Source organism: Epinephelus moara, chromosome 2 (assembly GCF_006386435.1).
Source record: "Epinephelus moara isolate mb chromosome 2, YSFRI_EMoa_1.0, whole genome shotgun sequence".
NCBI lineage: Eukaryota > Metazoa > Chordata > Actinopteri > Perciformes > Serranidae > Epinephelus > Epinephelus moara.
Window position 1 is genome coordinate 23,974,021 of NC_065507.1, and position 118,031 is coordinate 24,092,051.

The 118,031-nt window shown below is 41.8% G+C and overlaps 1 protein-coding gene across 7 annotated transcripts; it reads left to right on the top strand.

The window, feature by feature from the left end:
- Window positions 1-18,671: 18,671 nt before the first annotated feature.
- On the top strand, window positions 18,672-108,690 carry LOC126404957 (muscleblind-like protein 1). 7 transcript variants are annotated; one of them, XM_050068406.1, is made up of 11 exons: window positions 18,673-18,859; window positions 47,244-48,285; window positions 85,637-85,807; window positions 91,950-92,168; window positions 95,287-95,526; window positions 98,761-98,814; window positions 99,614-99,764; window positions 100,691-100,726; window positions 102,262-102,353; window positions 102,712-102,785; window positions 104,868-108,690. In XM_050068406.1, the coding sequence occupies exons 2-10, from the start codon at window positions 48,112-48,114 to the stop codon at window positions 102,766-102,768; spliced, it is 1,194 nt and encodes a 397-aa protein (XP_049924363.1). In that variant the 5' UTR covers window positions 18,673-18,859; window positions 47,244-48,111; the 3' UTR covers window positions 102,769-102,785; window positions 104,868-108,690. The 7 variants fall into 7 exon arrangements, with proteins under 7 accessions (XP_049924392.1, XP_049924363.1, XP_049924383.1 ...); XM_050068426.1 differs by having other exon boundaries at window positions 99,647-99,764; XM_050068416.1 differs by lacking the exon at window positions 18,673-18,859 and adding an exon at window positions 27,993-28,101.
- The last annotated feature ends 9,341 nt before the right edge of the window (window positions 108,691-118,031 follow it).

Consider the following 118,031-nt stretch of genomic DNA (forward strand, 5'->3'; position numbering starts at 1 on the left):
TTAGCTGTTAACGTTAGCCGTTAGCGGTGTCTGTAATAACCATAGACTGTGTAAAAATAAGGTAATAACTCAATAAACGGTCCATGAATAAAATATTTTTTCCAGCGAATATCTTAGTTACAACATGATTGAGCTAGCAAAGCAGTTTTGTGTTGCTATGTGTGGTATTTATTCAGTTATGGGAAATCACGATGTTTAGAAAGCATCACTGGCTGCAGCAGACAGGGACAGTTAGCAAAGCTAACATCAGGACATCATCTGTTAAAAGCCTCCCGTTGTCGGATACGACATGAAACTACTCCAGTTAGCTCAATCATGTTGTAACTCAGACATCCGCTGGAAAAAAAAAAAATTCACGTTGACAAGACGGTGTTTTGGGTGGAGCAGTTGCTATTTACGCGGAGCTTGCTGTTTCTGTAGGTACACATTTCCTGGGGACACCTGCACGTCTTGGCTGCGCCCCCTCCATTGTGATTGGCTAAAGTGCAGCATCGTTCAGAACATAAAAACATGAGTTTATTGTCTACCGGCAGACCTCCATGCCATGCCACTGACACCGCCACCTTGGGGTACAGAGCTTCAGAGAACCGGGGATAACAGCAGGCGAGGGGGCAGGTAGGTGTAAGATCTTTGCAGAGTCTTTGGCCTCAGCTGTATTTAATGTTAAAGTCAATTATACAACAGTTAGTTCTGGCCCTGTAATTTGATTGGTCGAGAGACAGTAAAACTGTGACGATATTGGAGTACAACATCACAGTTATTTCACTGTGTATGTATCACTCCGCCTCACAGCTGATCAACAATCAAATCAAAACTGACAGTTAGTGTCAGTTAGGTCAGCAGTTGCATTGTAGGCTAATTCATTCATCCACTGTCAAACAGCCAAAAATATGGATTTATTTCCTAAAATAAGTTTTGAATTGAACTATGAATGGTCATCAGAGGAAGATGAGGGAGAGGAGAAGCTGAATCCATCCGAGCACACATCCAGGTTTGTCAGTGTTTCATCAGCGGAGCTCAATGACTTGGAGAAAAGCAAGAATGAAGCTAACACTGTGAGGCTAGACTCACAAGTCAGTCTTTAGACGCTTTGCTTAACTAAAGGCGGAGATCTCTGATTGTCTGGTGGCCTCTACTGTGAGGCAGACAAAATGGGCCGTCAACTGCTTTCAGACTTGTCGGCTGTGCCTGTGAAGCGACAGTCCACCATGCAGTCACCAGAGACTTTAAAAAAAAAAAAAAAGGCGAAAACGTAGTTTCTTCCAACACTAGAATTAAGATAAAATGTTCACAAACGAAAAAACACTAATGGTCGATGATAAGTAGTGTTTAACTTTTGATTGAACACTAAATTAAAACCCTCAGCGCATACTGCAGCACAATCAAACAGATGCGCAACTCAGAGCATCAGAAGTGTCTCTGACACCAGACTCAGAGCGGACCGGTGGATCTGGAAAATGCATATTTTACATCAATAAAATCTATTTTATCATTATTTTGAGTCACATGTTTGAAAGAATTTAGTCGTCTGTGTTCAAGCAGGATAATAGCAGGTCTCCATTGTGCGTCGGGCTTTCTATTTCCTTGTCGGAGATTTTTTCTTTTTTTAATTACTACTTACGTTTTTCAAGTGAAATTTGTTGTTGAGTTGTGATATGCCAATTGCTTTTGGCAAATCTGGCACTCTGCTTTCTGGGGGTTGTCGGGGCATATTTTAAAGTGCAACCACACATCTGATGACCTCCTGGACATGTCTGCCAGCTCTGAGTGCGCGCATTGTCAGTATCGGACTGGTGGGGGTTAGTGTTGCGTTTAAGGCCTCCCCCAAAAAAACGGAAAAAAAGCGCCGAAGCTTCGAATTTTTTTTTTCACAATCGTATCTCGTGCCATTGACCGAAGCTTCGAAGCATTGAATTTTTTGGGTCAGCCCTAAATACATGCTTAACATCTGTATGTTAGCATTGTCATTGTGGCAGCATTAGCATTTAGCTCAGAGCTGTGCCTTGATACAGGCTCAGCATGGCCGTAGACAGTACATACTTACTCCTTCACATGCAACTATTTCTTTGACATCTGCTATCTACTGTAATTACCTTTATCTATCTAAACCCCGTCGCCACCACCATTATTATATGACGCGTCCTTTTTGACTCCTCAATTAATCTCTGTGGCATGTATTCCATATTTACATGGACAGGGGACAGCCCACAACACCTGACACATATTTCTATCTTAACCTTAAACCTTTGACTATCAGCTGTTCACTATGTATTGATCTTTATGTGCTAATGAAACAAAGGTTGAGAAGCTAATAATTCTTATTAGACCTCGTTGTTCTATGTGGTATTTTGGAGTGTGTTTGGATGCTGTCTTATTATCACAAGCCTTTTATCTCACTCCCTCTGAATGAGAGGGGGAGAATTTGTATATATTCCTTCACTTTGCCTCTATAGGTGGACACGTACACATGCACATACCTGGCTGGGATGTGTGAAACAGATGTGATAGGCAGCATGAAACAAAGGGGATGAATGCACTCTGCAGTGGAGATGGAAATGGTAGAAATGGTGCAGCAGGGCAGGAAGGGCTTTGATTCAATTCTAAAGAGAGCTTCCCAGATTTCATTAAACCTGAGACTGCATTCTTACCAAGAGTGTTAAACTCTCCTCAATGGACAACACGCCTGAGATTTCTCTTTATGGATCCCATTCTTTTCTTTTATTCCCATTCCCCCGTTTTCTTTCTTTTCTTCATTTTTCCCATCACCGCCTTGGCAGAGCTCCAGCGTCTAAGCTTTTTCATTGGCCTGCTGACTCTACAAACAGCTTTACAACATTCCTGAGCAAGAATCATGCCTCCTCCTCACCTCTGTGTATACACTACACCTTGCCCCCTCAAAAGCTCTGATACCCTTTACAAAGACCTCTCTGGAACATCCTCGCCCTCATTTCTGCTCTGTATTTAACTGCAGCCGCACAGACTGCAGCCTTTACCTCCTGCTCTGGTTATACTTCTTTATGTGTTCTGTGTAAACACGGCGTACACATACAAGTGTGCACATGGTCAGCCACGTTCTGTGTTTATACGAGCGGGGATAGAGGCATGCTGGTGGTTTAAGCACTGTAAACACGTCTTAAACGGATGTCTGCCGCACAGTGTGGGTGATGTCATTCCGTGTGCGGCCTCAGCCAAGTTCAACATTCTATGCATGCAAGCGGTGAAGAGGGTTGTCGCGCACAGGAAAACATATGACCAAAAAAAGGCAATCCAGCATTGGCCGTGGCATCAGTAGTCTAGAGCAAACATCATTAAGCTAAGAACTGTGACTAGCAGAGCAAAGAATTGAGTTAGCTCAGACAGTCAGCTTTCATCTAGACTCATTAGGTTACAGCTCATTCTTAGGCCTGACACACGACTGCTTCTGTTTTTTCTTCTTCTTTTCCCCTTCATTCCTTTGTAGCTTTCTCTTTCCTTCCTTGTGTCTACATCGTTTTCTCTGTCTCTCCCTTACACACACACACACACACACACACACACACCGAAAAAAGAGAAAAACAAAAAACAATATTGACTCTGCATAGCAGAATGATTGCTTTTAAGCTGATGCTGTGGCAGACTGCAGCCTGTTTTCAAGTCAATGACTCACTGTGAGCAATGGGTAACGGCTGAGAGATGGAGATGGAGTCAAGAAGCGGAGTGGTTGGCAGGCTGGCTAATGGGGGCTGGGAGGAAGGAAGACAAGTCCTCTGCTGGTTGGCTTGGTGTTGTTCTGCCTTAGAAGGCTGTGTTTGGGAACATGGTTTGTTTGCAGTTTGGGAGCTATGCAGGGCTAATGGACTATTCAAGGACAACTGCACAGATTATCTATCTATCTATCTATCTATCTATCTATCTATCTATCTATCTATCTTGTTAGCTCTGCAGAAACATAGAACATGCATGTAGGCACACACAAATGCATTTACATACAAATGCTTGTCTGCTCTGTGTATGAATGAATAATTCAGGAACAATGCAGTAAATTCCAAACACACCAGGATGCTGTAGTGAATTCCAATTTGAAATAAAAATGTTAGCATTGTTTCATGTTGTTGTTTTTTCATTTAAAACAAACAAGCATTCTTAGCATGTTCCTGAGGATGTTCTTCATAATTTGTTTGGTCATGCATACACATGAAGTAGCTCACAGTGACTGGCAGAATATCAAGGTCCTTATATACCAAATCACAATGTTTGTTCAGAGTAAAGCCCTGTTTCCACTTAGCAGTAAGGTACAGTTCAGTTTGGTACACTTTTTTCTTTTTCCACTGTGAAAAGTTGTGGATGGTACCAATGGAAACATTCAGTTCTGCTCCCATGTTTGGTCCCCCCTCTTTTTGGGTACCTAGCACACAGATCTGGTACTAAAAGGTGGAGCTGTGAACACTGCAGTCTGTTGATTGGTCAATAGCGGACGGTCACTCTGCTCAGGGCTGAGTTGTGGCCAGTTTTGAAGCTCATGTAACCACTGTTCATACTGTGGAGAGTTTTATTAGTAAACTGTAACTATAAAATGAAAGGATGTTTTGCTGCCTCTGGCAGCAGCTGGAGTCGGAGAAAAAATAACTTCACCCACTGGGCTGACTGCCAGCGACTTTTAAGGTGGAACGTTAACTTGTAATGTTACTCAATGCATGAGTTCATGAATCAATCAACACACCTTAAATTTCACGGTGACAACTTTGACCAGTACTTTAGTTTTTATACGACATGCACCTTTAGTAATGAGTGGATCTTCAAGCGTTTTTATGTATTCATTTCGACCAGGTTATGTGAGCTGCATATATATATATAATAAAATTGATTGATTGATTGATTGATATTCTCATCCTCACTCAGAGAAAAAAAAAAAAGTGTTGTGGAGTGTCGTTCCTGTGGGCTTCGGCAACACAAAACCCCTGAGCTTGCCTGAGAAGGACTAAATGCACAAACCCGCAATTTTTAAATATCCCATGGAGAGAGACTCTCACTGCAGCCTGTTCTGTTTTGTTCTGAAAATGTCGGCATGCAGCCTCGTTCTGTGGACAATAAACGAGGTGCAGACTTCCCTCTGTGTCACCGGTAATGAGGAAATACAGTGAGTGCTGGCAGTGAGTGACAACAACCCTGCCCACATTTAAGAGTACTGTTTGCGGTGGAAACTCTAGGGTCTAGGTACCATGTCTGAGGGGTTACTTTTGGTTCCAACACTACCATACCGAAAGTGTTTGGTGTAAACGGGGCTTATCTTCTGGGTAGTAATCCCCTGCTTCACATACACAAAACGAAATAGCGCTGAGCAAACACTGCCTCAATTGGTTCGTTTTTAGCCATGTAAATTAGGCCTATCTAAAGATCGATATCAGTGTAAGTGTACCCTATATATTTAGAATATTTCCCATTGCTGTCAGACAGCCCTTGCCAAGGGAGAACAGAAGCCGATAGGAATAACCACCAGACTCCATTGACAAAAACAATAACTGACTTTATAGAACATGGGAGTTGTTGGTCTGTCGCTGGCTTTAGTAGTAGATGTGTAAGGTAAAGCCGCGAAAAAAATCCAATTATAGCACTGATATTTTTTTAGGTGGCTAAATTAGATTTTGCTGTGGCTCAGAGGTGGAGTGGGTCATCCAGTAATCTAAAGATCAGCGGTTTGACCCTCGGCTCTTCTAGTCCACATGTCAAAGTATCCTTGGGCAAGACACTGAACCCCAAATTGTTCCCGATGGCTGTTCCATCAGTGTGTGAGAGTGTGTGAATGGCTACTGAATAGAAGCTGGCACCATGTACGGTCTAGACGGACTAGAAAGGTGCTATACAAGTGCAGTCCATTTACCATCCACAGCAGTATTCCTGCTGATATCTCCACTGTTCAAATCAATTTCCAGTTTTCTATTCGGAAGTCATTGTTGTTGTTAGCGGGATGCCACAGTGATTCACTGTAAGTTATGAATATTCTTCCAGTTAATTAGTGTAACTGAGTTGTTTTCACATTTGGCTCTTTGTTACTTCAGCACCAGTTGGCTGGTGAAGCAGCGACAGCACGCTCTTCCTATAAGTTACAAACAGGATTTTCTTCATTGAAATAAAGCTGCACATTATATTTTTATCCTAACACTGCAACAGTTCACACTAAATGAGCCATTGTGCAGCACTAATTAGCTTAGGTAGAATACTGTATGGCCTATCAATAAATATAGATGCAGTGATCATGTTGTTATCAGCAGCACTGTAGGGGATTTATCTGCTGCATGATACTGTATAAATCACACTACCTCCACAAACGACGCTTTGCTATTGTTTCCTGGTCCAGTTTTCTTTTATATTCCCTGCAAATCTCTTCCTGTTGCACACTTACGGTTAAACAATGTTTTGGGTTGACCATATTCTGTAGATAACCCTCTTCACCCTGTCTTTTGCCGTCTTCTCACACGATACTTTCAGCCAGCCATGAAAAAGCACTCTGCTGTGTCTCTGTCACAGCGTTGCACAGCTCTCTACTCTTTGCTTAATCTTTGTTTTAGTTTTTTTTATTCAATAATGAGCTGAGTAACATGCATGGAATTCCTAAGGCACCATGGGTAGTGTAGTCCCCCCAGAGTGTCTGTCTCAGCGTAGGTCTGAGCTCTGTGCTCTCTGTCGGGGTAAGGGGATTGGATATGCTCTGCTAATGCTATTAGTGCTGCAGCTGGGGATTACTGTCTCAAAAGGAAAGGGGAAAAGGGCGTGAAAAGGGAAAAATCATTGCGTTGGGGAGTATGTGTGTAACAGATTTGCATGTTTGTACATGTATTTGAGAGAAAAGGAGAGAGATTAAAAAAGGGATATTCATCCAGACTGTTGCGCACCAATGAAAATACTAAGTCACTGGCTCTAATGCAAAGTGTTGTGTGAGCTGTTTTTTAATTTCAATTGGCTGTTACAGTACTCCTGGGATTTGAGTTAATTAGTCTATTAAGCTGGCCAGCACCTCTTAGAAACAGACTTATTTTTAGCTAAAGGAGAGATGGAAGTCGTGATTATTATTTTTTCAAGAAGGCCAAAGTTGAAATCTGATACATAAGCAGAGGTCTAGTTCCAGAAAAGCCCGTTAAAGTATAGTGTGACATGCCGAGAAAGCAAAAAAGTTGCAGTATAGTCTCATTTTAAAATACCCAGTGCTGCTGAGAATATTGATGTCTGAGCACATATGGCATGCCTCATTTTTTACATTTCCACCTGTGCGACAACTTAGTCCTCCTGCGGTCAGTGTAAGTGATATTACTGAGCCCAGGGGAGATCTTTGTATTGGGTGGCAAGCAAAGCGTACAGCACGTACACTGCTTGAGATCAATAGAGAAGGAAAATGAGAATCATCATCACCTAAAATAAGTAATGCTGTCCAACACTGACAACATCCAACCCTGACAGGAGGACAGAGTTTCAGAAAGTCAGTATGTTGTTTTCTTACTTTGTCAGAAGGCCGACGTGAAAGCATCTTTATCCCCCTTGTTAGGGCCCTGACACACCACACCAACAGTCGGCTGCTGGTCAATATCAGGCCATCGTTGAGTGTCTGTTGCCCAGTTTATGTGTAGTGTCCTGCACCATTGGCTCTAGTTAGTTGGTGCTGACTTTTTTTTAGGCCAATTCAGCATGTTGAATTGGTGTCAGGGATAGGCTTGGGTGGGATCACGGCATTACGGTATACCAGGGTATTTAGAAATCCCTGTCAGAAATACACAAGTTCAACTTTATATTATTCTCATACTGGAGAGGTTGTAATGAGGATGTTTGCTTGTAGTGCACATCATAGACAACCAGGCCACAGGCAACTGAGCTGACAAACATAGTGACTACTAGTGGTGGGGATAATGTTACAGGACTGTAAACAGCTGGCCAGCAACAGCAGAGTGAGAGTCGAGACCGCAGGAGAAAACAACTTATTTTTATATCTGAGTAAATTAAGGTTTTATTTGGACCAAAACAGAGGTGGTGACTGTTGAAACAGTGGACTAACTAACTAAACAACGATCAAGACTAAGCGAGATGGTTCTGGTGAGTTTTATTTTGCTTCTTTCAAGTCTGAATGAAGTGTGTTTTACAATGTGTTAACATGACAATTAAGGTAGTCCTAGTTCAGTAAAAGAGAGAAACATGAATTCAGAAAGTGTACGGTTGTATTTCTGTGTTTAATAGTCAATAGGTATGGGAATAAATGTTTCTTGACATTTTATGAGTGCATTGTTTATTTATGTGACTGAAAATGTCGAGAGAGCTTGCAGAACATAGCAAAGTCGCTAGTTGAAAGGGGGGATGGGTGTCTGGAGTAGCACTGCACAAAAATACCATCATATACTATATACCCTGGTGAAATTTCAGGAAGGTATGAAAAAATAAATATTGCCCAAGCCTAGTCGGGGCTGGCAGACCCCATCAGTGAAAGGAAGCACTTTGATTGGCATTCAACTCAGTGCATGGGCAGTGAAACTAAAGTTTGGAATTGTTGAAGTTGTTGTTCACCAGTGCATAGAAAATATTGTGTTGTGTTGTTCATGTACACACTGGATGACTAATCTGCCTGGTCAGTCTTCTGATTTCCCGTTTTAAATGACAAATACAGACTACCGCCGTCTGCTGGTACGGGGAGTTATTTCTTCTTAGGCTCTGATAACCCAGAAAGCGTTTTAGCAGCTGGAGGTGCCTTTTTGTAATTGTTTTTAATGAGAAGAAGCTTTTTTTTTTGCGTTGCAATGCGCCTCGCATTTCTAAGCGCCTGCCCTTTTTACTGGAGCACTCTGTTCTTTGAGTTGAAAAAACTTAAACTCAGAGCAGAAAAACACCCAACGTCATCTCTTGTCTTTTCATCTTTTTACCCATTGCCCAATCGGATGATTTGAAAGGCGGTGGGTCAGTTGGTAAACAATGGAGGAGAAACTGGTGGTAGCGGTTGCTGGATTATAGCCAGAGCCATACGGTGTGATGATAGACAGCAGGTTGTCAAAGTGCTCCTGAGTCATCCTCAAATATGCCTGGAAACAGCCATCATCAATGCGAAGCTCCTGGACCAACTGGTGGTAGTCCCCATGATCCACCCTCCTTTTCAGGGTCTCATGTACCCACACACCTTATGCAGGTGCAGAATGTACGTGCCATTTGGCTGTGTCTTTGTGGTGTGTCTAGTGCAACTTTTTGGCTGAGACACAGGCAATGTTAGGCGACTCACAGTCGGCCTTTGTCGCAACTAGTTCTTCGATGTCAATGTGGTGTGTCTGAGCCTGAAAAGAGTACATGGAAAACAAGCGGGAGATTACCGTATATGTGGTGCACAGACTGGACATAATCTGCTCTGCCCTAAAGGGTTTCCCCATAGCTTGCCTTTTGTGGCGATCTGCTCTGTGAGATGTGCATCTATAACCAGCTGCTGAAGAAGAGTATGGACCCTCAGGGAAAGACATTCTGACTTTGAATTACAATAAAAAGAAATGAAAAAAATGCTCTAAATCATTAAATATCGTTACATCATTCGGTGAAAAACACAGCCTTATGAATATGTAAAGTGTGTGTCGAAGACTCGCATTCACCACAGGCAATATTATTTCGCGAGGCATTTGTTTGTCCAATCAAACAGAAAATCTCGATTTCATATCGCCTGGGGGCTGCTGCAGGTGAATTTTTCTGAGGTTTTCTCACTGCAATAAAACTAAGTTTGATATTCCCAGTCAAATTTCGGAGGAGTACAAACTGCAGATGTTGGTCATGTACAGTCAGAATCTCTTTCAACGTGTTTTTATCATCGAATTCAACCCCAATTAGCTCCGAAAGTCAGTGATCCAGGTATGTTGCATAATGTGCTCTGATACTTGCGTTCATGCATCTCTAATCAGCTATTTATCTCCACATAAACACAGTGCAGTTTAGTTTTGTTTATGCATAAGTAAGCTACCATAATTGCCAATTAGTTTCAAAAAGTATCTTTTTGACCAAAGCATTTCACTTCTGTTTAACTACCAAAACAAATAATAAAAGCAATGTTTATGTTTTCCACTGTTCTTTACCTTATGTCTCTCTGTCATAGCATCTGTTTTCTTTCCCTAACATACTCTCCAATATTCATTATCTCCCTCATCACGCATTTACACATCTTTCTGCTAGTTGAGATGAGTCCAGAGGTTGTCCTTATGAATATTTACCACCAGTAAGTTACCAAGGGCAATCTGCTGAGATTCCTCCACTCCCACCATGTTTCATGCGTATGCCTGTGGGCGTCAGACCGCATTTGTGTGCGCATTATTTTTTAGTATTTTCCTCTAGGCAGGGTCAGACATTTGGATCAAACCCTAGAGTAACCTATGTTATCAGAGATGTCCCCATCTCTCCCACACACAGAGCCTGACTTGCTGTAGATTAATATGCACAGGTTTTTTGCATACTCACATCATTAATCGTGTTCATGGGTTTTTGGGAGAGAAATGAAGTCCACATGAGCGCGAGCTCTTTCTGCATTGTTAGGTATCTCACTGTAGCTACAGCACATACTCAGACTCTGGTTTCGGTGTATGCGTACAGTATACACCCGGCAAGACACTGCTACAAACAGACAAGGTTGCAGCTATATTGCACCATTCTGTCTGAGTGGCGTTAACAAGAAATTTTCCTCTATCCAACACTTTTCAACAATTCACATTATTGTCCCAACAACGGAGTGGCATTCGTCTGTGGAGCACAGTCAGGGGCAGCAGTGTTGAACTGGTTGTCAAGCTGACAGCCAGAGGACGGTAAGCATGTTTGACTGAATGACTTCTAACTGAAACAAATGGGGGTTTTATGATGTCTATTGAGTGCTTAGCTTTCTGATTGCATAATTAACCTATTGCTGTACATTATTGTAGCCTTTCAGTTACAGTGCTGTGTGGTAGCGCGCCTGTTCACTTACATGGGTCAAGGCTCTTTCCTTGCTCCATAGCAGTGGAATAAGCTCCCCAATGAAGGCAGAACAGCACAGTCAGTGTCTATCTTCAGTTACAAGATGAAAACCCACCTTTTCAAACTACACCTTGACACAAACAAACAACTTTAAGTGTTAATATTGTAGCACATAATACTTTGATGTTCTTTGGGGAGTGGGGGGTGCATTATTCCATCTTTTTAGCCTTGACATATCATTTCACTACTGGAAAGATCGTATTTTCATAGGGCTGTCTATGCAGTAGAAAAGCAAATACTTTTGAAATTGTTGCGCCATGACCAGGGCCCAATCCCAATACCCCCCCTTGTCCACTACCCCTTAGCCCTTGGACCTACCCCTAGCCCTTGCCCACTACCCCTTGGCCCTCGAAATGAAGCAACTAGGGATAGGGGTTGAAATCTTTCCCTAGGAATTGGGACACTACTTACGTCACCGCGTCGGTTACGTTCACGCATACGTAACTATTTTTAAACAGGAAGCCGCGAGCCATCTACATTTCCAACCCGCATCTGCAACGTAACGGTAACGTTAGCTACTATTATGCTTGCTACTAACGTATCATTAGAGTAATAAGATATGTATGACAGGGGACTTCTGCTAGCTAGCTAGCTAGCTAACCAGCTAACATTACAAGGCAGCATAGTTATAGTAGCTGGCGTGTAATCGTAGTGAAAAATCCAACAATTTTGCAGAACAGGACAGATGATAGACGCCAGATAGTGCGAGCTAGCTAGCTAGCTAACAAGCAACCTGATGACGGTAACGTTAGCTAGCTGGCTAGCTTTCTGTCAACTCCAGTCACATTGTGAATAGCAATAAAAACTGTGTTACAGTTTGATTGGAGTTTGATACTATACTCTTTGAGTCCGTGGTGGCAGGCACACAAAAATGCAGGAAGTTTGAGCAACAACCCTAGAGCCAGCAAGAGTCTGGCACATGAGGGGCAGGGAGATCTGGGCACTGGCAAGATGTAGGGGACTTTATCATAGTTCATTTAGACGTACTACCTACAGATCCAAAGCTGGTTAAAAATCGGCAACGTATCCCTTTAAGCTTTCTCCTGGCTTCACATTAATGACTTTCTTTTATGTGCTGTTTGTTTTGGAGGCGTTACTGGTTTACTATTTTATGGTCAGCATATTCTGCGATTGCCAAACTCACAAGTTGTTGTTGTTTGCCACCATGTCTTACAGGAGCTGCTCATGGAATTTTATTGGTGTTGTGTGGTGGAAATTTCTCAGCCTCAAACACCAGAAACTTTATTTTAAGCCTAAAGGCTGGGTGATGACAACATTGGGCATTCTGTTTAGTTTGTAGCCTCAGCGGGAGACAGATTGCTGCACACTGTTCGTGCCCTGCCTCTATTTAAAAAGTTATGGCAGTTTGTTGCACAGATTGAGCAAACATATACATTTTAAATAAGTTTTTTTCACTTTGCCATGAGCAAGGAGATGATGTGACCTTGTTGAAGACATTGCTCTACAATGACCTATATTGTTGTGATGATGGAGAGAGGACTGTTGATGATTTGCATGAGAAGGAATACTAAAAAGACTCCAACATTGTGATGCTTGCCCATTCTGTTTGGTGTGTGTCTCTCGCTGCGGGAACAGACTGATTATAACAGAGTCAGACATCGAACCCCTCACCCATCCCCGCTCCGTCTCTCAGATAGAGATGAGGGAAGATGTGTTTAAAAATAAATGGGTAAATATTATTTTGCTGTCAGATGAGCCATTTGAAAAGCGTGTTCAACCTTACAGCAGCAAGTGAAACTCAAGCTGTTAATACTGTAGTTCTGCTGTTTACAGATTACACACAGGATCCCGCTCTTTAAATAGAGGTTTGAGATGCATTGCTGGTTAAGATATTTGTGTTGTGGTGCTGCGCTTGCATCAACAAACGGAGCCCTTAGAAATATTTTGTCCTCAAGCTTAATGTGATAATGACAATACTTTCACTGAATTTTTTAGACTTCTCAGAATGCTTATCTGCATATGATCATGAACAGGAAACTAATGATCCACTGCATCAGAATATTTCCTCTGCTTGACTTTACCTTTACAGTACCTTACATGCAATATGATAAAGCAAATGAAAGACCATATTTCTATCATACTGCATACTGTTGTACTGCAACAGTGAATAATCTTTCACAGTCTTTCGCATTGTATCTAATACCACAAAAGCCATGTTCACACCATCCCCATTGTACAACTTTTGTGTGGGCCTAATAGTGGATGTAGTGTTTTTGTTTTTCCGTGGATACTCATATGCTTATTTATTCAGATACAAACTGTGCCCGAAGTTAAAATTTGTTGAACCTTGACCCCGAGCTGCTCTGACTTGTACAGGCACAGGTAATTGCTCAAGGCTACTTGCTGTGCTCAGAATAGAATAGATGAGTGATAAAATATTAAAACGTGGTTGTGAAAGTAACTACACAGTAACATCATCATATTGAGACCAAACTAAACTAATAATAATAAATATATAAATAAATACTCTCCTTCAATAATGAGCATGTATTGACTCAATCAGGACGTGCCTAGCCAAACACTGGTAAATATACATTTAATCCAAAAACACCTCATCACAGTACACCAGGGGTGATTGCTCTGAGACAAGGGAGGCTGAACTTCCCCTAAAATTTCTTGGTCAAATATGGTCAAATATGGACTATTGAATTTACATTAAAATAAGAATTTACATTGCATTAAACATGCGCTAGGATGCGTTTAACATCATGACTATGATGTTCAAACGTCAGCTGTTTATCACCAGTTTTCAAACGCGACCTCCCTGTCATACATTCTCGTGTCAGCACGGTGGACCCGGAGCCTCCAAGCATTCCTATGACACGACGCTGAGCAGGTTTTTTCCATGCAGCAAAGCGAGACGGTCATTGTGCGACAAAATCATAACTTCCAGGAAGGCTCAGCTTCCCTGGGACATAGTAGAATGGTAGGCGGGAGAGGACGCTCGGTGTATGCATGATGATTGGAGGAATTGTCTAAAAGGCTGAACCCCTTTGTGACTGACAGTGTTTCGCATTTCGAGCTCAGCCCCATGATGATATTTATATTTCTGACAGAGTGCCATCCGGAGTTCCTTATTTCCATAAGCAACATAGCTCATTTTCACCGTTTGTACAGTATAGTTCAGGTGTTTAAACCCATCTGAAAATCTTTGTGGTTGGAAAAACTGCTTCAATTAAATGTTCCTTTTATAAGTTACTGCCTCGCTACAATATGACAAGTTTTATGATGTAAAATTAAAGTGAGCTTCCCCTGTTTGAAAGACCAGCAGCCGCCAATATTATTATACAATACACATTTCTCCCTTAGAGTGAAGGCAACACAGCCTATTTAATCAACATTAGCCTATAAACATTCCTAACAGGTCTAAATGAGCATTCATTAATATGTTTTACAACAAAGAAGCTACTCTGCAGTGGGCTATTTATGATTGTTCGGTACTTAAACTTTTCAGCGTTAGTGGTGAAAGCAAACAAATCTGTTCAGTCACTATGAATTCTCTATTTTCCTCCAAAACGTTTCATTTTTGGATTTGGAAGCATTAGCTAGCCTCACTAAGGAGACTCCAGCTTAGCCATTGCTATTGAGATTCAGCAAATTTTGATACACAAAGTTGACGAGATGCTGATTATTATTATTTTTTCTTTTTAGCTTGAGGGCTACACATTCATACAGTTGGAAAATGTAAAATCACTTTAGGACTACAACAATGATAAATGAAAATTAAAATACCAAAGCCACAGGGAGCCACTGGAGAAGGGCTAAAGTGCTGCATGTGGCTCCTGAGCCACGGGTTGCCTACTCCTAAACTAGGGTTACAATCTTGTAACCTTTGCTCTGTCTCGTATAGGCTCTACCCTCGGGGTCATCCCTGTGTTTCCCGGGTTCCCGCTTACCACCCAAAAAGGTTCTGTGTTTCCCGGATAAGCGGGGAACATAGAACCTTTTTGGTTGAGTGGGGAACATAGAACCTTTTTTGCAGGGTTAAATGGGGAACAGAGAACCCGAGAAACATAGAACCCGGGAAACATAGATACGCTCCTGGCAAATAGCCATCATTAAAGAAATAAAGGACGTCTAAAAAGTCACTCAGCAAAGTTCACATTGTGGCATGTGAGTCTTAGAAACTGGCACCCACTAAAATCTGTGAATGGCTCAAAACTAATGCTAGGTATTTACAGTGTAATATTTGCCCATAAGTTACTTCCTACAGACTTTGCACTCAAGAATCTGGCATTGAGCAGAGCGACACATGCAGCTCGTAATGTGAATATGGCTCAAGACCTAAGCTCCTGTAATGCAGCATACACACAGAAATACTGTATATAGGACTGTAATTGATATACAGTATCAGAAAGAGGCACAATGCCCACAGTACAGGTGAAAGAAATCCAAACCCAGGTGAACAAGAGTCTACGTGTAGTAATAATTACACAAGCAGTTCCACCACCATCATTATGCATAAGCCTAATCAATGGTCATTGCGCTTAAGGGGAACTGCGATGCTGTTAATGAATAGTTCCAATGAGCAGTGAGGTCTGTGTGTGTGTGTGTGTGTGTGTGTGTGTGTGTAGTGTATGTGTGTGTATGTGCACGAGTGCTTAGTGTTAATGTCTCTAATGAATAGATGTGGCACACAGAGCCTGTGGACACCTGCTGTTGCCATTAGTCCTAAAGAGCAGACTAATCACCGTGGCTTTCAAATCTGAGCAGGTTATTCAGTGTCCCTCAAACTCAAGGACCCTTCATTACAAGGAGCACATGAGGGCTCAGTGATAATGCCAGCTTGTGCAGATACATGCTCCCAGATGCAAAAAAAATAAATAAAAAAGTGCCACAGAAAAGCCCCTTTTATTGATTCAATGCAGTTTTCTCTCTAGCAGAGCACTGGACGCCTGGAGGAGTAGCTTCAAAGGATCAGTTCACCTCAAAATGAAAAAAACAAACACAATATTTTTTTCCTCTTACCTGAAGTGCTGCCTCTCAATCTAGATTGTTTTGGTGTGAAGCAGCAAGTGTTGGAGATATCGGCCGTAGAGATGTCTGCCTTCTCTGCTATATAATGGAACTGGATGTCACTCGGCCTGTGGTGCTCAAAGCACCAAAAAATACATCTGAAAAACACAACAGCAATTTTTCTTACCAGAAATCATGACTCAGTTACTCATGATAACCCACAATATTGAAGAGAAGACAAACATCTCTGTGGCACATATCTCCAACAGTCACACCAAAAAAATTTGGATTGATAGATAGCACTGCAGGTAATGCCCAGTTCAGACCGAAGATTTACAACGAGATTACTTGAAACAGGCCGTTCTGCAATGTTCTAAAAACCTGGCAGTTCACACCAATGCAACTAGATGAGATGGTGTATCATCTCTATGCAACAACTCTCTGTACTTCCATTCTGATTTCCAGCTTTTCAGGCTTATTTTGTGGCTGAATATAATTTGTAGCTTCTTAAAATATGAATGAGGATAGTGATAGTGATACTGGCTGCAGCTGCATTTGTAGTGGTGAAACTACGAAAAACAGAAACAAAACAAGCATCAGATGGACTGTATAAATACGCCACAATAATATAAGCAAGCAGCGGCAAGTAGTTAGTCAATGATTGTGTGTGTGTGTGTGTGTGTGTGTGTGTGTGTGAGGGGGCATAAGCACATACAGTGAGCAGCAGCAGCAACCCACCGCCTGATACAAGCACACCGTGAGGATGGAAACAGAGGGCTTGGTAGGGACGGAGCACCTGCGGCAGCAGATGAACACGCTGTCTGCGGTCATTTTGACCTGACCAGCGGACTTTACCCCAAGCCAACTGGCTGTAGAAACAGGTGATGCACTTTGCGTTCTAAAACCAGCCAATGGCGATTTGACCAGCTGAGTTGCACGTGACACCATCGGCCGGCTTGAGTCGAGCTCAGACAGCCAGTTCGTCTTTTCTCTGCAACGTTCTAGAACAATTAGTCTCCTCGCAAATCTTTGGTCTGAACTGGGGAAAATGAGAAGAAAGGAGGAAAAATATTTATTCTTAATTTGGGTGAACTGTCCCTTTAACTTAGAGACACATTCTTCACAAACCCAAAGACTTAAGTAGAGCAGCAAGTATGAATTGGCAACCTGCGTGGACAAACAAGTATCCTGGCACATTCACACTCACTACCATCTGTTGCCTCCCACCTTGTCTATACCTTACTCTGCTCCCTTTCCCGTCCTTTGCCAAGTTCCCTGATTAAATCACCCCTGCAAGAATTTCAACAATCAATGTTCACTGAATCCCAGTTCCTACTTGTTCCCATGGCTACTGGAAAGACAGAGAGCAGAGCTGTGGGAGATGTAGTTTGTTCTTACGTGTAACTTCTAACTACTCTGGTTCTTTGTGGCTCTGGTGGCGCGGTGGTAACGCTCATCTTTTAATATGACCATGTTATATAGTAGGGTCAGGTGTTGGGAGCAGAATGGGGCAGTGCAAGACTGAGTGACAGAGAGGAAGAGAGAGCGATGACAGCTGCAAGAGGAAAAACAAAAACAAAAACAGGAAGGCTAGATGTGGAAAGATTGAGCGTTGGGGGTTACCAGTGCAATGGTTGCGCTGCAGGACTCAGCTGTGAGCTGCTGATTTACAGGGCCTGAAGGACAGCCACAGCCTTCCACCCACTCTGTCGCCATGGGAGATGGTGGAGAGGAGGTCTCATCTCCTTTTCTTCCTCGCCGTCATTCTCTCTTCTCCACAGTGCTTATCCCTCTATATCTTTTTCCCTCCGCCTGTCTCTCTGTTCTTTATCTGCCCCCCCTTCTCATAACCCACCAAGCTCTTGTGATCATTCTGACTAATCTCACTATATAACAGTTAAGCCCAACCTCCAGGAAGGTGAATAATGATGAACATTGAAATAATTACACCAGTGGGCACATTCAGTCTTTCAGTGCATCCATCTGCCTGCGTACACGTGTGCACACGACCCATTCATTTCACCGGTCAGTCCAGCTGTACTTCCCTTGTTGGTAATGTGACTGAAATGTGTGTTATCAAAGGGCTGCAGGCCTCAGTGCACTGGCAGTAGCAATGGAGAGAAGGAAAGGAACCACAAACAGGAACTATAGCCTGCTTCCAGGAACCACCACATTATCCCCCACACTCAAACCCCCACACACACACTCAGAGACACAATGATGCATGTGCACACACACAAACAGTATCTGTGTCTGTCTCTATTCCCTCTGACTACACACCACCCTCTCTTTATCTCAGAAGGCAGAAGCAACAGTTAGTGATCACATGACCACAATAGTCTCTTCTCATTTCTGTGTTAGCTTAGGCTCAAAGTAAAGACTAAATAGAAGAAGTAGAGGCAAAGACACTGAGCGCGGTTTATTGAACATTTATCACTTTTTCACTATTTAAACAGAATACACCATGAGAGAGAGCGTGTAGAGCTACAGGAGGTTGGGGGAGGGAGGGAGGCTGTTGCCACAGCAACCAGAGCAGCGGCGCTCGTCATCATGAGGCTTCTTCTGCATTGTATGGTTGTGTGTGTGTGTGTGTGTGTGTGTGTGTGTGTGTGGACACAGCGCGTGTGAGTTCACCCTCCTCTCTCCAGACAGGAGGCGAGGACATCCCCCTCTAACACTGTGCCAACACAGAGAGAGAGGAAGAGAGGAAGAGAGGGAGAGACACACACACACACAGCAGAGGGAGAGAGAGACTGAAACCCCATAATGCACTGCACGCTGCAGGGCTGAAGTCGTGCAGATTCATCAGTTCCTGTTCGGAAGGGCTTGTGTGTGAGCGCACACACACGCGTACACCCAGACCGAGTGCAAGTGAAACACACAGACAGCCGGGCAGGTAAGACAGCTTTTTCTGTGAGCGTGCGGACGGACACTGGGTTTACAGGATCATCTCTTTATCTGTCTGTTGCTGCCTCTTGAGGGGAGGAGAGGGGAGAGTTCCTCTATAGAGACGACAGGGTGTCATTAATATTTGACATGTTATGATTCCGACAACTTCCCTGCCTGTTGCGAGTGATTGCTGCTGTTTTTTTCTGACTTGGGATTGTCTGAGTTTGGGATTTTTGAACAGCGAGGATGGATGTTAGAGAGATGTGAAATACCTGATATGCATGTGGAATAACTGTTAGTTTTTGTCTGTTACTGGGTTTGTGTTTTTGCATAGTTTCCCCCCCTCCTGCCTGCAGATAGTGTTTGACTGTAGCTGATTTGAATATGCTGGGCAGGTTTTGTATGTAGGCTGACTTATATTATGGTTCAGGTGAACACAGTGTAACTTTTAGGAAAGGATAACTTGTGTGTTATGCCATACTGTCACACAGTAAGTCATTCTGACGACCGTTTACCTTTTTGCGTACATCATATACCGTCCTGCATAATGCTATAAAATAGTTAAAAATTAATTTAAGAATTCAAAAATTATTCAACAAAACAACAGGAACTCAGCAGTAACATTAAGAGTTTGAAAGGTTTAATCAAACATCCAGCTTATGTTGCATATTTTGGCTGACATGCTTCTTGTAACACTAAAGTAAGACAATTTATGTTATTGAAAATGAAAATGAAAACCAGCTTGAGCCAGTGATGCATTTTAAATTTGCTGTCATTGATCACTGATGAGGCATTCTTGGATTAAGCTCCCATAGCTCTTTGTAATAAAAAATAAACACACAGAAGTTGGTCCCACAATACTACAAATACTCTAATAAACTAAGCTTGCTTTGAGGTATACAAGTACTGATCAGTGACACTAGTACAAGCTGATTGGCGGGTACAAGTTGCTTCTCCATTATGGGTCAGATTGTGGTTTAACGGCCGCTGGGGCTTGTGACCGTATCTGTTACGCCAGAGACACAGACAGGCTGGAGAGTGTGATTGCAGCAGCTCAGGGCAGGGACTCTTAAACTTTATTACCCCAGGACTCAAATGGGAAATTTCAGTTCACCCTGTGACCCCATCGTGTAATAATGTTTCAACACTGTCATGTGGAGACACAACGGAAGTTCAAGATGAGGGCTTAGAGTGAGAAATAGGTTTGATTATTTCTAAATTAAACTTTAATTACAAAAGGTCATAATTTAAATGTCTGTTAAGAAAATAACCATACAAGGCTTCAGTGGGCTCAGTAATCGGAAGATCGGTTATTCAATCCCCAGCTCCTCCAATCTGCATGTTGGAGTGTGCTTGGGCAAGACACTGAACCCCAAATTTCCCCTGATGGCTGTGCCATTGGTGAGTGAGTGCATGTTAGGCTGATGAGCAGTTGGCACCTTGTATGGCAGCCTCGGCCACCAGTGTGTGATTGGTGTGTGTATAGGTGACTGTTAGCCTGGAAATCCAGACTCAAATCTAGAAAGATTTTGAGTCTGGCCCTCACCGATACACCCTTCCTACCCAAGGGGTGGCACTAACTGAGGCATATTAAATGCTGCCGCATGCAATTGGATAGCACGATGGCCAATCAGAGCAAAAAACAAGGTGACGTATTCATTGCACTAAGCCCTGTTTGTTTGCCGACCAGTGGGGCTAACTGATATATTATGCTTTTGCCATATCCCGTCGGCAAAACGGCAAAAACGTCCCTCCTGGAAACGAAGGCTTCTAGGGCAGTCTTCTGTTCCTCTCTCAAGGAAAAAGATAAGTGTAGTTGGCTTAGCGTTTCTTCCAAAGCTTCATTGAATGGACGCGGTCCTTGGGCGGCTGCCATCTTGGCTGTTTGCCTTTAGACTCCTATGGCGTAGCGCTGTCGTCATCATGTTACGCCCGCCCAGAGCAGTGCAGTGCAAATTCGAATTTCCAGGTTAGGTGACTGTGGCATGTAGTGTAAAAGCGCTTTGACTGATTGGAAGACTAGAAAGTCACTAGTCTTTCATAGCCAGGCCTAAAGCATGCTTTATAATTCAGAAAAATGCCCAGGGTTGTTTGTATTTTGTTAAACCAATCACAATCATCATGTTGCTCTTGCAAAATCGTGTGGGGGGTGAACTTATTTTGGTGGAACATGTGCTTGTGGGAAGGCTAGCAGTGTCATTAAACTGGCTCCATAAAAGAAAACACCACAAAAACTGTGTGACTCAACTGTACTTAATAAAAATGACAAACATAATTCGATGATCGGCGCCCTAGAGGTGTAGCCTGATTGTACTTTAGCTATGGAAGAACTCACAGGACCTGTTAGGACCACAGACAACAATTCGCTAGCTATGTGGCTCTTGCAGCACACTATTACAACAATATCACAGAAGCTTGTGTGAAGTGGAACGTTTCATTACATTGATGAAGTCAGTGTCTCTGGTGTATGCTGCTGCCAGGGTAAAAAGATGTGGCAAATCAACTCTGACTGCCCGTGCCAGGAAATGGATCAACATTGGGCACAAGAGTCCTGTGAGACCGAGTCCGGGCTTTTCCGAGGTGTGTTTACAAGTTGTTCTGTCTTAACATTTCACGGAGAGAACAAAGCAGGCATGATCCAGATCTTCGCCAAAACATTTTCAGAGTGTATGTTGTTAGCTTGGAGTTTGGTGTTGTTTCCTGTAGCAAAGGGGATTTTGGAAATGGTAACACGCAGACAGAAGAGGTGGCAGGTTTATAGCCACAGTCTGCATCTGGTGAGTCAGACTTGGAAGGCCCTAAACAAATTCAAGTCAATTTCACCATTAAACATAAGTTGTATTATCTCAAAATCCAGCGTTGAAATAAAATACAGCTCAAGGTAATTTTATTTAGATTACCCTTTATCACACAAACGTCTCAAAGGAGCTCCGAGACTGTTTTGCTTGTGTGTGTTGCACCTTTTTCACAGTGCGTATTATGTGTGGATGTGGGAAGCTGTTTATGCTTGAACACTGTAACAGACTATGCAAAGAGTTTCTCCTGCTTGGGAATTGAAATGCAAAAAAGCCATAATGCAGATCAGACAAAAAAATCTTTGAATATTCAGTTTGTCTCCATTTAGCTCTGACGGAGCTTCTATCTGCGCTCCCGCTGCAAAAAAAAATCCACCTGTCAAAACTGAAAGTGGAGCGGCTTCTCTTTTTCATTATGATTCCTTTCATTAAAAGTCGCCCCCTCTCTATCTGCGATGTCGCGTGATAGAATTATCCAGCTGACATGTCGATGACAGCAGCATCTATATCTCTTCCTCCACTCTGTATGAACTCAGCGCTGGTGTTCAGTCGACTCTAAGCCAGCTAAAAAAATGTTCAGATATGTGTCTATATGCTGTAGTCATGTGGGTATATAAGGTCTTCTTCAAAGTGAGAAAAAAAAGAAAAGCAGAAGGATATATGTCTTTAAGTTGAGAAATAAAATACTAGAGCTGTTTCAGTAGTGAGTTTAGGAGCTTTTTGAACAATAGTCATTCATATATTCCACTAGTGGTCTGTTTTAGAGCTCTGTGTTGACAGATACCCACATTTTCCACTGAGGTCACATCTTGGGGCCCCGAGACTATGTTGAACACAGAGCTGTTCAGACTAAGATTAAAGATGCAGAGGCTCTGCAAATCGTGCCGTTTTAACAGACTGAAATAGCTACTGCTTTTTAAAGATCATCTGTTTAATGATTTGACCTTAGATGCTCAACAATAGAACAGAGGTCTGTTATGAATGTTGAAAGCCTCTCAGACTCACACCGGGTCGCCCTGCTGGATTTTCCATTCGGTAAGATCCCTTTCCTGGTTCTTTGGTAGATATTCTTTTACTTTCCTTCCAGCTCTGGCTTTGCTTAGCAGCATGGATCGGAGGTGATATATGGATCCAGATCTCCTTGTCCAACTTTAACTCCTCCTGTCTTTGTTCTCTTTCAATTTTTTTTCCTCATTCTTGTCTTTAATGGTGTGGAACACAGGGGACACATGTTCATGGATCTGTGGTCTTGTTTTGATATGATCTGAATGAGTGAAGACGTGTGAGACACCGGCTCGTGTTAGAAAGCATTGCCTCAAAAGTCCTTTTCGCTCTCTCCTCCATACACAGACATCAGCAGAGCAGTGAGCAGGAACCTTAGTGTGCATTAAATTATCTGCAATTGCAGCAATTATCTGCAAGTCCAAAACCTTTCACTGTGCCTTGTTTCTTCATCACTGCCTTTCTCCCTTTAGACTAGAAGCCTGCCGGTGGAAAGTACATTTACTCAAGTACTTAGGTATGATTCTGGGAACGTGTTATTTACTTAAGTATTTCCATTTTGTACTATTCTGCACTTGTGTTTCATCGTGGCTCAGGGTGATTGCATATTTTAAAACCTTACAATGAGCATTCAAAATATAATGAATCAGTAAATGAATCTATAACAACAGTGCATGAAGTAGTTTAAATCAGCGACAACATTCAAATGCTGCTTACACATTTATGTACAAATAATAATACATATCATAAAATATTAAATAATATACTTTAACACTGAAGGGGGCCATTCTGCCATGATGGTGAGTACTTTAACAGTTGATAGTTTTTAAGGTTCATTTTTTTCATTGTACAACACAGGTTTGCACAGCAGTGTAGTTGCTGTCCTTTCATACTACACAAGAAAAACAAAAACAAAAGCAGTGGGGATTTCCTGTGGTACAGGGGTCGGCAGCCATTTTTGGCCAATAAAAGGAAAAAAAAAATCTGTATGGAGAAGCAAAGCATATTTGAGCCTTATAATGAAGGTATCTAAATTAGCCTATCAACATCAACAACAGCTCTAAATGAGCATTCATTAATAACTTTAACCACAGAGTTGCTTCTCTGCAGTGGACTATTTAACTTTGCAGCATTGGCGGAGAAAGAAAACAAATCTGTCCGCACACTGTTAAATTCTCTGTTTTCCTTTTTTGGATTTGGAATCCATAGCTAGCCACTGCCATTGAGGTTTTAGACCTGATGATGCACATTTTAGTCAATGAAATGTTTTTTAAAAAATGTAATCACATTTTTACGGTCAGAAAATGTAAAATCACTAGAACAATGTATGAAAGTTAAAATGTTTAGAAAATAACAGTTATTTATTTCCCTGTGGGTTTTTTTTTTTTTTTTTTCTTAGGGAGCCACTGCAGAGGGAATAAAGAGCCACATCTGGTTCCAGAGCCGCAGGTTGCTGTAGTGCGTTTTTTTTGTTTTTTTTTGTTTTTAATGTGCTTTAGGAGAAATGTTTTTGCAGCAACAAAAACACGGGTCAAATTCTCTCTAATATATAGGGGAAAAAAAGACATCAGGGATACATTGTCCATCAACTTTGACTCAGTTGAGCACCAAGCATCACTGATGCAAACATAGAGTCTACCACCAGAGTCCTGCACTCTGTCAGCATGGCACACGTCCGTCCGTCAAGATCTGGGATGTCACGATGGAGCCAGGTTGCTGCAAGATGTGGGCACAACAATGTCCCATCTCCCTATGCTAAGTACATTTACCGTTTTGCAGTTTATAACTTAAAGCTGCATTAATTGATACTTGTGTAGGCCTATTAACAGTATCACTGTGCGTAATGTGGAATGTGGTGCATTAGTTTTTAAAGGTATATGTACAAACAATGCATGAGAACAGCCTGCACTCACAGTGACAAACCCACAGAAAATGATCCTCTGACTCTGCAGTTCCCCTCAGCTTTAAAGAGTATCTTAGCGACTTTTAGCTCATGTTATTGGTTTTCTGGCCCACAGCTTTACTCATTTGATTCACTCTCACCACTCTCATCGCCGTTGTTTTTTGCTGCAGCAGGCCATCTAGTGCAGACAGACAAAGTTAGCAGCCAGCTACTGAAAATAGTGATGCATTTAGCAGCTAAGGAGCCAGATATTTTTTACAGGATTTGGTGGTGATGACCTACATGTACAAGGAGAATGAATACTCGACATTTGCCAGGCCACCAGAAACACACCACCGTAACACTTTATAAGCTGATAATATGTCAATTTCTGTTTACAGCTTTTTCTTCTGCCCCTAAATAGCTAAAAAAAATATGTAAATGCAGGTTTAAGTACATTTTGCTTACAGTGCTTATTCACTTTCACCAAAGTTACATTTTGGATGCAAGGTTTTTGCCTGTAACAGAGTATTTTAACATTGTGGTATTGCTACTTTTACAGAGGCAAAGGACTTTTTTTTCCAAAGTGTGTGGTGTTAGGGGCGAAGTCAAGCAGTGTAGTTCAGGGGTCATCCCAAACCTAAGGAGTTTGGGGGCATGGAAGACTTTTCTTCCCATTCACGGCAGCTATAAGCACTATTATAAAGCCATTTGAGATGACCGAATGCCAAAAAATCTGTTCATCATTTGGGAAAAACATGTTAGTTGCCCAGGACAAAATATCATCCTGTAGAGTCTACATTTAATTTTGTATCTAATTTTATATCTCCAATTGTCTTAATCTTTCTAAAACCATAACACAACAGATGTTGAGGATGACTCATTTTCACTACTTTGCTGGTGTGTTAAATTTGATGTCACGGACGGGCCAGAAAATAGGTTAGTAAACCATAGAGAGCAGCATGGAGGTCAATCAAGATGTTATGATCTCTTACTCATTCAGTCTCTCTCAAACTCAGAGCTAACTTAATACTGAACAATGTTCGAGTGCTGCTTGGATGGGGGCGGATGGTGAGTTGACAGACAGACATTACATTACCCAGGCAAAGGGGCTAAAATCAGCGCGCCCCCCTGGGTGTCATATTTCCATCACTGCCAATTGGAGCTGATTGGAGCTGGAGCCGATTAATACCTGTGACTGCTGCACGGACATTTGTCCAGGAAGTTAATGCCAGTTGTAACCTTTCCCATGAAATACTAAAGCTAGATGTTAGTGGGTCTTAATGGGTTTTTGTCCAGTGAGAAAGGGGCTGAAATTATGGTCTTCAGTACTCTGAATTTAATATAAGGCCAACCGAAGAACATTTACTCAGTTACATTAGATTTCTTAAGGAACTAGCACAGTAGGATGAACAACATGGGCATATATTTATTATCTGGATGACACGAAGTTAAAGATATTTAAAAAGCTAAAAGGGGGTTTTAAATAAACATAAGGAGCTGGAGCCCCCCAGAAGCCACCCCTCTGGCGTATGTTTGAAGGCAGGTGACCCACTGAAACGCCCATGAGCAAGACACTAAATCTGTCGCTAACAGCTGTGCTCTGTGTGGGAATAAATATTATAACTCAGATTTACTTTACAGACAAAGCTTTCTCCAGATAAAAGTGCTATCATGTCCTGCAGCCTCAGAGTCCATTTGTATTCCAGACAATCACAATACAACATGTGCACACATAGAGACACTGCAGCTCATTCCCAGCTCAGTTTAATTCTGGAAGACAACTGCAGGGCCTTTTTTGGGCACGTGTCGGCGACCTGTCAACTCTAAAATCGAAATTCCATATTACCGGCGTCTGTAATGCGTCTCTTTGACTCTATGAATGAATTGATAAATATTTATAGAAGCTGGAGCTAAACATTAACACTTAGAGCAGCACAGAGATCCATCATAGGTGCTTTTGAGGGCAGGCTGCAGGCTGCCGTTCAATCAACACCTTTCCCTTGCACTCTTACACATGCACATACACACATGCACACATGCACACACAAGCCAATACAGTGATAAATTCCAAACACCCTGATATATTGCAGCCACAAGTCAGTGATGTGGCTCTGAGTCACTTGGTAACACCCACCTGACATACACGCCTCCGCAAACACACTCACACACACACACACACACACACACACAACACCACGCACTCGCACATGCTCACATACACAAACATGCACCTGACGTAGTGTTTGATGGAGTTAGACGCCATGGCAACAGAGCTGTGACTCTTGCTGTCCTGTGAGTGGACTGAAGCTGTGGAGGAGGGAGGAGAAAGCTACCAGCTAGCACCGCTACTCAAGTGCAGCTATTATTATTCCCAATCTCTCTGTCTCTCTATTCTCTGCTTTTCCTCTTTCTTCCTCTTCACCACACCTGCTATTTGCATGCTGTATTTTTGTTTGTTTTTTTCAACTGCAATGTAAAGGCTGTAAGTTAAAAAAAAAAAAAAAAAAACTCAACGAGGGGAAGTAGAGGAGGCAGCAGAGAGGTCAGCAGGCATGTATTTTTAAAGCCATCGATTGTGCAAAACCCTGACACATCATCAGAGGGGATCGCGCTGATTCTCACAGCCGCAACCAGACAGCACTCCGGATGGCGTTTTATTTGTTGACATATTATTTTTATCTCGCCCTCCTTGCACTCTCACTTGCTGCATCACCCCGTTTCAATCGCAAAACAAAATGATTTAACTCCTCCTCTCCTTTCCTGCCTCCGTTTAACCCTTTTTAAATGTTTTTTATGTTGCCTTGCAGTTTGTTTTCTCCCTGTCTCTGTTGCTGTCAGTCACGTTTTATAAAGGTAGTAGCACAGATAAAGAGAGCTGAGGGAGGTAGAGGCGCGGGGGGGGGGGCAGGTGGACAGGTCTCACAAACAGCATCTGTATGAGATTTACTGCCTGCAGATACAGATGGTGGAGAGACTGTGGGGAAGAAAAGGGGGGGGCGAGGGAGGGAGGTGTTGGAACAGTGCAGGTGAATTGCATTTTGGTCTCGGGTAGCATTTTCACGGTCTGATTGTCAGCACTTGTTAACATACACACATGCACGCAGGCGTGCGCACACGCTGTCGTGCAGTGTGGGAGCGTGGCTGTTGACAGTAGAAGTTTGTCTGAGTTAAGTTCCCCCTGCGTTGCCCTCCTCCCTCTTTTGCATATGATCCAAGCGCGAGCTGTGAAAGGTGAACTTGCAGCCTGCTGTGGATAAATTATGTGTGACATGTTTAGCTGTGCTGCCTTATATGGAGACTGGTGTATCTGAATAGAGTAGGGCTCTGCCAAGAGGGAAGGAGGGAGAGAGAAGGAGCTAGGGAGTGAAGGACATGGAGGGAAGGAGGAAGAGGAGAGGGAGGAGGAGGAAGGAAAAGAGGCAGGGGAGGGAGAAAGCGAAGGAAAAAGGAGGGAGGAGGGGGCAGTGACGGAGGGAGTGAAAGAGAGGAGTGCCGCGAAGCAAGCATGAGGTTTTCACTTTCCATTCTCCCCTCAGCAGCAGTCAGATGAGTCCTTGCAGAGATACAGTAAGTCTTTGCTGTTTACTCTGTGCATGTGTGTGTGTGTGTGTGTGTATGTGAGACTTTGTGTTTGTTTTAGACACGACAAGACTAAGTTGTCCCTGCTTACATTTGCTGCTCTCTTCTGCCATTTTGCCTTTTTCGAATTTTTATTCACCATCTGGATGTTGCGTGTGATGTGTTGATGTGTTGTTGGAGTGAGTTATACATGTCTGTCTGAGCGTGTGTGTACATATGCAGATGGCCACCGTGCTTCACTGCTAATGTGTGGTAGTATGAGGCGGGACAGTTTTAATGTGGAAAAGAGCTGAGCAGACAAAGGAAAGGGTAACGTTAGTGTTTAATGTTCCGCAGAGTAGTTAGCACACACACACACACACACACACACACACACTCATGCACTGGGACACACACACACACACACACACACTGACACACATTCCCATTTCTGGCAGGCTACTCACTCTCTCGCTTTCTCTCTTGGACTACACTGAAATCCCTGTTGTGTGACTCCCACTGTGAACACTAAAGCTAAATATGCGCTCACGTTTATGGATGAATGAATGAAAACACACACACACACACACAGACTCACTCAGGAGCACACTTACACATATGAACAGCCGCACGCTCCTCCTGTATAATGACTGCACTACTGGTGTTTACACTACGGCTGCCCTCAGGAAATGATTAAACTCCCCCTGTACCCAGGCCGTCTGCACCAGTCTGACACACAAACACATTAACAAACATTATGTGCACACACTAAATCATCTCTGAGATTTACATGTGGTAGAAAGGCCAAACGAACAGAGTTTGGATTAAATAGCTTCATATTTATAAATAAAGTTTGTGTTAAGAAAGTATCAGATTTATTAATAAAGCTGTGTATGTAGATGGTGTTATAGGTAGGTCAGTGTTTCGCCTAAAATTTCTGAATGTGAGGGGCAATGTTTGTTGACTGGACAGCGGCAACTTGGATTTATAAAGGGCTGTGCTTAATGCATGTACACCATTTTAATGGAGAAAATGAATAAGCAAATCACTATAGGGGACTCTGTGTGAGCAGGATTTCAAGTCATTCTTTTAGGGCTTATTAGCCTTTAATTGATAGGACAGTTGTTAGCATGAGGGGGGGAAGAAAGGAGGGGAATGACGTGCGGCAACGGCCATAGTTTGGAGTCGAGCTCTCGGCCGCTGTGGCAAGGACAACGCCTTTGTATATGGGGCGCCTGCTCTACCAGGTGAGCTAATGGGCACCCCTAGATAATCTTTAAGTTTACAGAGACTAACCAGTTCAAACTAATTGAACACGTTGTGACAGTAGCAAGTAAAAACTTCTATTTAACAGGCAGAACCAAGACTCTGTGGTGGGCGGCCATCTGCCTCTACTGGTTGTGTTGAGTAAGAGAGGACTGGTGAGTCGGTGTGTTTCCGAACACTTGTTTGTTTTGCATTAAAAACTTAATTACTGAAATAGGGTCAGAGTATCTGGAAATTCATCAGCTTTGGGGTCTTTACTGCATCCACTACTCATTTGTCACCTTTCCATAAGGTTTGGATACCTGCACTGTGAGCAACTGTGAGCAACTGTATGATGCCAAGCGTATGATGCCAATTTTCCAAACTCCATGCAGGAAGTTGTGAGAGGAGGTGTCACTTACTTTGATGACATATTGGAAGTTCAAGCGAACTGTTATGAATGCCTGCCGCCTGCAGTTGCTAAACTAATAAGCCTAAAGTCCCAGTGAGGCAGAAGTTGGGGCGTCATTGCTTCTGTACTGTGCTGCATTTCCTGGTGAAAAGTACTTTTTAAGGGGTGTAAAGGTTGAAGTGGGATTTTAATCAAATCCTTTGCATTTAATTGGGGCACCTAAAAGTTTAGCACAATGCAGAGCTACTGTGGACTGTTGGCTCCACACACACTTTCCTCACCGTTAGATGAGGAGCAGGACGAAGGAGAGATGCATAAATCAAACCTCCGCCACATTGTTTTGGATATGAAATATCTGCCAGTATCAAAAGACACATCTCCCTCTATCTCTCCACATATTGCTCTATTAGCTATTACAACCCACAAATGGTGAGGTAGGGTTTTATCTGACCCGTGTGGCTAGCTAGTTGCCCAAAGTCTCGACCTTTTGTAAATGCCCCTGAGTGCAGCATGACTCATCAAACATTTGACACTGTTTTACCTGGTTTTACAGAAAGAGAAAAGACAGGGATTTAATGTACAACTACTCTGATGCAGATTTTTTGACAATGATGAGGCATATGATCAATGAACACAGGGACACAGGATTAAAACTGGGAGCTTTTCCAGGTTACTTTAATGTAACTTCATCCTCTCACTTGTGATGTTTGAGACTCAGCCACCGACAAAAAAGAGGGGAATCAGTTCATCACCATAGACCTTTAAAAAATTCTGCTAACCTTCATGACTAAGGCTCCACTGTCTGTAGCTACATACTTCATAAAAAAACAACAACTCTTGCAGCAGTTTGCTGGTGGGAGACACTTGGTTTTCGATATAAATCAGAGCAGCTCCGAAAAAGAAATGGTAAAATTTAAAATAATCCAGTCATGTTGCCTGAATGTTGATGGAAATTTGCAGGTGGTGCACCTACAGTATAGATATAGAAGAGTATTTTATATACTCATTAATTGTGTAATAAAATGTATTACCATAGTGATGTGATTTTATTATTTACCAAGCTAATGCTGCACTAGACGCTGCATCTATCTGTGTATTCCCTGCTGTTTTGAGTGCACACCCTCTTCTCACCCACTGATCTCAACACCTCTGTCTCTCTTTCACAGTTTTACTTCCTCACCCCTCTCGGCCTATTCTCTGCTTTTTTTTTTTTTTTTTTTTTTTATGGCTCTCTTTGTGTTTCTCTTTCGGCGTCTGACTCTCAGTGGGTTGAAAAAGCTTCTCTGCAGATCAGAGCAGGCAGATCTACAAGGTCATTAGAGTATAGAACAGCGAGAGCGCAGAGGCACTCAGATACATACTGAATTTCACAGCACACAACAACTCTGACTAAACAACTGGGTGCGAGAGAAGAAAGAGACTAACGCAGAAAGAGTGAGGGGGGAGAGGATGCACGGTTACCTGCGTTTGATTGTGTGGATTCCTGAAAAATGAGTTTTTTTCTATGAATTTGTCCCTCTTTTCTCTTCCTCCCCCACCTTCTGGTTTCATCCCTCAACTAATCTGTCCTTTGGAAGTGATGTCATCTCCCTGCTGTCCTCAGCAGGCACAAGGCAGTCTGTCGAATGCAGATGAGCCGCGTGCTTGTGTGTGTGTGGGAGCAAATTAGTGTGTATGTGGGTAATGACATGAGCACCCCGATACCCTGATTTACATCATTCAATTATGGTGGGGAAAAAAAAAAAGAAAATGGGGCGGATGCTCTGATCAAGGTGACAGCAGGAGAACGTGAGTGGAAATGACTTCAAGCCTCAGAAATTCAACGCGGAGCATATCACTGGCAGATAGACAGTCGGTCACTCAGACAAATGGTTGGGGGAGTCCTACGAGGCCATTTGGCAAGTGGCAAAATCACAGTGAGTCAGGCAGTGGCGTATGATTGCTGTTTTCCCTGCCGTCTGCAAAGCTGTCACTGGACTAATGCACACTAGTGGAAGATGTAATCTATAGTAAATACAGTTGGCTCCACGGTGGAGCCCTCTGTGATTTCCACAGATTAAGGTGTCAAACTGAATCACTGGTCATAGACAGCTGAAGAGTACAGATTATCCCTGTTTGGCCAAATGCTGCTCTGATGACAAGTCAGGGATTTTGCACTTCATGTGTGTGTGTGGCTGTGATTTGGAGAACTGATTATTTTCTTTGGGGGAGCATCCACTCCTCCGGTATTTCCCGATTTGATCAAAACTACCAGACTGCGGAATGTGAAGAATTCACAGAAGGCCAAATCATTAGCGTTAATCATCTCCATCTATTGAGCTCCATAATCTTTACAACAATTCTGCTATAAAGCTTTTCAGCCATTCAGCTTCTAATCAGTGATCATCTTGCTGTTACTGAACCGTCTCCTGTAAAGGATTTTCCACTGTCATAAATTATTCTTATCTCGCTGTACTTATTGTATCTCTCTCTGTCTGAATCCCCTGTCTCACTCTGCTCCCATCTCATTACACACTGAATATCTCCACCCTGTCTTTCTCGGGCCGTGCCACCTGTTCCTCCGCTGCGTCTACCTGTCTATCCATCTCTATGTCTTCCTCATTTTCGTTTTTGTCGTTCTCTTACTCGCCTGTCTGCCTGCATGTCTCGGTAACTGTCTAGTTTGGCATGTGTCTGAGTGTGAGAGCAGGAGAAAGTAAAAAAAAAAGGAGAGACTGTCTGTATGTGTGTTTGCCTTTTTTTCCTCTGATAAAGGCCCCTGTGCTTGAAATGCCACATGCGGAGGTGGTAAATTTACACAAGGGAGCTTTTCCAAAGTGGGCAGACTACTTTTTCACTGGCATCTGTCTGCCTCCCTTCCACCTATTACATCTATATCCCTTGTCGTCTCCTTTCTATCACTCACCGTCTGTTCCCCTCCCTGTCTGTCTGTCTATCTGTCTTCCCGTCTCTGTGACTCGTCCTCTCATTCTCGCCGTTTCCCAATCTTTTTCGATCTACCCTCCCGCCCACACACATATATCATACACACACCTCCTCCATTGCTATTCCTGAGAGGAGTAGACTAGTCTGGCAGTGGGTTGGTTTATGTCCATGAACTCAATGACACCCTGCCGCTGCATTACACCACACTGGCACTACCACAGCAGGTAGCCACACTGCAGTGAAGACAGAGTAAAAAGCAGTTGTAGACTATAGATTAAGAAGATGTACGCATACGATCCGCATAACTGTCCCATTCCCTGACACACCAACGAATATGTAACCATGGATCTAAATGTATATTATCTCACATCCCTATTCATATGGGTGCCTACTCTAAGTGCCTCAACCCCTGTCTCTATGTGCACGTCAGGCTGTTTAAACACTTGCTCTGATATCACCGTACAGACGACAGCTTGCGCACGTGCCACTTGACTGCCCTCATCGTCTCCCCTCCCCTCTGTTTGTCTTACAGCCGAAGGAGGGGAGTCATAGATTGCGTGTGTTTATGTGTGTGTGTGTGTGTGAGATGGCGAGTGCACACAAGGGAGATAGTTGATGTTGTGCATATGCATACATATTACTCATATGGCCGTGTCCTGAATATCAATGCACTCACTGACCTTCCATTCATCTCTGTAGTTGTGTATCCTCCGTAGATGATGCAGATCTGCTGTCTCATGGTTTGTGGTCAATACTAATGTGTGTGTATGTGTGTGCTATTGTGTGTGTGTGTCACAAGCTAGAGGATGGAATGAAGTCTAAGATTACCCTGATGGTACAATCTGTGGAAACATCATCGTAATGGAGTATCGTTTCAGAATGACCAGCACTCAGCTGAAGACTGTCGGATCAGATCTCAATCTTGCATGGGTGGGACTGGGTGTTTTTTGGACAGGGTTCACGTGAGAGGATTGTTAATACCGTTGTCCCCTCGGCAAGGTATTTGAGCTCATTAATGTTACAGAGATGTCAATCACTCAGTGCTCCTCAAGCAGCTTTAGCAGGAAGTAAAAAAAATGCATTTATTGTAACTGAGATTTGCAGTAGATTCATGGGGATGAAATGTAATATCATTGGATGAGGTAAAAGTGGAAACTTACATAGAAATCTGTTGTTCACCGACATGTGATTTAATGTTTGATGTAGAGAGTGGTGCAGGGATAATGTTTTTCTGTAGGTTAACCAGGAAGTTAGCGTCCCTGGTTCCTTACTTACATGTTTTGTTCAAAAAGATAACCCACAGAATTTCATAACTTTTAAAGCATAAAGGCAATCGTCAGAAGTCAAAAGCTAATGTTAGCCTATAAAAAAAAACTACAACATGAATGATGTGACTTCAACATATCCACCAAAACAAGGCTGTAACGCCGGTGTTTGCCGTGATGATGCATAATGACCCCGTCAACCTCTGTAGTTTCATTTAGCCACTTGTTAGCAGCTACCTTTTTTAAGACACGTAAAAGCTTCTAAATTCTCAAGTGGGGTAGTTACTGACAATATCCATTCAAAGAACCCATTGACTTTGAGACAAGGGGACTGAAAGTGCAAAAATGCTAACTCATGAATCAACCAAACAATCACGACTGTAAAGACCAAGTAAAAGTAGCTTGGCTAAATAGCCGCTGTCATTTTTCCTCTTGCCTGTAGAGCTATTTATCAAACGGATTACTTTAGTGTGAATAGCTGAGCTTTGGCAATATCATCCATAGAGATGTCTGCCTTTTCTCCAATATAATGGAACTAGATGGCACTTGCCTGTGGTGTTTAAATTGCCAAAAAAAAACCCCAGCAATGTCTCTTTCCAGAAATCATGACCCGGTAACTCAAGACAATCCGAGACCTTGTTGTGAGTAGTTTCATGTAGGAACTATTTTCTTCAACTGTCAACACACAAAAGGAAGTGTGCATCTACTCATGGCGTTAATGGCGTCCTCCTCGGCTGAGCTGTAACGTTAGCCAGCTGAGTGGTGCTAGGTGAGCTAGCATTAGATGTGTGCTTCCTTGTGCACGGTGATACTGTTGGCAGGTTTAGTTCTAGTCCCATTATGTTCGAGAAAAGGCAGACAGCTCTACTGCCGATATCTCCAACACTCTGGAACTCACACCAAAACAATCTGGACTAATTAATATTAAAGGTAAGAGGAAAAATATGTATTTTTGATTTTGAGTTGCCCCTGCCCCTTTAACTGCCCCTTTCGTATGCAGCAACAACACAGAACATAAGTTAGTATTTAATTGATAGACATGACAAAATCCAGTAATGTGTTTTAAGCCTTTCTTCCCCAAAATTATGACCCCATAGGTTGTTTGTGCGAACAGCTTTTTATAACTCACGCTTTCTTTTATTGTTAGGCTGCCACCTGCAGTGGCTGTAGTAATTACAGGAGCAAAGGATGAAGTCATTGGACAGAGTTTAAAGAACAACAAAGTTTGTGTGATGGAGTATAAAGAGTGTGTCAGTAGGAGTGGTGGTGGATGGGTCAAACAAACACAGGATTTTCACCCATGTTTGTTGTGAAACCAAAAGTCATGGTTGAGTTATTTTAAGTTACATGTGTATGTTACCTCATCATATGTACTCAACGTCATGTAATGTCACATTGATATGTCATTATGTTGTCACCTGACTTTAAGTACGTAAAATGACAACGCCCAGCCATGGTCCTTTTCCTGAACCTAACCACATCGGTAGGAGCGCTACTTTAGGAAAAGCTCCTGTGGGTTGTATTTGAGAGTAGGGCGGTACGACCTGTGTGGTTTCATTGGTTGGAGGACTTGTGTCTTTTTTAAAGCACTGCTTTGTATTCCTGTTTGCAAATTGTGTCACCACAGGGTTAACTTTGACAAAAATTTGAAATTCTAAACTGGCACACAACCCCTCAGGCTCCGGCTCACCTCCTGGCCTGTGTCAAGTGATCAGCCAGCTGATGGTCAGCAGCTTTCTGTCTGTAACCCTGCCTCAGAAATAAACTGTAGAAAAACAGTATGCACCCACAAAGCAATCAAGCACACAGTAAGCTAACGCTGTGTTTCCATATAAGCAGCAAATACTGTGTTTTGTGCTTTTATAGAGAATGAAAGTCCTGCCTCTGCCAGCAATTGCGTACGAACAGCACCATGTCATTTAAGTGAAAAGGTAAGACTTGAGGAATAACGTGAGATTTTATCTGTCTGGAGGCTTCAGGGTCAGAACGAGCAGTGGTAAACTGAGAGTCGTGATTTCTGCCAGACAATCTCTTGCCTGCTGTGACATTTCTGTGCATGACTCTGCTATTTTCATTTTATTTTGGTCATCTTGATATTAATCCTGCACTCATACCTATAAAACATGAAGGATAAGAAGCAGACTGAAATTACAGACACATCCACAACTCTTGATAATGTGACATTATCATTAATATATCTTTTATATCATTACCAGCATGCTGACCTGCCTGTTTTGGTGGTTTGGCTCACTAGTTTTAATGCTGTCCTCTTTTCTAATTTTCTGCGAGACTGTAAATTAATTTAGTTTATGAATCTGTCACTTTTTAAGCGATGATGCAGAGTCATGACCTTTACTAAAATGCAATACCCTTATTATTCATGCAACAGGAATAGAATAATATTGTATTTAAACAATAATCTTGTACATTTGCCCATTTGTCCTTTTGCCTTTCAGACTTACTGGTTTTATTTTCATCCACAAAAACTGCGACACACTTCTTCATAGTTTTTGTCTCCAAAGGTGTTATCAATCTTTATTTTTGTCATAGTTTTTTGCTGACAAAATTAACACTGCTCCAGGCTGATATCAGACTGTGACAAAACTGACTTGTGAAAATACAGCTTAAGTGTGAGGTTAGCAAAAATAGGTCAAGGAGAATATCAAGTGGCCAGAGAAATGACTTACATTAGATTCTCTCACTCTTGTCAGTGCAATAAAATACAGGCTTCGGTGTCGTAAAAAATCTGTCTGATCTTGTCAGTGCTGTCTCTTCAGGTGACCCTGTTCCAACAAACAAATGTGGGACAAAAATAATGTTTGTGTGGGACAATGTGGGACATGTTGGCAGTGCTGAGAGGTAGTTTAAAATCTTTGATATTATGTCATCTAACCTAGAAAAAAAATCTATTCTGCTCATGTACTGTTTTTCATGTCATATCCCACCCCCTGTGTGAAACTGAAATATAAAAACTCTCTAATATTCACCTCCCACTGACTTAACCCAGTTGTAAATAGTTTCCCAGTCTTTGTTGTGGCAGCATTTCCTTTTCTTTGTGGTAGTTTCCATCATATCCTGCCAAATCTGCATAGCTTGTAACTTTGTGGTGAGTTGCAGTTTTCCCTGTTGGGCGTGGTGTGTAGGCCTACTGGGCTTGATTGACATCCAAAATGACCCTGTGATAACAACCTCCCCTGCTTTCTTCACAGCCATTGGATAAAAATTGTAGATAAATGTCTGGCCTGCAGGGGTTTGACTTTTGAAAACTTGAGACAATCAAAATGCGGGACACTGCCTCAATATGTGGGACATGGAACAAGGGATGTAAATGTAGTGCAGTCCCTCATGAAGCGGGACATCTGGTCACCCTGTTGTCTAGCCTGATCAGTGTGCAGACCTTGGTTTGGCTGTTTCAGGGACTTAGAGTTTGTGAAAACAAAAAGTTATTTTGAGGGATGCATGATCGTGTCGGCACGCCATCGGTATCAGCCAATATCAGAATCGCCCAGCATGCTTTTTCATACTTTGCACAATGATTGAATATTGCATACATTGAAATCTGCTGGCCCATCTGCTGGTGGGCCATCACAATAAGAGTATGCATGCATAATGTGATGTTAATTCCACCACAGAAGAGTCTTGATGATCACTGAAGTTAGGTTGGGAAAAAAGTGGATATAGTGATATTGGTTAGTGGTCAAATAAGTTGTTATCGGCATATCGGATATCGGCAAAAAATCCAATGTCATGCTTCCCTAGTAATTTTGTATATTTTTGGTGAGAGAAATGGTTATTTGGTTTGATTGAGGGCTCTCTTATCCCCAATTTTGGAGTAAGTAAGAGGCATATTGTGAAACAGTATTGTAATGTGTCATTTTTACTTAAATGCCACTCTGCAAATTTAGCTGAAGTGTTCCACTGAAATCATTTGGTGACACAAGCATTGTCTCCTTCTATTGCACCACTTCGGCTCGCCGCTCCAGCCTCATTAATGGACAGTGTGGAAGTCTGCTGGGCGACACTGTTCAGATGTCACAGAGCTCATTTGAAGCCCCGGTGTCTTTCATATGGTTTCCTCCATATTGCTGTGATATCGGGCCGGACTTGACACCATTAACCACTTTGTCCTTGCTTTTAACATGGTTTCCCTAGTTGCCGTGGCGATGATGACCTTGCAGCACATTACTGTGGTACTGCAGCATAAGGTGTTGTGTGAACAAGGAGCGAGACGCAGAGATAGAGGGGGCCCAGACAGTGGGCGAATAAAATGAGGACAGCTACTATTAAAAGACGGGCCACGTTCACAAAGTTGTTTGTGTCACATGATACTTGGAGTGCAACTTAGCAGAAGGCGAGCAGATTTCTGAGAAGGAGAAAGATTTGGGGAGAGAAGACGTGGAAAACACTGAAGCATACGTGTGAAGAGAAATAGAAAAGGAGAACAGGTGGGGATCAGAGAAAGATAAATGAAGAGAGATGAGAAATGTCAAGATGGTATCACAGCAGAGCGCCAGCAGTGCTTTGAAATGGAACAGAAATCTGCTTTTTCCCCACCTTTCTTTTCTCCTCTTTTATACCTGCCAGTGCTCACCTTGTTTTTCCCCTCGCACTACCAGACACCAACCTCTGTCTCTCACCAACTTGTACTAATTGCTCCTGTTTGCCTCCCATCACTCTTCCCCTAGCCTCTATCCCTCCCCTGTCACCACCTCTGGTCTCCTTTGCTCTATTTGTCCCTCACAGCCTCCCCCCTCTCTTCTTCCTGTTGCTCCTATCAGAATAAAGGGCAGCTCAGGTCGTATATAGATGATATCCTGGTCAGCCGGTGATGCAGTGTAATATGAAGCGTCCAGCATCTGCTTTTTGCTGCTGCAGTCAGCGCCCTTTAACCTCTCGCATTACTGAACTCCCCTCCCTCCCTCCCTCCCTCCCTCCCTCCATCCTTCCTTCTTCTTTTCTCTCTTTGGCTTGTCACAAGGTCCAAAAGTTTCACCACCAATCAGCCATATTTCCCAATGTTCTACGGAAGAAAGCATAAATATCTGATTCTGAATTTGTAACACTTAAGGAATCTCTGAATCACTTGCTGCTGAAACAAACAAGACCTTTAGATTGCTAGACAGTGAGTCCAAGGGCACTCTTACAGATCAGAGTTTAAACTGTGACTTTCTCCGGGAGTTTGTTTTGAAGCAAAGTGTTTTCTCTTACTTTCCAGCAAGTTTTTTTCGACCACTGCTCGTTTTGTTTCTCTGTCTACTGTGCTTAAAAGGTCAGCCAGAGGAAATCAAACATGGAGGGACCTGCTTTCTTGCTTTGTTTTCTTCATCTTATTTTTTTTTTTTTCTTTACTGGAAGTCATTCAAGGTGAATAAATGGCTCCCATATCTGGCCCCTGTTCACTCCATTTTTTCCTCATTCTTTCTCTCTCTCTCTTTCTCAGTATTGCTCTCAGATGCAGGGCTGAGCGTGGCTTGTGTTAACAGTGTGAGAGGCCCCTCTGTAAAAGAAAGTGCAATTCCATGTGGCTTACACTAAGTATGGCACATTAATATATCAAGATGTGCAGCTCAGTGTTCATTTTAATTAACACAGTGGTAAAACACGTCTGTCAAGTAGTTCAGGACCCAAATATTTGACTATTCAGATGTTTGTTCGTTAGATAGATGATCGGTTTTCAGTTTGGGGATTCTGATAATTATTTTAGAAATGACAATGAAGACATTATAAAATGAATAAATGTAATTAGTACCTCCTGTGCACTGATTTATTTGCGGTGGTGCACAATATCTGTGTTTATCCTGAGAGCTTGCCCCACCCTGGGGGCCATTGGTGAGAGTCCACCCAGACACACACAGTCACAGTTGTTAGCATCACATGGCTAACATTACAGTTATTCATGGGTTTAACAACAGAGTCTGTGTGAGTTTGTTGGGACAGTTTGATGGCTCGTTGTTGGATGCTAGCCACTGCTGCTTTGTTAGCTCTTGTTAACCGTAATGCAGGATTTGTACTTCTGTGACGTATCGACACAAAACCTATGCCGTAGCCTGACGTGCACCTCCCCAGAAATGTAACTACACATCATGGCAACGCAGACCTCCTGTATATTTTTGTAAGGCGAAACCATTTCCCTCAGTGGAAACAAAGCTTTTATATACTTTTATTCCACAGCTAAGAAACATGAAATAGCATTTTAAGTCTTATGTGTGATTTATCCTGGCTTTATATGAGTAGAGGAAATCTCTGCTCATCACTAGGCTAATTTATACAATGTAAAATGCCATAGGCTTGTGCTAATAACGTTAGCATGTTGTATTTGTAAAACATGTTTAGAATAAGACACTTGTTTTGTTGAAGAGCCTTGTGAGTTGTAATGGAGCCCAGTTTTATAATGTTTCCTTTGCTAAATGTTGCTGTTGTCCATGGCTTCATATGAGTATAGGAAAAGTCTGCTAGCCTCAAGGCTAAATTATACAGGGTAAAATGCCATAGGCTTGTGCTCATAACATTAGCATGTTGTATATGTGGAGAAAATGTGTCCAGACAAAGGCATATTCTTTGTCTGTGAATGCTTCGAGTTATACTGAAGCTGATTTGTGTACTTGGGTTTCAAATTGTCACTGTTAAGCCATGTTTAATGTGTGTTTTGGGTGTGTTTTGAATCAACTAAACTTCACAGCACTTCACAGAAACCCTGTTGCCAACTAGTGTTTTGGAGGTGTAACTGCAGTGTGACACGGAAACACCACTGCACAAGCATAAATGCTCACAATGGTGTAGATCACGTGCATAGGCTCTGCATAGAGCTGAAGCACAAGTATAAATCCTGCTTAAGGTGTCCAATTGACTGTTCGCTGGTCGGACAGTGGTTCAGAATAAGGCTTTTCCATTGGCACTTTTGGTTGTGCCACGTCATAGTATTCCATGCCCATTTGCGTTTCCATTGTCAGTTTAAGTGGGCCCAACTGCCTCTAAGTGTGTAGCGGTGATGTCTGCCAACTGGCAGTAGACCGTCCCTCAGCGCTGCATTTAACCTGTGTACCAGAAACACTGAATCTTATAAATATTAACCTCAAGTCCAAAATTTGTTGGAGCTAGTATGCTGTGTCTGTGCTTCTGTTTCACAGCACTTTTTCTGGCGTTATCTCAGATTTGGGCCGATTACTATGAGCATTCATGTTGGTCTATAATTTATCCATGAGAAGAAAAATTGTCACAATATGGTATAATGTCAAAAAAAAGTGCATAGATAGGACCTCGTTTAACTAAATACCTTGGGATCACAACCCTCCAGAAGATTTGAATAATCACTATCGATTACTACTGAAGCCTCAGAGGACAAAAAAAGGTTTCCGGAACAGTGGTTCAGGTAGTTGAAGCAAACATTGCAGGCTTTGCTTTGCATATTCATATACAGTGATTATTTTTATAAGGAACGATGAAAAGAATCCAGTCTTTGCCGGAGAAACCACAACTTGTCAACGTCATATTCATGTAACCTCCTAAAACACATTAACTGGGTTTGTAATTGGGTCTTAACAGTGTTTCAGCAGCAGTGGTGTCACTGGAGGCTCAATCTGTTGGTTTTTACTGTAGAGTTGTCAAAGCCATGAAATAATCCAGAGTTCAGCCAAAAGAGTGGCACCATTTTGGCAGACAGATCAGGTGGCTTCCTTTAAATAAGGAGAAGATGTGAACCCTGTAACACTCCCTGCATCACACTCTGCTGTGTGCAGACCACATGTCAACAGCTGAAGTTAGTCACCGGTGAACCAAAATGTTTAGCTAAGATTTTGCTCTCTATACTTTTAATAAAGTGTGTGTATGTGGGTGTGTGTCTTTTTTGGGGAGGTTGGGGGTTGCGTGCTGTAATATCCCCAGCCTTCTCCACCTCCCTCTCCTTTCCAACTTATTACCTTGGCTAGTTGATCTGATGGTGTAATAATATCTCCTGCCCCTGGCTACGGGAAATGGCCACATGCATTATTCACACATGCTGAGATGCTTATTGATGACTCCTTTATTTATATATTTCCCCAACGCCAGAGTCATTTCTCACATTTTTCACCCCTTTAGTTTTAATCCTCTGTTTTGACGTGAGCCCCGTCTAATGAGGCTGACTCACTCCGGGTTTTCAAATGGGTTGTGCTTGTTTGATGGGAATTTAGTTCAAGCTTTTGGCACGAGATATATCCGTGTGAAACTGGGGCTAATAATACATGTAGGTGGAGCCCCATTTATTAAATCTACTTTATTTGATGTCAAAGCTCACGGCTGCTCATTTTGTCATAGCTGTTTCCACTGGGGCATCACACGAGTGCTGTGTGAAAACCCACAGAAAACAGAACTCCTCTGAGAAAACTAGCATGACATTGTCTTAGGACTGCAGGGTAAGTTTGTCTAATGTGATTTGTGTACATTATCCAGCTATTTCCTTCTCTTCCATTCATGCAGTTGTTGCAAATGGGGCATATTCTCTTTTATGTCAGTGCATGGTAGAGTTCAGTGCTACTGGATGTTTTGTGGGTTTTCTCTATGAACTCACATTTCCTCTCTGCTCAGACCCGAAGCCACGGAAACAGCGACGGCAAAACTGCGGTGAGCCATATTTCTGGCCCAAAACTGGTACACTAGGCGTGCAAGTGTATGTTTTCTTCTCTTTTTTTTCCCCCTGAGAATCCATTTTAAACTTTGCTGTGTGGACATTTTCAACACAAATGTCTTTTTTTTTTTTTTTCACAAAACAGGCCATGGAATTGAGTAACAACAAGGGTGCAGAGTTGCTGTGATCCCATTTATATATATATATATATATATATATATATATATATATATATATATGTATATATATATGTGTAGATATATATAAAACAAAATCTCGCAACAAAATCTGGTCAGGCATTTAAAATAATTTCTTTAAAATTGAGATTTATTTGGGACCTTTCAGAGGCTCGTGCTGCATCCAAACATTGTATCCTTATACAGTGGTTCGTATGATAGCCTACAAAAGTGTACACACAACAGTTTGTATGATATCCTAGGAATTTAAGGCTCACAAATGACGTTACGTCCCTAATGTAAAGTTACAAAATTAAGGTATGGTGTAGGTCCAGGCTAGTGAAGTTACTGTGGTTACTGTTTAGGAAAAGAAACACGGTGAGGATGTGCCCTAAAATGATTAGAAGTTCACTCTGTTCCATGTGTGCTGGGAAAAGTCCTGTGTTTTGTGACCCATCCACCACCCTAACCTGTCTCCTAATCAATCAATCAATCAATTTTATTTATAAAGCCCAATATCACAAATCACAATTTGCCTCACAGGGCTTTACAGCATACGACATCCCTCTGTCCTTTGGACCCTCACAGCGGATAAGGAAAAACTCCTAACTAGACTGCTTGGCAAGCATGGTCTCACTCCGTGGTCATCGAAATCTGGCACGTGGGCAGTGACTTGCTGCGTCAGAAACCAACAAAAAAAGGCATGTTTTCACGTTGGCATAATATGCAGCCGGTTGCCTTTATAGTTAACTGGTGCCCGGCAGCGTCAAGGGGAAATGCGGCGGGGCAAGGACAAACACTGACTTTCACCCATGAGAGTGGTGTTCGCATCCTGTGAAATTTTAAATCCAAACCCTATTATTTTCTCCTGAACTTGACCACTACCTTTTGTTGCCTAAACCCAACCATATGTTTGTTGGTGAAGGAAAAAAAACTTATTGTACTAACATAGTGCATCTACTTTGAAAGAGACTTTATGTAAATTTTATATTTCCTGTGAAAACGGAAGTGTATCCTGAAAGAAGAGAACCTGACATGGTGTCCTAGAACATAAACAAACCAACACACCCAGGGTACCTTGCATGTCGTATGTGGATGCAGAAAGTCCATGACCAAATGTCAATATGTGACGAGGTCGGAGTGAGAATATGTTGGCTAGGCACTGCTTCCTATTATGGCTTATGCACAAATTACTGGTTTATCATTAATTCCGGTGCATTACTTTGTGTAGGAAAACATTTGAATAGTGCATGAGAATAGCCTGATCCAAGTATTTTGTTTTTATCAGAGTTGTTGTATGAGTCAATTACAGTATATCTACATATAGAGCTGGTCCTCCTCTGTGGAGTCTGCCATGTTGTTACTACTGTAGCCCAGAATGGACAAACCAAATACTGACTTGAGATAGGGCAATTCAGGTTTTGGTATCAGCCCCTTTACTGACTGAAATTCCTCCCAAGCTTTTAGCATGACTGACAATCAAAATGGCCACACATTTAAAAGCTAGAAGGGCACTCGGAAAGCACAGACCTCTATCAAGGCCAAATACTCTATTCTGCATGTTAACAAAGGAGGTAAAAAATATGCATCTGCTCTGTGATTGTGATCTGATCTAAAAATTTATACACCCTTTTACTAAGTTACATGAAAATTGGGCCAGTAGTTTTTCTGTCATCGTGCTGACATGCATACTAATAGAAACAAAAATATAACTTCCTTGGTTGTGGTGATAAGACCCAGATTGGAAAATACTAGAATTTCCCTTTAAATAAATAAAAATCCTTGAGGTCATTTGCATTTTATATGCAGGTCTTCCTGCTTTTATCTGCATGCAAGAAATTCTACCTCCCATCCTGCCATCTGGGATTAAGCAGTGCGATTCATTGAGTTTTGGAGAGGTCAGGAAGTGAGTAAGAATAGGCGATGCAGAAGACTAATTTTGCCACTCCATATTTAATGCACTGGTAATGGTAGCCCTCTCTGTATTCTCTCTCCTTTACACAGTCTTCCTGCCAGATACAGTGGGCTGCCCTGGCCTCTTTCTCTTGTCCGCACGCACACACACACACACACACACACACACACACACACACACACGCACACACACACTGCCCAAAATACCAGCGTTGGGTTTAAAAAGTAGTTCACCACAGATGTGTCCGGCCCAAATAGGAGAAGAGAGCATGACACATAAGCAATCAATGTTTGACCAAAGGAGTATTTTTACTTTTATTCTTTTTCTTCCTTCCTCTCTCATCTTTAAAACCACCAGCCTTTTTTATTTTTTTTTAATTCCAGATCAAAACACAATCCTTTGACGATCACTGTTAAATATCTTTTATATAGCTCACACTCTTTCAACCTGACTCATCCTCCCTTTAGGTGTATGATTTCTTTCAGTTTCCAGAACATATTGTGACAGTCAAAAGAGAAAAATGCCAGAATTTGTTGCGTCCACCAAAAATACAGTAGGCAGTTTTGTGGTCAAGCACAGGACCTGATGTATAACTATAGACAGAGAAACGTGTTACATTTTTCACTTAAACAAGGTTCACATAATTTTATAATGCATGTTTTATTTTTGAATTTATTTTGTTTCTATATTTATTTATTTTATTTTATTTTTATTTAATTTGATTTAATTTTGTTTTATTTTATTTTATTTTATTTTATTTATTTTTCAAATCATGCATTTAATTCTTTTGCAAGTGTCAGCATCCACTGTATCCAAACAGTCCCTGCTAAATGCAAGCTGATAGAACTTTTTCACATCATTCATCACTGTTGCTGTTTGTATTTTCTAACCAAAAAGTTTGTGAAAGTGTTTGACAACTGACTTTGGAGTCCTTCCAGCACATGAACACATATACACAAAAAAAACTAAATTCAAGGTAGTGTCAGCCCAGCAGACGCACAATAAAGACTTCTGCTAGGTTTCTGAATACAGACCTGACCTGTGACACACAGCTGTCGGCACAGGAGTAAAGAGCAACCTCCTTCCTTCACTATCAACATCCATGTTACTCAGTGTTATTCAAAAACATCTGAAAAGGACTCAAATTTGTGAAGATTTTTTAACAGTTCACTGATTCATTTGTAAAGCATTTCAATGTGTATATATAAACTGTTTTGTAATTTGTACATTTCAATTATATTTGTACAGTTCTATCACCTTGGTGTTACTGCTTAGCCTTGAAACTTTGATGAATTGTGCAATCTTCATTTTTATCTTTTTCTTTCTCCAAGGATGACTCCTGTTATGTAAGAGAGGAGGAATCTTCTTAAGCCATTTTTTGGATTCTAACCTCTTCTGCACAGTGTTCAAATACTGAATAAATCTTACAGTCCTTTTTATACACATGTAGGTGCAAATAAGCTAAACTACACTTAAAAGGAGTTGAACATGCATCTTTAGGGACATGATAACTGTATAAATAAAGCGGCTACTTAAGTAGCAGAGAGGTCACTCTTAATAAAGTATCTGTATTTAATTCATGTCCATAAACTTCTCCCTGCTTTATACAGACGTCATATCAGTGCAGTGCATATCAGCATATTCATAAAGGCATTACATCTGAGTGTGGGGGACTTATTAAGTGATGTAACCACACGTGGGATGGAGAGTTAAGGGCACTTAGTGTAGCAGCTGTAGGAGTTTTGGGGGGCAGTCTGTTCTTTCAACATCCGGATTCGAGCAGAGGTCAGGAAGTGTTTGGATGAGTGGATTTAAGGAGCATGCAGGAATGTATGTGGCACAAGGAAAAAGCGGAAATAGGTTGCATTCTTTCTTTCCCTCTCTCTCACAGTGACCTCATCTAGTCCTTATCTCTCTTGCCGTACCTGGCCAGTTGCCAGGAGTGATGTGGAGCCATCTAGCCAGCTGATTGGCTGTTTCCACTCTCACCAGGGATGGGCAGATTGATTACTCACTGCTGAATAATACTATCATACTGATACACTTGCTCATTTGTTATTGATACCCTTAAAAGGGCTGTCTTCTTGTCCTTCTTGTTTTTTAGGAAGTTATCAATCGCAGTTGTTTTGTAAAAGTCTTTAATAGTTTTATTTTTTCATTTTGTGCTAATGTTTTTGGCTTATCTGTGCATCATAAACTAGAGTCGTAATTTCTAGCGTCATCCGTTACTAGAGGTCACCTTTGTTGGACACAAACACAGATGCATATATTGAATTATTCCGGCTTCCTTCCTTTTTTTCCTGTCTCTTGATCTCTCTCTTTTTCACTGTCTTCCTTTGAAATAAATTGTCTGCGCCTGAATGCGTGAGCTTTACTGTTAGCGATATGGTGTTTGATTTGATTTTCCAGCTGAGAGCCTGGCAGTCTCTGTGAGGGCTACTGTGAGAGAGGATGTGCAAGAGAATGACTTGGAAACATTTTCGAATGAAGCTGTGTGTATGAATCCAAATGTGTGGCTGAGTGTATTAACCTCGGCATGAGCGTTTGTGTGTGTCCGTGTGTGAGTGCGTTAAGCCCTGCTCCACTGACACTCTTCCCTCCTTCTCTACAGAGAGAAGTGCCTTCTTTCGGTGACCCCCGTGGCTGTTTGGCTCCACTGAAGCCACCTCTGCCTCTGTGCCTGTCCATGTCTGCCGGAGTTGCCAGCCACACCAGAAGCCCCAGGACTGCCAGGACTGCCAAACCTGTCCACTGAGCCAGTCTCCACACCACTTACACCTCACTACTTCCCTCCATCTCCTGCTCCGTCTGCCAGCTAGACCTCTCTCCATCCATGCCACTCAGCCCTCCTCTGTGGAAGTCAACCTCTCCCCCCTCCTCTGCGCGCAGACCCTGATACTGAAAACAGACAGCTTTTATCGGCTCCTGTGAGCGGAAGGAGATTGTCTCTTTGCCGTCCCCACAACCACAACCTTCTCCTCCTCATCCTCCTCTTTCTGTCCACCTCTCTCTTCCTTCTCTCTCCTCCAGCCCTGCATCTTTTCATCATGGACCAACTCGATCGATAATGTGTTTTGCCATTCGTCTCATCTGACAGTTCAGCTGAGGAGCAAGGCGATAGCCAGCACTGGTGTGTGTGTGTGTGTGTGTTTGAGAGAGGGGACGAAAAAGAGAGATTTCAAAGCGAGACCCCTGTGGCCGTCACCAGCCTAGGCCCTGGGTGACAGGCGGAGGAGGAGTCCTATTACAGCCACAAACACACTCTTGGGATGGGCCGCAGGTGGTAGGCGAATCCCAGGCCTCACAGGCTTCACCTCAGACCCTGGGGACAAAACCTCTAAAAACTGGCCTTTTCCCATGTCCTTTACTTATTCTTTCTCACCATTTCTCCCAGTGTCATTAGCAACATACAGACGCACGCGTAATTGCATTTGCTGGATATCTATTCCTCTCAATCGACCCCTCCTGCCTGGTTCAAAATGGCAGTGAATGTGACACCGATCCGGGACACAAAGTGGCTGACATTGGAGGTTTGTCGGGAATTCCAGAGAGGAACGTGTTCACGACCGGACAGTGAGTGCAAATTTGCCCACCCTGCCAAGAGCTGTCAAGTGGAAAACGGCAGAGTCATTGCCTGTTTTGACTCACTCAAGGTGAGTATGACAAACACCTGTGATGTTCATTCGTCACTGAACTGTCTTCTCCTTTTTTTTCTTGTGTGCATTGTTAATGAGCATTGTCTTCAGGATGTTTTAGGTTCTATTTTAGGGTTGTAGGGATGCCAGGACCTGTTAGACGTAAAGAGAAGGTGTAGTTAGTGATTCTGGGCGTTATGCATGTCTCTCACGTAAGTTGTTAGGAAAAGTGAGATATCATTTCCTTAGCCACAAGGTTAAGCCATGGCAAGGGGATAAATACGTGTGTGTATAAATACTTTTTAGTGTGTGTGTGTGTGTGTGTCTTGGTAAGCTGAGATGAGGCCGTAATCACATTAACATCTGTGAATCAGACTCAGAGTTTCCTTCACTGGCACATAACTTTATTGCAGGACTGTCAGTTGGCACATCGCAAAAGTTTCTATGTGATCATCACATCAACAGGCTGAACGGGAAATATAGAAGTAGGGTAGCACACTGTGTATTTCATGTTTGTATGTGACTCCGCGAGTGTATGTCTGTATGTGTTATTTTGAGGTCATGCAGCACAGTGGGGTGTTCTCAGAAGGCTCTGTAATTTACTGTCTATTTTTGCCCTGGCACTGGAACAACACACTCCCACTATGCAGCTCCTCTCACTCTCTGTCAGAGATGGAGGGGGGGGTGGGTTCAAATGGGGGAGCAGATGGAAAGATGGAGGAAAAGAGAATGGACTTGGTCGAGAAGTTGTAAGAGAAAATAAGAAATATAAAGTCTTGATACAATTGATGCTCCCCTCGACGTGGCCCCCTTGGCAAAAACAATTGGAGGCCAACATCACTGTCTCAAAGAGGCTGTGGCTCATTTTTTAAGTTAGGTTTTAAGAAGATAGCGGTATCTTGTGAATCTAGACAACCTAAGGCATCCAGCGGTACCAGCCATGTTGGCATAGCCTGTTGGAAAGGGGGCTAAATAACACTCCAAATTTAGGCGAAATGTTGGCAAGGGAACAACTGGCATGGCCATTTTCAAAGGGGTCACTTGAACTCTCAGCTCAAGATGTCTGAGTGAGAGTGGGTTCATGGGTGCACACGAGTCTCTGTTTTGTTCCCCAATCAATGTACTCCTTCAGATAAAAGCTGTATATTTGTGTTTTTAAGGAAAAGGACAACCAGCCTATTTAAAGAACAAGGCTAACATATATAGATACATAACACATTAAAAGTATTGTCCTGGAACACATGTTAACTGTGCACATTAGATAATTAGTAATATTAACTGTAACATAAGAAGCCAAAGTACACTCTCCATATGGACATAACTTTCAACCAGCCTAAGTGAATTCCTGAGATTTACTTATGGCTTTTGGTTTTGGTGTGCAACCCCAAGATATTCAGTGGCCCCATCTGGCCACCGCTATGGAAAATTTCCGTGGGCACCACTAGATGAGCCAATTAAAAAAAAGATAAATGAGCTATGAGCAACACATTATCCCTTTAATCATAAACGTACAGGGCACAGTTCACAGTTATGGACGCCTATACACTGCGGATACAGGTCACACTTTTAATTTACCACAACAGTAGGAGAGTGTGTAAAGGGTCAGCTGTGTCAGCATGTGTCATGGCTGACAGCCAAGCATAAACACTGGCCTTCTGTAATGTACAGCACTTAATTGTATACGAAGCATACATGTGCGTTTACTGTACATAATGCAGAATGTAAGTCACGTACACATAATATGCACACATGTGTCAAGCAAACACACTCACGCTGCGGCCTGAGCCTACTGCCTCATTATTCCAGATGCTGAAAATGTGTTGGATACAGCGATATCAGTGAAGTCAATCTGGATATTTTGGCTCAAGTGAGTGCAATGATTCTGGATCCTGGAGTTCTGTCTACCGTGTTGTGCACATGTCCTGTAATTTGTCTCCAATCTGATTGGCAAGCAGGGTGTGATTCAGTGTAACTGGAGACCAGAGCTGGAAGTCAGTCAAGCCAGTCCAGGCTACAGCTTACCCTGCTGTATAACTATGGGGAGGGGGATGTTTCTTGTTAAGCCGGGTACTGTGTTATTATAGTTCTGGGCTGCTTGGTTGGACCTCTGATGGTTTGGTTGGTACAGGTAAGACAGGAAGGAAAAGGGGGTGCTGCAGGGGCACTGCATGGATCATGAAAACAGACGTGTAGACTGAGCCGGAGAGGGTGAGAGCAGGCGCAGCAGGGAATGTGCGAGGAAGCGTAGCACTATGCTCAGCGCCCTTCCCTGCTCTCAGTGCCAGGGCATTCCACAGTCTACCTCCCCTCCCTGCCTCCATGACAGTATGATAGATCTGCTTTATCTGCAGATGAATTCATAATATGTAGCTAGGCATGGAGAGAGGGGCGAGGGGAAAGGGAAGGACAGGCAGGAGGATGTGGAGAGGGAAAAAAAAAGGGAGTAAAGGGATAGATGTTCTTTACACGTGGCTTCTCACTCCTGGACAATTTGGCATAGCCCTTGCCCTTAATTCCTGTTAAAATGCAGGCCGGCAAGGGGAGCAAGGGCTGTTGCTGGAGGAATAGAGAGGCACATGGATAGCTCTCCTTGCTTTTTACCTCCTTCTCTTTGCTTTAAAAAAGTCTTTGTCAGATTTAATTAATGTCCCCGTTTCTGTATTTTAAACCAGTTTCTTGCCAGTTGGTCTTTATATGTGGATGTCTTTATTTTATTAACTTCATTCAGTCATTCAGTGTTATCTGTTTGTCAAGGCCCAAATGCACTGAAAACGTCTGACGCAATCGTTTTGAAGTACAACCATTGTTTTAAGTGTCTGAACACACACCAAAAGCATTATGAGGTGCGTCAAACTGCTTCGATGCCTTTACTCCGACCTTGTTTCGATTTTGGAGTGTCAAATGAGGACCCAGCGACTGACGTCAATGAGGCAGAGAGGAGAGACGCAGAGACAGGGAGGTGGCCGTCTAGCCAGAACGAAAAAATCGATTTTGGGCAACAGCTGAAGTTAGCTCCGTTAGCTTAACTGAGAATTTTAGGAGCAACACAGTTGAAATTCTGCAGTGCTAAACGAAATCTACTACCACTGCCAACAGCTATACTACCATACATCATAAATGTTGTGTTGACACGTGTCAGATGTTAAAATAAGAAAAATAAAAGGACCATAGCAGACCCACCTCATATCGTCTTTGTTTCCATGAACCTTGACTGACTGGTCATAAAACTTAACTCGCCATAAGAACCTAACAGTTTGTGTTTTAATGGCCAAACTGGCAAAAGTCTGAGTAACCAGTGGAGGCTGTCCTCACCAGACAAAAACAACTGCATTGGTTGTGCCTAAGCCCAGTTCAGACCAATGATTCGCAACAAGGCGAAACTGTTTTAGAATGTTGCAGAGAAATGTTGACGCGGTGTGAACTGGCTGGTCTGAAGTTGACTCAAGGCGGCTGATGGTGTCACCTGCAACTCAGCTGGTCAAATTGCCGTCGACTGGTTTTAGAATCTAATGCACGCCACCTGTTCCTACAGCCAATCGGCTTGTAGTGAAGTCCACTGGTCAAGTCAAAATGACCGCAGATGGTGTGTTCGCTTGCTGTGGCAGGTGCTCCATCCCTGACGGACCTCAGTTTCTGTCCTCACAGTGTGTTAGTGTTGGACGGTGGGTCGTTGTTGCTGGTCGCTGCATGTGCAACTTGTCTCGTCGCCAATCTTTGGTCTGAACTGGTCTTTAGAACTACTTATTTTTGTTTTTGTAACAGCATGCTACAGGTGCGTTCAGACAAAACTGGAAGCAGACTTCCCTGTCATGTTATTTGTGTGAGAAGCTTAACCAGAGACGTACCAGATTAGAAAACACCCATATTACGAAACAGTCAGACAGTTTTTGAAGACGCAGACAAACAACCAATTTTGGACTTGTTGGACAACTGTCTATGATTAGAGAAGGAAAAAAAAAGAGGGCTATTTGCTTCTTCTTTTGGCTGCTGCCACAGGAATTCAGCAGCTTGTTACTATTAGCAGCTGGATACAAAGCTGGTTTCATGTAAGTGAATAAAGAACAATTCTGGGGGTATTTAGGCTGACGAAATACAATAAACTCACCATTGTGGCTGTGATGGGAAACAGGTGAAAATGAGCCAAACATCCGCGGGAGCTCCGCTACAGCATGATGGACTAGCTACTGATGAACATGCTGAAATTTTCTCATTGGGTTTCATTTCTTTGTAGTTTCTTCTCATTAAGATTTTCATCCTTTCTGTTGACATTTGAATAATTCGTCTCTGCTAGAAAATCTTGTCATTATTGGAATCCACTGTGGCTGTCGGAGGCTGCTGTTTATGAAAGGAATAATAAGAGAGTTTAATACGAAGGTGTTAGGTGGACTGTTGGGTGGGTGAAAATCCCTAGAACCCCTCTAAACTACCAAAATGGTACATTGTTAAAGTTTACATATACTCTCTCATTTTTTAATAATTTCTTTTACCATTGGGAATATATTATATCAGGAAAACATAGAAAGAATTTGGTTTTAGTTTTGGGGAGTGGCTGCGGTAATTGCTGTTTTCTATCTACAAAGATTTGTCTTTTTGTGCTGATTAGAGTTAAGCCCTAAATAGAGATTGTTACTCAGTGTTAACATGCAGTCTAACAAGCCCACTCAGGAATTACCAATTTACTTATTTACTTTCTTCAAAGAAAACAACATTACATGAAAAACTTCAAAGTGGTCATGGATATAAATTAATCGTGATTATTTTAGTGTTCTTTGGGACGAGTGATTATTTAAAGCTATATATATATACTCGAGATGTATTTTCTCTCTTATCCCACTTGTTTTTTTTTTCTGTTAAGGCTCAGACATACCAAACCGACATCAAAGAACTAGTGGCAACTAATGCCGGCTGTTGTGTTGCCTCGTGTTGCCTGTGTCTCGGCCACAAAGCTGCTCTTGAACACACCGCAAAGACCAATGACCAACTAGTACGTATGTTCTGCATCTGCATGAGAGGAAATAACTCTCCATACCAGCAGGCAGGGGTAGTCTGTATTTTTCATTCAAAAAAGGAAAACCAAAAGACCAATAGGACGGATTCAAGACGTTAGTTAGCCAGTTAGCACATTATCAACACAACCAGATGTTTTACCTGGTGCTAGCAAATAATAACACACACAATTACAAACCATTTCTGCTAAAGAGCTCAATGGCTAAAATCAAAATCTAATCTTGCATAACAAGTTTGTTTTGATCTTACACTCTGTTGACTTTAATCATTTGTTGTCCTTACGTCTCTTCTGGTACACTGAGCTAAACTGCCAGTCAGAGTGATTTAATTTACCGACGGCCCCCACAAAAACTAGGGTGACAGACGCCAATTGGCCGACACTGACCGATGGCCGACCATTAGCTTGGTGTGGTAAAGCCCTTACAGATTCGAGGTATGAATGGAAAATATGTTGCGTGAACTTCATTCATTCATTCATTTTCCGTAATTGCTTATCCTACTGGGGGTCATAGGGGGGCTGGAGCCTATCCCAGCTGACTTTGGGCAAGAGGCAGGGTACACCCTGGACAGCTTGCCAGACTATCACAGGGCTGACACATAGAGACAGACAACCATTCACACTCACATTCACACCTACAGCCAATTTAGAATCACCAATTAACCTGCATGTCTTTGGACTGTGGGAGGAAGCTGGAGTACGTGGAGAAAACCCATGCTAACACAGGGAGAACATGCAAACTCCGAACAGAGCGGCTCCCCCACCTCAGGGTTCGAACCAGGAACCCTCTTGCTGTGAGGCAACATACCATTGCACCACTGTGCCACCCCTTGTTGTATGGATTTGCTTTTGGATATTTATTTGAATTTTTCACATGAAAGGATGGAGGTAGAGGTGGCAATTTGGGCATTTTACAAGTATTCAACCTCAGTGTCCTCCAGCCCGTAATCACGACCACGTTCTGCCCAGAACATGATTAAATTATAACAATAATTTAAAATTCAATTACAAAAGTTCCCACCAAAAAATGATTATGAGGAAACTCTGCCATAACTTGGTTTAATAGACTTTATTCAGAGTGTTGAAAAGATTTGTGGGAGGGGTGCATTCTCTAACTCACCCTAACCTAAACCTCCGTCTAAATTTAGTAGTTTTGCTTCCTGGATCTCTAATGTTGAGATAACTTACCCTGTAGTTCATTACACTGTTATTTAATTTGCTGTGTTATTCACAGTGGAGGAACATGGGCTAATATTCTCACAATCTCACTCCCACGGAGTATTGGGTATTTTGTATTAAATTTATGAGTTTTGTAGAGTCAGGACTCCACTTGGTTATCTGATGTACGATAACACAAAATCCCATAATGCTTTTATGTTGGAATTCACAGTCACAGCGACACTATAATGCAGTTTAACTTTACCTTCTTGAATCTGCAACCTCCCCATGCCATGTTAAATTCCATGTTGTGTATCATGTATATGTATACTATATAGGGTGGATATGAAGAGCTGCTGAAAGCGTTAATATTAATATCACACTCCTCTCACTTTTTTCTGTCTCTCTCTTTCTCTCTCTTACAATGAAAGCCTTTGACAGCCAATACATTATTTGTAAAAGGAGCACTTTATTCAGGGACAGTTGAGTAAATGTAGTCACACAAATTAGAGTCAATACAGCAATCTGTCTAACACTAAGGGATTTACACAAAATTACAAGTATCCTGGCTTGTAGCATTCAATGCTCAGAAGTTAACAACTGGAGTAAATACAGTATGTCACATTCTTAACAATCTGTCAGTGATTAAACATTGCCTTATGTTTCTAACAATTATTCATGTATTGTTGAGGATAAACTGTTAATTTATGCTAATTACCCAATCAGACAGCAGGGTAACTAGAACGTTTCGATTTTACCTCTCTGTGTAAAGCCAGTGAAACAAACAGCCTATAAAGAATGTGTCTGATAGAGGGCCATTTGTTTGATTTAATTTGATTGGCTCTTTGTCAGAGACGGTGTTTGGTTGTCAGAGCGAAAATTTTCAACAGAGACAAAGCAAAAGTTCAACAAACATTGGCCAGTTACTTTTATAGTTGAAGTAGTGAATTGTTTTGTTCTCCAAAGTTTTCAGGCCAGTGTGGCGCCTGACTGTTATTAACTGAAGACAAACCTGCCTTATATTTGGTGCTCCAGGGGTGTTAATTTCACACTCAGTCCACCTGCAGTGGCTTAAAGGTGTCATATGAGGCCTGGATCAGTGAATTGGACACTGAGACAGATGCTGCTTCAGGCTTCTTGGCCATTTAGCAAAACACTTAGTCACTCAGACGTCAAAGATGTTGGTCAGCTGCAGTTTATTAGGCACCATTAGACACTCCACAGTCATGGAAACAGTTTTTCATGCACTGGTTAATTTTGAGATTTTGGGCTATTTTGCTTCCATAAAATGTGTTCTGTCAGAGTAGTGGTAAGAAAATGTCCAAAATATACATGCTGGGTTTTTTTAGATTTCTGTTCTAGAAATGTAGGCAAAAAGTGCATATTTAATTGGATGTCTGATTTGCATATTTTAACATACATTTTCAGAAAATGTGAATACAGAAAATGGTCTTAATGTGAATAATCAACCCTAATCCTGATAATCAGAAAGGTTTCATGGTGATATTAGTTAAAATGTTCACTCTATTCACCTGCAGTGTCGTATTTTCTCTAAAATATGGAATTTTACAATGCATATCTTGAAAAGCCATTTTCTAAAAACTATTTTTTCCCTCATACACCTTGCCAAAAATCTTCCCTTCAGTAGCACTTATGCAAAACTTTCAAGTTTTATTCACATCTATATTCTGAAGGTTTTTACAGAAGGATTTGTTCATATATCATTCATAGCCTGATTTAAATAACATCTTATTCCAAAAAACATGGCGAAAATTGATATTCTAATATAGCATATTCTAAATTTATAGTGTAATAAAAGCATACCCCAAATTATCTCTGTAAATCATTGACTCTTCATATATCAACAAAATGAAACAAGAATTTTGAACTTCACTTTATTCAGTTCAGACCTCTGCTCTGGAAATGTATGCAAATTGGGGCATATTTATTAGACAATGCTGCATTTGCATATTTCATTTGCATTTAAACATCAAATTTCAGAAAACTTTTAATACAAAAATTAATTGTCTTGTCATGTTTTACAGTTAAAAGAAGACAAAGCTTTAATTGTTAAAGCTGTTTCCAAAAGACAAAAACAAGCAGGCAACAAAAGTGAAGGAGCAGACTGAAACAAAAAACAAAGAACCAGTGAATTCACAACGACAAATTTGGAAATAAACCAGTAACCAAGGAAAACGGGGAGGGAATCCAGCCCGGGAAGGAGCACAAAAGACCAACACAGACAAACTGAGAAAAGAGGGAGCACAAGGCTAAATACACAAGGAAAGCAGGGTGATAATGAGAGACAGGTGACGATGGGGCTGATGAGGAGCAGGTGCATCAAATCAGGGCAGACAATCACTAAGGCGGGAAAACACACTAGGGCCTAGTCCACACGAGCACGGGTATTTTTAAAACCAAACTTTTTTGGCCTCCAGTTTTAAAAAAATCTGCGTCCATACGAGCGGTGTAATGAAAATACCTCCGTCCACATGACACCGCAAATTCCACTATCAAGCAATGTAATACACATGCCAAAGCAGCAGGCGGTGATATAACTCCTAACTGTAAGGCCATTGTAGCCAATCAGAAGGCAGTAAAACGTCATTACCGGAAAAACAACAACAATCTCTGAACACAGTTGTTTTCTGTTTACGTCGCACACTGTGACGTCATACAATAGAGACGAGACAAAATAACTGCGATTATCCTGTCCACACATGACTGCTGACACCGGACTTTTCCAAAAAGTTCACCCTGGACTCCGGTTACAAAACTGCGGTTACGTGTGGATGAAAGGCCAAACCGTGAGCAAAGAGTCACGGTTTTATAAATACCCACGTTGGTGTGGACAGCCCCTCGGTCAGGAGGTAAAATGAGACTTTTCACATGAGGAGTGAACCTATTAAAAAAAAAAACAGGAAACAGACTAAACATGAAAGAATAACGACCAACGTACTTGCAACAAGGAAAAACACAACTAAAACCCAGAAAACAAAGTCCTCAAAATAGCAGACTACAAACAAGAACCCAGGATTATGACATGTCTTAATGTAGTAATCATCTCTGGAAAATTCATAGTGATACCTGTTAGTTAAAAGTTTTCCCCTAATCACCTGTAGTGTCTCCCAATAACTGTAAACCCAATAAAGGTGCTGTTACTACCTGGGCTTAATGAAAACTTGGTGATCAGTATGTGTATTAAAGTTACCACACTGTTTTGGGTGTCATTATACACATCATTATCCCGAAGGTGAAGCTCGTGCTTGTGATGCCACTTGTCCTTGAGAATCGGTGAACTTATTACTGTAATAACACAGGGCATTCCTTAGCGTCATTACGGTGAAGCTGCTGTGTATTATGTTCCCATAATCACTTTAAACAGCCTGTTCAAGGGTGTAATGGTGGTTATAAAGTGGAGCCAGTGCCAGAGTGTTTCTGAAATATTTTCTTTAAGTTGCATACCTAAGACGCGCAATTTCCGTAGATGCCAAAAAGGTTATGGGTAGAAACCTATTTTAATATTTCAAAAGGTAGTTATCAGTGTGACTGGAGTGTGGCTTGGAGTGCTTTTTGTGTAGTGACTCATCAGGAATGTATACACAAATTAAAAAGTAGATACTCAGACTTGCCATTTGGGACGTTATTAGAGAAGCACATCGTAATCAAAAAAGAAAATGTCTTTTTATATTTGTTCAAAATTCCCCAAAGTACCTAAATAATTATTGTAAGATCTAAAAAACCAACTCTGCAAACTCAATGAAGTACTTTGATATACAGTATGTGTTGTAAAAGCCACTGTTTGAATCAATTAAGTGTGTTCAGATATATGTGATATACGTTAATGTTTACCATTGGTCACTGTATGTGAGTTGTAGAACAATAATTACAGGCTCTATTATGGAGAATACAGCTCACATATACATATGCACACCCACAACTAGACATACATTTCCATACTGCACAGACATAGGCACTCAAACACGAGCTAAGCAATGTATTGTGACCTACATGTACACTATACCTCAGAGTCCTTGAAAAGACACAACAAATGTAGAGTGTGAGAGCGAGAGCAAGAGAGAGTGGTAAGCAAAGAGAGCAGATAACAGGAGAATTGGTAAGGCAATATGTATTGAGATGAGAGCCCAGTAGAAAACAGAGGTGTGTGTATGTGTGTGTGAGTGCGCAGTGCACAGAGGGATGCAGTATATTGGATAAGAACTCTTTGAAAGGGAAACGTACTCCAACAGTGTTAATCTGCTCCGTATCTGTATTCTACTGTCATGCTCTCCGCTCTCATCCTCTCCTCTCATTACCTCTGTTAATCTGTCTCTACTCAACCCATCCTACATACCCCCCCCCCCCGCCTCTCTCCGCTTCCTTTTTCTCTCTCTTAGGCATCCCAGACACTTTCATTTCCATTTCACACACAGTGATTTTTATCTTTAGTCTTTATCACTTTCCATCATATTTTGGGAAGACATTTGTTTGTCTCTGGCTTTTTTTACCCGCTGTGGTCACCAGTCAGAAAGAGAGGAGTCATACTTTCATGATGGTCACTGCATACTTGTCCTCATTGTGCGTCATCAGACTTTGGTCTGAAGGGGTCACTAAGGGCGTCTGTGTTTAGGCTGTTTCAACATCGACATGGTTAAATTTGAAAACGCTGTTGACATGTGAAAAGGATGTGCATCCACACTAAGGGTTTAGAGTGTTGTGTCTGCACAGTCTTCATTGGTCTGTGAAACCTCAGTTTTCCTGTCCACAGGACAATGTGGGGACATTGTTTAAATGTATCCGCTTTGGGGACCGTTTACTAAAAGCTTGCTTTTGTAAGAAAACAATGCTGGCTCAGGGTTGACAGAAGGCCCAAAGAAGGAAAATATTTGTTTTCAAGTTAAGTCAGCCGTGTCTGAGTGTTATTTTAAATGAATAGATCAAACTTTTTCTTGTTAGATACAGAATCCAATACCTCAACTTCAACTGCAATTACCAATCCTAAAGCAGTGCTCTCTTTTCCCCCAAATCTAAATTATACATATGAATATAACTGTGGCGAAAACATGATTTATGTATTTATTTTGCTGACATTGACTGAGAAACTGTTTGAAGATGGGTTGCTATGTCACTTAATAAGGTCAGTGCATAGTTTTATAGATCCAATCAGTTGGGTAATCAAATAAATGACAGGTATACACATTGGCCTATAAAACGACAGCTGACGCGACAGTTGAGGAATGGAGACTGACATGGCATATCTCTCATATCCTATCCTATATCCTAACATGACATTTCCTAGTGCCAGTAGGTGGCGCTGTACTCATTACTGAAAATTGGCATATAGATCTGTTCAGGGCAGGACTGTCATCAGTCCTGAGAAGTTTGGGGAAGATTGCGCCATGTATGCTGGAGTTACAAACCACTTCCTGTTGCATGGTGACACATGGAAGTTTAACGCCTTGCTACTGTCACACGGTTTGATGAAAAGTCAAGCTTGTGATAACTTTTCTTCTTCAAGGTCTTGGGGTGGGACAGACCAAGGTTTGAAGTTGACTGGATAAAATCTCTAGGACAAGTTTGTTAATTTACCACCCCTGGAAATGGGCTTAAGTGATGTAAACAGAACTTTAATAATGTCATAATATTAGGTTTCATTGTTGTTGTTGTTTACTGTTAATCCAGAGAGTAGAAGTTTGTTAGCCTAGTTTGCTAATAGTAGCCATAATGGATGGTTCTTAGAGGTCGTAGAGGTCCTCTGTTATTACAGAAAAATAAATTATTATTAAATATCAGTTACAGTTTAACAGAGTTACAAAAGAAGACAAAAGAAACTTAAAAGACAAAAGACATACGCTGGTTTCTTAGCAAAAACAAGTTCAGCTCGACTTTATAACAAGCTGTCAATCAGTTTGGGAGTGACAGCAGGTTTGAGTCGAGGTTGTTTTTGGACAACACTTTCATCTATTTGTGTTGTGAAGTGTGCCTTTCAAGTGCCTGTGTGTGTACGGTAGTGTCCTCTGAGCTGTTTTTGTAAAGTAGTGTTATTGGTGTAAGAGATGCTCAAAAACATTAGTGTTAGCAAGTGGGTGTACTCCCTCGAACTGTTATCATCGAGCACTCATGAAGAATCATGAATAGAAAGTATATTTTGGGCCTTACTAAATAAGATATACCATATCTGATTTCTCACATAGCTCAGCCTACGCAGGACATTATGAAAGGAGGCTTTTATTAGCACATTGCCATGAAGTAAGCTGTGAGCACACAGCCAACAGCTATTAACTTTGTCTGGCTCAATTCATGAGCGAGTCCTCCCTTGAAACGTCTCCTCTAAATGTCTCTCTGTCCTCACAGAGGCCACCACTTTTACATCCATCTGTGGATACGCTGCCTCAGCATAGACACACAAACACACACATCCATCTTTAAACATGCTGCATCAGCATGGAGACATGACACAACAACATCCGGGCCAAAATACATACAAGGGCATTCAGGAATAGCCTCGCGCCACATGCAATCGTCTCTCTTTCACCTTTTGGCACCCTTCATCTACTTTTATTTCTCCAGTCATCAAACCACTAATGTTGCCTCAAACTGCATCTCCCTACATGCATATTACGCAGTTTTCTAACATTATGTATGTCTTTTCCTATGAGGCTTGAGAGCCTTAGACATTTAGGCAGTCTGAAGGTAATATCAGCATCTCTGCGTGCTGAGTCGTGATGTCCCATTGCTATTGCTGCCCCTGCTGCTCCTGCTCTTGTAAACAGAATATCTAATCAGTTATGGCCTGATCCATTCCCGTTAGTCTGTCTAACCCCTTCCTCACCTTACCAATCTACCTCCCCATCTTTCTCCAAGTACACTGATAACCCCCCACACACTTTTTTTCTCCCCTCACCATCTTCCCGACTGCCTTTAAAGCACACCATTTGTAAATCTTTGGGAGTGATGCGGTAAAACAAACATTTAAATTAGACTGCAGACAAGTAAGGTGTATGGGGGTGGAGGGAGAAGTAGATGGAGAGTGGGAACAACGGAGCAATAATTCACTCCAGGACAGGGAGTCGTCTGCCAGCTTCTTCTCCCGCTTCCTTCTTTCGGCGGCGCTGTAAGTCTGTCTACCCCTGTCTTGCCTTTCCTCCATCTCAGTTTCCCCTCTATCTGTCACTGACCCTCTGCTCTACATCTGATCTCAGGAGTTCGGGCGCTATGCAGTCACACTTCTGAAGCTTAATCCTTCACTTTCAACCCTGAACACATAAAACACACACATCGGCACAAACAGCAAACAAACTGTTACTCTCCACTGCAGTCACCCACACATACACTGACACACACACACACACACACACACACTGATCTCAGTAAAGCAGAAAGAGTCCTGTGAAATCATGAGCATTCACCTCAGGTAGGTAATCACGTTAGAGTGGCTTTGGTGCCTGGTTAATGGTATTGCAGGCTGCAACAGGCAGGCATTTGGAGTCTGGGCAAGTCGCTCACTGCTGTGTTATTGGGCATTTTGAATTGATTATGTATGCGTGTGCCGTCACGGAAGCCATTGCACGATAGCTCTCGAATTATGACGTAATGGGACAGAGAAATTAAAATGGGATGGGAGAGAGTTTGGAGGATCAAAGTGAAACCAAAGGGCAGACGAGTCATTGTTTTGGTCTTCTTCTATCGTTCTTTGTAGAGAGCATTCTAACTCTGTTCTGTTGCCTGGAGTTTTCACATCCACTATTTAGTATGTCGGAGCTCTTACCATCAGGCAGAAGGTACAGGGTGCCAGCCCTCTGAACCAATGGGGCTTGCAGATCATTCGTGCCCACCAGTACTGCACTGTTAAACAAACTGTGAACAAAAATAATTGAACCTCTGTGTGTGAGGATGCTGCACCTTATGATATGCAGAGCACTTGAATGATATGTGGTGAATAGGTCTATAATATTTTAAAGGTGCCCTGTTGTTGATGTATTTGTTTTTTGGTGCTGTTGTTGTAGGAGTTATTATAGTTGTCTGTTTATCTGACAATTGGTGTACGACACAAAAGGAATTTCCAAAAGGACTGATGAATATCTATCTATCTTTGGATTACATGTGCTGTATGGGGTGACATGGTGGTGAAGTGGTTAGAGCTGTCTCTTTATGGTGTTTGAATCCAGAACCGACTCTGTATGGAGTTTAAATGTTTCCCCCACACTCCAATGACATGGAGATTAGGTTAATGAGCAACTCTAAAATGCCTGTGAGTGTGATTGTGAGTGTGAATTGTTGTATGTGTAAATGTGTTGACCCTGTCAGAGACTAGCAGCATAGCTCTACATGTAACAGTGTCTATCTGTTAGTTGGTCTTTCTCCATTTTTGTCCAGATTGAAGTGACTATTGATTAAAAAAAACATATGGAAATTTTGTACAAATGTTCTTGTTCCCAAGAGGATGAATCCTATCAACTTTAGTGATCCCCTAATTTATAATCCAGCACCACCATGAGGTTGACACAACTGGAGTGATTGTTATGAAATTGTAGTACCTTTAGTGATTCAAAACTAATACCATTGCTATCGACTTCAGCTGAGCTTTATGTTAGCATGACAATACACAAAATTAAGATAGTGAACGTGGTCAACATTGTACAACTGTGCTTGTGTAACAATAGCATGTTAGTATTGCCACTTTGCACATATGATCCGATCTCAATCGCAACTCGTCAAATACTTATGCTTGGTCAGTGGCCCTCTGCATCAGTTACAGACCCACTGAAGCACCCTGTAGTAGAAGTATGAGACGCACCAGGTGGCATCATTTTTGGATGCTCCAAGCAACTGCTGTTGTATGAACAGCAAGAAAGTCTGTCACACGAATTCTGGACTTTCACCCTGGAGACCGCTGTTTGTTTCCCTGAAGTTTGGAGTCAATCAGTGTATTAACAACTGTGCTAGCATGTGTAGCATACTACGCTAGTGATATATATGTCACATGACATTAAGCTTAACTACTGTACACACTTCTGTTGCCTAAACATAAGGAATTAAAAGAAAGTTTTTATTCCCCTACATTCAAAGTTTATTTTGAAAGACACAATGCATGTAACAAGCGTTAATTGACATCCCATCCTTGAGCGACCAAAACTAACAGTGGAGAGGTACCTAGAGTGTGATAGTGTGATAGTGTGACGTGTCGGACAACTGATCCATTCCTCGTATTTGTTGAGTTAGGAGTTAGAATATATTGGCACCTGCTGATGTTAGTATATAACTCAAAGCCTCTAGTGTGGCTCTAGACTCTTGGTCTTATTTGTGGTTATGTTCAGAGACACACTGCACTTTGTTAGGATTAGGAAATGATTGAGGTATTGGTGCAAAGTGAAAACCAACTTGAAGCATGGGATACAGTATGTTTAGTTTATTATAATGTAACTGAAACCACAGTCTTAATCTTAAATGAATCGTTACTTTAACCAACAAGCTTTTGTTTCCTAAACTTAAAGCCATTATGTGGCACCATTAGCAAAGAGAAAGGTTCATAAATTATAGTAAAATCTCTGACTTCTGGGCCTATTGCTCAGTGTAATGAAAAATGTTCTTGCAAATACACAATTTGTAAGCACGCAAGTCCAGCTTGATTAATGCAACTAATGAAACTCAAAACATTTTAATATTTACACCAGGCACATTCATATTTTGCATTATGAACAGAATTTGATTTAAGATGTGTAATTTGTTTAAGTTTTGCGAACATTTCTTCCTGCCAAACGACCTCTGTTCCCAGGGGAGTGCGGTAAACACGGCTTGACTGAGAATGAGTTCTGTCTCTGCGTCTGTCATTACTATGTTTGTTGTCCCCCCCCCCCCCACAGTTATAAACATGCATTCATGAATTTACTCATTGCCCCCATCACTCACTCCTTTAATTAGAAAATAATCAGAGTTGGATGAGAGGTTCATTAAATCTCATCCTTGAGAGCCATCAGCTGCAAACACAGGAGTGGGATATTTATCATGCTTATGAAAAGAACTCAGATACCTCCTCTCGCATTGTTTTCTCTGCAGAGGCAGAACATTGCTAAGGAGGACAGAATCAACAGACTTAGAGCAATGAACAAGTGATGAAGCCACAGAAAGAAAGGGTTATAATGGAAGGGAGCAATAAAATGCAGGAGTGGGAGGGAAGTACAAAAAGCGGAGGAGTGGGGGAGGGGGAGGTAGAAAAAAGAGAGGGATCATTAGAGAAGTGCTAATTAACAGAAACCACACTGTTTAGCAGCACTTTGTCTCCATGCAATATTGATCCTTCATGACCATTATGGAGCGGATGTTTTTTGCTGCTTTCAGCGTGCTCTTTCCCGCTTTCTTTCTACAAAAGTTAATACATCAACACTAAATCACCATCTTACAGCAACCTGTAAAATCCACTTGTTTTTTCACCCCCCTGAAACATGCAAGTCATGCAAGCCTGCAAAAGCATAGAGAAAATAGCTGTGAAATGGCCCAAGAGGGCAATTTGGTCGTGGAAATGCCTGCATCTGTAATTGCATCATCATGACATTAAATATGAGGCAAAGAATGTGATCCCTGCAGAGACAGGCAGAGAGGAGGGTGATGTCAACAATCAGATTAAAGAGGACAAGAGACTGTGCATCAATGAAACGGAGGTAAAGAGTGAAAGAGTGATGGATGGGTGCAAAGACATGAAATGGTGTAACATGGACAGTGATGGACAAATGGAGAGGACAGAATGGCAGATAGATGGTGTATGGATGGAGAGAAAGTAATAACAGACAGGGAGAGTGTGAAAGTGAAAGGGAGACGTGTCAGTCTTCTGTTCAGCATGCAAGATTGAAGAATGTCTGTAATATCCCTTTATTGTTATAGTGCATGTTGCAGGGCTTGCTGTTGGACATTGTGATTCTTCAAAAGGCTTTAACTGGATTACAGCGGTATCAGGCTCAGCCATCAGAGAGAGATACAGCAGCTGTGTTGTGTTGGGTCTGCCGACAGCACTCTGTCTGTCACCGCGCTGCCTCTCGCTGCAGCTTCCCCGCTGATATTTGAAGTCTAGATTGGACGACATATCAAAGAATATGTGATCTAAATGACATGGAGATTACCGTCAGGTCCTTCAGTGTAACCTCAATTCAATTGTAGGTCAAATTCTTCCACATTTTTGTCTGAGCTTTACCTATTTTTAAACTAGATTGTGGCTCCTGATATACAACACTACTTTCGTGACTACATACAGCACATCGCAGTGGCATCTCTGACAACAGATGAGGCCATTGTGAGATAGGCTTAGGGAAGGTGATCACCCCGCTCTTTGCCGAAGTGGTACAAGCCGACTTTGATCAATGTGGATCGATGTGGATGAGTGTGCAGCCGGAAGGCGCTACGTGGTGATGGCTCTCTGCTCTGTGTGTGTGTGTGTGTGTGGGAGGGAATTAAGACACACTGTGTCATGCTTTTCTACATGATGTATTGCACTAACAAAACATATCCTTAACCTATAAATGACTCTGTCTCGGTCCATTCTGTCCGTCTTTTGTCTCTCACTTTTGCTCTCTTGTGCGTCTTTATGGGAGCACAGCATGGCTCATGCTAAATGGTCCTCTGCAGTGGTGAAACCAAGGTCCTGATGGACAAAAAATGTTATTTAATTGTGCTTAATTATTCTTGGATGGAAAAGATTATCATTAAAGGGACAGTTCACACCAAAATCAAAAATACATATTTTCCCCCCTCACCTGTAGAGCTATTTATCAATCTCGTTTTTTTGTTGTGAGGTGTCAAGTGTTGGAGATACCGGCTATACAGAGATGTCTGCCTTCTCTCCTCATGGCACTCAGCATGTGGTGCTTAAACCACCAAGAAATACATTTGAAAAACTCAACAGCGACGTCTCTTTCCAAAGGTCATGACCTGATTTTTCAAGATAATCCACAGACCTTGTTGTAATTTTTTTTTCTACTGAGCTCTACTTACCAACCTATCATCACACAAAGGGAAGCACAGTATCTATTCAGACTAATACTTTGATAGTGCAAGGCTAGCTCACCTAAGCTAGCCAAGATATTTTTGACACTCTGCAACTCACACCAGAACAATCTAGATTGATGAATAGCACTACACATAACATAAAAAAAGGTGATAGGTGATTTTGAGGTGATAAGATTGAGTACCATTTGAATTTGAACTGATGGCAGTACGGCTTCCTGTACCTGGAATTCAGTACCATGACCTAACTGTACCTTTTTTTTTATGCTTTTCTTCCTCTGCAATCACAAAAATGTAATTTTTAAACAAGCTGCAGATGTGACGTAATAGACTTTATTGCAATTCTACTTCTCTGCTGTTTTCTGATCACACATAGAGCTAAGCCTCTGTGTGTGTGTGTGTGTGTGGGTGTGTGTGTGCTCATGTAGCAGCATTAATAATATAGAAAAGAAAATAGACCAGATGCCAAAACTATCACAGTAGATCGGCGCTGCAGCAATACTATTGGCTCACTCTGAAGCCGACGGAGTGTTAGCGCAGCTCGGTGGCTAGTTTCTTGGCTTTGGGGTGCTTCCACCAGCTGTCTGAAGTTGAACCCAACAGCTCTGTGGCGCTCTGTGGCTGGCCTCCAGGCTTTTATGTAAACGTGGTGGTCTTGCCCAGATGCACCCTCAGGTACCGACATTTGGCAAGGATGAAAATAACGTGAACTGGTACTTGGTAGTGCTGACGTAACTTGGTCGGTACCCTTAAAAGTACTGAGGTCGATAGCCAACCCTATGGGGTGAACTGTCCCTTTAAAAGATCTGACATTAAATTCAGAAATGTGAATCTTTTTCATCTGTTTCTGTCTCTATTGTCGTCCTTGTTGGGTTTTTAAATATTTTTTTTGTCAGTTGTAGGATTTTCCAGCGCTGCAGTTGTTGGTGGTACAAAGGATTACATGCTTTAGCTCTGTATTAGTTATTTCCCTTTGTTTTTAGCTTTGGCGGTTTGTCTTTTAAAACAGAGGCTGTGCGGTGGCTTTGTAGAAAAATTCTGGCCTTGTGTGTATGTGTGTGTGCCTTGAGCATGTCTGTGCATCACTCGGTGTGTGTGCGTGCTTGCTGGGGGTATCATCACTTTATGGAGTAATGAATGCTAATCCCCTCTTATCTGCTTTAACCTCGAGGCAATGACACTATGCTGCTGATGCCAGTACAGTGACACTCTTCATCCGAGTAGAATAGGAGTGTGTGTATGTGTGTGATGGAGACAGTATGTGTGAGTGCTGACATGTAGCATGCAAGAAAAGATGTCTCTACTCGTGTCTGACAACTTTCCCTTACTCTGTGACTTGAGAGCTTCAGGGTGTGGTCTCATGATTATCTGCCACGTCCCCCATGACTCATCAGAAGTAGAATAGAATAGAACATTCCAGCCCTCTGACTCTACTGCATCTGATCCTGACTCGTTTCATCAGGAGGGGAAAAAAAAAAAAAGAAAGACGTGTCATTTGATCTCAGATCCCTCCTGAGATCACTCTACAAAGCAGGCACATTAAAAATGTCTGTGCACTCATGCGGCTGCGTCTTGTTGTTTGTGTCCACTCATGCAGTTTTCACACAGCGAGGGCAGCACTGTGCCTGTTGCCAACAGCGTCTTTTGTTTTCACATTGGAGCCACTCAGTGTAGCTGCTAAAGATCACAGCACAAACCACAGGCAGCTGCCAGTCTTTGTCGGCAAGCATCTTTTGTTCATTCACAACTTCATCTTCTCCTTTTTTTTTTCCAATCGCCGTCTTCAATTAAGATACAAGAAAACTTTTTTTTTTCTCCTTTAATATCGCCCATGTCTTGATGAACGCTTAATGACAATGGCTGTGAAGCAGTCTAAGGAGAGCATAAAATAGGGGAAGATCGAGATATGAAAAAAAGGAGGGGAGGTTTAGATGTAAAAAAAAAAAAAAAAGAAATAGATCTATTCCCAGCAGCCAGTGAGGCCCATATATCTGCAGAATGAGCGTTACAAAGATAGGCAGAAAATAATTAGGCCTAAAAGCTGTTGAATCCTGTGTGCCTGTTCACCAGTCTTCCATTAAGGCTGTTTTAATAGGTCTGCTCTCTGCCTGCCTCCTTGGCACAGTGAATGGGAGATAAAAATGAATTAGACTAAACTTTGGAGATTGTGAATAGAGAACGCTTCGGCTGAGAGTGAAGGAAAGATGACGGCAGAGAGGAAAGGATGAACAGATAGGGGAAGGAGGAAGAGGGTTAATTGAAAGAGAAATAGAGAAGAAGGGCCAGATCTCAGGGGCTGCGGCGTGGCCTGCCTCTCTACATCACTATCTGTGTATGTATGTGTGTGTGTGTGTGTGTGTGCTGGTGAATGTGTGTGTTTGAGGGGAGATAGTGTTGTAGACCTAATAAGAACAAAGCTAATTAGAGACTCTGCCTTGCACAATCCTACAATGACGTTCCCACAGGAGCCGGGACAACACTTGCCACCTATACTGCATTCTCCAGAGAAAGAGACACACACACACACACACACACACAGTGTAGACTTTGTTCATTTTAACTCCTTTTCAGGCAGATTTTACAAGCAAGCGAAAAATGAACAAGCCTAGGCTGTATAACTGCAGCCAGGTCAGTGAAAGGAGCGCAGTGAGCAGAGATGAAAAGGAGCCTCTGCTGCTGACTCAGTGACTTTGACATTTTATTTAATCTCTTTACTGACCACCGACTCTATTTCTTTTAAATGCTAATTGTTACACCCTTGGCTGGCACCCGCCCTATGTGACTAACCCTTTCCTGTGTTTAGCATGTGAAGTATAACGTGTGATACCTGGTGTGAAATCGGTCCCGAGGCTGAGATGTCGCTTCTATCCTGTCCTTTTGGATAGCAGAACGTAGAGCAGGTTGTACAGTAGGGGCTTTATTTCTTTGTTTTTCACTTGTTTCTTTTGTTTAGTCAAACTCCGAGTTAGCACCCTGCTTTTGGTTGTATTTATTTTATTGGATTTAAGCCCACAGGTCCCTTTTCCTTTGTAAATCGTATCCTTTGTTTATTTGGAAATCCAAGTTACCTGGGGCTGATCCGATAAATAACTTTAATGCAATAAATAACTTTTTTGGTTTTATGTTGCCTTCCTGTCCCCCTAGAGAGCTGCCTCGTAACATTACTGCTGACTTTTTTGACTGTGGGGGATGTTCGCTTTCAAAGCAGTCACCAACAGGGTACAGGGCTGCCCCACTGTGAAATATACAAGTGCTGGGGACTGAATTTTGGAGCCTTTGATGCACACCTTTGGAAATATGGAATTCTGCAGACTTTGCACTTTTCGTAGTGTTGTGACATTAAAACAGCAATGACAGTAGGGGCGTAAAACAAAACAAAAACATGGAGGGAGTTGACAGTTTTTTTCTCTCTCTCTCTCTCTCTCTCTCTCTGCAAGTATAAACACACGTCAACATGTGTGCTTGTTTGCCTTGTTATAGCAAGGTGACTTCCAAATATGTTGATTTGGTACAACTCTAGTGTTTTGCTTCCAATCAGGGAGCGAACAGCAAAAACTTCATTTAACTATGTATAGAATTTGATCTTCATCGTACTGGCCATAGAAATGACTCTTTCCAGGTAATGTTATTTTACACAGTGCTGTCTTGTTACTCATTAGGTGTTTGGAGCGTTAAAACTGCATTCACACAATGTCAAATGGGAAGAACAGGAAAACCTGCCATTATGCCAACGTGTTAAGGCATCTTTCCAAGGTAGTTACGCCCACTGCCAGCCTTGTGGTAATATCATTTAAATAGCCACTAAGTTAGCTACTTAATTGTAGTAGTACATTAGATAGTAGCCATTTTTAGATAGGAGTTGTGCAAATTTGCAGGAAAGCCCAATCAATCTTTTTTCGGCATTGGCAGTAGAAAAACAAAATCGGGGAGTGCGGCAAAATACGCCTTTTTCGGGGCAATGGGGGGTGTGAGCAAGTAGCAAAATGTGTAGCTCAGCGTGTGAAGTAAACAGTGACATGGGAGGGAAGCCGCAGCTGGTCAGTCCTTTGGTGATTCTCTCGTAAGTCGGCCCGTTCTTCACCGTTCCTGTCATCTGACGGTTAATGGCCTCTTCATTTGCGAGGGCAAGGAGGGCGCGCAATTCCTTGTCTCCCCAGTTGCTCATCTTTACAGTGTCTGTCAGGTATGCGTTTCCTTCTTGCTACTAGCTGCTCGCTAATTCCTGCTATCAGCTGTTTTCCTGTTTATCCATCGCCAGTGGGTTGCACGTGCGGCGTCATCAACAGCTCTCCCACAAGTCATCAACAGCCCCTCCCATTGCGGAAGGCCGCCTCGGTCTGTTTAAACTAAAAGGGTTCCGCCAATATAACTACCTAATTGGGCACCTTGGATCAACTCGCCAATCTGGCTCTGTGTGTCTAAACGCTCGCAGCTTGCCGGCAAAACAGCCCAACATTCGTGGAAAATTTGGTGGTGTAAAAGAGGCTACTGTTTCTGTCCTTACTGTGTTACATGTTCGGAGCGGTTTGTTTGCGCATTGAAACTGGGCCTGTAAGCATCCATCTTTTATCTATACCGTTGTTTCCTCAAATGAACTCCATTCAATGTTCAGATAATCAGTTTTGGTCTGGACATCGTCAAAATATTCTCTTTTACACATTAGGCACACAACAAGAGATTGTCTGTATCAGAAGCGTTCTCACCTACTGGAAATACTCCATTTGGTTTAGGTGAGGGGTGGCGCTTGGGTTGAGCATAAGTAAGTAAGTAAGTAAAATTTATTTGTATAGCACTTCTCACAGAGAGGACTCACAAAGTGCTTCACAGGATTAAAATACAAACAAGAATACATACATACAAGCATACAGGTCACATACAGAGACACAAAAATGAAACAGTTGTTGCAAAACTAAATCACTTAAGACAAGTTAAAGAATGCCTGCCTATACAGATAGGTTTTAAGATGCTTCTTAAAGATATCAACCGATGCTGCAGCTGTCAAATTCTGTGGGAGGGCGTTCCACAATCTGGACGCAATGGACTCAAAGGACCGGTCACCTCTAGTTCTAAGCCTAGTGCGAGGAACTGCCAACAGGCCGTGATTGGCCGACCTAAGTGTCCTACTAGGAACATATACATGCAGCAGGTCAGACAGATACTCAGGTGCCTGATCGTGAAGGGCTCTGAATGTTAAAACAAGGATTTTGAACTGGATCCTAAAGCTGACAGGTAGCCAGTGTAGGGAGGCCAGGACAGGACAGCATAGGAAGCAGGACATGATGTGGATGTGGATCTTGCTGTTCCTCGAATTTCTCTGACGATATTGGCATCGGCCCTTACCAACAGAAGTTCCCGAATCTTGCCATCTCTCCAGTTCATTATTTTCAATGACGTCTTTGTGTAAATTACCCTTGTTCTTCACTCTTGGACAACATGCCCACTCACTCGCTGTGAATTCTCCAGACATTACCTGCTCTGTTCACACATGAGCTCAATCTGACATTACACAGGCTTCATAGTAAGGAGTTGGCAGGGTAAAGTGTGTTTAATGTCCGATCCAATTGATTCGGACATTTGCATTATCATATACAGCTACTCCGGGTAATGTCTAGATATTCTCAGGTTTGTAGTGTGTGTGTGAGGGCTGCTTGTTATCACAGGGTTAACATATAATGACATACAAACGTAGTCACATCGATCAAGAGCATTGACATTTGGTTCCTGCTTCATCTCGGGCTATGGGAACCTGTTATAGGCATTTCTTCAGTATTTTCTGGCTGTGTACTGATTTATCAATTTATTGAAAAACTGATGTAAAGATGAATCCATGGAAAGATCAATCAGTAAATAGGAGGATGCTATTCTATGCTATTAAGCAACATTGTCAGCCACAGTCTTTATGTTGCTGTAAAAGTAGCACACATTAAGGCAGATTCAAAAACCTTTGGCAGCTAGTATTGAGTTTGTTTCTTAAAAGACAGTTTGGAGTGTGCAGCCTCTTAACCTAAACTCAGTCACATTTAAAATGGTCTGTAATTGATGCGAATGAATTGCTGTTACAGGTCATAAATAACACACTCGTTTTTTGTCCTCATCACTGATTATGAAAAACACAGAGTTAAATATTAGTTTAACATGGGCCACTTGAACCAGTCATTTCAGCCAGGTATAATAGTGGACAGCAAACATGAAACAAACCAGCTGACAGTGGCAGAGTGCTTTCATTAGCCATGACGGCTAATGATTTTGGCCCATCATTAGCTTCCTGTGCTGTGCTAACGATTTTATACCCGCACCCATCCAAAACATGCTAACACACTGCCAGACTAAGTAGTGCTTTTGGGGGCTGTAATTGGTGTTTTGGCTAATTGAGCACCACGGCTAAAAGCTTTCTGCGGACTCCGGCGTCATTTGTGACGTAACGGAGCTTCACTTTCTGAGCAGTGTTTTTCTGTGAACTCATAAGCTGTTTTATTCCTGTTATAGTTTCCTCTAGCTGTGTTCTGTCATTGTCTGTGGTTCGTCTGTCCACATGTCTATCTTTGTCACTGTCTCAAAGCCTTATCCCTCTGCCCAGTAAAATGAGGTTTTAAGGTCATTAACTGATCCAGGCTATTATACTAATGCACCAGGGGTGTTCCAGATTTGATAAATGATTGGAAAGAGATAATGAGAATTATATAGACATCTAGTTTTAGCAGTGGCACATGGTGAGATGGAAAAAAAAAGAATATTACAGGATGTTTTTCTGTGTTGACTTCAAAGAAAAAAAAACATGTTTGTCATCAGGTTTACTTCCTAACACTTGGCGTAATGGACCAGTGGTTTGCAGCTGGTGTGTATTGCCACATGAATGTGCTGTTTTAATGTGTGTGAATGTGTGTGTGTTATTGGCCAGTCTGGCAGCACTCTCAGTCCTCAGACAGGCCGTTCTTTGTGCTCTATCTGATGTCATAATTTGTCTGACGTATGCTTGCCAGTAGAAACCTTTGGTCAAGAAAGCACATGCCCGTGTGTGTGTGTGTGTGTGTGTATGTGTGTGTTTGTGAGCATTTGTATGCTTGTGTATTCTCATCATGGCCCTCATCCAGACGGCGTTTTCTTGATTGATGGTTGTCTTTGGGAGCAGGAGGGAGAGGCGGTGCCTTTGGGAGAGAATTAATAATGCACAGGGGTTTGGGACGGTGGCTGTCCAGACTTGAGCTCTACAGTTGTCACACTGGTCACGGTATTCAGTAGTCTGAGGGGAGCTGAGACGCAGCGTGTGCAGAGAAAGAGAGAATGCGGAAAAGATCAGAGGCTTTTGGATTATGTGTGGTTAAGTTGGAATGAGCCATTCTGGACGGGTAGATTAAAAGATCATTTAGAATCAATGGGTGATTACTGGAGTGAACATGCAGAAGGGTCTGGTAGAAAGCAATGCGCCATTCAACCCTTGGAGGACGTAGAAATCTGCCAGTTAAGACACTGCTGAAATCACTCAGACTGCTTTGATTAATATTAATCTCCCTCTTTCTGTTTTTCGTACCTCTCTCTGACTGTCTACCTTCCTCTTCTTCTGTTCTTGTTTTTGTCTCTGTTGCTCGTTCGTGAGTGGAATTCTGCCACGGGTTTTATTTTCTGGGATTCCACAGACACATCCTTCAGAGGGCTGCCAAACTACCAAAGGCAGCAAATAAGACCAACGGTTCTAGGTTTTGATCATATAGTCCCACAGCACATGCAGATACACACAAATATAGTAAGTCAGGGACTTCACAAACATGTGACCCAGAGTGCCTTGAGCGTTAGTTTGGAAGATACGGTTATAAGTGTCTCATACTTTTGGCTTTGGATGATCATTAACAGGACAGAACATGCATTTAATTGTCCTTTAATCACAACTCCTCATTTAAGCGACATGGATTAAACAGAATAAAATAAGCCTTGTGAGAAAAGAGGTACAAAGGACATGATGAAAGAGGAGAATTAAAATGACTGGAGTCACGAAGAAAGTGAGTGACAGAGCAGCAGCAACAGAAGATATATTTGTGGTTACTGCAATAACCAGAACCAGAAATAAAAACTTAAATGGTACAGTTTTAAATGTCAGTATTATTATTATCATGAAAAAATGACAATGATGATGAAGATGATGATGGAGGTTTGCCTTTAGGGTATTTTCAGCATGACGGTCAATCTTTTGTTTGCGGTATCTACTCCCCTTTTTAGGTCTCTTGAGGACCATTTCCTAAAAAAATTACAAGAAACTTTCATGAAGGTGAACATGTAATAAATGTGTGGCAGATGCTATTTACACCCAGGTTTCTGTAGCCATCAATGCTGTTTGCGCCTAGGTATACACTCACCAGTCACTGTATCAGGTACAGGTTTTAGGTTGCTAATACTGGGTTGGACCCCCTTTTGCCTTCAGAACTACCTGAATTCTTGGTGGCATAGATTTAACAAGGTGCCTCAGAGACTTTGGTCCATATTGACATGATAGCATTGCACAGATGCTGCAGATTTGTTGGCAGCACATTCATGATGCGAATCTCCCGTTCCACCACATCCCAAAGGTGCTCTATTGGATTGAGATCTGGTGACTGTGGAGGCCATTGGAGTACAGTGAACTCATTGTCATGTTCAAGAAACCAGTTTGAGATAATTTGACATGGAGTGTTATCCTGCTGGAAGTAGCCAACAGAAAATGGGTACACTGTGGTCATAGAGGGATGGACACGGTCAGCAGGTAGGCTGTGGAGTTTAAACGATGCTCAGTTTGTACTTAGGGGCCCAAAGTGTGCCAAGAAAATATCCCCCACACTATTACACCACCACCACTTTTCTGAACCGCTGATTCAAGGCAGGATGGATCCATGCTTTCATGTTGTTTACACCAAATTCTGACCCTACCATCTGAATGTGGCAGCAGATTGCCTTTCTATCACGTTGAACCGGTCTGGCCATTCTCCTCTGACCTCTTGCATCACCAAGGCATTTTCGCCCAGAGAACTGCTGCTCACCGGATATTTTCTCTTTTTCAGACCATCCTCTGTAAACCCTAGAGATGATTGTGGTGAAAATCCCATCAGCAGTTTTTTAAATACTCAGACCAGCCTGTCTGGCACCAACAACCAGGCCATGTTCAAAGTCACTTAAATCACCTTTCTTCTCCATTCTGATACTCGGTTTGAACTTCAGCAGGTCGTCTTGTCTCTTGTCTACATGCCTAAATGCATTGAGTTGCTGCCACATGACTGGCTGAGTAGCTATTTGCGTTAACAAGCAACTGAACAGGTGTACCTAGTAAAGTGGCCGATTATATTGCAGGGCATCCTGGCAACAAGTGTGCATTCAGCTGCTTTATACAATGTAGAAACTGAAAGTAATAAGTCAACTAAGTCTAATAATAAGCCAACCTTGACTCACCCAGGACTCAAACCCTAAACTCCTGTGTAAAAGTCCTGCACTTTACAACCTTCATGGACCATGTCACTCTTTAAACTACCTCACTTGACTTTATTGCAGTACATTTGTGAGTCTCATAAATTTACCACTTAAGCCTCAGAGAATATCCAAGGTTTGCTAGTACTAGTCCTAATCATGACCTCTTTGCCCTGACCCTAACTGCTTCTGACATTTACATAATAGGTAGCGAATCACAGCACCTAGTGGGATCCATCATAATGGGTAGTAGGGATTTGTGTTAATAGCTAAAAAGCTGCTGTGTGACTTTCCTCACCCAGGTGCAACTAGACACTCTATAAATGTAAGCATTTGTATGTCAGAATCTCGTCTCTGACCATTTCAATGCAGTTCCCTGAAAGTATAGTATACAATTAAAACCAATAATACCGTTTGTTGAGCACCACAAAATTGTTACAGGGAACATTTTGTCACAGTTGCCTATTTTACATCTAGCAGATGCTGCTGTTGTAATCTGCACAAATTCTTAAGGAAACTATCCGGCTCTTTAGCTGCTAAAGCCTTGACTAATCCCTATCTTTCTTGGTCTGCTGTGTGGTTTATCACTATGGTCTCCTCCGCTCACATTACACACAGTCGTTTGATATTTTGTTGGTATGATAATATTGATTATAGCAGCTTTAAAATATGGCACAGGTGGGAATTAAAGGGTTAAAAAAAATCCAGTGCTCACTGTCCTGACTTCCTGTTGCTTTTGTGGACAGTCCTGTTGATGTAACCTTGTCACAGAGGATTATGTTATACTGATTAAAATCATGTTGTTGCTGAGGTCAGAAACAGCCACACGTGTGATACCTGAAACTGCAGTGAAAATGCTGCAGTGGTAATTAAGTAACTCAAAGTTAGGGCAGGTATATGTATGTGTGTACTTGCATGTATATGCAGGCACCTGGGAATTTGCTTTATTGTTCCTGTAGTACTGATTAATAAGCATCAATAACAGTCTGCTGATCCAAACTATTTTTTATATTATCCTTAAAACACATATAATCATGTGTTTGTGTTTGTGTGTGTGGGCTTGCATGGGCATGTAAGTGTGTGTCCAGCAGCTGAAATATGGCTGAAAGGTATCTGGTGTAATGAGGCCAAGGTGATTTATAGGTGCAGAACACTCCATTCCCCAGTGCGTACATGCAAACACGTACACTTAAGAGTGAGACTGTGACAGCTGGTTCACTTTCTTTTAATGGCTTGCCAATTAAAAGCAAGTGAAACGATACTTTGCCACAGCCAAAGCCTGGCAAAAGCAAATTGGTTCAAGTTTCAGAATCCATACTTGGTGTTGAGACATACTGGGAGGTTGTTTACCAAAACCTCACCCTGACATATTTCAAGATGTTTTGTAGCTTTGAATGAAGACAGAATATAATTTGTTTGGTGCAAAGCCTTGCCGAGCGAGAGAACAGACCGATCCAGACAATCACCTGAAAGGTATAAGAGGGAAACAAGAGACAAGAAGAAGGATGGAGCAATCTAGAGAGAGCGTGACAGAAAGACGCAGGTAGTCTGTTAGCATATTAACGTCTCAGCAGAGGACAGGCAGACAGGTGAAGGCGGAACAGAGTCAACATGAGTGGAGTCTGGTAGTCATACGCTCTTAGCCAGAGGGAACACTGCTTTGGATCAGACAGGCTCACCATTAACCTATACTGACACTGTTTAGACAGCGGGGAAAACAGCAGAGAAAAGGGGCAGGAGAGACGCCAGAACATTAGCATTGCAGGCAGTGATTGGTGGGGACTTAACACAGGATTGAATTGTTCAACAGCATAACAAAAGATAATGGGGCTACTGGTGGAAACAGAGGTAGGACTATGTCAAGGCGCTGACCTTTGTGAATGCAGCTGATAAAATGCATGGAGGTAGATCCTCATTACCACCAGCACAACAATTATGATTTCACCTTCATCATAATGATAATACTCTACACAGATAATGTGTTCACAGCGGTGTCCATTTCCAAGAAGCACAATAATCTACAGGACTTCTTACATAAACATCAGACAGTTATCCACATCAGATTGCACTGCATTATAATGGCTTCCACCCCACTGTGTTATTCCACAACTACAACTGATTAAGCAGATAACCACATGAAAGCCACCGACCTTGATCTTTAGGAAAGGAGAGGGCCAAAACCACCAAGTGGAAAAACATTTCCTAACAAAGCTTATTTGATCCATCATAATGTTGAGTTTCCTTTCCTTCAAGTGTTCTTTCATTTCCCTCCAGCTTTGCTGAAAGTACATTTCAAGGCATGAAAATTCCTGTAATCAGTCTGCTGATTCAACTGCTAAACTTTCATTTATTTACCACAAATTACTCTTTAGCTTAATGCTGATCGTGTTGTCATAAGAGATGAGACTTTTTTTAATTTGTCAATTTGTCTACAAAGGGCTATTTATGCAAACCATACTTTATGTATTAGCCATTGCATAAAACTTGAAAGTTAAGAAAAAGTTTTGCAGCACGTTCCAGCATAGCTTCACATATTTTAAAAATGTCAGAAAGTGATGAATACTTTAAACCTAAAAACAGAGTTGGCAAATTGATTCTTATTTACACATTCAGCAGACAGTGAGAAAAATGAGCACTCATTTGGAGTCATGTTTTGGCCACCTGATGAATGTTAATTCAGTATTCACTCTTTTTGCCTTAGTTTTTTAGCTGCTACGTTCCTCACTATGCTCACCAGCTAGTTGCTAGCTGTGTCTGTCTGCTGTTTGGTGATTTGGTGATGGGGTTGTTATGTACAGTGAGCCTTTTTTTTGCGCTGAAAACAGCTGGCCAAAAATACTTTGTGAAGGCGATGAGATGAACCAAAACAGTAAAGCTGCAGGCCATGAAAAATAAAACAATGTACAGAAAGATGCTAAAAATCTTCACAGGTGCATAGACACACTGAGGATAGAACGAATATTCCCATTCAAATCGACATGGCAGGATGGTCAGAGCAGCAGCCATTTTTATGTGCACCATTGCCATTGCAACCGTTGTAGCGTCCTAACGTCTGTATAAACTTTCGTAAAAACAAACCAACTTGCAAGTTACTGAGGTGAGTTTTTCGCAGTTCAGATAAGAATACGCCACTTTTGAAATACTACCATTTCTGTTATTTTACTGTGGTCTTTTGTTGCCATTATTCACATGTTGATGCCTCAGAAGAACAAGTGAGCAGCTGAGAGGATGACACAGAGACCACAGGGATAAACAGATCAGCATATTTTCACATCTAACTCAGTGAATTAAGGGTTTATTTTGACTAGAGGTAGGCGATAAGGCCCTAAAACAATATCACAATATTTCATAGTATTTTTGCGATAACAATATTCTTGACGATATGAAGAATAATATTGATAATATTAATTGAAGAACATTGAATTGGAACAAAGTAAGTGAAAAAAAGTTGACCTCAATTTATCTCAGGGCACAGCCATCGCCCCCTGAAAAATAGGCACTCATGAGCATGTGCGCGCTGCAACAGCGTCACTACCCCTTTTCCACCAAAGCAGTTCCAGTGCTGGTTCGGGGCCAGTGCTTAATTTTGAACCGGTTTTACTGTTTCGACAGACAAAAGAACTGGCTCTGGGCCAGAAAAACCGGTTCCAAAGTGGCACCAGTTCTTTGCTTGACTTGAAGAACGAACCACATACGTCACAGGGAAAGGGGCGGGGTTATTGAGACCAACAACAATAAACGAGACCTTGCAAAGCGCACAGCGAAGAGTGTCGCCATGGACGCATCGAAGCAACAGGGTTCCGTCGAGGAAACAAGCGGGGTCCTTGCCTTATGGTCATCGGCATGCATCAGCTGCACAAATATGTGGTCCGCCATCGTTGTTGTTGTTGTTCCTTTGAGCTTGGCGCCAGTGGAAAAGCAACGACGTAACTGATGTATACAGTGACGCAATGATGTGGCACCCTAACCACCTCGAGCTGTGGAAAAGCAATTGGTTCTCAGCTGGTTCGCAAGCTGAACCAACTGAGAACCAGCACCAGCACCAGCACCAGCTCAGCACCAGCACTGGAACTGCTTTGGTGGGAAAGGGGTATCTGATGGTAAAGCACGCAGGCCGCATGTCTACATTGAAAACAATGAATTTGAGGGCACAAAAAATGTGCCATGTGTACGGCCCCTTGTGCTCATTTCTCCTCTAATCCTTACACTGTAACGTGTGACAGGCTGCTATGCTACTGTAACTACTACACATTCACATAAATGTAGTTCTTGTATCTAGCTGCAAGCTCCACATAGGTTTACATTACCAATGGTTTATGATAACATCGACTACTGCGTGCGAACGGTGAGAGGGAGAGATGTGGCGCTGCTGCCGGAGGAGCCGCTGAATGAGTTCCCTCTGAGCTGTAACTCGCTAAAAGAGTCTGAGAAGTCCGGGGCTGTTCATAAAACATTCAGGATGCCACAGTTTATTCCACACTACTGAAGCTGCTCCTCTTTTTGGAACAACCGCAGAGTCAATAATAACTTCGCTTTCAGCCATGCTTGTTGCTGTGGGTGACAGTATGACGTCAGTATGCAAACAAGTCGAAATATTGCGAGTATCTTGATATGAATTTGATCAAGAATCATATTAAAAATTATACCGGTATTATTGTGACTGAGATGATGAGGCACACCCAAAACTTTGATGAAACCATAGCTGATTGTTGGAACAGTGGACTAACTTACTTGAGGACTAAAAAGACTAACTTCGTTTTATTTTGTTTCTGTCGAGTTTGAATGAAGTGTGCTTCACAATGAGTTAACATTAGTCTTAGTTTGATGAGGTGTGGGAGTGAATTTGGATTGGTGCGTGGTTGTATTTTTCTGTTAAATAGGGAAAGTAGGTGTTAAAATAGGCCACTAGTGAGTGCGACACACTTTACAGCCCCGCTGATGTGTGTTCTTTTGTACTTGTCAAATGACCACGGCAAACAGTTCAACGTCCTCTCTATTTATTCTGTTTCTGTTTGGTGGTAATTGAGTGTGTTCGTCACTATGATAAACACCTTTCAAATCACACATTCTGTTGTCATTTCATCTGCGAACACGTTAAGTAAAGCAGCCTTGAAGTTGACCATTCCAAATGCAAACCGATAAAGAGCTTGCCATCAAAGAGTGCTTGGGGGATTTTATGCACGCTGTGCGTTGTCACAGTTAATCACACACATACGCACACATAGGCACATACACTCACGGCTGGAGTTGACATGGTGGAGTCTAGTCACCCAGGGGGAATGTGCTTTGAAAATCAAAAGACATTAACCAATTAGCGCTGATCAATAGTCTCAGCCACACAGGGATGAGCCAGACTAGGAGCACTGTTAATGTGTGCCTCCAGGCCAATCAGCAGACTGGGAGTACTATCGCTCTCAGCCAATGAAAATGCCAGGAGAACTCTTGACATTCTGCTGCTCCCCAATGCAAAGTATCTTTTCCGCTGTAGCTAGGCAGAACAGGCTGCACGAGGAAATAAAAGGCAGAGATGGAGAGATAGAGCGAGACAAGGAGAGGAATAACGAGAGGTGGGAGGAATAGAGTAAGAGTGGGAGAGTCTATGTGTCAGGTTGTGAAAGCAGGTGTCATAATAGTGGGCCGCAATGGGCAGCAGGTAATCTTACTGAGATAAGCAGTAGCATGACAGCCAACCTTTAATTCCCCATGGGAGGTGGTGCTGTGGAGTTGTCGCAGGGTTGTTCTCCCCATCCCCTGGAAACAGATTCATATAAAGGAGTAATGGGAAGACACAGATGGAGGATGCATTTCGATGAGGAAAGATTGAGGCGGGAGGAGAAGAAAGAGCGAAAGCGACAAAGGCAGAGTGAGGGTAGTACTTCTGCTTTGCACATTCTGCACACATACATGAACATGTTCACATACGGAGATCACAGCAGCACCGCTGCACCTCAGCTGCTCTGTATTCATGATGAGGAGAACAAATATCAGCATGGGGCTTGGGATGTATAGGCGATCCAGGCAGGAGGGAATGAAGGGGAAGAGGAGGGGGGATAAAAAAGAGGAGGAGATACCTAAAATATTACACCTATCCAGGGGAGTGTTCAGTGGAGCAGGCATTATGAGAGTGTAAATTACATTCCCTCCTTCTCCCCTTGGCTGCTGGCTGCTGGATGAATATAATCACCCACAGCTCCGAGCACCCAGACACACACCACACTGCCTATAGACACTAGCACAATATTAGATAAAGTGCCATGATGTGTTTATGTTTATTGTCGCAGAAGTCTCCAATTATATATCGATCCGGGATCAGTCCCCCAGCCTGTTCTTTTCTGATATGATGTAAAGTATCGACACACAAGTCATTTCTCTCAGTTGGGAGGAGATCAATAGTGATTCAGACGGCCATGTTAAACATCCAGCATCAAGTGGGACAGCTTTTAGGGCTGTAGGATGGAGGAGAGAGCAAGTCTTTGCTAATTGAAATTCCCTGAACAGTTCCTCCTTGGAGTCCGAGCAACAGTGCAGCAGCAGTTCAGGTAGAAAGACAAGTGTTTTTTCTGTCTTTCCTTTTAATTTCCTGTCTTTATTTTTACTTAACAACTGTCAGACAAAGAGTTATGTCCTAAACCTTTTTGAACTTGAGCCTTTTTTCCTTGTAACATAATTTATCTCATGAAAAAAAAGACCTTTTGAATTAAAAAGTTCACTGCACAGGTTGACCAGAGTTAAAATGAATTGTTAATTAAACAGTTATTTGATGAATGGGAAAATGAATCTGCGTCTATTTTGAAAATACTTAGGGCCGGGACACAGAAAATGTGAGGTCAGGTGCCAGGTGCTACACTTGTGCCTACTTATAGGGGTATGGAGGCAGGTTGCATCTGAAGTTGTATCGTATAGCCCAGTTACCAGAAATTTCGGAGCTGATCTTCTTTCAGGCATTTATGTGTACATTACACTTTTTCCATTGTCACTCTTGGCTACACTGAGTCAAGCCATGCCGCGCCGATTTGTGTTTCCATTGTCAGTTTAGATACGCTGGAGATGTACCTTCTCTGGAGTAGGTCCGACAGCCAGGCCACTCACGCTGATGTGGGTAGCAGTGATGTCTTCCTGACCGCAGCCAACCTCCAATGACCCCCCCATTCTACCCCCTAAACAAGCCTTCATGTTGCAAGACTTTACTCACCTCTGTCTGCAGGAGACCAGAGAGAAACATCTTTAAAAGTCTCTGTGTTGAGCTCTCAGTACTTTTGTAGCTTCTACCTGAATCTCTGTGGTTTGGAGTTTAGTTTCTCTCCTGCATCCTGTTTGTACTTTAAATATCTGCTTTATTTTACTGTTTTGTTCGCTATCCACCATATTATAAGTTGTGTGAAGTTGCTGCTTGAAAACTCAATCAATCAATTCAATCAATTTTATTTATAAAGCCCAATATCACAAATCACAATTTGCCTCACAGGGCTTTACAGCATACAACATCCCTCTGTCCTTTGGACCCTCACAGCGGATAAGGAAAAACTCCCCCAAAAAAACCCTTTAACGGGGAAAAAAAACGGTAGACACCTCAGGAAGAGCAACTGAGGAGGGATCCCTCCTCCAGGACGGACAGACGTGCGATAGATGTCGTACAGAACAGGTCAACATAATAAATTAACAGTAATCCGCATGACACAATGAGAGAGAGAGAGAGAGAGAGAGAGAGAGAGAGAGAGAGAGAGAGAAGGTGCCCGGTGTATTATAGGGGGTCCTCCGGCAGACTAGGCCTAAGTCAGACTAACTAGGAGCTGGTACAGGGCAAGCCTGAGCCAGCCCTAACTATAAGCTTTATCAAAGAGGAAAGTCTTAAGTCTAGTCTTAAATGTGGAGATGGTGTCTGACTCCCGGACCGTAACAGGAAGATGATTCCACAGGAGAGGAGCCTGATAGCTGAAGGCTCTGGCTCCTGATCTACTTTTGGAGACTTTAGGGACCACGAGTAACCCTGCGTAGTGTTCTGGTGGGATAATAAGGCACTATGAGCTCTCTAAGATATGATGGAGCTTGACCATTTAGAGCTTTATAAGTTAACAGTAGGATTTTAAATTCAATTCTGGATTTTACAGGGAGCCAGTGCAGAGAAGCTAAAACAGGAGAAATATGATCTCGTTTCTTAGTTGCTGTTAGTACACGTGCTGCTGCATTTCCTTATTTTGCTGCTTCACAATAAAAGTTTTTATATAACAAAATAACGGGGGACTTTAATTGTGAAGAACTTACAGGAAATGAAATATGTTTATACCCGAATAGCGGAACTTTATTAGCAGCTTTTCTTCAATAATGACAAGTCTAATAATGTGGCAGGCAGGGTTAGGGTTAGGGTTAGAAACAGCCACAGTGAGATGTTGATGAAGAGCTGCAGATAACCGGCTCTTACTGCACTTCTGCAAACAGCTCACCTCCAGCAGGTAAACTTCTTTTACCTGCCCTGCAGTGGAAAAACACATGCAGCAAAAATACCAGGGGACTTTTATTTTGAAGAATCCATAGGCAGTGAAAAGTGTTATTAATTAATTAGCGGAACTTTGTCAGCAACGTCTCTTGAATGAAGACAAGTCTAATAATATGGCAGGTAGGGTTAGGGTTAGAAACAACCACAGTGAGATGTTGATGAAGAGCTGCAGACAACAGGCTCTTACTGCACCTCTGCAAACAGCTCACCTCCAACAGGTAAACTTCTTTTACCTGCCCTGCTGTGGATGAGTCAGCTGTTTTTAAACATCAGCTTCAAGAAGGTAGCCCTGTTGTAATGGAATTGCAAATGCCTGCTGTGCTGGGCTGACGGCCCAAACCAAGCCAAGCCAGCCCATGACTAAAAGGTTGCAGATGTAAAGCTCTGGGTAGCCCTGCACTAAAATGATCAACTTCTTCTCCATATTTATCATGTTACGGAAGAAAGGGAAGATATCTACTGACTGTAATTAATTGTCCTCATCACATGATATGCGGTACACATTGCTGCATTCCAAAAATTGAACTGTTTATCTCAAAAAATGTTTTGAGGGCAAAAAGATGTGGCATGTGTGCCAACCCTTAATCGGCTAAGTTAGTTTTGAAGCTAAAATGTGGAGTCTAAACTTTCTTTAGTTTCAGATTTATAAAAGTGAGGATGAGCTGCATTTCTTTGTCTGATATGACAGTAAAATGAATATGTGTGGATTTTGGATGGGTGATTTGACAAAACAAGAAATTGTGATGGAAAAATTTGTAATTTTTCCACAATGTTCTGACTTTTTTTGGACCAAATGCTTCATAGATTAATCAAAAAATATTGCCAGATTAATAGATAATTAAAAGCATCCGTATCATCACTTGGACAGTGCATCATTCTCTCTGTCTCTTTTTCTTCTGCTCTGTGTATTACAATCTGTTAGCAGAAGCAGATAGACAGCTAATCCTCTTTATCTCTGCTCTTGAAGCTAATTTGTCTCTCGATGGGACCTAGAGGAAATAGGGAAAGGAAGTGAGCACACGGCTTAGGTCCCGAAGGGGGAAAAAGGAAACAGAACTGATCGGTCTTCTTTACCACAGAGCCAGTGGCAGGCCCAGATGCCAGTGATGTTAGGTCAGCGCCTGCTAAATCGGAGGGCAGCAGCTTGAGTCAAGGCTCATTACTTCTTTACATTAGGCAACAGTTAAAGGAAACACTATTCTAATTCCTCTCCATCCATGTCTCTATCCTCCTTATCCCTTCCCTTCACCCTTTCGCCCTCCTTGTCTCCTCCTCCTCTCTCACCCCATTAGGGCCGCTGTTCCAGGGAGAACTGTAAGTACCTGCACCCTCCTCCGCACCTAAAGACCCAGCTGGAGATCAATGGAAGGAACAACCTCATCCAGCAGAAAAACATGGCCATGCTGGCACAGCAGATGCAGCTTGCCAATGCCATGATGCCCGGCACACAGCTACAGCCAGTGGTGAGAGGACATAACACAGCTCACATCAACAGAAACAAAAACATATTACATCAATTTTCCTACACAAAGGAGTACAAATTCTTCACTCTTCATCTACGTAAAATGTATCTGGAGTTACTGACAGAGCAAGAACTCTTAACAAATGATTTAAGCATGATACGCCTCTTTGAGATAGTTTAATTTTAAGTGGAAACAATGGGTCAAATATAGATAATACAGTCATATCAGATTGTTTGTAATGCTCAAAAAAGTTTGCAGCTGTTACTTTTGTAATGATTGCGTAAGTGGACTGTTTCCACCGTGCCAAAAATCGCTTTTTGGTTGTAACAATAGTTAAATATCTATAAATGATTAAGCAGGCTAGAGAGTGAAATACAATTAGTGCACCAAAAAGAGAACAAATCCAAATGTAGTTTGTTATTCTAGGAGCAAAAGACACAGAAAAAAAATTGCAATCAATAATGATATTTTAATGGGAATCTCTCATTTAAAGTCAAAAGTTGGTGATCTCTGACAGATTACTGGAAATTTGTTCCGCAGCTTAGTCTGTGGTTTCAGAGTGCCTGCAGCATGCTCTGTGAGAGATTTTGGTCTCATTTAATTGAATATGTTAAGGGTGAGGACGTTAATCACATTAGCCTAACATGAGGGCAATCATATGATCAACTTGTGGCCAGTTATAAAAATGCTGATCATGGTTTTGACTCTGCGTTGCCTTTGTTTCAAACTATTACAATTGTATTGTACAAAATTACAAAATGTATCCTCTAACTGTTTGACTGGTTAAAGAGAAAGGTATGCTAGATATGAAATACCAGGGTTGTTTAATTGGAGTGTGAAAGTTTAGTCCTGCCCCAAGGCGTCAGACGCTGAATTCGTATCGTCATTGTGGGAGTATTTTTTGTACAGTGATCAATAAAGTATTACATTACTATCATGAAATTCCCACACACATACACACACGCAGTAAATTACATCAGAAATGGCTGTGTGGTGGTGCTGCATGCTCCAAGGATCTTCAAGGTGATGGCCGGAGCTCCGTTCAGCCAGTTCAAATGAATCCTTCCCTGCCCCATCCATGAGACCTTACAGAGTCAATGAGACCTGTCAGTCAGGCTTGAAGTAATTCCTCTGTCTTCTCCTGTGTCTCTTTATGCTTAAGTGAGAGCAGCGGAGTGAATTTGTCTCAGACTATTCAAAAGAACTTCAGATGCTGCATGCTCCGACACACACACACACACACACACTCACACATATGCACACTTAGCCGATGGCTTATCACCCTTATCTGGGGAAAAGGGGCTGAGTCGAGAGGCCCATTGAGAGGAACAGAGGAAACCATGAAAGGGTTTAAAGAAGCAATAGATCTCCCTGGGACTGCAAAGCCTTCCTTTTCTGTTTATGTCATGGGGAGAGGAGAGGAGGAGGAAGACAGGCTGACAGAGAAGGACACAGCAGAGGAAGAAAGGGAGGACCAAGCGAGGCAGGAAGAGATAAATGAACAGAGTAAAGACAGGTAGGTAAAGTGAAGGAGATAGGACGACAGCAGTGAGGAGAGATGGCTTTAGACCTCAACTACAAAGAAAAGTCAAGAAAACAGAGCCGTGTTGTGTGCAAAGGGAACAAAGGGTAAGACCGGGTACCAGCCTTTCCAGGAATCAGACGTTCTTCCTCCATCCCTCCCTTGTGTCCTTAGCTTAGTTTCCTGCCCCTATCCCTGGTGTCTCTACCAAATTATATCTGCTGCTCTCCCACTTTTTTGTCTATAGCTGTCCACCCTCCCTCCGTGTGCGTAGGAAAGTGCTTTCATTTCACGCATGGAACTGTGCAGAGGGTGAAGTAATTAGGGTCCATTACAGCTGTCTGTGAGTGATGGTGCTCGTGATGCTTTTTATTATAGAGTCAACGTCAGCGGACAGCCCACATTACAATTATATCTATCTACAGCACTGTTTCACTCACTCACTCACTCACTCACTCACTCACTCACTAATTTTTGGTGTACTTGTTTGTGTGTAGAAAAAGAGAGGAAGAAAGGGCATTCCAGTGGTGTCTTACGTCTGTAATTACAGTAGATGTATCCCCATATTTGGGTGGGGGGTAAGCAGGGAGGAAGCATAGTGTATAAAAATGGTTGCTGCTACAGCCTGCCTTGGTCTGGTATGACCAGCAGCTAATAGAAACTAATGTTAGCTAACTTTGGCAAATTTTAGAAACTAGTGATGCATGGGTCAGAGTTTATTAAAGCTTGCACCAACCTAACCCATTGTGAGAGCCAAACCACCCCACTAGAACAGTAAACACATGCATTTATCAATCACCCACACCCAACATGCAAACCGGAGCTGAAAGTTTCTGGTAATGACCATTGCTAATACCAACCTAGTCGTAGTTTGCTATATTGCATGTCATTTACAGTAAATATCACAGTGTAAAATGTTTGTTTTCTGTTTGAAAAGTAGGCTACAAATGTAGGAAGACAGCAGGTACTGACCCATCTTTTAAGTGGTTTGTTTACATGACATAAGAGAAGTGCCTATTTAACAGATTCAGTGTGGACAGTAGTGATGCGCGGTTGACCCACATTGCCCAGGTCCCGCAGAAAGTTTGTGTAAGTTTGTTAGAAAATATTTTGGGTTTTGGCAGGTGAGTCATTGCGTGATTACATTTTTTACAGCTTACATAAACCATTGTGCAATAGTCCACCTTCCACCCTCTCTGTCTCTCTCAAGAAGCTTTATCATCAGAGCTGATGCACTCAGGGTTTCTGTTACCTGTTTTTGATGATAAAATCTGTTGAAGTCCGACATATTTAAAACTCTCTGGTCATAATGTGGGTGACACAGTGGTGCAGTGGTTAGCATTGTTGCCTCATGGCAAAAGGTTTCTGGTTCAAACCCGGGGTGGGGGGTCCCTTCCATGTGGAGTTTGCATGTTCTCCCTGTGTCAGCGTGAGTTTTCTCCAGGTACTCCGGTTTCCTCCCACAGTCAAAAGACATGCAGGTTAATTGATGACTCTAAATTGGCCGGAATGTGAGCGTGAATGGTTGCCTGTCTCTATGTGTTAGTCCTGTGATAGTCTGGCGACCAAGCGGTTACAGAAAGTAAATGACTGAATGAATGGTCATAATGTGCAGTAAAAATACTTCCCTCTGAGAATACGAAGGCATAACACTATGTCCTAACAGCAAGCAAACAAGCATTGCTCTATCCACACTGAATCCATGGAAAACCCATGATATTTTCCTACAAACTTAACCAGACTGCCCGACCCACAGGTCAACCCGTGGGACCAGTGGGTTGTAGGTCGACAGGCTCATCACTATTATACACATGCAGTGCTGTGCTGTGTCAATATTTTATGACCTCATGACTTTTTATTTCACATAGACACCTTGTAACAATTTTTTTTAAAGTTTATTATAAGGACGTATTTTAGAGATATTGTGCACATTTTACAAGATTTCTCCTGAATAGCATAGAAATAACTTAAGCTCAGACTCAGACACTAATAAAAAGCATAGCAAAATAGAGTTATTGTACAACTCTAAAGACTGTGGCATTTATCGTCTCTGTGGTCAATCATCAAGGTTAATGTTTTCAAAGGATCCAATCTAGTAAATGGGAAGCCAGTGTACTTGGTATGCTCACAGCACCTTTCAGTGCTAAAGGGATATTATATTCAGCACCACTGTCAAACTTATTATGGCTAAAAATACATCAACTTGCAAGTACAACTAAGAACAGAGAAGATAAATTAATTGTTGGCAGGGTTGAGGAAACATTAGTCTGGTTTTAGTTTAGCCGAGAGATCAGCATTGCAGCTGTGAAAGCTAGCTACCTTATTGCTAACGGTATAGCATCTGCACCAAAGCCACACCCTGAGGGGGAGTTTGCTGAAAAACAGACATATTGTTGAAATTGCACTTATTGTTCTTTCAGTCTTCAGCCTACATCTCAGGCTGTTCATCATTTGATTTGTAAATGGCCTGCTTTGTAATTGTTTTCAGATTGTAAGCTACTTGTAATGTTTCTTCTATACACTAACTTGGGGCGCTTTATTACTTACGGGTTATTATGCAATGGTTTTTACTGGTCTGGCCCACTTGAGATCAAATTGGGCTGTATGTGGCCCACAACTAAAATGCCTCGAGATGATCACATTGCTTTTGATCCTTTGATTCAATACTTAGAAAGGCAGTTGTTCGGTCTGACTCAAATGATACCCTCATAGCATTCTGTTGTCATGTGACATTGTGATGTAGAAAAATTATCTTTGATCTTTAATCTTAACATGCGTGATCTTAATGGCTTGATTAACGTACGTATACTGTATTTGCAATGCTCGCTTTGTGTGACATGCGTTTCTAATTTGAATTCAGGGTATGTAAAAGGGGAATCATTGTAACTAAAAACAACTGAAGAAGGAGCTATGCAAACTGCAGTGGTTGACAAGGGCAAATGTGCTGCAACGGGCAAAAAAAACATTTAGATTGCTGCGACTGCGATAATGATGCCAATTCAAAAACACAAAAATCCCAAAGAAAACATGCCGCAAATGCAAAAAAGTGCTGCAGAAAGCAAAACTTAAACAGCAACACACTGCAAATACAGGAACGATGCAGAGTCAAGAACTCACAAACGAAGCTGTTTCTCTTTCATGATGTTGTAAAAGACTAAGGCTAAATGTGCAAAAGAAAATGTACCTTCTTATGACGCCTCTTTACTCAACTTTTCTTCCTGCTGCAAAAACAAACACTCTCTCGCTCTGGGTCAGAAATCAAGCTGTTCCACTTATCACTGCCCCTAGAGGCCTGGAGAACTTCTGTAGTTTTGACTGGATGTGAAGCAGCATTTTTCTGTTGCATTTCTTTTTTGGGGTTTGTGTGTTTTTGCAGCACATTTCTGCTCCTCTATTTGTTTTACTTTTTTTTTTTTTTTTTTAAATTGGCATCAATTCTGGAGCTGCGTTTCTCTGCATGGAAATGTTTTGGGCTGTAATAGTGAATTTGTCCTTGTCAGCCACTGTAACAGACACGACATCACTGCAGCAACACAAATTAATGACAGGAGGCGTGCAGTGAGATGTTCCTACTGTGTGAATATGCTCAAGTTAACATTACTGTTTCCAATCTGTTATGACCGTGATTTAGAGCAAGAATCTGTAATATCCTATCATTACTGGAAATGATTCAATGCTAAGTGGGGAGACATTCCAGAAAAGGCCAAGAGCAAGATCACAAACTTTTTGCAGGATGACATCACCGCATTTTTACAGCCTCATGACTGTGAGTCTTTTCACTGATGTCATACCAACCTTGAGCTGTGAATATCCCAAACTGATAACTGAGACACATGTACTTTTCCAGAGTACCTTGTGATAGGACATAATTCTTCAGACATTCCAGAGGGGAGCGCTGAAGGAATTAGAAAGTCCACGCCATTATTCCTGATTTTCTGAGTCATCCCAGAGCAGCGAGGAGGTTTTGGGAGGAATGTAGCTGTCCAGCCTTGGCTGCCGCTGCTCTATTACTCACTGTGTCGTGTTGGCAGGGGCTCAAGAGACAATCCTCAGACTGGGGCTGAGGTCAGGAACGTGCAGGGAAAACTTACACTGCGCTATGTCAGCTAGCATACTCCTTAGCCTCCCTCTCACAGAATGTGTCTTTCAAACTCCAGTATAGCACATACAGGCGGTACGTGTGTGTACAGTATAGCCCATCTCCACCCTCCTGTGTGCACACAGCTTGACATCCCTCAGCTATTACTCCTATATGTTGTGTGATCTCTGGTGTTAGAAGCGTGTGATTCCATCTGATCCATGTAGGGAGGAGGTGATACCACATGTAGAGTCTCCTTTATGTGTTATCTCAAATAAAAGACAAGCAGCCCCTCAGATGTAGGACCATTAAATGTCTATTTTTGACACCGCCTCCCAACACAGGTCATGCCCCCTGCCTGGCTGTTGATGATTATTTCACATATCTTCAGTGGGTTATTTGAGTGTGAGCGGGGGAGGATGGCATTATACTTATTGGTGGATGTGATTAAATATTCAACATTTTTATATATAGACTTTGTTATTAATCTGAGTGAGATACTCATTTTTTGCTCATCTCTCTCATTCTTCATGTGCCCACAGCCCATGTTTTCAGTCACACCCAGCCTTGCAACCAATGTCAATGCTGCTGCGGCAGCGGCCGCTGCGTTTAACCCCTACCTTGGCCCCGTGTCGCCCGGCCTGATGCCCGCTGACATCTTGCCCAGTGCCCCCGTACTGGTCACCAGCAACCCCAATGTCCCCGTACCAGCTGCTGCTGCTGCTGCTGCACAGAAACTCATGAGGACAGACAGACTGGAGGTGAGCAACACACACGTTCACACACACACACACACACACACACACACACGGACACAGGTATAAATGGGATGAATGTGACTGCGCAAGCACACACACCACAGACCACACAGATGAGGGGATTTGCATAATTATTTTTCCACTTTCATATCACAGATTAAAAAATAGATTAACAAAACTCAAGTAAACACTGCACCCGGTGAGGGTCTTTTTCCCAGCTATGCAAACAGATTGAGCTTTGAAATGTGGACTGTGCCTGTTTGAATATTAAAGGCATGGGTTGGAAAGTCTTGCCTGTTTGTAGACTTTAATTATGTATCTGGTACACAGTTTCTGTTACAGTAACTACATCCCATTACCATAATATAGTCATTACCCGGACCTGAGCAAAGAGAGAGAGACGTTAATTAGAGTAACTCTCTACAAACACTACCGCTGTCGATGCTGCATCCCATCAACAGCCAGGAGAAAGCATTGTTTGACACAGGCTCAAGTTATACTCTATCAGTGTGTAATTTTCAGAAAAATCTTTAATTCTTCCATGAAGCCAATCAGTCATTTGATACCTGATGAGTGCAGCTCCTCTAGCTGTGTTCAGATAATCATTAATTGGACAGTAAGTCAATCTCATCCATTATGCAGCCCCACCCGGGAAACACTTGCAGCCGAATAATGGGCAAATCGTTGGAGGCAGGCAGGAGGCGTGTGAGCACGTTAGGAAGGTTACATTTAAAATGTAACATTGGGTAGCTGGGTAATTAATGGGGGTGAGGCTGAGGAAGTCTCCAGGCCCGATGAACGAGTGGATGACATGCAGAGCGAGGGAATGGGTCAATGACAGGAAAAAGAGACGGAGGGGGAGATAGGAAATCAATTTGGAGACCTGTTGTGGTCATCAGGGGAGCGGTTGGGGCAAGCAGAGACAAAGATAACAGAAACAATGGAGGGAGTTATGATTGAATTTCATAAAGGAGTCGTGACTGGTGAGAGGAAGTTACAAAGGTGGGGGAAAATTGGAGGCAAGAAGTTGTTAAGAGAGGACGAATAGCAGCTCTCGGTTCAGGCTGAGATTGAAACGGTTGTCTGGCAAAGGATTGATAGCGTTCTGTGCTAAAGTGCAGTGAACAGCCCAGCAGATGTGTAATATTTATCAGCCAAATGCAATAACGGGCTGCGGAGAGAAAATCAGCTCATTTTCACTGTTTTCCCTCAAAGATATTTAGGCCCAGTGGTCAACGCTGCCTGTAGTGCTCAGCCTGCGTGTGCTGCTGAGGCTTTTTGATTGGGAGAATTCATATCCTAGCCTAATTTGTCAGGAACTAGGTTTGCTAAAAATATCTGAGAGAAAAGGGCCAGACATATTTCAGTTTCTGGTGTGTCGTCAAAAAAATAAACATAGCTGGAATTCTGTGGACCGACACACATACCAGCGAGTAGATATGTTACAGGCTGTTTCCTTGAGACTGAGAGAAATTCCTATTTTAGAAGACAATCCTCCAGACTGTTTTTCCCGAGAAATATTTTCAGGCAGCCTCTCCGTCTCAATCTTTTATGGAGCTATACTGCAGCCTTTCAGCGTGCATAAAATCATATGTAGCTTACCTGAAACCATGGCGATGTAAATGGCCCAGAGGGACAGTTACCATGGGGACAGAAATATGATTAACAGGCGCTTTATTTGTTTGTCCAACTAAGCACTTTCGCAGGGTTAGCTCTCTCTAATGCACGATTAACCACTGTTAAGACAAACACACAGCTTCGCACCTGCAGAGCACGTCACATTGCTTCCATTTAGTCTTCCCTTTCGTCTCTAATTTTTTTTTCCATGCCAGCCACGCTCGTTCGATTCCAAAGACTCTCACTCTGTCTCCTTGATCCCCATCTGTCTGTCCTTTACTCTTTATTCATCAACCACTCTAACATTTTCCTCTCTCCCTTGTTTCCTCCCTCCCTCACCCGCCTCTCCAACATCTGCCTGACAACAAGGCAGTCTCTCTCTCTCTCTCTCTGTCTCTCTCTCTTTAAAAAAAAAAAAATAAGACCAGTAGCAGCGGTGGTGATGGTGGCAGTGGTGGGGAATTAATGTGCGAGTGGGCACGTGTAGGTGTACATTCATATGTGACTGTGTGAGTGCGTGACAGAGGTGCGTAAGAGGGAGAGGAGACAGACAGACAGACAGACAGACAGAGAGAGAAACCTGCCCCACTGCTCGCACAGATCAGTGATTGGGGATGATGAGCTGTCATGACAGGAGACAGAGCAGGGTTAGTTTGTAGATTACGCCATTGGTGGCCTTTTGTCTGGCAGCCGCTCCGCCACAAATCAAATCCCTTATGCATGCAGACAGTGAGACTGGTAAACAGACATTTGGTAAATGGCTTGTTCTATTAAAATAACTGATAGATCGATACAACCTACCATGAAATTACATTTCATTTGGGGCCGGATAGGATTCGAAAGGCGTTCAGACGCAGCAGTGTCTGCCTGTGCTCAAACAGAGATCCTAAGTTATTGCACAGCTATTTAAGTGTCAAAATTTAATTCTGAGGAAAAAATGCTGCCTCATAATTTATATGTGCACCCACCTTGTGTGTGTATGTGTGTGTGTTTTATTATGCGTGGGCTGGTGATTACGTCAGCTGCAGCCTCCCTTGAGTGTAACCAGCTTCATATTTCCCACGAGCCTCATTGAGTCCTTACATCCAGGCTGAGGCAATCAGTTTCCCAACTGTTCACGCAGATGCTGCCCCCTTCTGTCTCCACGAGGAAGAACAACAACACAGTTCATTTGAATAATGAATAAATGCCGTGTGATTAATGAGTCTGTAAACGCTGGTTACGGTCTGTTCTGCTTATCAATCAACAGTAATGGCCGAGCCTGTCTCTAAGATTGGTTAGCTCTGTCTGGTAAAGTGATTGTCAAGTTCTGAAATGACTGAACAGATTGATTACTTCATCAGATGTGAAGTAAAAGTGAACAGTAACTTCATAATGTGTGTGTGGGTGTGCTGTCTGTGCGCATTTATGTGTGTGTTTTACTGCAGGCTTGAGATCTTATCGACATGTAAACAAAATTAAAGCAGTGAAACGTGTGTTTGTTTGTGTGTTTCTTGTGCGCCAGGTGTGTCGGGAATACCAACGGGGTAACTGCACGCGCGGGGAGAATGACTGTCGCTTCGCCCACCCTTCGGATAGCACTATGATTGACACCAACGACAACACGGTCACTGTGTGTATGGACTATATTAAGGGCCGCTGCTCGAGGGAGAAGTGCAAGTACTTTCACCCTCCGGCTCACCTGCAGGCCAAGATCAAAGCCGCCCAACACCAAGTTAACCAGGCTGCGGCTGCTGCAGCCATGGTAGGTGTCTGTCCACAGACTGCAACAGCTAAAGAACATGCACTGTGTCAAAGCATCCAACTAACAAAATCTAACCTAGAGTAGCGTTCATATTCCAGAAATCAAGCCAGATCTCATTTCTCATGTGATCACCTAAAACAAGTCATTAAGCTCTTCTAATGTTGATGTGGGCTCGTTCAACGTGACCTGCACATGATCACACACAACGCACCACAAACACTCTGATTTTCCAGTCACTTATGGATGTAGTTGTTTAAGTCAACACCTTCTACCCTGTTGTTTTACTCAGCCTCCCAGTACACATCCCAGTCTCCTCTGCTCCTGCTCTCTGCAGCTCTGACCCCACATGCACTGAGAAGACACAGAGGGTCAATGTGTGCTTCATTAGCAGCAGGCTGTAGCGATCATGCTAGTGTGTGACTGAGCCTCCTGCTCCTCCTTATTTTGCTGCTTTGTTAGTTGTATATTTTGCGCTTGTTTGCAGTCGATACGTATGTTACATTTTTTGCTGAAAAGACAGCTGTGAAGACTGCCGGTAATTTAAACTTAAGGTTTTGCTTAAACAAATTCTGTTATGCAGCAGGTATTCCAGTAAGGAGGGTAAGCTTGATGTCAGTTAACCTCTCACGTTAAAGCCAAATTAGGTATAATATGATCACATTAGCTTCCTCATTAGAACAATAGCTTCCCTTTTTAATCATCTCTTCTCTTTAAAATGTTAAAGCTTGGGTAGGCGGTTTCATTTTGATGTCACTGGGCAAAAATCCCACGATAAAATATGAGCATATTGTAATTCGAGTGGACTGAAAGAACACTAGAGTTCTGCACCTCCTATTGGCTCTGTTTCAGGCTTTAGAAAGACAGAAAACTGTGGCCAATTTCAGGTCATTTCAGAGAGAAGGAACTCCTTTTGGCTGTTCTACATATACAGATGCACATGTACACCTGATTCAATGGAGGAGAATCCTGCAGAGGAAGTTGATATTCCAGCATTGACAACAACTGCCTGCACTGCAAAGCAACCCAAAAAGGGAAGATGGACAATAAACTAAATAAAACGCATGTTACTATCAGCAAAGTGTTTCAGAGATTGAGAGAAGATGTTGCTAATAGTTTAGCTCTCTGCTGCCCCCATAGCTGTGGCTTTAAGTTCACATGTATCTAGCTGCAGAAGCAGCAGTGTGAACTGTGGTTGTTAGGTCCACAATTCAGGTGCCATGCAAGTAAATACATGATCTACCCTTAGTAGCAAATCTTTACTTTGGCTATTAAAATATATTTCATAAGTGATTAACAGATTTTTAAAAATGTATTATTGAAGCAAAAATTAAGGAAAGAAAAAAAATCCTCTTAACTTTGGTGCAGGAAAGTTATCTTTACCTGGTCAATGGCAGATTATATCTACATTAATTGTGAAAATTTCACAAAAACATTTATGATTTTGATTTATAACCATTGTATGATGAGATTAGAAGGTGCAGAACTGAAGTGAAAACACAGTGTCTCATTTTGTTCAGATGGTAATGGCAGTTGCAGCCATTTTTTTAGAGTTGGGTTAAAAACTGGTCTGGGATCAGGGGTCAGGATCAAGTTAACCTGAGGCCTGTACTATGAAGCAGGATTTGGAGTCAGCGAGGTAACTTCAGGGTGAACTCTGGGTTTTTAGTACAACAAAGCTGGTTCTCATTTTACCGGGATAAATCACTGTGGCAACATATGCTGAACAGCTAACCTGCTCTGGAGGGTATTGGATCACAGTCTGTAAACACCCCGACCTCTGACCAATCAGATCACTGAAGAAAAAAATCATCCATGAACAAAAGTTTGGACTCTCAGGTAAAATAGAGTGGCCCATATGCTGTTATAGGTCAGTAGAATCATTTAACTGTCCAAGGGCTCTATTTCCACTGGTTTTAAAACAGAGCTTCTGACAGAGAGATCTTTTACAACATTAAACACACGATGTTAGCTGTTCTTTAACTTATGCAATGTTTATTTAAGTCTGCAGCAATAGTGCTGCTACTTTTACGCTCTGATTCCATCACTGCTGCTCAGAATAACGAGATACCTGCATCATGAGAACTAGGAGAAGAGATAATATTTTATCAGAAAAAAAAAATCGACACTGTTAACTGGCTCTCGTTATCATAAATGCAAGACTTCGGTCAAATATACCTCATCCATCATTAACTACTTTTCCACCCTTTACTTAAGTAGTAGAAACAGTCTGGCATCACTTTAAAGTGTTTTATGTGACATATTCAGAGTATTTTCATCATCATCCAACTAAATAGGAAAAAATACCATTGCCAACTATGGTCAAGTGATACCTACAGGTAATTTAAGTCTCAGCCAGTGGTGTATTTTTGGATGGTATTTTCAATGTTTCTGCTTTTTCTGTTATAAGATTACAGAGTATTATTTACATCCCATGCCACTGAAATTTTACTCTCTCGCAGTGGCAAACACCTTCAGTACTATTTCATCTCATATCATATGAAGTAACCTTTCATTTATGGATCTGATGATGTCACTCGTAGTTAACAACCCCACGCCTTTCAAATGAACGTGCCTGTGGCTGGATAGGAAAACCCAGAGCTGACTGAACTAGTTGATAACCAGCTTTGTAGTACCGGTCATCCAGACGGTCAATATTAGGGTTGGTCACACCAGATAACTAAAGATGTTGTGGGTAAGTTGAAGTGGCTTCGTAGTACAGGCCTTGGGTTTAGTTCCAGGGCAACAGTCATTGTAGATGAGTCATCACAGACTGAGTAAACCCAGTTTATGGAGCAGCTTCCTTTGTGAGCCAAGAATATATTGCTTGATATTTTAAGTGTGTGTCAATACAATAATCCAGGGCTCCTTAAATTTGAATTTAACAGATCTGATTAACTGGCTCAATGTTCTGTCTGGACCAAAACGCCATTACACTCAATATTATAACATAATTTTCCTCTGACAGTAAACAACGTCCAGGGCCATAACTCTTTTCAGTAACCCTACAGCCATTAATGTGCATGCCCTAGTCTTGTTATTGTTGTATATTGCATTCCAATGATTTGTTTTTATTTGTTTGTTTTTATTTTTTTGTTTGTTTGTTTGTTTGTTTTTTTCTCACCAACCCACACTGCACTGCTGCCCCCATGACGCACCTTCGCTTGCTGGTTTATGTTAATGCGCTTGAACCCCATTGGCCCTTTGCCATCATGTGCTCGCTGCCTGCTAATTAAGACTCAGTCGGCTGTCAAATCACTGAAGCGACCCCTCGACGCAACTTTTGACCTGGTACTATGACCTTTCACCTTTTAGCTTGGCATGTAGCTGTGGTGTATAGTGGATTTGTAGTTTTAAAGATATGTAATGATGAAACACTGACGGGTGATGAACTGATCGTAACCAGTGGTTTTGTAGCATGTTGTTTATAAAATACCTGCTTGAATTTATTTTAGTAAGAGAAAGAAAAAGACTTAAAATAAATATATAAACAATTTTTCTTTTTCCTGTCGGTGATCAGTTCATCACCTTAAGTGCAAAAGCAGATATTTGGTGGCATGAAAATGTAATATCTAAGTTACTAATAAGGTATTGTAGTCTTTGCATGGTTCTGTCATTTTCCATATTGCATGTGTAATTGTTGAAGAGGTGTCTTAACACAGCTTATAGTGTACTATTATCATTGAGCTGGCGGTGCAGCTTTCCCTAACTACATCATTCCTGTTGTTGGTCCAACAATCAATAAAATACTACTCTCCTAGCTGTCATTATAGTTATGGTTACAGAGAGATCTAGCTATGCCTTAGCCTTAAATTAAATAATGATGTACTGTTTTATTCAAAATTATATATTATCTGTGATATTGTGCAGAGGACAGTTTTTTGATAGACAGCACCACTGTCCTGTCCTGCTCTGACAGAGGTAGTGCAGTCCACTGCTTGCTTGCCAGTGTGTTGTAATAGCTGTTCTTGAACAAGCAACTTTATCTTCTAATGAAATTCTTTCTTCTCTCCTGTCCTGAATGTCACTGCTGCCATTCTTTGGTTTCCCTCACTCCCATCCCTTTATTTTGGTGTTGTCCCCTCTTCAGGGGCTCCCTCCCGTCTTGCCTCCTTTACCAAAGAGACCTGCACTTGAAAAAGCCAACGGTGCCACCACTATGTTCAATGCTGGCGTATTCCAGTACCAACAGGCCCTGGCCAACATGCAGTTTCAGCAGCAGGCTGCCTTCATACCATCAGGTAAGGCCCTGAGCTGTTCTTTAACCCATGTTGTTGGCGCTGATCCCATCGCTGTTGACTGTCAAATCATGTGTTGTCTCACACGACTGTGGCTATCAGCAGTGAATGGCTGAATGATGTGTAAATTTGTTGTTGGTCAAAAAATTTGCATGGATTTAATTGTACTTATATTTGTACAGCATGGGTGTAGGTTGAGTGTCAGATAATGACTGCTCATTTCTGCATGTATGTTTATCAACTTAGTAAATTCACATTGTGTCTGCTACAATAATGGTAGTCTATATTCTGTTAATGTCATATTAATGGCCTAAAGTAAATACTTTAAATCACACCCTTAATGTTCAGCATGTGTGCATGTAGAGTATGCACACACACACACACAGGCATGCACATCTCCTCTCTGGCCACTGCACAGCCATTGTACACTGTGTCCCATATTCTCATCTGTCTCACCTCATCTGTCTCACATGTCCCACACTATTGGACTGTCAGGTCACTGCAGCACACTTTAAGGACTCTGAAAGCAGGCCATCCAAAACTGCCACTGTGTAAACAGCTGTTAGGCTGCTGACAGGAAAATGGGACCTCTGGTAGTGTTTAATTTCCCCTTCCTTTTTATGCAGCGGTGAGAGTTGAGATCTCTGTATCTCATGCATATGCTTCATATGCTGTGCAGTATGTGTGGCTGCAGCAACTGTGATGTTTGCAAAGGAATGACTCTTCTGTGTAATTATTAATAATCAATATTGGCACATAATCACCTGTTTAACCATTGCACTGAGCCCAGCAGGTTAAAATATTCACAGCACAGTTTGTTCATATCCACGTTCAATCCAATATGTCTGACTTTATAACACTTGTAATGGGTTTTTCTTGATTTCTTCTCCCTATTCACTCCACTCCCTGTTGCAATGCATGATGGGCAGGCTCGATATTGTGCATGACACCTGCAACAAGTGTTGGTAGGTGCCAGCTTTCCTTACCCGTTATCTCTGAGCCCATTGTAGTCACTCACGTGTCATTCAACTCACCACATAATGACCACGTTTACATGCACAAGATATTCTGTTTTTGCCCTTATTCTGAAAAAGACAATATTCCTTCTGAGCTGTGTACGTGTTTAATGAAAATGATGATGCTGTCCACATGCAGCCGGGCACGCTCCAATTAACGTGCCCTGACGTGTCGTTTATAATGTTAAAGTATGGAAAAGTGGATCGCTTGAAGCAGCTTGTGCCACTTTGCTCAAAGTTTTCTGGACCTTGCAAACACAGCCTTCCTCTTTTATTCCTTCAGCCACGTTCTTGAACGATCAGTGTTGTGATATTTGCGCATATCCAAAAACCTGTTGATATCCAAGTCTTTAATTATGTTTAAAAGAAGGTGTGTTTCCCCAAAATATGGGACTTTCTTTTGAGCATGCATCTCTATCCCAGCCCTGCAAACTGTTGGATATTGGCTTGTGTACAATGCATCCATGACAACGCACAGAGCCGACCGTAAACAGGCAAGAGGCCGTGTGTCGCAAACTGCAGTGCAAAACCCTCAAATGAGACGCATTTTCAGGAAGCACTGCATTCTTGACTAAAGAACGCTCCTAAAACCTAAATAACACTGACGTATCCCGTCTGTCTTATTCGGAAAATGCTGCATTACAATACAATAAATCTGGATTATTGTCATATTCTGAATAATAGTGGAATATTAGTGTGCATGTAAACGTAGTCACTGTGAGCACATTCTCCATCTTGTGAATTCAGACTTCGAAAGCCTAAAATGTAATCTTGTTTCCAATGCATCTGACAGGCTGATAAAACAAGAATCTTGATTTCAAATTAATTTTGCAAATTAAACTGGAAGTTATGTGTATTATTATGCTCTGCAATACATGAAATGAACCCCCTTCTTGCTCCGCCACAGGTCTGTCTGTCACCTAATGCTTGTTGCAGTTTAAAATCCCCTGACCCTTGCTTCATTACACTTCCATCCAGAGCTCTCTAACTTCTCGAGCACCTCATTATACTGTCTGGTTATACATACCATATAAACATGAGGAGTTATTTATTGGTAACGTTGTAGATGCTGTTGTAAGTTTAATGTTTGAATTATAGTCATAATTAATTGTAAAACAAAAGCCAATTAAGTAGCCTGTTCAGTGTGAATGCCAAAAGAAAGGCTGTTTTCTTTTTCTTGCTCCGCAACACAGTGAAGTTCACTGGTAAATAGATTTGATTTAAAGGTCCAGTGTGTTGGATTTAGTGGCATCTAGCTATGAGGTTGCAGATTAGACAGGTAGACATAAGTGGCTCATTGTAAACTAACGAAAGTAATGAAAACACCCCATAAATCCCACACACTGGACCTTTGAAGCGATTTAGAACTACAAACAGATTTTCTCATGTTTATCAGCACTCTGTAGACAGACAAATGAAGTGTGAACATAAAAAGCTTTAAATCTGCTCTGGTTCAACTGCCTGTGTGATCTTTCCCTCCCAAGTACCCATGATGCACGGTGCTAATCCAGCCACTGTGTCTGCAGCCACCACATCTGCCACAAGTGTTCCCTTTGCAACCGCAACAGCCAATCAGGTTTGCTCCTCTCCTGCCTCCTCTCTCTCTCTGTTCTGGTATCGGCTCTGACTGTTCAGTATCTGTTAGTTTAATTTTTTTTTCTGATCTTATGATTCCCATGTGCCTCGTAATGAAAAATGCATGAATGGTGCACAAAGCTCATCTCTGATCTTTGCTAGCTTTTCAAGGCGTCTTATACTGTGATTATTTAGCAGTGCTTTCAATGCTTATCTTTATCATCAGTTTAGGTTGAAGTGCTGTCTGTCCTCAATTCAACTGATGTCTGTCTCCCTCCTTCTTTTTTCCTCATGTTCATTACTTCCTGTCTTCTCCCTTCTCTCTCCTCCTCCTCTCTCTTTTTCCCCCTCTCAATCAGATTCCAATAATATCTGCTGACCATCTGACTAGTCACAAGTATGTGACCCAGATGTAGGAGTCTCAATCAGAACAGTACGTATTGTACCTCCTCTAAACATTTCACACACTGCATTTGGACCAGTACTGCTGCTTTGCACCCAGACAGCTAACTGTTATGTGAGGGATTTGCCACAATTTCTTTCTTTTTTTTTTTTTTCATTTTTATATAGCAGACAAAGTTGTTTCTTCAGGCAATTTTTATTTTATCTCTACCACTCATTTTATTCGAGAAAGGTAGAATTTTAAGGAATAATTTCATGTTCTTGTTAATACCCTTGTTTATTTTCTTTCCAAGAGTTAGATGAGAAGATTGTTACTACTATCTTTGCTGTGCTAAATGTGAAGTTAAAGCTGGAGACTGTTGTCTGAACAAGGGGCACAGCTAGCCTGGCTCACAAAATCCACTTACCAGCATCACTAGAGCTCACAAATTAACATGTTACATCTTGTTATTATGCCTAGTTATGCACTGGAAGGAATACAGTAGAAAGGAAGAATTTATTTTATAGTTTTTATTATGCCATTTGATGTAAAAATGTTGCCGTTAAACATAATTTATTTATTTTCTAGAATTGTCCAATATTGATTTTCAGCCTCCTGATGTGAATTAAAGATCTGTTTCATAGGCATAATTTGAACTATCAAGTGTGGGGTTCACAAAGAAAAAAGGACTTACACTGAAATTAAGAACCAATATATCAGCAGGTGCATTTTCATATTCTGACTAATTTGCCTAATGACCAACGGAATATTGAGAGACCAGACACAGGTCCCAGCTATTAGCGTTCGAGCTCAACATTAACGTTTTCCTGGGGCAAGTAAATGCTCTGTTGTGGAAAGTGAAAAATAAATGTGATGTCTAACTTTTATGTAATGTTATCTGAAATTAAACTCCATATTGTATGGCCGAAGCAAAGCTTTACATACTGGACACTATACAAGTTAACACTGGAGCAGCCAATGTCATATACGACATAACATTAATGTTAAATATCCCTGGAATGCTGCATGTGAGGGACTTACTTTTTTTGCCCAGAAGCTAACGTTAACTGTTGGGCTGTTCAAATGGAGGCTCCAGTGCGATCCTATCCCTTTCAGAAGCTTTTTAGTCTTTTTGTAGACTTTGTAAGATAAATTCATGATGATAAATCTGACACTTGACGTCCTCTGTGATTATTTATCCATTTTCCAGTATCGAAAACTGTTACTGTTGTTGTTAGCCATCCATAATGCCTTGGGTTGAGTCTTTTCACCAGTCTGAGGCTGAGTTTCTGACTGTGTGGGCTATGCTTGCCTTAGAATTGTCCAAGACATTTAATTGTACCTGTTAGTAGTGTGTTTTTGTCTGAATCAACACATTTTCACTTTGACCTTGTCACATATTGACGTTTGTTCATGGATTTTCTACACCCACATACGACATGCAAGGTACCCTGGGTGCATTGGTTGTTGACGTTCTGGGACACCATGTCACCAGTTCTGCCTGTTACACGCATTGTCTTCTTTCAAAATACACTTCCGATTTCACAGGAAATGTAATGTTTATATACAGTCTCTTTCAAAATAAATGCACTACTTGGGTACAACACAACAAACACACATGGTTGGGTTTAGGCAACAAAAGCACGTGGTTAGGTTTAGGAAACCTGGGTTTAGAATCTTACAGGACGTGAACACCGCTCTCTCGTGAAAGTCTGTGTTTTTGGACCCATCCACCAAAACCGCCCCACCCACCCTACTTGGACTTTCACCACCTTAACTTTCGTCCTTGTCCCGCCATTTTCCCCTGACACAGCCGGGGGCCATTTAACTACAACGGCAACAGGCCGTGTATCATACCAAGTTTAAAGGATGCCTTTTTCGTTGGTTTCTGATACAGCAAGTCACTGTCCAAGTTCCAAATGATTTCGACAGCTTCAGAGACTGGGCTCTCTAAATCACTGTGTCCCTGCAAGGCATTGATTCAAATTATTAGTTCTATGGTATTAAAAATTATATAGAGAAATACATATATGTTTAATTTCAAGACAATAAGAAACATCTAATCAAAGCTTTGTTGCAGCTTGTCCTCTTCCTTCACATCTAATTCGCTGTGTTTTACAAACTTCTTTCCAGATGGAACTGGAGTGCGCTGGTGTCGAGTCCAAGATTAGTGGTCACCCTTCATGCCTGTAACATCAAGAGCAAAACGGAGAACCAAATCTCAATTGGTTTGGGATAAATCTGCATGTTAACATAGGAGGCACAGTTTGTTAGGATTGTTTTCATGTGTAATCCATGCACACTATAACACAACAGAAAAGAACATCATTTGCATTAAAGACTGCCTTTCGCTCTGTGGAGGCAACTTACCTTTATTCACCGGACACACTTTGAATGTCAACATGAGGTAAACGAGTGGAGCAGTCGTTTAAAAAAAAAAAAAAAAAAAAAAAAAGACTGGATTGGTACGTCCATTGACCAAGAATCATGACATGTGTTGTTTGTTTATTGGTTGGTGGTCTTTGACCTAAATGTGTTCATTTGTTTACACGACGGTGCACCTTGTCTTTCATTTGAGGTAAAAGAAACGAATGATCTGACTGAATCACATATGCATGCACAATGATTTTGTTTATGCTTTTATTCTGTTAAACCAGTGATAAGGGAAATTACACGAGTGTGCTCAGAGGCAAAATAGCAACTGAATGTCTGTGAGGTGTCTTTCAAACCTTTGTAGCCTACTTTTCTATCTCTTAAGCACATGTCTTTAACCTTGCAGGTGTCCCTGTAAAGTGCCATACATCTCAAAACACATGAATGGTATTAAAGCAGTTCTACAAAGTGTTAAACTCCACAGTTCCCTTTAATACGTCTATTTTCTCTTTTGGACAGCATGTAATGTCCGACGCCGTGACCTGTTATTTCCTGTGACTCCCAATAGCACCACTGCTGATTAGATCAGCTCCCCCCGGATTGTCTGCTATACTCAAATCTACTGAATGAAAAACTTTTTTTTATTTTCCTCTCAGACTTTGTTGTTGATGTCAGTTGTTCAGACAGGAAATGACTGGATATACGCTTACACAGATCTCTCCATGATCATGAAGTCTATTGACTCTAAAAGTCGAATGAGCTGTATGTGGGGTCTTGGCCTGCGCGAGAGACCAAAGACTCTCCTAACGATGATGTTACGAGGAATAGCTTTGAAACAACAGGGCGATTAGTTGGTATCCAAACTGCTGTGAGACAGAAGTTAAAATGAACGGTGCAACCGGCGATGGATTTGTATGACCTGATTTGTTTTTCATTTGTATGGTTATGCATATATTTTAAGGCAGACTGTCAAAGTGTAGTGTATATATAGTCTGACATATTTAAGAATATTTGTTTAATGAGTCTGCCTGAGAGCTGTTTTCAGATAGTCAGCCAAAGTCTTTTTGTGTCACTGTTACTAGATATCGTGGGTAGACTAGCGGGACAAAGTTTTTAAAACGTGCGGGCTGCACAACGAGCCCAAAGTAGGATCGAGTGTATTGAGTAGATCTCTAGAACTCTTTGTTCTTGTTGTGTTCTGGGTGTTCTTCAGGCATATTTAAATTGGTGGATAGTACAGGGAAAGTGGCAAGAATATAAACGATTGTATTACTCATCCAAAGCCTTAGAATGTACCATCGGGTCAGCACAATGCAACATGCCATTTTGAACCATCCAGTTGCCTAATCCACGCCATATTAAAACACACACACACACACACAAACACGCACGCACACACATACACATACATACACACAGAGCACTATGTAATTGTCACTTTTTTGTCAGTGTTTTCTTATCTTTCTTGTGGTTTTTCTTTAGATGAGAAGTGTTTTACTTTGTTTTGTTTGGATGATATTTTGATATTTAGTTCGGATTTTGGCTCATTCTATTTATCTTTCTTATAATGACTATAAGGTTTAAAAAAAAAAAAAGTGTGTGTTTGTGTGTTCCTCATGCACAGTTTCCTGAAATTCCATGTAATGTTAATTTTAGTATGATTATGATTGTAAACTCAATATTTTCTACGTTATGCATATTGTTGAACTGTATGCATATTGTTAATTTCTCTAGTCTTTTTGTGTTCTTTGAACAAAGATGTTTTATATGAGTATCTAACAGTGATGAAATAATAGAACAGAGAGGCTAAGTTGTCACTGTGGCAACCACCGCCGATAACCGAGTAATATTTTAACGATTGTAAGGTTTGTAACTAGTCATATAAGAAAAAAAAGATTATTATAAAAAATCTAGTTCTTAGATGTTTAGAGTAAAGATGTTATTTTCTACTGTATCCATTTCAAATAGTAACTATTGTTTTAATATTTTTACTCTCCCTGGAAATTGGGCCATGTTGGAAAACAAGCTGCATATTTGATCACTTTTCGGGGGCGTCGCTGGCGGGGTCAGGTGAACGTGGCGAGTGGGGAACCGAGTCTGCACACTCGTCTCTTACTTAGCCAACTGCAAACAACAAGGGTGGGGTGGGGAAACTTGAGGTGATAAAGGTGATAAAGGTTGACTTTTTTGCACTTCTGTACATAGTCAAAAAAGAGAGAATCATGTATATTGAGATCTTATTTTGAATAAAAAAATAATGTCTATAAACGACAAGGAATTTTGCTAGGATAACACAGAAAAAAAATCTTATGAAAGGCTGAACAAAATTGCTTGCATCAAAGGGCACTGAGTTCTCACTCTCCGACCCGTTTCAGAAAAGGCCAAGTGTTGCTCTTCTTTTTTGTCAGCAGCTTGTAGTTTGCCAGGTAACCTTCCGGAGGAGGCGTCCACTACCCTCCAGCGTAAGGGCCTGACTGGGTTTGTCTGGTCCCCTAACCTGCCTGTACTCACAGGTCTGTGTGTCATGGCCACGCCCTCCCAGGCCCAACCAATCACAACACGTCCTGTCTCCTTACTTTACTCAGAGAGGAATGCATGTTAAAGGAAATACATATACCGTTTAAAAAAAATCACGACAGTAATATTGAATAAGAAAACATGTTACACAGAAAGATGTATTTACAGTATACAATATTCTATCAATGTAATGGAATAAGATATATATAAAAAATACAAAAATAGAATAGTGGTTTATTTAAAAAAAAAAAAAAAAAATCCTGAGAATATACTCACTAAAGTTTTACCACTTGGAGAGTTAAAATACATGCAACACAAACACCATAGCTATAAGTATGTTCTTTATGTTTATGTAAGCTGTGCTTCTAGTAGATGAAACTGACCAAACATGAATGTAGTTCAACATCCGGCAGAAATTAAAGAATCATTTCAGATTGAAATACTGTTTTGTGGTTTGGTCATTAAGTCGTTAGTTTGAAAATTGTGTTCTGATCATATTTGTCATCTCTCATCTTCTACAAGCACGCATGCTTACGTTTATGATATAATGTAAACAGAACTTTTTTTTTTTTCGTTTGTTTCTTGTTTGTTTTCTCTGCTCGTAGTGCTAATATGATGTATTCTGTCTCCTGCTGCAGTTTGTTTCTGCTTGTTTTACTGCTCCGGGCCCGCTGAAAAGATGTGTCATGTTCGCATGGCGGCCACCTCCTCTGAAAAGCACCCGTAGAGAAAACTCCTGATTGTCACAGTCTAAAGCCATAAAATATATAATCTCATCAGAGTGAAACGTGTGAGAAGAAACCAGAAATGAAATCGAGGTGTGCGAGTGTACCTGCTGAAGCTGGTAGAAATATGTGTTTGCTGGGGGTTTTATTAACTACAACATCATGTGATAATGGAAGTCATGGATGTAGCTAATATAACCTGTGGTGTGCTGTGCCAACTTTGATGGATGTGTTTGGTTAAGATAGAAATGTTCATGACACTTTTTTTCACAGGGCCTGCAATGCTATATTTGATTCTTGCTGTTATGAATTAAAAAAATGTAATAAAAAATTACAAATGAACTGAATAACAATTTGCTTAAGGTGAATTATTTCATATGGGGATTGTAGCAAACTGCTGTTCAATTAGCTCCACATTTCAGAAAATACACACATTTGCTTTCTTGGGTTTGATAAGAAAAAAATAAATAAATAAATAAACTGATACCACGCTCATATTGAACACATAAAGCTGCAGCCGGTCAGCTTAGTTTAGCACAAAGGCTGGAAAATGAAAAAACAAATAACCTAGCTCTGCTATCAAAATCCACCTTCCATGACTAAAGCTCACTAATTATTTCGTTTATATCTTGTTTCTTTTTTCTGCACAAAACAGAGGTTTAAATTTGACAAGCTGCAGTTTTACATCAACAAAGGTTACAATATTGTAACCCTAGTTCTATTAGCACATGTGGAGCCCTTTACTGAATTCTATGGGCAATTCTCTCTTCCAATCACAAGCACACATTTGCCCAATGAAATGTGCATAAATGTTGCTGACCAATCAGGACGTGTCTCCCAAATATATGGGGAGCGGACGGTATATAGAGGAGGCATGTGATGCCATTGGCTACCCTACACCCTCTTCAGAGAGTGGTGTAGTAGCGACAGGGCCCCTAGGTATCGGGCTCCACCTGTGCTAATAGAACTGGGGTTACAACATGTAACCTACATTCTCGCACAGGTTACACTCTCTACTGGACTCTATGGGTACAGTTGGTGGAGCCCAGTGAATGAAGACTTTGTTGAGACACAACATTGACCCAGTCACACTGATCCTGACTGGCTAAAGGTTACTCAGTGGGCAATCGCCATCGCTGAAGAGAAAACATATAGCTGACGGCATCGGCTCTGCACATAATCAGGCAGGCATGTCCTGATCAGTGCTCACAGTCGGAGAAGAGTATTATCCATGGAGTCCAGTAGAGGACAACGTCTTTGTGTGCAGGACTTTTTCTTGTGTCTTGGCCACCTTGAAACTTGTTGTCACCTTGAGGTTGTCAGGCAACTCCAAGAAGTCTCTGCGCCTGGCCAAGAGATAGTCCTGGACATAACCTTGCATAACTTCTCATCACGCTAGAAAGCAAATAAGCACATTTCCCAAAGTTCTGAACTATTTCTTTAAGTAAAGCCAAAATGTAAACGTAAAATGCAGGAAAACAGAGACGATGATGTCACATAACAATGAGCCAATAAACTATCAAAAACCATCTCTTAAATTAGTGCTGTTGATCCTCCAAATAAGAGAACATGTTAAAAATGAAATGCAAAGACATGTGTTGCCATAATTAAAGATTCACTGCTGTGACCAATCACAGATAGTAGTATTTGTATTATTGCATAGAGGCCGTTTACACGTGGCCGGCTATTTTCATAAACGGACATTTCACCGTCTTCGTTTTCAAAAAGATCTTCGTTTACACTTACCCGTGTATATATACACAAGAGCATGCCAAACCTGTAGGTGGCAGTGTAACAAGAAGCTCAAGCCTTCCATGTATCCATTGTCACCATAGCAACATAGGTCGCACTTTTGACACAGGCGCAAGTTCCGGCGCATACTGTGACATCAGCTGCCTATAACTCCGTTTATCTCAGTTTACATGCAAACGCGCAAACGGAGTTTTCCAAAATCTCCACTCTGGCCAGAGTTTTTAGAAAGACTCGTTTTCAGAGGAGAAATCTCAGTTTGCGTATAAACGAAGGGCACAAACGAAGGAAGATGTCTGCGTTTATCAAAATCACCGTGTACGTGTAAACGGCCTCAAAGGCTCAGTCGTTAAACAGGCTATTTGCCAGCTACATTACAGAGGCCACTTTTAAAAGGCAGTCCAGTAGAGCATGATACTATGATGAATAAACAGGACTAACTGATCACCAACTTGGTGAAATATGTCTAACATTACTTATCCAGATACTTTTGAGTGCAAGTCAAAAAGCAGCTAAATCAAACACACGATGTTTTCACCCTGACAAAATGCCTAATATATCTTCGTCTGTTAATCTGACATCTTAACATTCTCTCTGTGTATTACAAACAAACATTGGTCCAACAAGTTACAAATACATTTTTAAATGTTTTCATCGCACTTAGTGACTCCAAATCAATATTGGTATTCATTAAAAGCCTATTACAGATATCTCTCCGCGTGGTGCATCAATTTGTCCTACCCACTGAAGCTTCTAATTAGGAGCAAAGATTTTAATTGAGATAGAGATATGCGCCTCATTTCTTTGGCGATACATCGATAAAAATCTGACTTAATTAAGATGCAGTTTTTTAAAGAAGCAAATTAAGCCAGTGGGGTGAGGAATACCTTGAAATTGTGAGGCATGTACGCACACTGTAGAGGTGACAAACAACATGATATATGTTGAATATAAGCCTCTGTCCATCCCTGGTTCACTAACACAGGTGTTTTCAGTTAATGTGGCTGATTAGACCTTGAGCGCAGTCAGTGCATGTCCACACAGAGTCCTCAGAAGACGTCTAATTAGCCAAAATGATAGAAAACACCTGTGCAGGTTTGCAGGAGCTTCATGTTTGTCTTTTTGCAGAAACCAGTGGCAGGTAAGGTGCCTTTCTCTCTACATCTAAAAATATAAACTACAGCTGTGATGCACAGTGCAGCCACCAGATAGCACCATCTCTTTGTCAATTGAGGCTCAGAGTCCAGCACTGACTGCACAAGGTAGGAATCTGCAATCACCTGTTAATCTGTCATTTAAGCTCTGCATATATTGAATCTTTGGATGTCTTCTTTCATCATAACAGCATATTTAAATAGGCTAAAATCATTGTCCCTGATGCTTTGTCTTCCTCTGATCATACCACGATCTAATCAAACAAAATGAAGCGACAGTTGTCAGGGAAAATGAAGATAGCTGAAAGGGAATTATACTCTGAAACTTGGATGCAGAGAGCTGCCGGAGGGTTTGCCAACTCAGTGCTTGAGTTGCTGTGGAAATGTTGAGTAAGCCAGCATTAGCAGGAAGCTGCAGGCTATTATCTCTAATGCATTGTTTCCTTACTCGCCGATTTCTACGTCAGATTATCCGTTTGATAAAAATCATCAAATTACATTGAATTAAAGAAAATTGTGTATGGTTGTGGTGTTGTTTCTTTTTCACTTTCAATCTCAGTCTTCTTTCTCTTTCTTCCTTCCACTGTTGGCTCTCTCTCCTCCTTCACTCCATTGTCAGCTCCCTTTGCCTCCATCTCCTCCTCTCCATCTCTCTCCCTCCCAGCTTTTGTCCTTTCTTTACTCCTCAGTTCTCTCTTTCCTCCCGCTCCCCTCCACTCCGTCTCTTTGTCCACAGGCGTTAGCGGCAGACTGTGTCGTGTGGAGACTTAATGAAGCAATGCTGATCCAATAATGGCAGCTTCTGTCGCCCGCCTCACAAAGTATGATGTACGACCTCATGTCTGTAACGCGTCATGAATCTCACTTACCACTGCCCCCTCAACATGCCCGGTTTTTCAATTAGGGCCCTTTTTTAAAACAACAAATAAGGCTGAATAGTGTGTGAGTGTGTGAATTGTGGACGTGTGAGTGTAAAAAGATTGCACCGGCAGCCAATTTGAAATGTGGGGGGTGCAAAGAGAGAGAAAAAAAAAGTTGCACTGTGAACACTCAGCCGTAAAAATGTCCATTAATAGACAATAAATGTCATTTAATGAATTACGTCTCGGGGGAGGGAAATACTGAGAAATAACAATAAAAATGTAAATGCTTTTATTTGTGAATTATGGATACAGAGACACAGTGATGAGGGGTTAGATCTTTTTTTCGTCAAATTGACCCCATGATGGACTAATGTTCTGACCTCATAATGGAAGCAATAATGAGAAACGAGGGGAGGGGGAGGAAGAGAGCATGAAACCAAGGGAAATAAAGAAGAGAGGAAAAAACAAGAGGAGCCCATTGAAGGCGACAGAAGTGAGTCTTTAAATTCACTGAGTATTAGATGTGACAGAAGGTACAACAGTGAAACGCAAGTGCATAAAGAAATAATGATGATGTGTTTCCTTTGAGATCAGAGATAAACAACAGATCAGAGACAACAGGCATCATAAGGGGGTTTTATGTGCAAACAAAAAGAGACAGACAGGTAATTCCAGGGTTGATGCATGATGATCAAAAAGTTAGACAGCTTAGATTATCATCATCGTCGCTTTCTGACACCTTTACTTCAAAGTAATCATTTCATTATTTTTATGCACCATCCTCCCCGCCTTGACTTAAACCCTGTTGCTGCTCCTCCCTCACTGTTATCTGTCTGCTGAGTCACCACTTGACTTTCACTGAGTGCTACTTGGAGCACGACTCAAACATCCAATTTTCTCTAGGGGGTATGTGGGAGTGCGTGTGTGTGTGTGTGTGTGTGCGTGTGTGCATCCAGGTGTACGTGATTACACTAAGTGTGTTTGTGTGTGTATGTGTTTACCATTAAGTGTCTGTGAGCACTTTTCTGTGCTGATGGAAAAAAGAGAGTGGGAGTAGCAGGTTAGTCTAATATCATCCTCTCTTGGAAGAGGAGCTGTATCGATCTGGCCGGTAGAAGTCCATCACAGAATTCAACACCAGCTGTCTGTCGCGCAGCCAATAATGACTGTGATTTGGATTGTGTTTTGATGGAGTCATGTAAATGAATCCCTTGTTCCATTCTGGCCACTTTTTTTAGCTTCCTTTTACCATGTAGCAGCACCTACTGTGTGTGCCAGCCTTTGAAAGTTGGAAGCAACCACTGGGTATCCTCAAATGTGTTGTTGATATTCACCACTTTGATGACAATTTTGGGGGACATTTTAAACTTAAACCTTTCAAGAGGACTGCCTGAATACACAATTAGTTTGGCTCGCTGTAAAGCTGCACCAGAGAGGGTGCAATAAAGGTAAATAGGAGCTTGGTCTCATTTCAAAGTCATCAAAATCCGATGCTTGGCCAGTGACTTGCGGCATCAGAAACCAACAATGCATGACACGCAGCCAGTTGTTGTTATAGTTTAATGGTGCCAAGCATCCGGAGGAAATGTGGAGGGACAAGGATGAAAGTTAAGGTGGCAAAGAGTAGTGTTTGCATGTTGTAAAATTCTAAAGCCTAAACCTGTTCTTTTTTCCTCAACCTGCCTAAACCCAACCATGTGTGTTTGTTGTTGAAGGAAAAAAAACGCGGTGTTGTACCGATGTTAATTTCCTGCGAAAACTGAGGTGTATGTTGAAAGAAGACAATGTAACAGGCAGACCTTGCACGTCGTATGTGAACGTAGGAAGTCCGTGACCAAAATGTCCATATGTGGCGAGGTCGGAGTGACAATGCGTTGTAATTAGCACTCCTGGAAAGTCTCAGGCTGTTCTTTTCTATGAAAAGCAATGCACCACAATTTATTTATGTACAGTCAATGTCATTATTAGAGATACAGTATATCAAGACATTTTGGTATGACAATACCATATCATCACATGGACGCCAAGTATTGTTTTTTTTAATTTTATATATTACTAATATTACAAATTAAACTTTTGGTAGCCTATTGGAATAATATAGTCAATTGCCTTTTCAGTCCTCTAGATACATTTTGCTGCAATAAATATAATCGAAGTGAGAGGAACAGACTGAAAAATTGATCTTATTAGATAAAACAGATGTTGGTTAAGTTTTCCTTTGGGCAAATAATTTTCAGTTGAAAAAAGGTAATAAATATATATCGCAATATATTGCAATATATTTTATCACAATACTCTACATTTAAAATGATAATAATGCTAATATCGTATTGTGGGGCCTCTGGTGATTCCCACCCCTAGTAATCATAAGCCAGTAGTTCATGTATATCCAACATAATCAGGAAGGGTGCTATCATGTGACTAATGACGCTCTAGCAAAAGTTCAGTCAGGAAGACAATACTTTTCATGCTCAGGCTGCCATTCACTCCTTGCACATATGCTCACTCACCATCTCTTGGTGTCATTGTCCGGGGCTGCCAATTGAGCCATCCGCTGATTCATAATCAACCAATAGCACAGTGACACCCCTTCTCTGTCAGCCTATCATTGTCATGCTCCTCATTTGAATTGCCGTTGTGCGTGCCCTCCACCTCCCCATCACCTCCAAGTTTTTACGGATTCATCAGCCTTATAAGCCTCATCAGCCACCTCCACCAGTGTCTGGACTCCATGGGGGGATTTATCCTGCTGCCGCTCAGATGTCCCTCGATCACAAAATATCTCCCTCTGGTGTCCAAGCACCAAAGACTTCTGTTAAATCTTAATCAGCACAAATCATCTGTTAATCTGTACACTCATATTCTGTATTAAATATTATCTTTACTTCACTCTTCTGTCTCTCCCAATTGAAATGCACTGACAGAAGTAAAAAAAAAAAGGAAATAGTATAAAGACTGAGTGTCCATGTAGGGAGACAGGTTGGGATGGTGAATGGGTCAAAAAAAAACATGACTTTTTTTTAGGAGACCAGTGTTTAGAACCATGTGAGCTTTGAGTTATTTTCTTTTCCGAAACCTAACCTGCTCAACTTTACCATTAGCACATAACATAATTTCTGGGGTGCTAATACATCAGATATCATACGAATGGTTGTATGTGTATTTTCATGATATCATACAAACAGCTGTACGAAGATACCTTGAAAGGCTTTACATTTAGTGTCCTTCAAAGGAGGGAGCCTCAATCTGAAAAAGGAGCATCAATCTGTAGGTAAAATAATCAGACTTTGGCAGCCCAATGGAAATAAAGCCAAAACATCTTGATAGCCCCCCAGCGACTGGCTGCAGTATAGGCTACAATCCTGTCCATTCCACGTTAGCGGATAAGACATGGGTCAAACTAAAAGATCAAAGTACACATCGAATAATTTTTCACGAAGACAGTTTCTGCCATTTTAAGTAGTTCTTATCACACTGATGTAACTGATGTAACACTGACTGCGACTGATGCTTATTTGAAAGTTGTTTCTGGAAGATTAAATCAGCCTCTGGAAATCTCTCCAAACGGCAAATAAAATGCATGTGCCTCTTGTGTTCCCTCTTAATCCTCAGTGGTGACTGCCACATCATAGAATTACATAATTTACAGGACTAAAATTATCAGACATTATCAGAAAAAAAGCCCCAAATCCACTTAAACACTGTTTAAGCAAACGTGTACACATTTATTTCTATTATTGTTTTTAATTGTAATAGAAAGTTTCATCGACCATCAACGATGTGATGGCCACAAGGGGGCAAAGAGGGCACCAGTCTGTTAGTGCTGACCCTCATTCACCCTCCGTTGGGGTCAGCGACTTCAGTCTTCACAAATCCAACAATGTTTAAGGCTGTGCACGTGGCATATAGATAATTAAATTCTCATTGTGGATTCTCATAACTCATACATGACAAAGGGAGATTGTCTGCACCATATTTGAGACAAACAGATCCATCATGATCAACGGCAGAAGTTTGAAAATGACCATTTTGCTTTCATTTTTGCTGAGCATTATCGCAGAGGGTTTAATGATGCAGCTGATTTACAACCTTTAAACTACAATCAGATGACACGTGACTTTCTGGCGCATGGTATGACCTTGTGCCTTTACCAAACTTCATTGACAGACTTTGCAGTTTGCTGAATATTTTCGCTCTTAGATAGCGGAAGAAGAGCAAGTCAGGGGGTAGTGCCACGGCATTTTGCTAACAGAATATGGGTCATACAAAGAGGGTACTGAGGGCGCAGCTGTACCCAGAGATGAACGGCCACCATTCACATGGTGACAGGATGTCCCTCGGCGTTAAGTGCAGCACACAAAGACGGGAATAAAGGAAAGAGAGAGGAGGTCAGGGGAGGCACGATGTAAGTCCTATTAACATACCGTGCAATATCCTTCATTGTGAGTTAATTAGCCCGTCATTTGTCTTTAATGGACTTTGATGCTATTTGAGGACGCATGAAGCAGCAGAGTATGACAGAGAATGAGAGCCGTACACAGAGACAAAGCCTGAAGAAAGATACCACTGTGACACCAGAGCCCACAGGAAGAAAGAGAAGGAAAAAAATCTGTTGCAACAGCTGTGGTGTAGGCTAAACTTCATCTTTGTGACAGGACTCTGTGGACAGCTTGGAGGATGAAGTGAGCAGTCACATGAGTGAGGAGCCAAAATGGATTCAAGTCAACTCTGCCACAGCCTCAACCTCCAGCTTGTGAATGTGGGGAGGGGAGGAGAGGGGAGGCGGCGATCACCCTTTCAGTCCGAAGACAGATTATTTGAAGCTTTAATACAAGTCTGCACTTCGGGGTAGACCAATATAAATCAGTATGCCGCTCATGTAAATGTGTGTGTGTGTGAAACACCCCTAATCCATCCCTCTCATTAATGAGTTTCCTCAACAGCTCCTTCTCTCTTTTTCTCTCTCCCTTTTCCTTATCTCGTCGATCTCTGCCGCCCGTGCTAAGCTCATAAAGCAGCCTGTTCACTGAGGCTATCATCAGGCTAACGGCACAGTAGTAGTTGGCACTTAAATCACCGCTGGTGTAATTAATTCACAGTGATTTAAGAAGAGTGAGAGGGCCTATTGCTGAGACAGGCAGTTTGGCATGTAGGACCTATAGGCGATATGCAGCTCTCCCCTTCTCTCAGCACTTTGTCTCCGACGTTTTATCTCAACAGATTTACCGAGATCTCATCTCACAGTGGCTGCATCATGTGCTGTATAACTTTAGTTTCAAATTAATGTTACCAGAGTAGCTCTGTAGCTTCCACTTTCCTGAGACAAAAAAAGATCCAAAAGTGATTAGCTTTATTAGCCACTGTGCTTCTTTGCCAGGGTTTCTTAAAGGAATGATTTAACACTTATTAGCCTTCTTGCTGAGAATTAGACTGCCCGTTCAATATGAAGCTGGAGCCAGGAGCAGGATACCAATTAGCCTGGTAGGTAAAAATACCTATAAAATACTTTTTTTTTAAATTAGTAGAGATTAAACAAAATTGGTTTTCACATGCTAATCAGTTGCTAATTGCTTTATAGGTGCCAGTAGGTGGACTGTTTGGACATGGCCAGGCTAGCTGATTCTCCCTCTTTCCAGTTTATGTGCTAAGCTAAACTAATCATCTGCAAACTGTAGTCTTAAGGCTCAGACATACCAAACCAACATCAAATAACTAATGATGACCAAGGTCGACTATTGCATTGCTTCAAATTGCCTGTGTCTTGGCCAAAAAGTTGCACTTTCCTCATTTCCACTTCCTCAAGCTGAACGGGAACTGCCCATTGGTCCGACAGCCCATTGGTCCGACATCCCATTGTTCCGACCATATTAAACCCATTGTTCCGAAGTCCCGTTGTTCCGAAATCATCATGATGCC

Bases quoted from the DNA above. Each gene is read 5' to 3' on its own strand.
- LOC126404957 (XM_050068406.1), top strand. From the start codon at position 48,112: ATGGCAGTGAATGTGACACCGATCCGGGACACAAAGTGGCTGACATTG. The intron at 98,815-99,613 runs GTACTATGACCT...TCCCCTCTTCAG, and splicing joins TCGACGCAACTTTTGACCTG to GGGCTCCCTCCCGTCTTGCC. The intron at 99,765-100,690 runs GTAAGGCCCTGA...CATGATGGGCAG, and splicing joins GGCTGCCTTCATACCATCAG to GCTCGATATTGTGCATGACA.